At 56.7% G+C, this 121,896-nt stretch overlaps 6 protein-coding genes and 2 long non-coding RNA genes across 9 annotated transcripts; 6 read left to right on the plus strand and 2 right to left on the minus strand.

Annotated features, from left to right (window-relative positions):
* Positions 1-17,382: 17,382 nt before the first annotated feature.
* Positions 17,383-22,298, plus strand: STARD10 (StAR related lipid transfer domain containing 10; the record flags this gene model as incomplete). Its single annotated transcript, XM_082490131.1, has 6 exons — positions 17,383-17,547; positions 20,899-21,046; positions 21,165-21,268; positions 21,378-21,495; positions 21,762-21,814; positions 22,086-22,298. The coding sequence occupies 6 exons, from the start codon at positions 17,383-17,385 to the stop codon at positions 22,296-22,298; spliced, it is 801 nt and encodes a 266-aa protein (XP_082346257.1).
* A 6,067-nt stretch (positions 22,299-28,365) lies between these two features.
* ARAP3 (ArfGAP with RhoGAP domain, ankyrin repeat and PH domain 3) lies at positions 28,366-49,963 on the plus strand. Its single transcript, XM_082489688.1, has 34 exons — positions 28,366-28,508; positions 30,452-31,561; positions 32,236-32,297; positions 32,623-32,696; positions 32,938-33,008; positions 37,371-37,640; positions 37,900-37,969; positions 38,578-38,698; positions 38,920-39,107; positions 39,981-40,087; positions 40,181-40,380; positions 40,537-40,622; positions 40,794-40,976; positions 41,219-41,381; positions 41,694-41,825; positions 41,899-42,052; positions 42,203-42,305; positions 42,537-42,735; positions 42,824-42,887; positions 43,200-43,363; positions 43,520-43,732; positions 43,895-44,000; positions 44,532-44,679; positions 44,858-44,926; positions 45,218-45,292; positions 45,402-45,516; positions 45,677-45,805; positions 45,978-46,111; positions 46,269-46,351; positions 46,592-46,627; positions 47,412-47,475; positions 47,565-47,702; positions 48,039-48,077; positions 48,786-49,963. Exons 2-34 carry the CDS (start codon positions 30,492-30,494, stop codon positions 49,350-49,352), a joined length of 5,397 nt encoding a protein of 1,798 aa, XP_082345814.1. The 5' UTR covers positions 28,366-28,508; positions 30,452-30,491; the 3' UTR covers positions 49,353-49,963.
* Positions 49,964-50,224: 261 nt separating this feature from the next.
* Positions 50,225-52,415, minus strand: LOC309677429 (proteinase-activated receptor 3-like; the record flags this gene model as incomplete). Its single annotated transcript, XM_082490226.1, has 2 exons — positions 50,225-51,249; positions 52,319-52,415. The coding sequence occupies 2 exons, from the start codon at positions 52,413-52,415 to the stop codon at positions 50,225-50,227; spliced, it is 1,122 nt and encodes a 373-aa protein (XP_082346352.1).
* A 1,869-nt stretch (positions 52,416-54,284) lies between these two features.
* On the plus strand, positions 54,285-60,201 carry FCHSD1 (FCH and double SH3 domains 1). Its single transcript, XM_082489946.1, has 19 exons — positions 54,285-54,378; positions 54,705-54,802; positions 55,078-55,123; positions 56,003-56,076; positions 56,347-56,491; positions 56,568-56,704; positions 56,788-56,851; positions 56,972-57,100; positions 57,304-57,426; positions 57,514-57,609; positions 57,698-57,805; positions 57,934-58,038; positions 58,253-58,483; positions 58,573-58,656; positions 58,773-58,929; positions 59,026-59,231; positions 59,360-59,456; positions 59,547-59,614; positions 59,760-60,201. The coding sequence occupies exons 1-19, from the start codon at positions 54,358-54,360 to the stop codon at positions 59,817-59,819; spliced, it is 2,049 nt and encodes a 682-aa protein (XP_082346072.1). The 5' UTR covers positions 54,285-54,357; the 3' UTR covers positions 59,820-60,201.
* A 1,010-nt stretch (positions 60,202-61,211) lies between these two features.
* On the minus strand, positions 61,212-73,736 carry RELL2 (RELT like 2; the record flags this gene model as incomplete). Its single annotated transcript, XM_082489972.1, has 7 exons — positions 61,212-61,253; positions 63,133-63,703; positions 67,725-67,913; positions 68,235-68,301; positions 68,379-68,444; positions 70,133-70,346; positions 73,683-73,736. 7 exons carry the CDS (start codon positions 73,734-73,736, stop codon positions 61,212-61,214), a joined length of 1,203 nt encoding a protein of 400 aa, XP_082346098.1.
* Positions 73,737-76,424: 2,688 nt separating this feature from the next.
* HDAC3 (histone deacetylase 3) lies at positions 76,425-91,839 on the plus strand. Its single transcript, XM_082490132.1, has 15 exons — positions 76,425-76,533; positions 76,831-76,913; positions 81,730-81,872; positions 83,658-83,739; positions 85,295-85,351; positions 85,444-85,499; positions 87,684-87,817; positions 88,095-88,175; positions 88,267-88,340; positions 88,569-88,633; positions 88,978-89,067; positions 89,184-89,242; positions 89,660-89,739; positions 90,136-90,293; positions 90,575-91,839. The coding sequence occupies exons 1-15, from the start codon at positions 76,479-76,481 to the stop codon at positions 90,642-90,644; spliced, it is 1,287 nt and encodes a 428-aa protein (XP_082346258.1). The 5' UTR covers positions 76,425-76,478; the 3' UTR covers positions 90,645-91,839.
* A 4,665-nt stretch (positions 91,840-96,504) lies between these two features.
* On the plus strand, positions 96,505-96,946 carry LOC309677045. The gene is made up of 3 exons (XR_014269650.1): positions 96,505-96,582; positions 96,690-96,827; positions 96,934-96,946. It is a non-coding gene; the product is annotated as an uncharacterized lncRNA (long non-coding RNA).
* A 717-nt stretch (positions 96,947-97,663) lies between these two features.
* LOC309677019 lies at positions 97,664-121,360 on the plus strand. Of its 2 annotated transcripts, XR_014269646.1 has the most exons (4): positions 97,664-97,728; positions 99,838-100,153; positions 120,740-120,944; positions 121,275-121,360. It is a non-coding gene; the product is annotated as an uncharacterized lncRNA (long non-coding RNA). The 2 variants fall into 2 exon arrangements; XR_014269647.1 differs by lacking the exon at positions 97,664-97,728 and having other exon boundaries at positions 99,744-100,153.
* Positions 121,361-121,896: the final 536 nt, after the last annotated feature.

Here is a 121,896-nt window from a genome sequence, read left to right on the forward strand (position 1 = left end):
GATTGTGCTCCCAAAAATGCACATTGCATGCCCTGAGCGTGCATAAGTGTGCACAGGTATGTGCGTGAACAGCCACCTCCACGCCCCCAGGGCTGGGCTGCCATCACGTCCCACAGCCCAGGAGGAGCAGGAAGGAGGAGAGCAGGGGCAGGAGAGACACCGGTGAGGAGGAGGAAGAGGAGGAGGAAGGGGACAATGCCAGCTGAGGTTGCGGTCACTGCGCAGCCAGGGGACGGGTTGGCTGGCCGCCACGACGCCGCACAAGGAAGGCTCCTTGCGTCTGCCGGGGCCCCCGAGGGCAGAAAGCATTTCCCTCGTTAGCTGGGATGCACTTGCCGCTCTTGGGCTGTCTGCCCGACGCCCGCAGCCGTTCCTCCTCCCTGCTGCGCCCCGCCGCTTGCCTCTCCGTAATTAAAGATCCAACGACCTTTGCCGGCTGCCTGAGACGCTGGAACAAATGAACGGTAAGCACCAGATTACAGCCCGGCTCGGCAGCCCCGCAAATCCCTTTAATGAGACATTTAGGCAGGGCCAGCAGGGTGCCCGGCTGCCGGGGTGGGCTGGCGCCCGCGCCTGACCGCAGTGGTGATGGAAGCGGGGACGGCGCAGGATTTCTCAGCCAGCCTAGCCATCGCTTGGGGATAACGGCACCGATGGATCCTGGTCCTGAACCCATCCCTGTCTTGCTCCTGGTGCCAGCTGGGCAAGGGTCCTCACGGCAGTGGCCCTGTGGGCATCCTGGTAGCATGTTCTCATTGCAGGGGGCACCACGGTTCCAGCACACACCCCCTCCCCCTTTGCACCCATGTATGTCCTGTGAGAGCAACGGTGAGAGTGGCAGTGGGGAGAGCGCTAACAGCACCGGGACCAGCCTCTCGTGGGAACACGGGGTCCCCAGTCACTGGGCTCGGGGACGGGCACAGTGAGCCCAGCCCAGGGCTGCTGGGAGGTTTATCTCTTCCGACTGTAATATCAAAAAATGAAAAAGCCTGAATGACTGATGGGGCCATAAGGACGCAAATCAATAGTTGACACTGCGAACGATGTCTCCGCTCATATTAGTGCCAAATTAAGCTGTTTACTCTAACTTTCCCCGCACAAGGAGAAACCAGGGCCAGTGCGGGGAGCTGAAGATGGATGACATGCTCAGTGGCCTGGAGGTGTGATTTTTCTTGCCGTGACAGACACTTTGCAACAAAGATGGCCTTCCCCTCCTCGCCTTCGACTTTGGAAGGTGGACATGCAACGAGGGGACTCGGAGAGCACCGGGACAGCAGGACCCCATCCAGGCATGCTGACTGTCCAGAGCTTGGGGCTCAGCTGAGCATCCTCCTGGCCAGAGAGAGCCTGATGCGCCTGTCCCTCCTGGGGACACCTGAGATGGTGGTCCCAGGCTCCTCCATGACATGTGCAGGGACAAGGTGAATCAGGAAACAGGGAGACATCCCAGCTGGACTCCCTCCCTTATCGCACTGAGCTGACTGGTATCCTCAGCTTATCTGCACTCCTCCAGCATGTCCATGCCCCAGGGGTTATCTCCAGTGTCCCCGGGTGCCTCTGAATGGGGGAGTTTATCCCTGGTGTCCCTGGATGCCCTCACCCTGGGATGTTTATCCCTGGTGTCCCTGCCCCAGGTGTTGCTCTCTAGCATCCCTGTGCTGGGTGGTTGTCCCCAGTGTCCATGGTGTGGCGTTAAGTGATTCACTGCTCCCATCTTGCTCTGGTTCATGACTCCTGCTCGCCATGCCTGAGAGCCTGCCAGTGACTGCAGCACACTCCATCCCCCAGCCAATCAAGTCCTTCCCTGTGGCCGTGACATCTTCCCCGCTCCCCACCAGCTGGTGAGTTGTTGGCCAAGTCCACGTTTCCAGCAAAATTTGAGGGAAGACCAAAATGATCAGGGAATTCAGGTCAAACTCGGCCAGTACAGAAATGAAAGCAGGGATGCGACACAGGAGAGCAGCAATATTTTCCAACCTAGTGATTCCAACATGGGTTTTTCCAAATTGACCTTAATCTCTGGCTAGCAGACCAAAACCCAGCTGCCAGGGCACACAGTGCCCTGCACCTTCTCGGTACTCAGCATCACCCAAGCCCTGGGATGCTGATATTTGGGATACGGTGTGGCAGCCAGGCAGCACGGAGACCTGAGGATGGCGGAGCCGGCGAGGCTCGCTCCTCCCAGAGCTGCGCAGGCGGAGAGAGGGCAGCGGGCAGAGGCGGGGGCCGGCAGCATCCACCTCATGCCTTTTAATAAAACATGAATTAGGTGCCAACGCGTATTAGATTCACTTCCCCGGTGACAGAAAATCAAAGGCTTCTCCCATCTTTTCTAGAGGCGCGTTCCTGATTGATCTGGAAGAAGCAGCTCAGTGCGAGGGAAGGAGTCTATACACACCGAAACAGCTCTTTAATTTCTTAATTTAATATCTGACACGTAAAGATTCTCATTAAGCCAGTCAATGAAGCCTGGAAATACAATTTTCGTGCAAACTGTCGCTATCATAACTTACACGAAACTTCAGATGGTGCCCTGTAAGCGGTGTGATTAAAACCATTCATCTTCCCTGTCAGTCGCCCGCTCCCGCACCCTCCTGGCCGGCCCCCCTGCCCCACGCCGCCCATGCCCACCGTGGCCAGCCAGGCTCAGCACCACGTGGGGCTGGTGGGTGCCGCTGCAGTGATGGGCATCCGGCTGATGGTCCACAGCTGCATCCTGGGTTGGATCCTGCAGGGGCACAGGAGCAGCACTGCCTGGGTCGGGCAGGCAGGTGGGTACGGGCAGCACACCACCAGGCACAGCCTGGTCCCCGAGCCCTGAAATTCCCCCCTGGCGGAGCATGCGCAAGAGGGAGAGCTTCCCAAAGACGCTAATTAAGCAAATTAATTCCTATTGAGTCGCAGCTCTTCTCTGCCTTAGAAGGGAAAAAAAAAAAAAGGCAAAAAGCTACTTACTTCAGTGCTGATTAAATCCCAAATATCGAGACAAGGATTAGAGCTGAGACTATTCCTCGGGGGGGGACCCCCACCATGCGGAGTGGGGCTGGGGCTGCTCCCAGCAAGTGCCCGCCTGGCACCACACAGGCACAGTGAGGAAGGGGCTGGGGGGGACCAAGATTTGCACGAGGACACGAGCCATTGCCTTCCTTGATGGTCTGTTGTTCCTCATGTCCCCTGGCACTGCCAGCGCCAGGCAGAGCATGCTTTAGCTGGACTCATTCCTCCTGTGTGGGCTGAGGAAGAGGATGGTAAAGCTGCATGCGCCCAGGGCACCACCGGGGCACAGGATGCTCTGCCATGGCTGAGCCTTGGGTGCCCTCTGAAACCACCCATGAGTGGGAGCTAGGCAGGTGTCCCATCCTCGCCAGGGCCTGAGGGTGGATTAAATGATTTTTCAGGCTTTTCCGCCTCTCTCCACCCTTTGTCTACCTCTCCCCGATCCAGTCCTGCGGAGACTTTCAGCTCCAAGACATTGCCAGCTGGAAGCTCAGTGCTGGACACCAGGCTGGGGCAGAAAAGCCACCCCAGGGCACTTAGCGAACGCTGGTGGACCTGTCTCACTGCGGTGAGATGGGCATTGCGCTGCACCTGGTTGGAGCAGGGAAATGTTTCCCTTTCCCTGTCAGCGTTTGCCACCTAAATTTCTGTCCTGGCAGCTAGCGTCTGACAGAGGAGAAGAGCCGGTGACAGGGGAGCAGAGAAAGAGACTCGTGAGCATCGCCAGCTGCCCCCGGTGCAGCCAGCCCTGGTGCAGCCCCACGTGGGGCATGGTGCCGTGCCACCGCACAGCCCCATCGCTGGTGGTCCTTATGGATAGCGGGTATGAGACATTGCCCCCCCCCTCCCGCCCCAAAGCATGCAGCTGCGCCCCGCCTGCCTTCCCACTGGGGAGGGGGCACAGCCCTGCATTGGGGATGGGTCCCCCCAGGTACCCCAGCCAAGGTCCAGCTGCCCTGCCCAGGCACTGAAGGATGCTCAGGTGAGGTGAAGGTTGGGAAGAGCCTCCAGCATATTCTGGCATTGCAATTGCCCCCCACACACACCCAGAGGTGTGTGCGGCACTGGGAAGTGTGGAAGGCATGCAGGTGGGCACCAGCAGGATCACCCAGCTCTGTCCCCTACCCCCAAGGCTGCCAGCTTGGGTGACTTTGAGTCCAAACTCTCACTAGAGACCAAACCTGCTCTGAACAGCAGACACCCACCTCAGCACAGTAATAATGTCTCCAGAGGCACCCCGTGGGTCCAGCAGCCAGGGCACCCCAACAGAGAGACCCACCTTGTGGGTGGCCCCTGGGGAAGGGCTCTGGAGGACACGGCACCCGGTGCCTGCTCGTCGCGCTGGCAGAGCAGCTTTTCCTTGTCTTTCTTCTGCATGTTATCTTGAGACGTCGGAGCTGCCAGCTCCTGCCAGCGCTCCGCGCAGCCTGACGTCGGTGCAGCTTGAAAGTGCGCGTGGCGTGTTTGATGTCAGGATTACCGGCTGGGTGTATTGTAAATGCTAAAATGAAATAAGAAGATTAGAGAAGAAAAGCGCCGCTCCGCAGCGTGCGCCTGCCGATTGCCTCCCGCTGGATCTTCTGTGGATGATGGGGGGCGCGGGGACCCAGCACCGGTAGCAATCACGCAGCGGAGGCAGCGGTGCCACAAAAAGGGTTAAAAAGGGCCAAGTGTCTTTCTCCGGTGGTGCTGGCACTACCTGCAACTTCAGCATGAGCTGAGATGGGGCGAGAGGCAGGACAGAGCCTTCCCCAGCTTCCCCAGGGTGCTGGGCACCCTGATGCCCTGGCTCACGGAAGCATCACTGGCTCAGAAGCTCACCGGCTGCTCCTGCTGTCTCCCAGTCTGGGTCCTGGGGGACAGCGAGCAGCCCTACATCAGTTCTGCTTTGCTCAGCCCTGGGGCAGAGCATGGTGGGGCAATGGGCAGCAGGGCAGCCTCGCAGGGAAGCTGGGTGAGATCTGCATCCCTTCCCACCATGCTGCATCCCTTCCCACAGAATGGGGGCACGGCCGCCTCCCAGCCTCGGGAGCTGGCTTTTAGGAGGGAAAAGGCTTGCACCTCCCCAGAGGCGAGTGACAACCCTCTGTGGGTCCTATCAGGGTAATTTGGGGGTCTCCACAGGGCAGATAGGTGCTCTCTTCTCTCACACACGTGTGGCGGGATATCTTTACCCATCCAAGCCCAGACCCAGTAGTGGGCATCTCCACACCTCTCCTGCACCCTCGCACTCCCCACACCAGCCTCAGCCAGGCAGGGAGGGAGGCTGAAGCCCCACGGTGAGCAGGAGAGCTGGAGAGGACAGAGGGAGATCAGGGGCAGGGGTTAGGCCATCTCCCACTGACAGCAGCACGCCCCTGAGCATCTCTGCCAGCGCTCCGGGACTCAGCCCTACGCACGCCAGCCTCTGCGCAGGCAGGAGGACAGGGGGCACCGAATTTCAGCAGCGGGATGATTAGTCTTTATTTTCGGCTGTGCCCTTGGCCTCAGCCTGGCAGAGACGTGGCTAGTCTTGCTGCGCCCCGCTTCTAGCACTGAAGGAAGAGGAGGAAGAGGCCACGCCATGCTCCCCACAGCACTTCTTGTACTGGTCCTGCAGGATGCTGAGCCCGGCCACGGGCAGCACTGTGTGGGGCACGGGGCTCAGCCTCACACACGCAGCCCCACATCCTCCCCGGCAGGATAAGTCGCAGGTTTGCAGCTCCTTCCAGTGCAGCAGAGCACCCTCCCCACGAATCCCGGCTGCTGGTGACCCCCCCGCCCAGCCAGGGGACAGCTCATCTGCCCAGGAGTGATGTGGGGTCCCCTGCCCACACCCCACCACAGCAACACCCAGTCCTCCCAGGACTGCACCCTGCATCCCGCATCCAGCAGCCAGGCGCATCCCATGCACCTATGCATCCTTCATCCACTCCAGTGTTCGGTGCCGACACTGCTGCCAGTCCGGACAGGCCCGCGGGTGTCCCGGCAGCCCTGGCGAAGGCAGGGCAGTGGGAAGCCGAGCACCAGCCGCCTCCGGAGCCTCATGCCTTCTCTGCAGCAAGGAAGAGCGAGCAGGCTGGCGGCTGGCCCCGTGCCGTAACCGTGAGAGTACCTGCCTCCCCCCCTTTTCTCTCGCATCTGTTCCCAATCAAAGCATCATTTCAATCCATTCAGGAGAAGGTTTTTCTCCCCCTGCTACCAAATGTTATTGTTTTTCTGAGGCGCGGCAGCTCGGGAGCAGCAGCTCGGCACCTGCCCGCGCCAGCTCCGCTCAGACACGTGCGGGCAAGAGCCTCGAGCAAGCCCTGGCTCAGCTCCCGCCTGCTGAGAGTGGGGCTGATTTCATCCTCACGGCAAAGCGCTGGGCTACCGGGGGCAAGAGGGTGGGCTGGTACCCCCCAAGCAAGGCAGCAGCTGGGGGCTCGACCCCCTTTCCAAGGCTCAGGGGTTGGTGTCGGCAGTGCTTGGCGCCCAGGTGAACATCCACATGGGGCTGCTGAGTGGATGCTGGAGACTCATCACAATGCCCACACACGTCCCCCATCACGCGGGCTTTGTTGCCAGCTCCAGGGTCGCAGCTCAGCATCACCCCAGGTGGGTGCAGACCCCCGCTTGGCCCCCACACCGCCCTGGATGTGCCAGGGACGGCCAGGTCTGGATGTCTCTCCCCTGCGGGAATCACCCCCACACATTGCCGCGGGGCCTCTGTTGCTTTTGCGCAATTAATGAGCTTTAATTGCCTGTAAACACATCCCCGACAGTGCCAGAGCTGCCATGGGAAGTCGCTGGAGTCGGGAAAAGTGAACGGGAAAAGGGAATCGTAGCAACTGTTGCTACGGCTGGATCGGACATCCCCGAAATGTGCCTGTGGTCACATGGGGCTGGTGGTATCGCCCGGCACTGGCGGTATCGCCCGGCACTGGCCACAGCCCTGGGGGCAACAGTGCAGAGGGCACGGGCATCCCAGCATGGTCCATGTCCCCCTGCCCTCGGTGCCACCACCACCGCCGTTGTGCTGCAGTGCCGAGTCGCATGGGGCTCAGGCATCCGACAGAGAGGTCCCGTGCTGGGACGTGGCCGCATTTGGGGACCCATGGAAGGGCTGGTGGGGCTAGGGGAGGTGGGGAGGGATCCCTGTCTTCCCCCTCCATGTACCCCCCCAGGCTGGACGTGCAGGCATTTGGGTGGCACTAATGAAGTTTGCAAAGGTCAGGGCTCCGGGTGTCAGGAGGCAGTTTGTGTAAATGCTATTTTCTAGCTCAGTGCCCTGTAACTCTCCCTGACGGTTGTGCTTAAATAAAACAAACAGCACATTTTAATCATCCTCGCATGCCAGTCCCTGCGCCCGGCACGTCTCACTGCCCCCTGCCCAACATGGGGCCCATCCCCTTCCCATCCCCATGGCACAGGACAGGACAGGCCACCTAAGGGTGTCCTGGAGGATGTGCCGAGATGGCGCTGTGGCGTGGGGACTAATGTCATGCTAGTGCAGGAGTGGGATGCACCTCGGTCCTGAGTGGGCACAACATCAGTGGTACAATGTGGGCTTGGTGCAGCATCCGTCTCCCACTCACCGCTCCACCAGTGATGCGACAGGTCCCGAGGCACCCATATGTGGCCATATGTGCATGCATGCACAGCCCTGTGTGTGTTCATGTGTGTAGGAACACGTGTGTGCAGGCGCACGTGTGTGCAGGTCCGTGCTTGTAAGCACAGGCCTGTCAGTGCACATGCAAGTGTGTAACCATGTGTCTGTGTATACACGTGTGCATATATATGTACACGTCTGCATGTGTGTGCATGAGCACAGATACGCTTCTGTGTGTGTGCATGTGTATAACTGTGCGCGCACGTACAGAAATGTCTGTGCCAGGGATGCCCAAATGGTTGTACGTGTCTATAAGACCGCCTGTGTTTGTGCATGCCGGTATGTTTGCACACACACCGCATCTATGTGCTCAAGCGCACACGTGTGTGTGCGCGTGCACACACCGCCTCCTCAGACCACACGTTTGGAGCAGGTTTCATCGCTGCAGTTCATGGGGAAGTTTTGCTTAAGCCCGAGCGAGGGCTGCGGCCGGGCGCGGGAGCAGCGGCAGCCGGAGCGGCACACACCCGCGCCGGAGATAAGTTCCTGCCACAAAGTTTTCTCTCCCTGCTAATTTTCTGATTAGCCCCTGTCTGATGCGCCGGCAGCAGCGCTCCACGGAGCTTATTCAAAGGCGGCGTAATCTTTCTAAGCAGCAAACAGGGGGCAGGGACGCCATTCAGCTCCCAGCAGACAGAGCCGTGCGTCGGGAGGTAATAACTCTTCAGGGACTCACAGCCGAGCGCTGACAAGCCGCCGGGAGGGCTGTGGAAATCCTTTCTGCGGATGAGCCGAGAGGATTCTCCCGCTATCCCCTAAAGCCTGCGTGTCACCTAGTCCAATAAAAGGCATTATCAGGAAGGTGGCATTTTGTTCCGGCGTATCTCGGGCCTCCAGCCCAGCCCTGGCTCTGCTGGCTTTGCATGAGAACGGGAGGCTTAGGGCACAGTGGGTGCTGGGTGCCGCCTGCCAGGGATGCTGCTGGGTGGGTGGGTGGGGGACTGCACCCCACTCTCTGTGCCCACCCAGCAGAGGAGGGGTTGGGGAGCACAGCAGTGCCCACTCTCCATCCTGCGCCATCGCTGGCCCACAGCCACCCACCCTGCAGCATATCTCCCAGTATCTCCTGCCCCGGGGATGACAGCAGCACCTGGCACCAACCGTGCTGGGTCTCAGCATGCCACCTGCTCTCCCGTCTGCCTTCAAAGAGGTGCGAGGTGGAGGGTTGGGGAGTTTGGGGGGCTCAGAGCAGCTGAGTGGCCCCGGCATCTTTGACGTGCAGAAGCCTCAGCTCCATCCTGGTCCATGCCTCAGCCCCATCCTCGACTGTCTGTCAGCCAGGGGTGAGACTGGGTCACCCCGCGGGGATCCTGCCAACTGTTGGGGGTGCTGAGGACCTGGTAACCCCAGCTCCGGCTCTGGGGAGAGTGTCCCCAGGGCTGGGGAGAGCATCTGGAAGGGGGTGTAGCAAGGCTGTGCTGGGGGTACCGTGCCACTGAGAGAAGGATGGACCTCACGGTGCAGAAGATCACCCTGGGGTGGCCCTGGCCATCCTGTGTCCCCTGGATCTGGTCTGGTCCTGGACCCCACAGGAGCTGCCAGCCTGTGGCATTACCTACTGCAGACTCCAGGGATGGGGCATGTACTGGGCCATGAAAACCAGCTGGTGCCCACTCCTGGAGGAGACACCAACCCTAAGCCTAGACCTGGCAGGGGGTTTCCCTTCTGCCACCTTCCCTGGCACAGCCTCAGGGGAGGGGGGGACCAGCCGTGCACAGCTCGGGCAGCACTGGGGTGGGCGGGGGGGGCACCCATGCCTGCTCCAGCTGGCTAATTTACTGTGCTGCTGTGCACCGCGCTAGCCAATAACTTTGAAATGATGTCAAGATTTGCAGCCAAACCCTCTCATAAAGAGATTTAGGAGGGTGACGAAGATAATTAAACATCCTTCCCCAAGTATTGACTTGCAGCTGAAAGGGGGGAAAAATAACTACATTTTTCACAGTCCTTTTAAATCATCTTGATGCCCGGCTGGGGCACTGTGCAAACAATCCCTGGCCTGGCAGCCATGGGGCTTCAGGTACCACAGCCCTATCTGCCAGGCTGGGAAAAAGGCGATGGAGCAGAGTTGGGGTTTGGGCAGCCGCCGGTTGGCGCAGGTTCCCGGGCTGGCGGTGGGCAGCACCGGGAGAGAGGGATGCTCCCGGGCAAACAAGGTAGGGGTGACATGAGGCTGGTTGCCACCCGAGTAGCTCTGAGCAGAAGGGTTAAGCTAAAACGAGGAGCATAAGGTGGTGGGAGAGTCAGGGAAAGGGGAACACGGGCCGCAGTGCAGGGATGGTGGCAGGAGGCGAGTGTGGAGCAGTGTGCAAGAAGGAGGCTTATGGGGGAGTGGGGGACTTAAGGCGATGCCTTTGAGGAGCCATTGAGATACATGCTGAAGCAGCTGCAATGTGCATGCACGTCTGCACACATATAGAGCATGTTTGGAACACTCCGTGTGTGCGTGCACATGTATGTGCATCATAGGTGTGTGGGTGCTCAGTGCCTGTGGGCTGCCCCTGGCCCCCGGTTGGTGCACTGCCAAGCTGTGGAGTGCGTGTCTCACCAGCTGCATGTGCTGCCACACGTGTGATGCTCAGCTGGGCACGTGTGGGTGGCTGACACACACCTCCAGGCATGTCATTGCTGTGTGGTCTCTGTGTCAGTGATGGTTTCTGTGCCACCAGTTGGGTGGAGGAGTCACAGGTGCCTGCTGGACTTCCATGAGTGTAGCAGGTCACTTCCACAGCTGTGTCCATGCGTGCACTTGCCCCAGGTGACTCTGCATCACACATGCAGTGTGCTGAGTGTCACGCAGATACATGTCACTGTGTGGTGTCCTGTGTAGACGTGTTACATGGGTAAGTGGGATGCACGTAGCTGGAGGAGCATCCTGGGGCAGGACCCTGTCCTGGCATGACTCCAGTTGTAGGAGGACACCGAGGAGTGGCAGAGAGGTACCCAGGTACTCAGGAGAGTTGTGGAGTCACCTCACCCAAGGGACCTTCTGACCCATCACCGATGGGGCAGAGCTGCTGTGGGACCTGTCTCCCTAGTGTCTGCACCCCAGGGAGCACACTGCATGTGTGATCCTCCACTGGGTTTCAGAGCTGAGGCCAAAACTCATGGCATGGGTGAGCAGGGAACCCCCACCCCTCCATGCCCCTGTTCACAGAATCACAGAATCACAGAATCACAGAATGGTCGGGGTTGGAAGGGACCTCTGGAGATCATCTAGTCCAACCCTCCTGCCAGAGCAGGGGCACCTACAGCATGGCACAGGACAAGTCCAGGCGGGTTTGGAATGTCTTCAGAGTGGGAGACTCCACCACCTCTATGGGCAGCCTGTGCCAGTGCTCTGCCATCCTCAAAAGAAAAAAGTCCCTCCTCAGGTTTAGATGGAACTTCCTATGTTCAAGTTTATGCCCGTTCCCTCTTGTCCTGTCACTGGGCACCACTGAAAAAAGACTCTTCCCATCCCCCTGGCACCCTCCCTTGAAGGATTTATAAGCATTGATAAGATCCCCGCTCAGTCTTCTTTTCTCCAGACTATAAAGCCCCAAGTCCCTCAGCCTTTCTTCATAAGAAAGATGCTCCAGTCCTCTAATCATCTTTGTAGCCCTTTGCTGTGCCAGCCCCTGGGAATGTCCCTAGCAGCCTCCCCACCACCCACCCGTGCTTTGCCATCAGTGCCACCTGATTTTGCCAGCGTGGATGCTCTGAAACCCCTGCCCTGCCTCTGCCTGAGGGAGATGGTGCTGCCCTCTGCCCATCGCCCTCTGAAAAGGCGCCAGAGACGAGACTGTGTCCCTGCACTGGCCACAGGGAAGGGACACAGCAGGGTTGGAACCCTGGCTGTCCTGGGTCCCAGCCTCCAAGGGGAGCTGGGGGGAACAAATCCCCAACACACACATACTTTTCCTTGACAGCAGAAGCTCCCGAAGTGGCAGGAAAAGGACTGTGCTAAAGATACAGGAGCTGGCGGTCCCCAGGTACAGGGTGCCAATGAGGTGCCTGCCTTGTCCCCCTCTCTGAGAGGGCTTGGGGTGGCCAAGGAAGCCACTGTGGATGGGCTTGGCTGTCCAGACCCTGACAAGAGCAGGGTAGGAACAAGGAGGAAGAGCAATGTTTCTGGGGCTTCGTCCCATCCTCTGCTTAACGGCAAAATTAAGTGGGGGGCGTCCCCTCTCTGGGCTCCTTGGCACTGAGAGGAGCATGTCCCCAGCATGCCCACTGTCGTGGGGACATTCAACTGAGTCCAGGAATACCTAGTGTCCTGAGAGGCTGAAACTGAGGTGCAAATCATCCCAAACCCTCAGCTCTGAGCTGGCAAGACTGAGCTGTTCTTGGGGTGCCACAAAACAGCTCAGAGCAGTGGAGAACACAAAGTACGGGGCTGGGGGGTGAAGACGCTGTCAATGCCACCCTGGGAGGGCACGTTGGGGAGCAACCCACACCTGCCTGTCACTGGGATGGGGGACTCAGGTCAGAAACAGCCCCAGCCATCACCTCCTCCTCCGTGGACGAGCTGGTGGCATCGGCGTCGAAAAGGGACACAACTCTTCTGCGGCTGGTGGCTGCAGGGGAGCTGTGGCTGTCCCTTCCGCGGGCATGACCCTGCTCCTCTACCTGTCCCTCGGCTCGTCCCTTTCCCTGACATCGCCCTGTCTCTGTCGCTGACATGTCCCTGTCGCTGTCGTCCGTGGAGCACTCGTGACACCCAGTGGGCGAGTACCAGATTGCACACGCCGGGCTAGCGGCACAGCGTGAAGAGGGGTCTCCGGGCACGGTGGCCCTGGCCAGAGGATGTCACCGATGTGGGGGACATTGTCCTCCTGCGGGAGATGGCGTCGCACTGCCCCAGGGAGTTGCAGCTGGGTTTTGACTTGGTTGGGTGGGATGAGCACATGGCTGGGGGGTCCCTACAACCCCAGGGCTCTGGGCTCTCACTGGGGCTTTGGGGTCTCACCAGGACCCCTGGGGGTCCTTGCAGCTCTGGGGCTTTGGGGTCTCGTCAGGGCCCCAGGGCTCCCCACATCCCCAGGGCTCTGATGTCACTGGGAGTCTCTGTCTCCCTGGAGCCCCAGGGGTCTTTGCAGCCCCAAGGCTCCAGGGTCCTACTCACTCCCCTGTGGGTCCCAGCATCCCCAGGACTCTCGTGTAGTCCCTGAAATCCAGGGACTCTGGGACCACTCAGCATCTAGGGGTTCCTGCAGCACCGGAGCTCTGGGGTCTGGTGTCTTACCTGGACCCTGAGGTCCCTGCAGCTCTGGGGCTTTGGGGGTCTCATCGAGGCCCTGGGCCTCCCCACGGCCCCAGGGCTCTGATGTCACTGGGAGTCTGGGGTCTCCCTGGGGCCCCAGTGGTCTCTGCAGCTTCAGTGCTCTGGAGTCTCACTCAGTCCCTGTGGGTCCCTGCAGTCCTGAGACAATGGGACCACACTTGGCACCCATGGGTCTCTGCAGGCCTGGGGCTCTGGGGTCTCCCCAGGACACCAAAGGTCCCCACAGCCCCACAGTTTTTCATGCTTTGCACCACTCCTGGGTCAGGATCTCGCTTTTCCCTGGCTTTCCTACTCCTCGCTGTGTCCCTCACAGGGGAGACAGCCTAGCCAGAGCTAGCATGACCTGACATCTTTCAGGGGCTTAACACCTCCCTGTTCCCATCCTGAGAAGATCTTCACCTCCCAGCCACCATCTCCTAACACTGCGTGGCAGCCTGTAACCCTTCCTAACTGCTCCAGCTGGGTTTATCTGGGCCAGGAAAGTCTCAGCCTATCTCTAGCTTTTCCTCCTAACTCACTTGTTCATTTCCCAGCAGATAAACCCTGGTGGAACGAGGATCTGAGAGGAGCCGCTGCTGCGGTTCACATAAAGCCAAAGCACAACCCTTTTCTGTAGGGAAAACATTTTTCATTTCCATTTGCAAAGCTTCGCAAAGCCAATTCTCAGAGGAGTAGAAGCGGTCGATGCAGAGGGGATTGGATGCTCTTCTCCAGCTCTGGACAGGCTGGAAGCTCATCCTGTTGAGGCATCCAAGCTTGTTAACGGAGCTGTGAACACCCACACACAAAGCCCTGCAACCCCACTCCCAGCATTTAACTCCCACACTTTGGCTCTACAACCCGCAAGGTTTATAAATTTGACCTGGAGACTGTAAAGAGAAGGGGGAAGGGACCAAAAAGTCCTTGTTTGGACACAGCTGGGATGGGAGCTGGGTCCTCCTCGCTGTACCCTGGCCAGAACCCCCTGCATGCTCTGGCCCCACCAGGCTCTGGAGAGGACCCTGCTCACAAAGTCGGTGGCCATGGGCCAGGCAGGGATCGCAGGGGCTGCTGGCGTGACAGTCCCCCATGTCATCCCCCACTTCCCATGCACAGTGATGAAGTGTGGTCAAGAGCAAGACCCTGTGTGCTCACAGCAGATGGACCTGTCTCGGCAGTACCCTGGAAGAGCAGCCCAGAGATGGGACAACCTTGTGAAGGGCAATCCTGTCAGCTGATGCTGCATTTCTCACTTGGGAAGACACAGACAAGGAACACAGCTATGCTGTCAGCCCAGGGGGTGTGACTTCATGCCAGCCATGGGGCCACCACGAGCTGCTGGAGTCTCATGGCTAATGAAAGCCAGTGTCCAACTAAACCAGGTATGTCAAGCTATCAGCAGCTGCTGGATGCTGCAGGACAGGGAGGTTACACCACTAACCCCAGGGTGCAGGTTGGGCCAGCCCCGGCAGCAGGGTCTGGAAGGCACCATGCAATGGGGACGCACCCAGAGCTCAGCCAGCTCCCTGCTAACAGATGCTCATGCAAAATGAGCCCATAAAGTTCATCTTCCTCAGGCTCAAGTCTTGCTAGGGTGACTGCTCTGACGCCTCCAGAGAAACATCCCTTCTCTTCTCCCTCTCCATTGCTGAGCTCCTGATGCTTGCTCTGCAGAGGATGGGAAGGATAGGGCTGTCATACCTCAGGGACACCTCACAAGATGGTGTCACATTGCTCCTGAGATAGCCACTGCCTGGATGGGTACTCAAGGCGGTTCCAGCCATGGGATGCTTGAAATTCAATGCTCACAAAGAGAAGTGAAACGAGATGTGACAGGGGCAAAGCTGCAGTAACGTGTTGCTTTATATTTGCTACAGTCGCCTTCATGCCTCTCCCTTGGGGTGCGCAGGGTCCCAGCAGCATCATCCACATCCAGACCCTGAGTCCAAAAGAGCCAAGGGCTGTGGTAAATGGAGTTGGTTTGAGCCCTGAGTGCTTGCAAGGACAAATGGGTCATGGAAACCCATCTCAGCTCAACTGGTGGCTTGCAGGGGACATATGATGGTGACCAGCGAGCTTTTGTGTGGCTGCACCATTGTCCAGTTTGAACAGTCACCCCAAAGGCTGCTTCAGAAGAGAAAAAAGCACTTTTTATTCATATTTCCAGCCTGACCCACTGGGCTGAGAAATGCTCCCATCTCCCAGGTGCGAATGTGGCCAGGCAGGGCTGGTTCCTGCATCAACGATGCTGGGAAGGCAGTCTGCTCCTTCCCACGCAGGTGGTCCCAGCTCCTCCATCCCCAGGACTGCCGTGTTCTCCTTTCCTTCACCCCATGGACACTCTTCAGTGCCACAAAATCCCCAGGATTGGGTTCCACCTTCCCCCACGCACCCATGCATGGGGTCTCCAGACTGTGTCTGGCTCTTGGAGGGTCTGAGGTGATTGTACACGCTTGCACACAGACACACAGGTGTGCACATCACACACATGCTCCTGTACACCCCAAGGGACACTACAGCAATGGCATTAGACAGCTCTAGACCATAAATCTGTCCAGCTTCTCTTGCTCCCTGCTCCGCAGCTCCAAGGCCACCCCAAGGTCTTTCCTCTGCATCGTCCCCAACTCAGGATCTGCCACTCCCCGCCCGCTGCGGCAGCTCTTTAACCAAGCGTGGCACTTGGCAGTTCTGCCTCGCCAGTAGACAGCCACAGCACCCAGAGCGACCCAATCTGTGAAATGCGCAGCTCCACCACAAGCCAGTCTGCATGGAGGAGCGGTTGCTCAGCCCATCATGCTATAGCGTGGGCAGCTGCAGGCAACTACAGGTGACCTTCCTCCTCAGGCAAGAGTTTATGAGTGGCTGCAGCTTTCCAGCTTTCTCCCTGCTCTTCCTTCCATGAGTTTTTGCCCATGCCTTGATGCCCAGCTGGTAGCTGGTCTCATGTGGGGTACCCCAGGGTCAGTACTGGAGCTATGTTCTCTATCCTCATCAGAGGGTCAGATGAGGAGACAACTGCACCCTTGCCTTGCAGGTGAGACTAAATTAAGGGGAACATGTGTGCAACAAATGGCAGAGGCTCAGTCCAGGTGGACCCCAAGAAACTCAAAATTCGGGTCAACAGAAATCTTGTGGACATCAACAAGGTGGGCCAGATAACTCCAGGTTTCACCCAGCCTGGGCACTGAGGGGCTAAGCAGGGTTACAGTGAAAAGGACCTGGGACAAGGTCTGGAACAAAAGGCTGAACAAATGGACCAAGCTGCATCCTGGGTGACATGAGGTAGAGCGTGGCCAGCAGTCTGAGAGGGAGGAGGGGTTGTCCCCTTTGCAGAGCCCCAGGGAACCCGCAGCTGGGTTCTGTGTCCAGGCTGGCCTCCAAGTTCAGGGAGAGGTGGAGGAGCTGGAGAGGGACCAGACAATGCTGCTGGCAGGGCCGGGGCCTGAGGCCATAAGAGGGGTGGATTGGGATCTATCAGCATCATGCAGCTACCGGGAGGGCAGGTGCAAAGGTGCCAGAGCCATGCTGTCTCGGTAGGGCACGAGATGTAACAAAGGACAACAGATATTAACTGCAGCTTCAGGTTGGACAATAGGAGGTTTTTTTTTTCACTGGAGAGGTGGTGGGACATGCCACCAAGGAGGTGGGGCAAGTCCATCCTTTAAGACACAGCTGGGTAAAGCCATGGATAACCTTATCCTGTGCTGGTGGAGTTTCTGCTCCAAGCGGCAGGGTGGGCTAGAGACCCCCAGGGGTCCCTTCCCACCAGCATCACCAGAATCCTGCGAGACCAGTGAGGAGCAACCTCCCCACCTGCAAATTCTTTCCCTTCCCCGCGCCAGGAGCCCACTCCACAGACTCAGGACACCTTGACAGCCAAGGTCCTGTGCACTGGACCGCAGCCCCATCCCAGGCAGGCCAGGACCGGTGCTGGCCCACATCCTGCCGATGCTGAAGCCCATCGTTTCCGCTGCTGCTGCTCCTGGCAGGCGATCAGCTGATCCCGCCAGTAAGCCGGTGCTGCAAAGTCAGGCACAGAGATTGCTCGAGTGTGCTAGCGAGGGGAGAGCGGGGCCAGCAGGGCCGGGGGGCGCGGGGAGCCGGGGCAGTTCTGCCCTGAAAGCCAAGCCACCTGCGCCTTGCTACCTGCTGAATTATAGAGGAGCTGACAGCCAGCCGGAGAGAAATGTGATCCTGGTTAGCCAGCCGGAGAAGACATCTGAGCTCCCAGCAGCTGCGATAGCAACTGCAGGGAAAAAGCCTTCCTTCCCGCTGCTCTGTGCGGCACAGCGTGGCCGGGGTGGTTGCAGGTCTCTGTCCATCCCCGGTGTGCCTGGGCAGCCAGTGTCCGCTCCAGGGGGCACAGGCTTGGGGCTCGGAGGATGATGTGAGCTGCAGCAGGCACCCGGCAAGGCAGAGCTCAAGGGCAGAGCCAGGTTTCCCAGGAGGTGAGGCAGAAGGAGCCTGCCTGCAGCCGGTGCCCGCGCCCTGGGTCTGGCAGCTCACCCCCATGTCCAGAGGAGGGGACATGGTTTATATCCCAGATGACTCCGACTTCAGCTCCTTCAGGGATCAGTGCGAGAGCCTGGAGGGCTGGCACTGTCGGTATAACAAGGCTGGTGTGACCGTGTGGAGTCAGGGCCAGGAGGAAAGCTGCACCGTGCAGAAAATCAAGGTAAGCAGACGCCGGCGGCTGCAGGACCGCCAGCCCTTCCCTCCCCCAGCTGCGTGCCCCGTTGCTCCCGAGGATCCCTGGGGTGCTGGGGCCATCCTGGGGGTGCACAACACCCTGGTCCAGCCTACCTGGGGGTGTTTCTGCCCTGAATGCCAGGGCTGGCAGGGTTAGTTCCCCAGAGGTGCTTCCCCAGCTGACAAGCTGCTCTGCAGTCTCTCTCTGCCCGCCCCGTGGCTTTAGCCTCTCGACCTGCCGGGATGCCCACTGCAGCGTCCTGCCATGCATGCACGCACGCATGTGGGCTCACATTGCGGCTGCCCCTGATCCAGACACCCGCGGGAAGGCCCTGGGATCAATTACGTTATGGAGATGGCCTTGCTGGGAGCCCCCGGGCATGAGGCAGGCTGGCGGGATGCCTCCCTGATGCCTCTCCCGGGCCACACCACCCTGGGGCACATCACCTCACATCTTGCACTGGATGAGCGTCCTGGGGAGCTTAAGATCCCCCACGTGCTGTCTCAGGAGGTTTTTTGCTTGCCAGGGGCCTGATCTGGGATGCTGCAGAGGGGCTACCAAGGTTCAACCATACCTCAGATTGTTATACCTTGTCTCTCATATACATGGCACCAGTGACACTGCCAGGTGACCCTGAGCACATCAAGAGTGGTCACAGGGTGCTGGGGGCAAGGGAGCCCCGTTACAGACAGGATAAGTCCTGCATGGGAGCATCCTCCGGTCAATGCTTGGCTCCATGGCTGGCATCACAGGCAGAGCTTTGGCTTTTCTGGCCACCAAGGATCAGGACAGCTGGGCAGGGTTGGAATCCACCTAAGCAAGTAGGGCTGGAGCATCTTGCCTACAGGACAGCCAACCTGATAAAGAGAGCTTTCATCTAGGAGCATCAGGGAAGGGTTACTATGACCTGAAGAGCAGGGAAGGCATGGGGAGGTGATGAGGAGGCACCTGGGGTACAGTACGCCAGAGGAGGCTCTCGCACCGTTCTCCTGAACACAGAGCGACTGGCAGCCTGTCTTGGATGCCTGCACACCAGGGCATGCAGCTGGGGAGACACGAGGAGGAGCTGAGCACACAATGATTGCAATGCTGCCACGGATGGAGGCCCTTCAGGGCCGAGGTGAGGAGGAGGAGCGGTGCTCTCTGCAGAGGTGTAGCTGCGATACACGCCACCTCACCACCATGAGCCAGGGAAGAGCTTCTGGGCTAGGATAAGGGAGCACTTAAGCCAGATGGGCATGTGCAAGTCTGCAGGACCAGGCAGGATGCACGAGGGGGTGCTGAGGGGGTCCGGACAACATCTTTTTGAAAAGTCCTGGTGACTCCAGGAGGTCCCTGATAACTGGGAAGAGGCAAAGATCGCATGCATCTTCCAGAAGGGCAAGAAGGATGCTCCAGGGCATTATGGGCTGCTGTGTCACCTCCATCCCTGGGAAGGTGATGGAGAACATCCACCTGGAAGCCATGTCCTGAAAAATAAGGGCAGTGGTAAAAGCAGCAGGGACCTATCAAGGGCAAATCATGCCTGACCAACCTAATTGCCTCCTGAAATGAGAAGACTGGGTGTGTGGGTATGGGGAGAACAGTGAAAGACCTGTACCTTAACTTTAGTAAAGCCTTTGACAGGGTTTCCCATAGTCTCCTCGTCACCGCATTGGTGAGATCCGGACTGGAGAAGTGGATGATGAGGTGGGTGGAAAACCAGCTCACCACCAGTCTCATGGTATGGTAGTCAGAAGTACAGAGTGGTGGCCAGTTGCTAGGTCCCACCAGTTACCGGGATGATGGGATCGAGTGCCATTTCAGTGAACCTGCAGGCAGCACTGAAGAGCGGGGAGTGTTTGAAGTGCTGGAGACAAGGCTGCTGCTTGGCGTGACATGGACGTGCTAGAGAGACAGGCTGGGATGAACCTCGTGAAGTTCAGTCAAGTTCAAACAAGCACAGCCCAGCAGAGGGGATGCACTTGTATCCTCCTTTGCCACCACCAAGCCCCATAGAGAGGGGACCCCAGGCAGGTTCAGGGGGGACTGAGCACCTTCCCCCAGCCTGCTTCATTGCAAGTAATACCTCCTTGTTGTGGATTTTACTTGCTCTGGAGAAGGCCTGGGCATGCACTGTCCAGGGACACTTCCCAAAATGTGGGATGGAGGATCCCACCCAGTCTGTATGGGAGACCTGAGAGCTGCACAAGCTGGGGCTTTGGGTGTCAGAAGACCCCCAGTCTTTCCATTAATGCAGGCATAACCCGGAGAGTCTCTGAGCAGTTGGAGCTTTGGATTTTTTCCACCTGAATTCACTGTTGATGGTCTGGGTTTGGGCTCTGTGCTTTCCCTGTCCCAGTTGACTACCTGCTGCACCTGGTGCGGCTGTTGCACTGTTCATCCGTGGCTGGAGAGGGGTGGTGGACAGGCTTTAGGGGGGGATTTTGGGGTTGCAAGGCTGTGATGGCCCCACTGTGATAACTTCCAGGAGCCCGAGGACCGTGAGCTCCACCTCCAGCTGGAGGCATCCTTCACCCTGAGGCAGCAGCACCTCCAGACCCAGCTGGGAGGGGTGGATGGGGAGAGGGAGCAGGAGAAGGGGGCTGGGTGCTCCCACACTCTCCTCCCCGGTGGCCCAGAGAGTGCAGCACATCTCCAAGCCTGTCCTGGGCACGAGTCCAACATGCCGGGCAGAAACCATCACCCAGGCCATCGGGGAAAGCTTGCCTGAGATTGATGGGACCTGCCATGTTCAGAGGGCCATCTCCGATTACACGGCACTGCTGAACACCTCATCAAAGATGCAAGGCCTCTAACGAGGAGCATATGACATCTTCTTCCTCCCAGCATTGAGAGAAGCAGGGCAGCCGGCTTCATTAATAATGCAGTCGCCGGCGCAGTCGGGCAGCTCCGTGGCTCCAGTTACAGCCGGGGCCCCACCAGCCATCCTGGACTGGACCCCGCACCCAAGAGTGTTGTACCAGAGCAGGAGCATCCCTTTGCTTGCCCTGCAGGAACATGGGGTGAGGTGACAGGGTTGGGCTTGGGGTACTCTGGCACCAGAGCCTGGGCCACCAGGCAGCTCCATTTGAGAGAGGGGAGTCCTTCTACCCCTGCTGCCCTCCTGACTTTGCACTGTGCTGCACTCTGGCAGTGGGGTGGGTGGCTCTGCTCGGCCTGCCCTGAAGCAGGCACAGAGCATCCTCCATGGCACATGTGCCCGTGGCTTTATAGCCACACAGGGACACGCCACTGCACACAAGAACAGCTTAAAGTCCTCATCCCCAGATGGGCACAGCCCCGTGTTCTGTGGGTAGGTGCTGCCCCCCTGCCCAACTGCCCTTCTCCCCACAGACTCGCATAACCTGCAAGGACGTCCCTGCCGAGACACTCTATGATGTGCTGCACGACACAGGCTACCGCAAAAAATGGGACTCAAACATGATCGAGACCTACGACATCGGGCGCCTGACTGTTAACGCTGATGTGGGATACTACTCCTGTGAGCAGCCCCCAGCTCCTAGGGCCCCGCAGGGCCCCCCTCCCCAACGCCAGAGCCTCGTGCAAGGGTGTGGGGCCATGGGGGCAATGGCTTGGGGTGTAACAGGGTCTGTCCACAGGGAAATGCCCAAGCCCCCTGAAGAACCGGGATTTCGTCACCCTGCGCTCCTGGCTGCCCCTAGGCAATGACTACATGATCATCAACTACAGCGTCAAGCACCCGGTGAGCCCCTGGCCAGCACCAGTCCTGGCAGGGGACCTGTGCCAGCAGGCACAGGCAGGGCTGGGCAGTGGCTCGGACAGGCTCTGAAGTGCATGGCATCTCTCTGCAGAAATACCCACCCCGGAAGGATTTTGTGAGGGCCGTGTCCCTGCAGACAGGTTACCTGATCAAGGCGAACGGTGCCGGTGCCTGCATCCTCTATTATCTCACCCAGGTGGACCCTCGTGGTGAGTGCCAGCAGGAGGGGAGGGTATAGTATACCTCCTCAGGGATGGGTCCCATTGTACCCCCAGAGCTGACCCACCATCATCTGGAGGTCCAAAGGGCACTGGGAAGTGAGGACAACCCAGGGAAGAAGGGTGTCCCCTCCCAGGGCACAGTGTGGGGCAGGTACCATCAGCCCTGGGGGGAGAACAGTCTGGAACGGGGCTCATGGTGCCTCCTCTGGGGTTGTTCCAGACTGACTGAGTGACAGGGCTTTGGGCTCTTGCAGGGTCGCTGCCAAAGTGGGTGGTGAACCGTGTCTCCCAGTTTGTGGCACCGAAGGTAAGCAGGGTGCGTAGCCGGTGGTGGGGTGCACAGGGATGAGCTGTCCCCTAGGTAGGGGCACAGTGGGTGCTGAGTGACCCAGGGCTCACAGGGCATGCAGCCGGCATGCTACTGGGGCTGTGTGGTCCGAGACAGATCTCCATCCCCTCCCAGCACCCCCAAAAGGCAAGCAATGGGGGACATGGGAGCTGTGTCCACAGACCAGCATGGCTCCATCCCCACTGGGGACTTGAGGCACCATAATGGGCTGGACCTTCTCTGCCCACAGGCGATGAAGAAGATCTACAAGGCGGGGCTGAAGTACCCGGAGTGGAAACGCAAGCACGACCCCGGATATAAGCCCTGGGTGTACCCGGAGCAGAACACACTGCCCAGTGTCAGCCTGGCTGAGCTCTCGGTGCAGCATGCCGACTCGCTGGAGAACATCGATGAGACGGGGCTGACCGAGGACCACCTGAGCACCAGTGACCATGAGGCTTGAGCCCCTGCTGCATCCCTCTCATGGGGCAACCTCCTCGTGACTGGGGTTTGGCAGCCAGGGGGCTTGGGTGGGAATTTGCCCCCCTGTACCCCAATAGTCATGTCTGCTCTCCAACTCCTTCATCATAGACCCCCCCATACCTGGGCAGCAGGGTACTGTCCTATGGGAACCTGCAGCACAGGTGCTAGAATGAGGGAGGATGGACACCCTGATCCCCCCTGCATCCACGGTGGCCTATGGAGATGTCCCCACCCAGGAGGTAGAGCTAGCAGTGGGAGCGGGTGCCCTAAGGAGAGGCTGGGCAGGGCAAGAGAGGGGGAACCCTTTGGGGGGGGGGGGGGTGTAGGAGCTTTCCTTGCACCAGGATACCCCTTTGCCACTATAAGACCTTCTAAGAGTTTCCCTCAAAGGTCCAGAAGTGGGGCTGTATGGAGGTCCTGCCCAGGCTTTGCAGTAGCACAGGGCTTAGGCTGACCATCTCTGGCCCAAGGTCCATCTCTGCCAGCCCTGCAATCAGACTGGACCCACTCCAGCCCACGCCTCCCCCACCCCCCCAGGCTTTGTGTGACCCCCTCCCCATCTCAGGGACCCCTGCCAGGTATTATCCTGGGCATCAGGCTCACCTCTGCAGGCTGGCTCTAGCCCAGCTGGCTCTGAGGACCCCTTCCCCAGGTGGTGTTTGGGGGGGAGGGGGGGAGTTGTCCTGGCAGTGGGGTCTTGGGCAGCCTCTGTCCCCACTCTCTTGGTGTTTGCCGCTGCTGTGGTTTCTGGCACAACAATAAAGGGGTTGATGTGTGTGCGAGAGAGCTTTGGGCTGTCACGGGATGGCGAGGAAGGTAGCACCGAGCCCACCCTGAGGCTGTCCTGGCGCTACATCCTGGGTCGGACAGGACCCTCAGCAGGGAGCGAGGTGGCTGGCGGTGGGACAGGAGAGGCAGGTGCTGGGCTCCATACACCCACACGCGTGCGGGTGAGCATGCGTGGGCACAGGGCAGCTTCCACCGGACAACGGGAAGTTAGTCTAGACAGACATCGCTGGGGGAATACGCTGACAAAGGCTGGATTTTCCATCGCCCTGTTCACCCCCACAGTCCAAGGCTGCCTGCGGCTGCTGCCCCAGATGGGTTTAATCCTGATCTGTGCAAAGCCAATGCATACAGGGCCATCACTGCTGACAGTGCTGAGGTGCTCAGCTCCAGACCTGTCCCAGCAAGGTAAAAACTTGGCGACATGGCCATGATGTGGTAACGGCTCTCCCAGCCTAGGCAGTGGTGGGGGACAACCCCCTGGCAGCACCCAGGGCTTGAGGCCTGCCCAGTGCCACTTGTCACTGTGGCTTTTGGGGCCCCTCTGACCCACACAGTCTCACGCTCCCTGGTCACCCTGGTCCCCTGCAGTCCCACCCCAAGCTTTGAATGCTGCTGCCGTGTGCTTGCTTCCCCCACACCTTGAGCTTCTCCTCCCCACATCAGCTGGACACCAACCCCAGCATCCTGGGCACGGATGCTCACTGTCCCCTTTTAGCCACCCCATTAGGTCACATATGTCCCCTGTGCTGCTTCAGGGGGACATCACACATGTCCCACTGCAGAGAGTGCTGGGGAGGGGAGAAGAAGTTCTGGCCGTCAGGGCAGCCAACTCCCACGGTTTGCAGCTGGGTTGGCTGCACAAGCAGAGCAGGGGCGAGAAGCCGCCTCTGCAGGGAGAATGCGGAAAACCCAAGGGCAGGAGATGTGCAGGCTGTCCCATGCTGCTCCCACTGTGTCAGCAGATGAAAGGCAACCACAGCAGGGAGGATTTTACCCATGAAAAGACACATTACCCATCCCCAAATCGCCCCCAAAACACTTTGCAATAATCGTGGTAGAGCTGGACCTGACCAGAACAAGGGGGAGAAACACCCCTGGGTGCTGCCCTGATGGGGCAGAGCCCACTGGAACCCCAAGCCTATGGGGTGCTGGGGTGAAGACCATCCCACATGGCCTCAGTGCTGCGGGAAGCAGCCTCATATCTTCTCCTTCTCCGGATGTTTCTCTGCAGCAGCCAGGCTGCAGCTCTGCCACGGGGCTATTTTTAGCCAGCCCCTACGTAGGTGTAAGGAGCTGCTGCCTGAGCACTGAGAGGCCAACGGGGAGTCCCCGCTCCCCAGCCTGTTCCAAGGAAAGCTGTGCTACGGTGGGTGACATCTCAGACCAGGATGCTGCCCAAAATGGCCAGGATGGTGGTGACATCCAGTGCATGGGGAGGACAAGGACCACTGGGGTGGCAGGGACACTGGTCCACATCTAGCACCAGGCTGTAGCAGAGCTCCTGCCCCCCCAGCATCACCTTGGTCAGGGAGAAGGGAGAAACCTGTGGGGCTGGGGAGGGGGGCTGCCCTGGGATGCCGGGACCCACAGCGCAGTGATTTCTTACTGAATGATGTGCCGCCGCTGGGTTTTCCGTCACACAAAAAGGAAGGGGGCCGTGCATCAGCATCTCCAAGCACCTGAGCAAGAGAGGGGGCAGGCAGGGTGTGGGGGGGACTCGAGTGCCCCCAGTGTCCTCGCCGGGATGCTGGGGGAGCGGGTGGCCCACAGCCCAGCGAAGCAAGGGCCAGACACGGGGGGGCTGCAGTCCCTCACGAGAGCGCAGCTGCATGGTTTTTCCTGCCTGGCTCCGAGTGGAGAGGAGCCGCCCCGCGGCGCAGAGATTGGAAAGAAAACAGGAAGCTGCTGCTGGATGAGAGATTAGCCCAGAGGCAGTGATGTCAGCTGGCGCCACGATGGATGGGGGGCAGAGGGAACATGGCATGGGCCTCCCATGCTGCCTGCAAATAACTGCACCCCACGCCAGTACCCTCAGTTTCAAACATGTCCTGGCTGGGGGAGGATGTAACTCCATCCCCAGGATCTCATGCTTTGCATCTCCTGAGCTCATGGATAGGTCTTTGGGCAGCTTTCACCCACACCCATCCTGAGCCCAGCAGGGAGCTCTCCAGCAGCCCATCTTATCTCATGGACTGTCCTTCAGTGGGGCTTTTGCCTGGAGAGGTCCAGCAGGTTTCCAAGCCCAACGGCCTCCCCAACTCCTCCACCAAGCCCACCCAGGGGCTCAGCTCTCTGCCATACACCAGAAAACCCTTTGGGCTTAGTCCCAACCCCACATTTCCAGTTGTCCAACATGACGTTTGCCCTCTAGGTACGAGCCCTGAGTGTCCCTCACCCTGTCCTGCTCCCAAGAGATGTTCCCGCCATCACCACACACATCCCCCAGCACAATCCAGCATGGGGCAGGGCTGAAGGTAGCGAAAAGGCTGGCCCAGGATGCAGCAAAGGCTGATGGCTATGGAGGGAGGGAGGGAGGGAGGGAGGGATGGATGGATGGATAGATAGATAAGCAGAAGAAGGGAGGGAAGGAGGGAGAGGGAGGGAAGGAGGGAGGGAGGGAGGGAGGGAGGGACAGATAAGCAGAAGAAGGGAGGGAAAGAGGGAGGGAGGGAGGGAGAGAGAGAGGGAGGGAGGGAAGATTGACTGGATGGAGGGGAGGAAAATGAATGGATGGATGGATGGATGGATGGATGGATGGACGGATGGTCAGCTGAACACACACGCCCTGTGATGACAGTGTCATCATGGGTGCTGCCTGGAAGGGGGAAGGGCTGCACAGGCCAATATGCTGGAAGGATCCCACCTTCACTTTGATCTTCGCTTCCTCCAGGTCTTGTCAGCATCTTCACGAAGCCCAATCACCCAGCGCAAGGGGTGTTTTCCGATCCTGCCCATCTGCCTCCTCCAGGGAGCAGACAAGACCTTCCCGCTGTGCGAACCCATAGACACGACAGGGCTCTCTGCCTTAGCTCAAGGAGGCCAGCATCTAAATATAGGTTGCATCAGCAGGTTGGCAGACACAAAAGAGATCAGGTGGAGGTTTTGAAACTTGCGCTGTAGAAAGTGGGCCAATAGGAAGCCCTGAGGAAACAACCCAGCCATAGCACCCACATCACGGCTGCCAGTGCCCTGCTGCTGCCCTGGCACTCTGCTGTGCCCTGCTCCCCTCCGACATGGCCCCATGCCAGCTGTCTGGTTCCAGGGTGGTCCCACGGCTGGAGCATGCCCTGGCTTGGGCTGTCTGCCCAGCTGGGCTCTGGAAAGGGACAATTCCTGATAGGAACCAGGTGCTGGGGCTCAGAAGAGGTTCTTGAGCAGGGTTTTTTCCCCTGCCAGTGGAACTGAGCCCCTAATCCTGGCACTTAGGTGACTGTGGAGGGAGAAGGGAGCGGGGAAGAAGGTTTTCTGCACCAAACTGGCCTGTCAGCAGCCATCAGGATGTGGGTTGTGGGTGCTGGGCCCAGCTCATGCTGGGCCACCAGAGGGAAATGCAACTTGCCACTCTGTGGGTGTCCCTTCCACAGCAGCCCATCTCTGCCCTCCCGGCATGCAAGGAGGCGCACAGGTCCCAGCAGCAGGTTATGAGGGGTCTATAGAGATGCTGCAGGGTGCCAAACAGCGGTGAGACAGGATCTGGCCCCACGCTGGACTGTACTTCACTGGTGCTAATGCCTCCAGCGTGGTGGGAAGGAAACAATGGCACGCCGGCTGCCACCAGCACTACCAGCATCCTTTGTTCTGCCCTTCCAGCCCCTCATACTGAAGACTTCAACAACCTTCCCGTCAGCAGCACTGCTTATATTTAGCCAAACAGCTTCCTCTAAGAGGCAGAGGTGGGAACGCAGTGGGATGGCACAGTCTGCAGCGCAGGGCCAGAGGGTGCCTGCACACCCTGAGGGTCCCTGTACACCCTGTCTTAACACCCTACCCGCAGGGTGGTCCTTGGGGACTCTCATTCCGTCCCCAGCCCCGGGGACATGTCAGCCCCCACCCAGAGCTGCTGGCAGGGAAGGGAGAGGAAGTCAAAAGCCGTGGTGGACTTATGCTGAGTTCTGCTTCTGCTTTGTAGGAGCAAGCCTGTCTTAAGAAGAAGCTACGTTTCCACACCTAACTGCATGCACAGAGACAGGGTGGGCCTCCCATACCAGGGGCTCCCACTGCTCCCAGCCCTCCCCCAATAGCTTTTGGGGTCATCATTGGGGCAGGGAAGGACCAGCCTGAGTTGGAGCAAGGGGGTCCCCAGGGAGCTCAGAGGGCAGGGAGCAGTTATCAGTCTTGCCATCAGGAACAGAGAAGGGTGTTGTGAGATATCAGCCTCGGACATCCTTTGTGTGCAAGGTTGGGTAACAGCGGAGCCGACTAACTGCCAGCCTCACTGGGGGTTTTGCGAAACACGTTGCATTAAAAGCAGCCAGGTCAACTGGTGGGGAAAAAAGAAGCTCCTTCCTGGAGAGAAACCCACCTGATATCCTCCCACCACCCCACACCCTGCCGTCCTGCCCCTTGGCTCACTCCACATCCCCTTCGTCATGGGGCACCAGCAGTGGGATGGGGTGCTGCATCCCCACCATCCCTACGGCACAGGGGAGGGGTTTTGTGTTCCCAACATTTCACCCGACCAGGCCCAGTACCAGCCCTCCCCAGTCCCTTCATCAGTATGAATATTTTAGCCTGTTTTCTCCAATTTGGCAGCACCTTCCCAGCACCTGCATCCTGCCCAGTCCCAAGCCATGGTGGATATAGAGAATATCTCCTCTTGCCGGTGGCCAGAGGTAGAAACAGCAGATAGAGCCGAATGCGCCTGAGAAATTCAAAGATCTCCCTTAACAGCGCAGCCTTGGGATGTGGGTCTCAGGGAAGCCAGGTCGCCCCATGGCAGTACGTGCCCGAGGGCATGGTGGGGAGCAGGACCCTTGCTGGGAAAGCGAGAGAAGGAGCATGAGGCGTGAGCGGGAAAGGTTGGGAGCAGCACCCGAAGGATGGCAGAGCCTGGGCAGAACATGGAGCAGCCAGGCCAGGGGCCAAGCGCGGGGCAGGGTCATGCCTAAGAAGGGGCAGGACAGGAGGGTGGGACAGGGATGAGGACCGGAGGGTTGGCCTGGAGGAGGGACCAGCAGTGGGAGGTGCAGGCTGGGTGCTGTGAAGCCTGCCTTCGCCTGCAGCAGTTCCTGTAGAGCTGCCTGCCCGTGCCCGCAGGCTGAGCCCTGCGCCTGGCGGGGACGCCTTGGCATCACCCTGGAGCCTGGAACGGGGAGGCCATGGAGCCCGCAGCGTCACTGCTACCGTTCTGCTCCGCTGGAGCCAACCCTGGGAGACTGCGGACTGCACAGCAGGGCAAGAGGTGAGGGACAACCCCAAAGGTGGCAGGGGATGGATGGGACAGATTTGCGGACAGGGGGGAAAGGGCCAGGACCGGGGCAATCCATACCCAAATCCGGCCCACTGCGTTGGCTGGTCCACATGGATTTGCGGGAACAGGGACGGTGTCCACCTCCCTGTAAACAGCCACTGCCCTCGAGCACAGCCAGACTGCCCCAAAGAGCCATACCACAGTCCAATGCCTGGCATGGCCCCAGTGCCCACTGCCTGAACACAGGGAGGTTTTGGGAGCCAGTTCTCCACAGGAGACTGCCTGCTGAAGCCCCGGGCAGGGGCAGGCAGCTGGCCGCAGATCCCTCGGGGCGATACTGGCACTAGAAAGGGGGAAATTGCTCCATTTCAGCACCAGGCTGCTGGGCAGAAGTGGGTACAGCCCTTTAACCTTGTGGCAAAGACACCCAGCCCACACCGGTACAGAACATCATCCTCTACATCCCCCTGCCCAGCCCTTTGTGTAGGTCCTACATCAACAGGCAGCCTTCCAGCTGCGATGTCCCCATGTCCTGCTCCCCACACCCTGCTCCCCCAGCTTCTCAGCCAGCTCCTGCCATGACTGTCCCTCCTCAATGCACACCAGTGCACAGCTGCTCACCCGTGCGCAGCCACTCACCCCATGGGGACACCACCCCCTGGGCACACACATATGGGGTCAGGCACCCACATCACGCACATCACTCCACACCCACTCGTGTAAGCAGAGGGCCCCACTGTCCCCGAGTGCTTGCTGACAGCATCCCACCCCACGTGGTCCCAGGGACACCGGTGCCTCTGCTGGCACACCAGCTTGCTCACACTTCCTCATGCCACTCATGCAACTTTTGCCTGTGCAGGCAGCGGTGGCAAGCGGGCAGATGCCTGCACAGAGGCACGCGGGCTAGTGCAGCAGGGAGCCTGGCTAGGCTGTCCCTCAGCCGCCCAGGACGCAGCTCCTGCAGGAGGGGGCAGGGGATGCGTGGGAGCGTGCAGGCAGCAGGAAGGAAGCCTGCGCCTAACAATAGAGGGAAATGGAGGAACTGGAAAAAGACCCAGTGGCAGCACAGTCAGCACAGATGGTTAAGTGCGGGGCGGCGTGATTCATAGGAAAAAGGCCCTCAGTGCTCCACAGAGAGCCCACAGCTCTGTCCCCAGGGCTGTGACTGCAAATAGTTTGGGGGTGGGGGTCCCCGGTGGAGCGGGACCTGGTGGGTGGGCACCGTGCTGAGCGCCAGCCCCGGGTTGTGCCCCTCTGTTTTGAGCTGCGGGTGCTGGCAGTGGGGTGTGCAGGGACCCGTCCTGGCTGGGGGTGGGTGGGAGGCTGTCCCCCCTCTGCCTGCCCGTGAGTCATGCTGACCTCTCCCATGCCCTCGCCAGCAGCAAGAGAGAGAGATTATGGTCTGGCCCTTCCGGCCGCAGAGCCCTCCCCGAGTTGGCCAGCACAGGAGCTCATCCCCTGGGAGGGGCTCAGCTGCTCCCCCCATTATCTGCCTTGGGCAGCCCCTTCTGCCGGGACACCCCCCCCTCCCCTAGCCCCGGGCTGCGCAAGCTCTCATCCTCCTGCTGCCCAGCCCCACGCACGGCAGAGCCCAGGATGCCCCAGCACCCGGCATCTGCTCGACCACCCACTCCCCCGTGAGCCCCCCAGCTGCTCGGTTCCTGTCTGGGCTCGGGTCACGGCCTCACCGACAAAGCGGGGCCAGGATCCGGCAGCTTTTGGGAGGGGCGGAGAGGCTCAGGGCTGAGGAACAACAGGATGCTGGCTTCTTGAGCTGGGAGGTGAGCGACGGCGGGGAGAGCAGCAAGGCACGGAGACCTTCGGGAGCATCCCACGCTCCCACCCACGGGTTCTGTGCCCTTCACAGCAGCTGAGCCACTCCCCCACCCCCCTTCCTGCTGCCTCCTCACCCCCTTTCTCTCCTTCTTCCACAGATGATGGGCTGAGCATCCATTGCAGAGGCACCCCAGGGCCATGAGCTCCCCATGCGGTCCTGACTCTGATATTGCAGACTGGCTGGCCACCATCCACTTGGAGAGGTACCGAGATGTCTTCAAGCAGCATGGATACCACGTGGCCAGAGATGCTGCCTTGCTGGACGGCGACCACCTACAGAAAATTGGCATCACTGCCACTGGGCACCGCAAAAGGATCCTGAACTTGGCACAGCAGACACGGATGGTCAGTCCTGCAGCAGGAGACACACATTTCCAAGCCACTGAGGTCCTGGATGCTCCCCAGGAGGGCAAGGATGCCATGAAAGCAGAGCCGGGAGGAGCTATTGACGCCTTTGGGACACATCAGCATGTCGCTGTGCCTGCCCAGGCATCGCCGCTAGAGAAGGAACCTGCTCCTCCCCTTGTGAAGCCAGTTCCCAAGCCAAGGACTATTTTCCCTCGCTCAAAGCCAGAGCAGGGCTTGGCACCTGTGCCACCAACACGCACCACAGTGTCGGCGCACAGCCCAGACAGCGACGGGGCACCTGCAGCCTTTGTGGTACTGGAGGGGTTTGTGCCGGGGGAGAGCTCCACGGATCTGGAGAGCCCAGAGCTCAGGCCAGCACTGTCACTCAGCCCGGGAGCGAGCGTGGCCATGGGTATGGGAGCATCCCGGCGGAGAGCACGGGACAGTGCTCGGGAGGAGGCACGGCATCCCCCAGCCCTGGATCATGGACAAGCCCTGGAAGCATCAGAGAAATCCCCTACATCTGCGCCATCTGTCCCACCACGGCTCAGCCACAGGGTCCCAACGACTGAGGCCAGCCCTGGGAGCGTGACAGAGGGACACCCCACAGCCAACCCTCCCTTGTTCGCTGCAGCTGCCCCAGCCAAGAGAGATCCCTTGCCATGCCCCAGGGCAGCCTCACAGGCAGGCTTAGGGCAGGGCAGGCTGGAGATGGTGTCCAACGTCATCTATGAAGGACTCAAGCCCCCATCAGCACCCACTGTGGACTCGGGAGGGGATGCTGGTCCCCAGGGTCGGGCTCTTGCTCAGCCCCCGGCTCTGTCCCCGCAGGAGCTGACCCAGCTGGACAACAAGCCTGAGTAAGCAGATGCTTTCCCTCACATCCCGGGGAGCCGGGGACGGGGGGGGACGGGACGGTGGGGACGGTGCAGAGCAGCCAGACCCAAGGATCCAGAGAGCCCCCACCCCTGGGGCCCCATCCGCAGCCTGACCCTGCCTGCCTCCGGGTGCTGACAAAGCCCCTTTCACTGCTCTTCCCGTGCCTTCCCCGGGCTCTGCACGGAGCAGCCCTGCAGGGCAGCTGGGATCCCTCTGAGCTGACAGGGTGGCCCTGGGCCCCTGGATGGCTTCTTCTGCTTGCAGGGAGAAGCTGCTTCCCCTCCTTAGCCCCCCACCCTAAGCAACAGGGCTGGGGGTCCCCGGCATGATGAAAGGGTGGCTGAGGGCTCTGGGGCTGGCTTGTGCTGGAAGCAAGGTGGGAGATGTTAAAGAGGAGTGAGCTGGGATGGGAAAAGCCCGGCAGCCCCAGGAAACACAGCCCGGTGGGTCCCGGGGTGGGGAGGAGAAGGGAGCAAGGAGGGCACTGAGAGCAGGAAGGAGATGTTGCACATCCCAGGGGACAAAGCCAGGCTCAGCCCCGGTCAGATGCAGCCGCCACCCCATGTAAGCCAGATGGGAATAGAAGGTGGAAAAAACCCACAGTCTCCCACCTCATCCCAGCCAGAGCTGCAGTAACCCCTTTCCTGTTTTCCAGCAGTCCCGGCTGGCCCAGTGGGGGCTCACCCCCCGTCCTGCAGAGACCCACCGGCAAGCCAGGTGAGAGCCCCCAGGCCATCAGTGCGAAGTGGGGACTCCCAGTGTCTTCAAGGAAAGGGGGTGAGGGGGACATCTATGCACCTTGACTTTCCCTCCAGGTCCTGCCCTGTGCTCCTGCCTTGCTCAGGAACTGGGGTGGCCCCAGGCTAAGGCAGGGTCCAGCTCCACATGTATTGGGGCTGATATCTTTGTTGTGCCAGTCACCCTGGATGTTGGGGTGCACCGTGGCGGGCTTGGCAGAGGGGTCCCCCTCCAGGGCTGGCAGTCCTGGCTGGCCACAGCAGGCACCGCTGACTGCCTTTCCCTCCTATGTCTCTGCCCACAGAGGTCGGCGAGCAGCCCATCAGCCCCTACAGTGAGACCATCTTTGGGCATGTACCCCCAGCCCCGGAGCAGAAGGTGAGAGGAGACTGGGGGGATGGTGGCTGTCCCCTGCCATCACTCTGCATCACACCAGGTGCTGTGAAGTAGGGAGCTAGAACTGGTGAGACCACAGTGCCCAGCGGTGCCTGGCTGAGCATCACTGCTGGGGTGAGGGGCACAGGTTGATCCCCCCGCACAGTGGGCCAGGCAGGTTGAGGATGTTGAGGAATGGTAGAGGGCATCGGGGACAAGAGATTTGACCAATATCTCCTCCTAGGGTGTGGGCATCTCCTCCGATCAGAGCTACGAGGCAGTGTCTGAGCTGGAGCTGGAACGAGAAGCCTGCAGGTAGGCATCACCTCCTCCAGGCTGCAGGGGCTGGGCTTGGGGTCTGGGATTTGCATGCCAGGGGAACACCCCTAGGGACAGCCTGAAAGGCAGCGGGGGGCTTTTCCCCCACCATAGAGCTGATCAGGCATGGCTGGGATCAGGTCAGCCATCTCAAGAAAAGATGATGGACTTGGAGATGAGAAGGAGCCATGCTGATGAGTGGCCCTCATGGGGACAGAGCTTGCCAGCAGGTGCTCTGAGTGCACAGATCGGGCAATGCCAGCAGCACTGCACACCTGCACATCAAGCGGAGCCTGGATTTGGCCACTGGGAAACACCACGGGCGACAGGGATTGTTCAGAAATGGGATGCCTCCAAGCTCCAGATGAAGGGATGTGCGACCTCCAAAGGCTCCGGCACCATCAGATCAGCATTTGCTGACCTGCCACACCATGAGGGACAGTTAGGTGGTGAGGGGCACCTTTAAAATGCTTTTGAAATGTACTTTCCATAACTCTTGATAGCATCTCAGAAAGAGGAAGGAAATCTGCTCTTCCCATTTCGGACGGGGAGGGTTCCTTTTCCTGTGTTGCTTAGAGAGGAGGAGACGAGCTGCAGCTCTGTGTCCTTCAGCTTTGCCCGTGGCCGCACTGGCCAATGCGTCCCCATGCCCCTGCATTTCTGGCCCCAGTGTTTGTTGGTCCAGCCCTTCTGCTCCAGGTGCGAGTCACTGCAGTGTGGCCCGATCCGGTGTCACAGCCAGCTAGACGTTGCAGCCAGATGAGAGCCAACACAGGCCACAGGTAGGGAGTTGCAAATACCTGGGAACAGGAGTTCTGTAGCCAGAAATACTGAAATCTGCTGTGGAGCCTCTGAAACAGCCATTCAGAGCAGGGCTGGGTGCTGGCCCATTGGTCACAGTCTCCATCCAGCAGCTTCCAGGGAGCTGGGATACAGAGCATCTTGAGGGCATCAGCCAGGCACGTGCAGCCCTGCACTCACCAGGGACTTTGCAGCCTGGGCATGCTGAGAAGAGGCAGGATGAGGCCATCAGCAGGCAGTGGGTCACAGTTTTTTTTTCTCTCAGCCTGAGCACTAACCAGGTGGGGGGTGTGGGAGGTTGAACAAAAGACAAAAAAGCCTCTGAAGACCTTTTGCATTGTGCTTATGGACCCCACTGGCCAGCTGCTCCAATGTTTTCCTCCCCAGACCAACCCCACCAGTCTGACCATGATCCCCCTAGAGCAGAGCTATGGGTTCCTGCTTAGTTGGTGAGCCGCTGCAAGCCAGCACTGGATCCTGCCCCTACCTCTGTGGGACCTTCCGATCCTGCCCGTCAACACTGGTGTTGCTCCAGTTCAGCCAGTTACTCATCCTGCTGGCTGGCACCTGGCCACTAGGGACTCTGTAAGCATCTTCTGCAGTCCACCAACCCACTCATTATGGGTAATACTTCCCACTCCCAAACTTCAGAGAGGCCCTCCTGCCCCTTTGGCACAATAACTTCCTCCTACCTGAGATATCTTCTTTCACCCTGTTCTGGAGGAGTTTAGTCTGGACTATACTGCTCCTGCCTTCGGGTCTGGGCAGCTAGTGCCAGTGTTAGAGGTGGGTCCAGCAGAGCCTGGAGGAAGGGTGGGATTCGCCCACTCTGATGCTGAGCACCTTTATCCAAGCTGGTTGTGCTCAGCCCCCCAAAGTACTAGTGCGGAGGATGACATCTGCCCTACTTCAGACATTGTCCTCAGCAGGAGAAAAATGGTGGCACAGCTCCTGTGTCACCCCATGGAGCTCGGGGGACTTGGTCAGACAGCAACTCATCAGGCATCGTGGTGAGGATGGAGGACCCTGCCCTGGTTTCCATAGAGACCCGCGATGAGATGATCCTCAGGCAGATACCTGTCTGGACTACTTCTCCCCACACCTCAAGGCATCTTCCCTGCAGGAAAAGAAGCACTGGGCATGGTGTGTCCTTGACAGCTTGTTCTTTATCTCCCTACGTACCTCCAGGTGCCCACCAGCAGGTTGACTATCTGGCCCATGACCCCCAGTTGAAGTAACCAGATCCATCAGCAGCTCCTTGGTCCCCTCACCACCAGCAGATCCCTTTCTTCCACCACCCATCCTCCATCCTCAGTCAACTCTCCCACATAAGTACTGACAGGCTGAGACTGCCCCAACTTGGTGCACCTCAGGCATCACCCTCCGGCTCAGCTTACCTGGAAATACCCTCTCCTTGCCCTGGGGATTCATTTGGCCCTAAGGTTAATTGTCTTCACTGCCCGACACCAGCTGAAAAGGGAGATGACTTGGCCTTTGCAGAGTTGTTGCTTGGAGGCTTCCTTCACCAACCTTGTCCTCAAGGGCAGAGCTGGGAGATGACCTGGGTCCTGGCATGCTCCTGGGATGCTGAGAGACCCCACTCCAGCTAGGTCAAGGGCTTTGCTTGTCCCTCACAGATGCTGCTTGTCCTCCAGCTCTTCGTGATTTCAGTGGCTGTAAATCATGGCTTGGGAAGGGGCTCTCACGGATTTCTCCCCATTTTCTCTTCCCTGACCCATTCAGTGAGTCTGTCTCCCACTCAGCTCTGGCACTCAAGGCTGATGTCTGCCTACAGTGTACAGAGTCCTCCAGCCACCTCACTCTCTGGCCGATCCATCCTGAAGAAGCTGGACACTGGGCTGGGAGTCCAGCCAGACGAACCGCTCTGCCAAGGCTCTGTTATGCTAATTAAATATCAATTTTCATTGTGCTTTGAGCCTCCCAGCCACCCATGGCCATTTCTCATCTTTCTTGCGGACACTGGAGCCAAACGGGTCATTTTCCCTCTCCACCCACCTCCTCTGCCCCATAGACCATCTCACTTCTCTGGAGCTGACCCCTAGCCTGGGTGGCTCCAGCCCAACATCCTCCCAGGCAGACTTCAGGTCTTACTTCTGTCCCACATCTGATGTCTGATGGCCTCATAAGGTGCCTGTCCAGGGTCAAAGCACAGGTCCCGTGCAATGCCTTGGCTTCCACGATGAGGCAGTGCTCAAACCAGGTGCTTGGAGAATTTATGATGAGGGGAGGTGTTTGGGGTCATTCTCCTGGTCCAAAAGCATTTCCAGCACATGGACTTGTAAGATGGAGGAGGTTTCTCATATTCAGTAGCCCCCAGTGAGTTTCTTCTCCATAAATTTCTCCATCTACAACACCCCATGGCAAGGAGTCCCACAGGTCAGCCACTCCTTTCCCGTGTGGTTCTGCACCCTGCTCCTGCTGAGTCCCCCATGTGATGGTCCCCAGCTCGTGTGACTGAAGCAGTGGTGGCTAGGAGATGCCTCTCTGCCCTTCTCATGCTGCTCAGGACTTTAGAAACCTCCCCCCATCACTCACCCTTTCCTCCTTGGAGGTACCCAGGTTGCTCAGGTGTTCCTCAGACAAAAGCTATGACAGGGCTTGGGCCATCCTCATTGCCTTTCTTGGAGCCTTTTCTTCATCCAGGCGGTGGATTCCACAAGTGACCCAATGACATGGGTGCTCTCCTGCTGAGGCGTCCCGGCTGCCAAAAGCAGACAGTGCCATGACTCTTTTCCTGCCCGTCACCATTGCACATGGGCAGCTCCCCTGTGAGCTCCTGGGACCGTCAGACATTTTCCAGCACATTTCCTTTTCGGGGAAAGACAAACGTCTGGCTGAGAGAGCTGATGGGAAGGGGCAGGCATAGCAGTTTATTTTTACAATTTCCTTTTATTGTTATGGCTGGATATCTCACCAGGCCTGGCTGGGGGTTTTAGAATGATTTCCCAAGAAAAGGAGATGGATGCAGGAGCTCCACTAGCCCATCTGTCTGTCTCTCCCAATCACTTTGCAAAATATTTCAGCTAGATGAGAGAGGAGGAGGGAGGATGCTGTGACAGAAGGACCTTCTCAGTGCTGTGAACACTGGAGGGGTGGAGGGAGAGGGCAGGCTGAGACCCGTGGTGGGAAGGGAGCTGGGGCGCGTGCAGGGCAGGGAGAAGGATGCGAGCAGGGGAGCTGCCTGGCTTCAGTTTGCTGCCTGTGGTGTCAAGAGGGGAGGAATACTTAAGAGGTTTGGAGATGTGTGGTGGTCTGTGTGGTATTACCTAAGGTGGGGAAGCCCATTTTGCCAGCTAACCCCAGCCTTGCCATCATGTAGGACTGGCTTTGTGGCCACGGGACTCATGAGCGCTGAGCCTTTGTCCCACCCTGCTCATGGAGATGCAAATACACGCATCACTGGGTGCCCTGAGGACCTCAGTGTGGGGGCAGGAGCAGTGTGAGACATCCTCAAATGGGATGGTGTTGACGAGGACCCCACATGGTGAGCAGCCATGTTGCTGCCACCAAGCTTCCCCACAGCCCCATTTCTCACAGGACAAGCAGCGAGTGCAGCAGTGATGGAAGGAGCGAGGACGAGGAGACCCGATCCCGGCTCATCGACCGCATCATCCAGAATGACACAGAGGGGTACTCCACTGTGGAGGCACCACGGGCTGAGGGTGCCCCATTCAGCCTGCCAGCCCATCTTTACCCAGATGAGGTCCTGGACGACCTCACCATCTCCCCTTACGCCAGCTTCACATCGCTCTCTGAGCCCCGACCCACCATGCTCAGCGGCTGGCTGGACAAGCTCTCCCCACAGGGGTACGTGCCCACACATGGGACAGTCCCCATAGGTAAAGCCCCTTTGGGCAAGGCTGGTGAGTTGGGCAGGCTGGTCACCATGCTACTGGGGCAGCCAGACCTCCTCACCACAGGAGGAGGACTCTCTTGGGTGCCCCAGCAGTGCTGCAAGGGTCTCTGAGCAGCTACCCTTAGGGGAAGTGGGGTCTGTGAGTGGATGTGAGGTCCTCAGGGGAATCGTCCCCTTGCCAACAGCCCTGTTTTTCTGCCATCCCAACAGGAACTATGTCTTCCAGAGGCGCTACGTCCGCTTCGATGGGAAGAACCTGATGTACTTCAGCAGTGAGAAGGTACAGAGGGGCAGGATGCGGGCAGGATGGGGAGGGTGCACCATGTTGCTTAAGCAGGGTGCCTTGATACCATGCAAGCTGCCATATCCCCTTTGCCTTCCCATGTTCTTCTGTAAGGAGCCAGCAATGTCTTACCATCACCAGGGTGGAGCAGCCATGGCCCTTGTTCTTGGGGGGGCTCTAGGCACAGCCGAGCACCTGGGGGATGTGGAGGATGGAGGAGCTTTGTGGGTTAAGTGCATGGGATGAATCAACAGCCCTTCCCTGTCCCATGTCCTCTCATCCCACCGCATGGGTTCTGCATGGCCCTGTAAGGCCTGCCACAGGGTGTTGGTGGCTGCCACACCACCTGGGGTGACAGGCGCTGCTGCCCCAGTCCTGCAACACAGCCAGCCAGGCTGGTCCCATGTCAGTGGCACCCATGCAGAAACAGGTACCATGCATGGTCTCAGAGCAGCCTCTATTGCAGAAGATTGCAGGCCTCCCTGCCATGTCCCCTTACCCCCATGGTTATGGTGTCATCATGCCCAGCAAACCAGTAGCCAGATTATGGAGGTGCCCCACAGGAAGAGCAAAGAGGTGGTAACCCCATCTGGGGCTCATTCCAGGAGCCCTACCCCAAGGGGGTGATCCCGCTGTCTGTCATCGAGATGGCTCGTTCCACAAAGGACAACAAGTTCCAGGTCTTGACCAGCCATCGGATCTTCGTCTTCCGTGCTGAGAATGAGGGTAAGCGAAAACCTGGACTCAGGCTTGCCAATACCCAAAAACCATCCCTGCCTCCCTGCTCAAACCACAGCATCCTGGGGGCAGCTCTCACCCCACCCCCAAAATGATTGCAATTGTGATTAGCAAGGGGACCTCTCCCCTGCCATGCCTACCGGGGGTTCTGCTCCATGCCAGGGCTGTTGGGAAGGGCTCAGACCCATTCCCTAATGCTTGGTCTCCAGCCCAGAGGAACGAGTGGTGCTCCACACTGCAGAAGAAGGTGATGGACCAGCGCCTGGTGGGCTCCCGGCCCCGGCCCTCCAACACCTCTCACTGCCAGAAGTCAGGAACCCTGGAGCTGAAGGGCCAGAAGTCCAAGGTGTTTGCAGCCCTGACCCTGCCCGAGATGTGGCTGTACAAGAGTGAGCAGGTTTGTAGCTGGACCAGACACCCCGCTGGCACAGAGGGTTGTGCCAATGGTGGACGAGGGTGAGAGTGTTGGAGGGATGAAGGGACCTTAGCCAGGGCTGATGCCAAAGGGAGAGTGGAGAGAAAAAGGACAGGCAGGAGAAAGGGAATGATGGAACGGGAAGCTGGAGATCCTGCACAGGGCAGCTGTAGTGGGAGCCTGGAGTTGGAGATGCACAGAGGGCCAGGAGCAGACTCTCCTCCCGATCTCCTATCACCAAATCTTCATCTCTGCCCAGCACTTAGGTCTTCGTCACACCAAAGCATCGCACCAAATCATCCCAATCCATCACAGGACAGGTGGATCAATGACCACAAAATCACCAGCAAAATTACCTGCTGAAAAGCGGGCTTGCCCCATAGGGGCAGCAAGTCTCTGCCAGCCCGTTGCACCCTGCCCATGGAAATCCCCACCTCCTGCCTGCTGAATTTTCTCAGCACTCCTGTTTTTTTTTCCAGTCACCTCATTTCCAGTTTGCCTGGAGTACACTAAGCAACATCAAGCCTCTGCGTTTTTTGCTCAAGTTGATACTTGCTTTATGAGTGTGCCTGACTCACTGTGGACTCAAATCCCCAAACCAGAGGGATTTGAATGGCCGGGTTTGGGGGCTGTGGGCAGAACTTGCCTTTCATTTCATAACACGCTTGCTGAATGCTGTATGTCACCCCACATGGGATGGCTGAGATGTGGTGGGGTGCCACGTCTAACTGGTCCAAGCAGAGTAGGGTACCAGGCACAGCTCCCTGGCTCCAACATCACAGGCATATCCAGGGTGGTGTGTCCACCATGGCTGTGGTGCTGCAGAGCCAACGCCAGTGTCACTCTGAATTGCAGTTCTTTAAAATGGGCATTGCCATCTGCTTGATTGAGATGCGCGGCTCCACCATCCGTGAAGCCAAGAACCGCGGCTTCGAGCTCATCACCCCCTTCAAAATATTCAGGTACCCTGGGTGTCTGGGTAGGATGAGGTGGGGAGAGCAGTCAGGTGCTGGAAGCTCCAGGCCCCTGAGTTTCGGTCATGCTGGTGCTCATAGCTTCGTGGCAGAGTCAGAGCGGGAGAAGCGGGAATGGATGGAGGCCCTGCAGGAGGCCATAGCTGAGATGCTCTACGACTATGAGGTGGCAGAGAAGATCTGGTCCAACAAAGCCAACAAACATTGTGCAGACTGCTGGGCTCAGAGTCCTGACTGGGCGTCCATCAACTTGTGTGTGGTCATCTGCAAGCAGTGTGCAGGCCAGTATATCTTCCTGGGGTGGACACGGGTCTCCCAGTGTGTGTGGGCTGGATCTGCCTTGGGCAGGCAGGATGCTGGCTGGGGTACAGGGGTGACTTGGGTGCTGGTTCCCTGGCAGGATCAAGGGGTGCTCACTCACCTGCTCTCCTCCACAGGGCAACACCGCAGCCTGGGCTCCAACATTTCCAAGGTGCAAAGTCTGAAGCTCGACACCAGCATCTGGTCCAATGAAATCGTACAGGTAGAGGCACTCAGGGCAGAGCACTGGCGCTTGCATGGCATACTTAGAGCCAGGCTGCTTCACCGGACAGGGCAGCAGCCCCACGGTCTCCGCCAGGATGCAGGGATGCTGGGCATCCTGCTCCTTCCAGCTGACCCTGGTACTCGCCATGACCGTGGGACTTTCCTGCAGCTCTTCATCATGCTGGGAAATGACCGAGCCAACCGGTTTTGGGCCGCTCGCCTCCCTGCTGCCGAGGCCCTCTACCCAGATGCCAGCGCTGAGCAGAGACGGGACTTCATCTCCCACAAGTACCGAGAGGGTCGGTACCGCCTGCCCCATCCCCACTATGCCACGCAGGAGGATGTGCTCCAGGTAGGGACCACCTTGGGATGCAGGCAGGATTCTGGAGTGCTGGGAACCACTCCAGAGCTCTGGTTCTGAGGTGCCAGCACCTCCTGCTTGGTTGCATGTGCCCGCAACCCCATGCCAAGCAGTCTTGGGGTCTCAGGTGGGAGGTTTTGCCCTGCTTTGCCTGCCTTTGAGCACCCCTGGCAGTGGGCTGGGGGTCTCCATGAGCCAGGATGCAGTCCCTACAGGAGCCTGTCTTGTCCCAGGCACTTTGTACTGCGGTGGCAGGACCATCCCTGCTCAAGACCATCCTGCAGTTCTTCTCATCCCCAGAGACTGGGCTGGCGGCTGACCCCCCTGCCTGTGAGGTGGCCCCTGGGGCTGACCTTTGGTGGGGACCAGAGAGCAAACGGCCCAGGAACCGTTCAGGTAATGAGGACACTCAAGCTCCATCTGGCTGTGATGGGGGGACTTCCTCTTTGCCTGTGCCCTCCACAGCATGCCTCAGGGCTGAGGACAGGCATCAGGTGTTGTGGTTCTCTGGGGGACCTGCCTGCTCCACTGCACCCCTCTTTTGGGATGGGGCAAGGCAGCAGGTTCCTCTGAAGACCCTTTTTGGGGAACCCCATGCCTGGTGCATCCCCTTGCCTACACCTGCATGAGTGGGGTCTCCCCGCCTCCCGGTACCCACATTTTGGTGGGTGCCTGCTCCCACGCCACTCTCAGCACCGTTGCCCACAGGGAGTCCCCACACACGGGAACCGGGTCCGGAGGGAGTTTACAACGAGATCACGCAGCCAGTGACACACAGCGGGTACCTGTACCGGGCCATGGCCTCCATCAGGCTCCCCGGTGCCAAGAAGAGCAAAGACGGTAAGTATGGGGAGTGGGGGGAGGCAGCCACTGGGGTGCCCACCCCGGTGTTGCTGACCCCCCGGTCCCACAGACTTCCAGCGCACCTGGTGCTCCCTGGAGAGAGCCCTGCTCTTCTTCGAGACAGAGAAATGCATTGAGCCCTTGGGCCACATCGAGAGCGGAGACCTCATCTCCCTGGGCGTGAGCAGAGCTCAGGCACTCACCAGCCCCGGCCCCACAGAAAGGTACCCCCAACCTTGCCCCCACTGCTTGCCCAAAGAGCCCATGAGCACACAGAGGGCAGGGACGGGGTGCTTGGTCCAGTGGTCTGGTCTGGCTCTGGGTGCGGGTTCAGGGTAGAGGGCTGCCCTGATGGGCTGGTTCATCCTCTGCAGGTTTCGTTTCACCCTAGAGCTCTTCCTCACTGGGGAAAAAGTGCAGCAGCTAGGAACTGACGGACCAGAGACGTTGCAAGCCTGGGCCAGTGCCATCGGCAAGGTGAGCCAGCCCCAACCCCGGTACCCCTGGTGGGTCCATGGACTCCATCCCTGCTTCTCCATTGTAATTCCTCCCAGCTCTCCACATTCTTCATCCTCTGTGGCATGCACCCTCCTTCCCTTTGCGGGGGCTTCCTTCCTCCCCGGTGACCTGCCCCCATCCTCAGGGGCAATCCTTGCTTGGGGGCTGAGCCCTGTTTTTACCTGGCTCGTCTCTTGCTCCGTCCCACAGTGGTTCACACCTGTGAGCTGTCACTGCCTGCTGGGCTATGAGTTCCAGCGTGTGGGCCAGCTGCGCTACAAGTGCATGCTCAACCCCGAGCGGTGGCAGCAGGCCTTCTTCATCCTGCAGAAAGCCCACCTCTTCATCTGCCCCACTGAGGACAATGGGGCTGAGGACAGCATCAACCTCCGGCGGCTGCAGGAGCTCAGTGAGTGCCATGCCACAGCCCAGGACGGGCACCACGTGGTGGGCAGCCATGCACAGCATTGACCCCTCTACTTCTCACCCCAATGCAGGTCTGGTCCCCGCCTCAGAGACCCCAGAGAAGAAGGAGCTGCTGATCCTGGTGGAGATGGGAAGGTGAGTCACGGCTGCAGGAAGAATGGGCAATGTGCCAAGCAAGCTCAGCAGGCTGCTCAGGGCAAATGCACTCATGCGTGGGTCTCAAACCCATGGTGTGGATGCTGCTGGGACAGCAGGGCTTTGGCCAAGGGGCTTACAGAGGTCACACCAGCTTGGGGTCTCTCACCAGGGTAGGGTGTCTCTTGGCTCAGCCTGGCTGTGCCTTGCTCTTTGTCCCAGAGTAAGACCGTACCTACGGGCAGGAGGGGGTAATCTGGACACCCACCCCAGCAACTTTCATTCCCTCTTCTCTGCCCTTGTCGTTCTCAGGACATTTTACCTGCAGGGCTTGTCACGGGCGGACTCGGCAGCATGGTACGCTGATATCCAAGCGTCAGCGGGGGGACGAGGTAACGCATTGCGGGACCAGCAGCTGAGCCGGGGGGACATCCCCATCATTGTGGACAGCTGCATTGCCTTCATCACGCAGTACGGTGAGTCCAGCACTGTGGCGTCACTGCCAGAGCATCCTCCGGCACACATGGGGCAGCAGAGGGGTCCAGGCAGGAGGCACAACTCTCGAGGTCCCAGCCCCACTGGGGACTCTCTGGGCAAGATTGAGCCCCCATGACCCTATGTCCCTGCCCCAGGGCTGCGTCATGAGGGGATTTACCGCAAGAATGGAGCCAAGTCCCGGATCAAGGTACTGATGGAGGAGTTTCGGCGGGATGCCCGCAACGTCAAGCTGCGCATCAATGACAACTTCATCGAAGACGTCACCGATGTGCTGAAGAGGTTCTTCCGTGAGCTCGAGGACCCTGTCTTCACCCTGGAGCTGCACCCACAGTGGAAGGAGGCTGCAGGTACCTCCTTCACCTAACCCCTGCTCCCACGCTGGGCTGCCTGCCAGGGACCCCCGGGGTTGGTGTCCCTGAGGACAGGATCCCGGTACTAGCCCTAGAGACATGTCAGCTCTATGTCCGTCAGACTCAGAAATGGTCCACAGCTCGTTTTCCTCCCTCCAGAAATCTCCTCGAAGCCCCAGCGCCTAGAGAGGTACAAGGAGCTCATTCATCGCCTGCCTCGCCTCAACCACAAGACCTTGGCTGCACTGATTGGGCACCTTTACCGGTCAGTGCGTCACCTCCCAGCTGGGTCCCCTGGTCCAGCCAGGGTCCCCAAGGCCAGCCAGCAGCATGAGATCTCCCCACTGCCCAGGGAACACTGGATCCAATCCCTGCAAACCAGGAAGAGCCCAGTGCCTGTGCCCTGCCCCACCAGCCCCCCAGGTGGTGCTGGGGTGTGCTGCAGTATGCTACTCTGGGACACCTCAAAAGTTCCCAAAGTCATCCTGCAGCAACAGGGGAGTGACAGGATGTTCAGGAGTAGGTGACACCCCTCTATAGGATGTAATCTTCAACAAATCCCCCAAAAAAGGGAAAAAAACAAATTCCCATCCTCAACTTGGAGTATGAGATGGGGCTGTTGTCTGGTTTGGTGGCAGCTGGAAGTCCTTCAAATAGGACCTGGCCAGCTTGAAGAGGAGCTGGGGAAAAATGGGCTGTTTTTCAGGAGAGTTTGTATGAGGCAGAGGAGGGTGGCTGGGGCTGAAACCCCACCCAGAGTGGGACCAGTCCCTCACCTCTGTCCTCCTTGTCCCAGGGTACAGAAATGTGCAGACCTCAACCAGATGAGCACCAAGAACCTGTCACTGCTTTTCGCACCCAGCCTCTTCCAGACCGATGGCAAAGGAGAGCATGAGGTCAAGGTGATGGAAGACCTCATTGACAACTATGTCAGCATCTTCAACGTAAGCTCCCTGCAAGGGCCGTGACAGCCCCTTCCATGCTGGCTCTGTCCATCTCCCCTTGTATCCCCCCATACTGCCCACCTCTGCCTCCCCCTGCATCCCTCCATCCTGGCCATGTGTCCTCAAGCCATATCCCACTCCACACTGACTCTCACCCTGTGCGCCCTTCCTCTGGCAGATTGATGAGGACCAGGTATCCCAGATGGATCTGGAGAACAGTCTGATCACCACCTGGAAGGACACCCAGGTACTGGGGATGTACTTGCCGGCCTCCATCACATCAGAGACCCCCAGGCTGGTGGGACTGCCTGGAGGATGGGGGCATGCTCAGCTGCCCACCCTATGTCCCCACTATCACACACCAGATATTTGGGGAAGGACCTTCCCCCACTTGTCTCCCCTTTGCCCATCACCTTGAGGATACCCAGGGAAGAAGCAGCCCCAGCTCCCTGGGACGCCATCACCAGCCCCTGGGGAGAGGGGATGTGCACAGCACCCATGCCAGCAATGGCATCAATGCCACCCGCTCTTCCCCCAGCTCTCGCAGGCAGGGGACCTCATCATCGAGGTTTACCTGGAACAGAAGCTGCCTGACTGCTGTGTCACCCTGAAGGTAAGTTCCAAAGGAGTGCCGTGCCAAAGGATGTGAGGAGGGATGCAGGCCTATCCCTGGAACCCATCCTACCACCACCCACCCCAGCTCCTTGTGTGTCTGGCCCCAGGTGTCCCCCACGATGACAGCAGAGGAGCTCACCAACCAGGTCCTGGAAATGCGCAACGTGGCGGCCAGCCTGGACATCTGGCTGACCTTCGAGGCCCTGGAGAATGGGGAGCTGGGTGAGCATGGTGGGGATGGCACGGGGGGATGCTCTCGGCACAACCAGGTTGGTGAAGAGGAGGTGTGGGATATGGGGGTCAGCTTGCTGCCGGTGGCAGGAGGGGCAGGGACTGGCACGGTGGAGGAGACACAGTGGTGATAGTGTCCCTGCCTCTCCAGAGAGGCCCCTGCACCCCAAGGAGAAGGTGCTGGAGCAGGCTTTGCAGTGGTGCAAGCTTCCAGAGCCCAGTGCTGCATACCTGCTGGTGAAGAAGGTCCCCATTGGGGAGGGCAGCTGTCTCTTCACAGGTAAGGCAATGACAGAGGGTCCCAGCCCCTAGGGGTGACCCCAGAGGGGGATAGCTCTGCCCCAGCTTCCCCTGGCCACCTCCCAGCAGCCATCAGGGGCGCATCCCTGAGACCCACAGCCACCCTCACGTGTACACGGACATCCTGACCCCTGTCTCCTCCCACTGGGCAGGCACCAAGCGTGAGACCCCCAAGTGCGGGCTGCTGAAATGTCGCGAGGAGCCCCCCAAGCTGCTGGGGAACAAGTTTCAGGAGCGCTACTTCGTCATCCGGGACCGGAGGCTGCTGCTACTCAAGGAGAAGAGGGTACCCAGGGAATGCTGTGGGGATGGACTGGTGCCCCGAGGGCAGGAGGAGATGAGGGGAGGGGGAGCCTGGGGACAGGGGTGGCACGGTGGTGGCTGTCCTCCTGGCAGGGAGGCTGTCATCAAGCTGAGATGACCCGATGGATCTCCTTCCCCAGAGTGCCAAGCCGGAGCGTGAGTGGCCCCTGGATGCAGCCAAGGTTTACATGGGCATTAGGAAGAAGCTGAAGCCACCAGCCCAGTAAGTGGGACCTTCCCTGGCCATGGCCCTGGGGGCATGCATCCCTCTGTCCCTGCCTCCAGCACCCGGCACACAAACCCAGCTGTCAGGAGCATGCCAAGCTTCACCAGGACCCAAAGCCATGACAAGCCTGGGCCCGGGGGGCAAGCTCAGCCCCCACCCCCCGTTGCTGCCCACTGACCCATGGCTGTGTCTGAGTTTGGCAGTGCTGCCCCACAGCCTGTGTCTTCCTTTCCCCAGGTGGGGTTTCACGCTGACCCTGGACAAGCAGCAGCTGTGAGTATCTGTCCCTGCCACCCTGGGGCTGGGGGGATGTTGAGATCTGTCCCCAGTTTTAGTGGGAGTGGGACAGCGGGGGGCAGCACTACAGAGCCCTGGGCGTCAGGGCAGAGCTGGCGGCACTCAAGGGACAGAGTGGTGGGGCCACGTGCTCCCTGGCACAAGGTGGGGGCCAGGCTACGGGGACAATCCATCTCCATACCACACACCCTTCCTACCTCCCCATCCACACCAGCACCCCGGGCAGATGTCTTCCAAGCACCCAGCACCAGGCTCTGGTAGGACCTGCCCACCCTGCCCAGGTGCGCATGTCACCTGCATGACTGTGCTGCCTGCCAGCCTTCACCCAACACCGCTCTCTGTCCCCATGCACCCAACACCAGGTGCTCCTGCACCCTGCACCGAGCTGGGCTCCCTGCCCTGGCATCCCTGGTACTGCTGGGTGCTCGGGCACACCCGTGCATGCTGCTGATCCTGTCCCCAATTCCCTGATGCTGCCCCAGTGCTGGGGCAGCAGCTGAGCATGTCACCTGTCCCCGACATGGGGCTGAGATGTTCTTCTAAGGGCAGCAAGGGTAGCTGAGCCAAAGTGCCTCATGGGTGCCCAATAACTTCTCGCCTTTCCCCGTAGCAGCAATTTGGGCATGCAGAGAGTTTCAGAGGTGCAGCCCCACTAGGTATAATTGTGCCTGAGAGCCCCAGGCTCACAGGCAAGGTGACAAGGACATGCGGGCCCCACCGGCCCTGCTCCCTGGCAGCTTCTCAGCTGACTCCTCTGCAGGTACCTGGTGTGCTCGGGGCAGGCTGAGCTGTGGGACTGGACCACCAGCATCCTCAAGGCTCAGGTGGGTGCAGGCTGGCTGGGTTGGGCTGGGAGGGGGCTGGCAGGGCAGCCCAGCGTGACTCACCCTTCCTGCCCTGTTCTTTTGCACAGCACGATGACCTGCGCCCCGTGATCATGCGCCGGCGCTCCTCTTCCGACCTCGCCAAGCAGAAGTTCGGCACCATGCCACTGGTGCCACTGCATGGGGACAGCACCGACGCCACCATGCTCTCTGCCAACCAGACCCTGGTAAAGCCCCTGCAGCTACCCCTGCCCATGGGTCCTCCTGCACCCACCCAGGTCCACACACCCATCCTGAGACCATGCGCCCACCCTGTGGTGGCCCTGGAGGCGGGTGCGCGCTGCCTGGTACCGATGGATGCTTTGGGTGTGTGTCCCTGTGCTCGGCGGTGTGTGCGCACTGCATGCTGTGTTTGTTGTCTGTGGCACCGCTCCATGCGTGCAGGGCCCTGTCAGGACATGTGGGGTGCTGTACCCCGCTGCCCGTCCTCTACCTGCTGAGGCATCCGTTACCCTGCTCCATGCTACCACGTGCTTACCTCTGCCTGTCTCCTCTGTTTCTAGCGCCGCCTGCACACGCGAAGGACTTTGTCCATGTTCTTTGTAAGTACCCGCACACGTGGAGCGCGTCCGTCGCTGGCTTTGCACCGTGCCTCCTGGCTACAGCAGCAAGGGCTCACCTGCAGCATCCCATCTGCACTCAGAGACACGCCTGGGCCACCCTGCCCATGCTGTGGGGATAAGGAGGGGGTGCCCATTGCTCTGTGTCCCATTACCTGGGGATGGGGTCCCTGCATGGTTTCGGTGCATGCAAGCAAGACCACAACAGTCCAACCCGGCTCCCAGAGCTTCTCCCAGTGGGTGCATGTTGCCCAGAGGGAACCAACACAAGAAATGTGAGGAAATAGGTTTGGGTACTCCTCGGCATCAGGTTATTTCCCTGGAGACCACCTGGCTAGACCTCACCTCACCTGGCTTTGTGCTCGGCATGGGGGCCCATCTGCCCTCCCCACCCCAGACCACCTTTGCCAAGGGATGCTGGGCTGGCGCCACACCCTGGTGGCATGGACCATGCCTCAGCAGGGACCAAAACGGTCACCCTCCATCTGCGATGGGGGAAGAAAGAGTAACTGTGACTGAGCCAAGAGACCTGATGGAGGGTGGGTCCCCTGCAGGAATCAGCCCCATGGTGAGGTGGCAAGGGTCCCCAGGCAGCACCCGAGTGCAGGGAGGGCAACATGACAGGGGACGGAGGGGTACAGCTAAGCAGTGAGGACAGTGCACCTCACACCAACACCCCCCCTCCCCCAGCCCATGAAGATGCACCAAGACTCCCTGGAGGAGCAACAGGAGAAGGAGTCAGATGCCGATCCTGTCTACGAGGAGGTGGGAAACTTCCCCGAGCTGGCCACACTGGACCTGGGGAGAGGGCTGCTGGCAGACCTGTCGGCTGTGCCCCCCGTGGACAGGTCCAAGAAGCCAGCCCCGTTCCCTGAGCAGCCCCCAGACATGCCGCTGCGCTCCTCGCTGCCCGCCAGCCCAGCTCAGAGGTTGGTGGGTCCCTCCGTCCCCAAAGCCCTATCCCTCGAAAGGGGCTTGAACCTGGAGAGTGACAAAGCTCCAGCCCAGGGGCCCAGACCCACCAAAACAGCCTCTCTGGAGAGGAATGTGGAGCCTTCCCTGGCTCTGGCCAGGGACTGGGAGCAGGTAGACACACTGGGGAGCAGTCCCAGTGCTGAGACCTCCCTGGAGAACCCCAAGAAGAGGAACATGCAGCCTCCCTCACCCATCAACGACAAACTCATCCAGGAGCTCAGCAGCGTCATCCTCAGGAAAAACGAGGGCCAGCCACCGGGGCCGGGCCAGCCAGTGACATGACCCACTGTGTTGAAGGGGCAGCCACTGACCTGGGGGTCAAGTCGCACCCGGCAGCAGCGACGATGGGTACTCCACGCTCCCACATACGGAGCCCGCATCCTCCTCCTCCTCCAGACCCCAGCGCTGGGCTTGGGAATGGGAACAAGTGGGGACCAGGGGACTAGTAGGGACTGGGATGCTGAGGGGCGGTACCTCCTTTTGGCAGGGCTGGGGATGCTGCCACACATGGTCTTGCTCATGGGTGGCACATCTGCCATTGGGCCCAGTGCCGAGGGAAGCAAGTAAAAGGGAGAATAAAACACTGCATATTTTGGCAGCACCACACAGTGTCAGGCAGGGGGGCATTGTGGTGCTTGCCAGCACAGGGGAACACGGCATGATGTCCCCTCCCCAGCACTGGGCCCATGGGGCAGGTTCAGGACACCCAAGTCATCCCCCACTTCCATTCTTGCATCTACTGCGGCATATTTTAGGGGGGGTCAACAGGAGCAGGGCTGGCCATGTGTGCCTGGCACGTAGTCTTGGCGATGGAGGACAGCTCCTGCTCAGCTGGGGTATTTATACATGTTCCTTCCACCAGCAGGGAGAAATAAAGGTTTATTTGTACTCTGGAGGGTTTGGTCACTGAAGGAGGAGTGGTGAGGGATGCCGGGGTCTGGCAGGAGGGTGCTAGGGCTGGGCACCCAGATGGGGGACCCATGGGACGGGGGCAGCACCAGCGGAGTCAGAGGAACTGCAAAACTGGGGCAAAGCCCTGCTGAACCTCAAATCCAGGGCAGGATTTTCTGCCCAAGTCTGCTGTCAGCCTGGGACACTGCAGGATCCCCCCTCCCCGGGGCAAGGGGACACAGCCCAGCACCGCCTGGCCCTGCCTACAGCTGGCTCTGCTCGCTGGACCTCAGGGGCAAGGCTGTCTTCTCCGAAGCCCTCCCCGATGAGGTCTTGAGCCCTCCCAGGCAGCAGCTGACTGCATCCCGGACCCAGCCCTGAAAATCCTTGGAAACGTAGAAGTAGACGAAGGGATCGAAGCAGTTATTGAAGGCGCTGAGCACCAGGGCGAGGGCATACCAGATGTAGGTGATGTTGTGGCACCCTGTGGCCTCCAGCATGTAGTGGATGAAGAGCAGCACGTTGCTGGGGGTGAAGCAGAGGAGGAAGACCAGGAGGACGAGGGCCAGGACACGCACCAACTGCCCATAGCGTTTCCCCTTGGCCAGCAGCCGCACCAGGATGCAGCTGTAGGAGATGGTCATGACCACAAAGGGCAAGCCAAAGCCCACCCCCACCAGGGAGAGGAAATAGTAGACAAGGAACATGTGCTTATCCTTTTCTAGGACATCGTGGCACGTTGTGATGTTCAGGCTTGAGATATGATGTATCTGGGGGTGCAAAAGCAGAGGGCTCATGCCCAGCCCCACCACCAGCCAAATTGCCACACAGACACCTGCTTTGCCCCATGTCCAACTCGAGCCCTTCCACAGGAACGGGTGCACCACAGAGATGTAGCGCTCCAGGCCAATACAGGTGAGGAAGAGGATGGAGCTGTACATGTTCCCATAGAAGAAGGCTACCATGGTGCGGCACAGGTAGTCCCCAAAGAGCCAGTGATTGCCCAACAGGTGGTAGGAGATCTTGAAGGGCAACAGGAGGACAAAGAGCAGGTCGGCACAGGCCAGGTTGAGCAGGAAGAGGGTGCTGGAACATCTCCTGAAGTTGATCACCAGAACCCAACAGGCCAGAGCATTGGCTGGCAGCCCCACGAGCAGGACCACAGAGTAGAGGGCAGGGAGGAGGCGAGTGGTGAGGGTGTTGTTGAGAAAACCTTCCACAGAGGCACTGGGGCACTTGGCTTCTTCTTGAGGAACGAGGGGGATCAAGACTCGCCCTTTACCACGCACTGCAGAGGACACAAGGCATCAGGTTGGTCCCAGAGCCACCTCCCAGTGCTCCTTCCGACTCGGGACCATGCAGGAGAATCACCCCTCCCTGCAGAGCGACCAGCAGATGCAGGATGTAGCATCTCCCTGCACCATGGCAGGGGCGGCTCGTGTCATGGGATCCCTTAACATCCTGCCTCCCTCGCTGTGCGGAGCCTCGCCACATCCTCTGCTGCCTGCGCCGCTCTCCTGGCAGTGCTGCTGCAGCGGTGTCAGCCCAGACGGGCGCTTTGCTCACAGCCCAGACGGGCTCTGCTCCTGCACGCCACTGCGGGGACACACGGCTCTGCCAACATCCCTTTTCCTACAGAGCCCAGCTCAATGGGTCCCCCCCACAACCCCACGGGATCAAAAGGACAGACAGGAAACCCACGCCAGGGCAAGGTTGGGGTATGGCCACCCATGCCAAGATGGGAGATGTTCTCCCACTGGGGTTTCTGCCTCCTCCTCCTCCTTCTCCTGGCCAGCTCCCCAGCTCAGCCCCCCACCGCAGCCAGGGCTGCGCACTCCTCCCATCTTGCTGTGGTCGGAGGCTTTACACTGCACGCTCAGAACAAAAGCAAAGAACAGGAAGATCCCACAGCACCAGACAAAACAACTCCCGATCAAATCCCCTTTCTGGCCTTCTCAAAAATCACAGCTGGGCTCTGCTCCCCTGCATGTCACCCCCAATTCCAAAAGTTCCACTCAGGTGATCCCCAGGACACCCAGCCCCGGGGGACCCTGGTTACATCCAACAGGTTTCCCACAACCTCTGCCACCTCTCCGCATCCAGGGGACAGAGGAAATTCAAGTTAAGAAAGCAGTAACCTGATTTTTGCTGCCAAAAGGAGAAAGGGTGGCAGGGTTTCAGGTCTTCACTTAGGTTTTCAACATGGGCACCCAGGGAAGGCAGCAGAGTGGTGCTCTGAGCTTTCACCGTGACACCCAGCTATGCCCTCCAAGTATCAGAGGACACAATGTCGAGGTGTCTCAGCAAAGCCTCCCTGCCCTGCTCCATCACCTCCCAGACCCCATCAAAGAACTTACCCGGGAAGAATTGGGTGGCTGAGCCAAGCCAGGCACAGCAGAGCAGGAGGGAGACACAGGTAGCAGCAGAACCAGGCAAAAGCACCAGCCGGGACATCTCGGTGGGGTGGCCTCTGTGCCAAGCTGGGTCTGCACAAATGTCACAGGCAGGGCTGGTCCCACTGTGTGACACCACGGCAGGACAGGCACCAGCCCCCTCCCCGCTGGCACCCTTCCTCTTTCTCCTCTACGTCGTGTCCACGTCCTGCCCACGTTCCTGTGGTCCGAGCGGCCAGACGGCAGGCAGGGAGCATGAGATGACCACCCACTGTCACCGCCGCTGAGCACTCATGGGACGTCACGGGTGGTTTCCATCTGCTGGCACGCAATAGCACACTGCGAGGAGGAGGAAGCAGATATAAGATCAGTGCTGAAAGACAGTTGTGAACCACAGTGGGCAGGTGGAGCTATATGTTCTTGTTCCTGTGCCCCCGTGTCCCTGTGTCCCCATGTCCCCATCTCCCCATGTCCCAGTTTCTCCTCATGTGCCCACCTCCCTGTTTCCCTTTGTCCCTGTGTCCCCATGTCTCCATGTCCCCATGTCCCCATGTCCCAGTGTCCCTGTGTCCCCGTCTCATCTCCCCATCTCCCCTTGTCCCTGTGTCCCTGTGTCCCCATCTCCCTGTATTCCCCGTCTCCCCATCTCCCCTTGTGCCTGTGCCCCTACTGTCCATATGTCCCTGTGTCCCCATGTCCCCATGTCACCATCTCTCCCCATGTCCCCATCTCCCTGTGTCCCCTTGTCCCTGTGCCCCCATGTCCCCACATCCCCGTGTCCCTGTACCCCTGTGTCCCTGTGTCCCTGTTTCCTCATATGCCCCCATGTCCCTGTGTCCCCATGTCCTCATCTCCCCATGTCCTGCATCTCCCCTTGTCCCTGTGTCCCCCTGTCCACAGGTCCCTGTGTCCTCGTGTCCCCAAGTCCTCATGTCCCTGTATGCCCCTACGTCCCTGTGTCCCCATGTCCCCATCTCCCTGTGTTTCCCATCTCCCCTTGTCCCCATGTCCCTACTGTCCATATGTCTTCCTGTGTCCCCACTTCTCCCCATGTCCCCATCTCCCTGTCTCCTCCTGTCCCTGTGCCCTCGTGTCCACGTGTCCCTGTGTCCCCATCTCCGGGTCCCCATGTCCCCATCTCCCCATGTCCCCATCTCCCCGCGTCCCCATGTCCCCGGGTCCCCGGGTCCCCATGTCCCCATCTCCCCGTGTCCCCATGTCCCCATATCCCCATGTCCCCATGTCCCCATATCCCCATGTCCCCATATCCCCGTGTCCCCATCTCCCCGTGTCCCCATGTCCCCATCTCCCCGTGTCCCCATGTCCCCATATCCCCATGTCCCCATCTCCCCATGTCCCCATCTCCCCGTGTCCCCATGTCCCCATATCCCCATGTCCCCATATCCCCATGTCCCCATCTCCCCGTGTCCCCATCTCCCCATCTCCCCATCTCCCCGTGTCCCCATCTCCCCGTGTCCCCATGTCCCCATGTCCCCATATCCCCGTGTCCCCATGTTCCCATGTCCCCATCTCCCCGTGTCCCCATGTCCCCATGTCCCCATGTCCCCATATCCCCATGTCCCCGTGTCCCCATATCCCCATGTCCCCCTGTCCCCATCTCCCCGTGTCCCCGTGTCCCCATCTCCCCGTGTCCCCGTGTCCCCGTGTCCCCATGTCCCCATGTCCCCATATCCCTGGGTCCCCATGTTTCCCCCCGTGTCCGTGTCCCAGCGCTCGGGTGGGACGTGCGGCACTGACCACTAGGCGGCGCGCGGGGCACAGCGGTGGGCGTGGCTTCTTTTTAAAGTAGGCGTGTCGGGAGCGGAGCTTAGAGGGGGCGAGTCAGCGGGGAGGGGGCGTGGCCTTGCGGGGGGAGGGGCGGGGCCGGGATCGGCAGTTCCGGGCTCCGCGCACGCCGGGCGGCGGCGGCGGCGGCCGGGAACCAGGAACCGGGAACCGGGAACCGGGGACCGGGGACCGGGGACCGGGGACGGAGTGCAGCGATGCAGCCGCCGCCGCGCAAGGTGAGAGCGGGGCTAAGAGGGCAGCGGGGAGGGTCCCGGAGGCGGCACCGGCACCGGGGGGAAGCGGGACCGGGTCCTCCGTCGGTGCCGGCGGACCCGGGCAGGCTCCTGCAGCCGGGCTCGGGAGCCGCCCCCGGCGGACCTGGAGCCGGGCTGGGGAAGCGGGGCCCCGGCTGGGTGGTGGCGGTGGCTGCCGGCGCCTGCAGTGGCACCCAGGGAGGTGGGGTCAGTGGGGACTGGTACCGGGGCCGGCAGGGGCTACATGTCCCCTGCACCCCATCCCCGGCCACAGCGGTCCCCGGGTGCTGAGCGGTGCCATCCCGCAGGTGAAGCTCACCCAGGAGGTGCGGGTCCACCTCCTCGAGCAGCTCTCGGGCCTGCAGAGCAAGCAGCAGCGGGACGCCGAGCTGCTGGAGGACATCAGGTAAGGTCCCCACGTGTGTCCCCCCCGTCCCCTGCCCACCCCCGACTCCCCCACCCCCTGAGCTGAGACCGGCCAGCTCATCCCATGCATGGGGCAAGGGCCAGCCTGCCAGGCACGGCTCACCTTGAGCCTGCCGCGTCGAGGTCATGGGCTCCATCAACCATCGGGGTGGCCAGATGGGGACATCCCAGTGCGGGGTGGTGGTGCCAGTGGTGGCCCCTCCCTGCCCCCCGCTGAGTGGGTCCTCACCTGCCCCATGTGCCCTCTCCCCGCAGGTCCTACAGCAAGCAGAGGGCCGCCATCGACAGGGAGTATGGGCAGGTAAGGAGATGCCACCAGTTTCAGGACTGATGGCCCGGTGAGGCACAAGCACCCAGCTCCATCCTTCCCACGCGGGGTGTTCCAGAGTGGGGGACGGCCCCACACAGGCGATGGGCAGCGGTGGAAATTATTTCTGACCAGAATGGGGCTTGGCTGCTCCATGCCGGCCACCGAGGGCAGTGGCCGATGGGCTCAGCTTTCTCCCTGTCCTGGGGGGACGTGGAGACACCGACCACGTTAGGGTACCCGCTGGGGGGCTTTGCCGAGGACAGCATGGCCCGAACCTTGGGTGTTTTGGGGGCGGGAGGGAAAATCTTGCAGGGGGGAGGAAATCGCTCAGCTCCGCTGTCTGCTGGGTCATCGCAGGGCTCTGCTCTTAAATGTCAATTTTCCTCTGTGAGACATCCCCACAGCATCCCTTGGGGACACCCTGCAGCAGAGAGGCAACCCCGCTTCCTGCAGCTGGGGACCGGGACACCCTGCTCCCTCTATATCCCCACCCCAGGCTGGGGGGACACACACACCACCCTCCCCAGGGTTGGGGTCTTGCTGTGCTTGGCTTTGCTGGGGGCTCCTCTACTCTGCCTCTGCAGCCAGTGTCCCTCTCTGGTGTCCCCTTGCTGTTCCTCTGTCCCAAAAGCTGCAGCTGGGGTGGGAGGGGGATCCTCTCGTGGTGGTGGCTGGTCCCCAAAAAGGTTTTCCCATGGGGACCGTGATGGGGTCCCTGCTGACCCCAAGCCACTGGGGGGGGAGGGGGGGGTGTCCCCTGCTCTGGGGACACCTGTGAGGTGGCAAGCCAGTGTGGGGGAGCCCAGTTTGGGCCCCGGAGCTGGACAGTGGGGTGCTGGGGAATGCTGGTGATGATGGGTCTGTCTGCAGGCGCTGCAGAGGCTGGCGAGCCAGTTTGTGAAGAGAGACTGGCAGCGGGGCCGTGCCGAGGCCGGTGACTCGAGGTAGGTTGGGGACAGGGACAGGGACAGGGACAGGGACAGGGACGAGGGGCTGAGGCTGGCAGCGCCCAGCCGTGGCCTTCCCAACTGGGAGATGCCTAACGCCAACCAGGATTCGGGATTGCAGCCCTGGGTGGGATATCCCCAAGGATGTGGTACCCGACTCGGAGGGGATTAGGGGGGCTGGGGGTGCTGGCTGTCCTGCCAGTGTCCCCAAAAGCTGGCAGGGAGGCAAGAGAGTGCCCTGCCCTGCCTTAACCCCTGCGCCTGCAGGAGTGCGGTCGCTGTCTGGAAGGGCGTCATCGAGGGGACAGCGCATGCCGGGCAGGTCCGTGTCACTGCCTCGGAGAGCTACCGTGCCCTCGCCGCAGAGGCTGCCCGGACCGCCCGTCTCTCCAAGGAGCGGATGCTCAAGAAGGTACTGGGACAAGGATGCGGCCCCTGTGCCAGGGCGGTAGGGACAGCTGTCCTCCTGTGGCTGACGCTCCCCGCAGGGCATCGAGCGGCTGCAGAAGGCGCAGGCGGAGCTACTGGAGACGGTGAAGGAGCTGGACAAGGCGAAGAAGCAGTTCACTCACCTCCAGCGGAGCAGCGAGGTGGCCAAGGACAAGGCGGCCGACGTGGAGGCTCGGTGAGAGGAGGGGACCATGGAGGGGGGGTGGGGTGTTGCCGTGGCCATGGTGTGGTGTCCACCTTATCCCCCAACCTCCCCAGGCTCCGGAAGAGCGACCGGAGGATATTTCACACCAAGGCCAGCCTGCAAAAACTCAGCGCCAAGGTCAGCAGCATGCGAGGCCAGCGGGGTCCCCAAGCACAGGGATGCCGGGGGGGGATGGGAAGGGACATGGGGTGGTGACCCTCACCCCATCGCCAAGCCCGGCTCTCCCCATCCCGGCAGTTCTCAGCACGGCTGGCCGAGCACTCGCGGCAGCTCGCGGGGGTGCAGAATGAGTACGGATTCGCCCTGGTGTCTGCCACAGCCCACCTGGAGCATTACCGGCGGGTAGAGCTGCCCGCTGCCATCCAGGTAGGAACTGCCCGGACCCCCCACCCCGTATCCCCTCCCCGGGGTCCCACATGAAGCATCTCCCCCATTGCCGCTGCGAGGGGGTGCAGCGGGGAGGGTCGCTGGTGCTGGGACAGGGCTGGCTGCCCTGAGGGGTCAGGGATGCTCCCCGGGGGGATGCAGGCAGTGCTTGGGGAGGGGGTTTCCCACCCGTTTTTCTCCAGGCATTGGACGGTGACCTCTATGAGCGGCTGCGGGAGCACTTGGCGGTGGCCAGCCGGACGGAGGTGGAGACCTGCCGGGCCACATGGGACTGGTTCCAGGGCGTTGCAGAAGCATCCGCGCGGGTAACAACACCCATCCTGGGTGCAGGGAAGTTTGGGGGCAGGAGGGGACGGGTGAGCACGCCCCCCACGTCGCTCCCCTTGCTTCAGGTCTGCCGGGAGCAGGACCTCCTCCTCTTCCTGCAGGACCACCCCACTTTCGCCCTGGCCCCCGAGCAGCACTTCCAGCTCGCTGGGGTGGAGGAGGTAGGTGGGGAGGGGTGGGGGGAAGGTGTTAGGGCAAGGCGGGGGTCCGCACAACCAGCCCCTTCTCAGCCACCCTGTCCTCGCCCAGGTGTCCCTGCTGCCACCGGGGGACGACGGGGCCAGCCTGGAGAAGGAGGCACGGCGCTGGGCCACGAGGGTGGCTCGGGACCGCAAAAACAAGGCGCACAGCGAGGAGGTCCGTGCTGTCCTTCCCCACAGAGAACTGGGGGGGGGGGGTGGGGGTGAAATATCAAGCAGGGGGTCTCCCTACCCCCTCCTTCCCCGGTCTCCCACCACCCCACTGACCTGCGAGTGCCCACCCAGGTGCTGCAGTGGCTGGAGGCTAGGAGGCAGCAGGTCCCAGAGCCGGAGGCGGCCGCCGTGGAGCGGCGGATGGAAGAAGCAAGGGAAAACATCCGGAAGGCGGAGGTGCGTCGTACCCCCTGCCTCCAAGCAGAAGGCTTTGGGGTGGCTTCGAGGTCTGTCACCCCCAGGGAGAAGGATGCGAGGATGGCAGAGGCTGAGGATGCTCTGCCACTGTGGCAACCACGCTGGGGACTGGGGGATGATGGGGCTTGCTGGGCTGTCCCCCCTACCCCATAGGTGTCCCCTTTAGACCTTGACTCTGTGTGTGTGTCCCCAGGTCAGCCGGGTGAAGGCGGAGGCACGGCTGGCACTGCTGCGGGCAGCGGGGCTGGACGTGGACACGTGGCTGGCAGGGGCCATGGTGGGGGCAGGCGAGGAGGCGCCCACGGGGTTGGATCTGGCCGAATTTGACGACTACGAGGACAGTGACGAGCCGGACGAGGACAACGAGCCCGGCCCAGCTGCCCGCACCTACCCCTACACCTGCCGGGTCATCTTTGGGTACCAGGTACGGCCGTGGCTGCCTGTCCCTTGTCCTGCCTGCCCAGGTACGGCACCCCCAGCCCTCCCTGCCACTTTGTCCCCTGTCCCCTGCAGGGCTGCCAGGCAGACGAGCTGTCCATCGCCCAGGGCGAGGAGCTGGAAGTCATCGAGGATGGTGACGCAGAGGAGTGGGTGAAGGTGGGAGCGGGCTGAGCCCCCCCCACCCCATGCTTGGGGGGACACACATTTCAGAGGTCCCCTGGGCTGTCCCCACCACCGGGGCTGGGATGATCATGCGTTTTCTGTCCCTTCAGGCTCGGAACAAGGTGGGCCAGATCGGCTACGTCCCTGAAAAGTACCTGCTGTCCCTGGGCGGCGAGGCAGGGGCTGGGGCTGACCCCCCAGGACCCTCTGCCCTGCACCGCCAGCTCTCCAGCATCATGGCTGCAGAGCTGGTGCTGGAGCCCGGAGGTAGGTGCTGGGGTGTCACCTCCCCTGGGGAGGGGGACGGATGTGCGGGGCTGGTGCCTGGGGGATGCTGAGCCCCCCACCCCATCTTCCCCGCAGCCTGGTTGGTGCGAGCCCTGTACGACTATGAGGGGCAGAGCCCCGAGGAGCTGAGCTTCCCCGAAGGGGCCATCATCCGGGTGCTGCCCCGCGCCCCCGGCGAGGTGGACGATGGCTTCTGGACAGGCGACTTTGATGGCCGCGTTGGCGTCTTCCCCTCCCTGGTGGTGGAGGAGCTCACCGGGGCCCGAGAGGCAGCCGGGCAGGTGGGTGGCAGAAGGGTCACTGCATCCCCTCAGCGTGGAGTGGCTCCCCCACCCCATCTTGTGCTGTGGGTGCTGGTGGGTGGATGCCCTCCCTGCTCTTCCCACCCATCCTGGCTCTGTCTTCGCAGGAGCTGCCATCACCGTCCCCACCGCCCTTCTCCCCCCCTGGCCTCGTGCCTGGGACCAGCCTGGCCCCCAGCCCTTCTCCCGAAACACCGCTGGGAGGTGAGTGCTGGGGCTGGGGGACTGGAAAAGGGGCTAGGGGTGGGAGGGCAGGCATGTGGAGAGCTGGGCTGAGCTGCCGGGCCCTTCCAGGTGGCCGGCAGGATGGCACGGGCAGCGGGCAGAGCTCTCCGGACCTGGCAGCCACCCGCCTCCGGCCGGTAAGCAATGCTGTTGCCCCCCTAAACCTGCCCCCAGTCCTCCTGTAACAGGGGGATGGTGCCACCCCTGTGCTTTGAGGGGGTTTGGAGGGGGGGCGAGCAGCCTCGGCATGTCAACACGGCATCTCCTCTCTTCTCTCCGCAGCTCCGTGCACCCCCCCCGCCGCCCGGCAGAGCCCCTGACCCCGAGCTGCACTTCAGCTGACCTTGCATGTCCCTCCCGTGTCCCTCCCCGCTCCCCAAAAAGCTTCGCCCGAGCTACCACGGGCTCTCTCCTGGCAGCGGAGACTGGTGGTGCCCCGTACTCCGAGCTGGTCTCTCTGGGGGCCGCATCCTGCCCTGCGCTGCTTGCGGAGTAATCCTGCATCCCTGTACAGCACCGAGCATCCTGGCAGCCCCTGTATCGGGTCCCGTCTCACCCAGCTCTTGCCCCTTCATCCCGCCACCGCTCATGCACCCCCAAGCCCTGGTTCCTCAGGGTGGGGGAGGCTCAGCCATGGGACCCTACCAGCCCCTCTCCGGGCATCTCCCTGCAGGCAGGAGGGGGCTGCGCCCCAATAAAGCCGGTTGAGTCCGCCGAGGGGTTCAGCAGCTTTAATGGTTTTAGCTTGTCTATGTACATTGCGGTTACGCACCGAAGCTCACCGCGGGCACTGGGGCTGCCCGCTGGTTCAGCCAGGGTGCGATCCTCCCCCCCGGGGGCTGGGCTTCCACCCCTCCTTTGCCGGGACGGGGCTGGAGGGGCTCTTCTTTCTGCCACCATCTCCTGGGGACCTGCAGGGTCCCTTGCCGGTGCAGGATTTGTGCCTGTGACCGCTCTGCGTGGCAGGGATGCCCGGGGTTGGTGACGGGGGGGAAGGGGAGGGAGCTGTGCTTTGCGGTGAACGTGCCAGGTGGGTGGGGGGCGGCTCGAGCCGCTGCCTCCATCCCTGCCCCCGTGCTGCAGCCCCCTCTGATGCATCCTTCCCCCAGTGCTTGGGGAGGCTGCGGGGACCGGGTGGGCAGCAGGGACTGGGTGCTGTCCTGCCCCTGCCAGGCCTGAGGGTCCCCTGGTGGAGGGGGCGGTGGGTGTCTCCGGGGCGGGTGTGTTGGGTGGGAGTCGGGTACCTATTGCCAATGGGATGAGGTCTGGCGCCGAGTGTGGTTGTCTGTAACGTCGGCGCGTCGCTCCGGCCATGCCAAGCGCGTAGCTGCTCGCCTGGGGCCGGCTGCCCCACCGTCCCCCCCGCGGCAAAGACCCCAGCCCAGCATGGGGGCCAGGAGGGCCGCGCGTCTCCCGTCCGTGCTCCAGCCAGGAGCGGAGAGGAGCTGCAAGGAGAGGGGCAGGATGGAGCTCGTTCCCAAGGCTGTGGCATCCCCCACCAGCCACAACCAGGCCCCATGTCTGCCCAGAGCTGGCGTGGTTCCCCACTGGCATCGCTGCCTGTGGTTGGACACGTTGGCAAGAGGACTTGCCGTGTTGGGAACCCACCCTCCTGGAGAAGGGGTTCACCCTCTCTCCATCACCAGGTTGTGACCCACCAGGGCAGGGACACTGCCAGCGCCTTCCCACTCCCTCCCCAGGCATCACCCCAGGGGCTGGGGATGAGCACTCACGTCACACGGTTGCTCCTCGGTCCTGCACTACGGCGCTGGGCTCCTGTGGGATGGAGGAGGGATGGGAATGTCAGCGCTCCCGCGGGCGTGGGGTGCCGGGGTCTCTGTGGCCTGCAGCAGTAACCCATGGGCCAGTGGGCAGAACCTCGCTGAGGCTCCAGGAGCTGACTACAGCCTGAGCACCATCTCTCTGCCCTTCCCCATCACCTGCAGGACATGTTCAGCAGCAGCTAACAACCCTCGTGGTGGCCCCGGCTGGGACATAGGGGATGAGGAAGAGTCCGAGTGGTGCCAGGGGTTGGTGACAGATGTCCCAGTGTGGTGTCATCACCATTCTCCTGGGACCCCATGTTGTGGAGCACACTAAAGCCTACTGCAGGGTCCGAGGCACGAGCTTGGCACCGCAGAGGGGACAGACGAAGAGGAGAAAAAAGGCCATGTCCCTGGGCTTGCCCTGCATGTAACTCTTTCCTCAGTGATCAGAGGGACCACAGCCATCACCTCAGGTGTGGTGGGCCAAAGGAGGACCTGTCACCACCTCTCCAAGTCTCTGGAGAAGGGATACAGCCCATCAGCTCTGCCCTGCCTGGCTGCCTTGGGCTGGCCTTCTCCACAAACCGGCTCAAACCTTACAGCCCAGCCACCAGAAAGAAAAGAGGGAAACAATAAACACAGCAGGTTCCTGCTTCTTCCTTGGCCTATGTTCAGCTTAGCACCTTTCCCCAGGCTCTCCTATGCTGGCACGTGCCACGTCTGGCCCATGGAGCTCCAGCAGAGCCAGCCCCAGGGAATGTCCTTGCCTTTGAAGTGCTCTGGGAGTTTTACGCAGACGGTTTGCTTCCTTTTTCTTCCAAGGGTTTTGCCACGTGTGCCCTGGTGCTGGTTTTGTGGGGTGAGAAGGGGTCAGCTCTTGGGGCTGCTCAATGCAGGCAGCCCCAGTGGGGTGACATTCCACCGGGTGCCTTCCCCCAGCCCCCTTCCATGAAAATCATCTTTCCCCAAGTGCAGGACCACAGGCAAGCACGCGAGTGAGTGAACATGTTGGATGTCTGCCATCATCCCCGACAGCATCATTTGCTCAGTGGTAACAGCCCGGAGGCAGTGGCAGGGAGCAAATCCTCCAAATGGGGGACCATCGATGTCCAAGCAAATGGTGTCCTCACCGGTGCTGCCCTGGAGCGCTCTAGCACCTCCAGCAAGGTGATCAGGTGGGAAGGTTGGGAGATACCAGGGCGCTGGGAGCTCCAGCCAGGGTGGGCTGTCCTCTCTGAGCACAGCCAGCACTGGCCCCTCTGGAGCATGGAAGAACAACCAAGAAATGGCCAGCTGGCTTCACCATTTCCTAGACTTCAAGGCAAGAAAAGCTGCTGGAGACATCTGTCCCTGCCTGTATGTTGCTGGTTATGTTGAACCCCAATACTGCAGTGAGGCTACAGGTTTGGAGAGACCAAGCTATGTGCAGTGGTAGGGCTCCCCCAGGCTAATAAAACATCATCCCAATGGATGTCCCGAAAGAGCCCAGCCACAAAGGAAAGCACATCCCTTGCCCAAGGGGCAGCTGGCAGCAGGTCTGCAGCATCTCCCATGCAAGTCAAGCCGTGACCTGCCTTTTCCCTCGTGGTGTGGGTACCTGCAGGGTAGGAACTGTCATGGTCACTCTGCTTGCCTCAGACATTAGAAAACGGATGGGAAAAGGCAATCAAAAAAGGTAAGCAGAAATAGGATGGGCAGGATGGGGCAAGTCCCCACGCCGCAGTCAACCTGATGCAAGCCTAGGCTTGCCTGTCCCCACTGCGCGGCTCATGCAGCCACACTTGGGCAGGTCGATCTTGTTGGCAGCGGGACTTGGGGTGCTGTGCCATAACCCTTCAAGCCCTCCAGCCCAGGGGACCACATGGGGATGAGGAAGAGGAGGAACCTACCTGCTGCCTCATGTCCTCCAATCCGGGCTGTTTTCTGCTGCTGTCATCTCTTCCCAACTCATCAGGCTGTTCGTGCAGACTCAGGCTCCCGTGAATATCTGACACTTCATCTGCCGACCCCAGTCCGGTCTCCTCCAGGCAGATGCTGCCTCCTTCCTGCACTAGCTCTCCTGGGATGCTGCGACTTGACCCTCCCAGCACCCGATGGCTCAGGAGCTTCCTCTGGCGGCTTGCACTGCTAGGAGCAGTGCCAGCATCCTGCAGCGAGACTGCCACGCTGGATCCCTTGCCTGCCCGCCTGCTGTCACGAGTGCCAGAGCTGGCTGGTGTGTTCGGGGCTGGGGTGGAGGAGCGGCTCTGCTCCCCACCTTTGCCACTCTGGGTACCCTTCTGGACGGCTCCGTTCTGCAGGCCACCGGTGGGGACAGTCCCATTGCGAGCCCGCTCCCGCTGGAGCCGGTCGCTGCTGTGCTCCAGCTCCTCCGTGCTCGGCTCCCGGCTGCCGTCAGGCAGGGGACCATCCTGCTGCTCGTGGAAAGTGGGTTTCTTCCCGATGTGTGTGACACGAAACCTGTAACGGGGGCAGGATGGATCAAAATCCTTTCCCTCCTCTCCCCCAGCTGTATTTCCAGCTTGTCTGCACCTCCAGCCTCAGATCTCCCTTCTTTGTCATCGATTTGTGCTGATCTCCAAACCTTTCAGACCCGTTCAACACCACCGACCCCCACTCTAGACATGCCCGGACTGACTTAACCCCATTTTCCCCTTCATTTTTGGCAAAACAAATAGAGAAGGATTAAAAGGTTGATCCAGATGTTGGCTGGTGCAAACTCTGCCAGCCTGTCCTCTTCACAGCAAGATGAGTTACAGCTCTTGGAAATACTCCGAGAAATACTCCAAGATGCAACCTGGATGAACAAGAGCTTGTACAGAAACTCAGGTGTTAGTTCAGAAGGTGAGCAAACTGTCTGAGCCTCCCGAGGAAGGGATGGCCATGCAGAGCTGCATGGATATTGCACCCAGTGACTGACTGCTATCAGGGGAACGAGAGCCAGTGTTTTTGGCAGACAGTGCACCCAAAGTGAGGGCAGGGGCAGGGTTTTGGTAGAGGGACCAAAGGCAGGAGGAGTTGTTTGGCTGATATCTGCCAGATCACGTTGTACACCGTCCCCTGGAGCGATGGATGGTGCCTAGGTGGTTCATCAAGGTTCCACCAGGTAACAGCTCAGAGCTCCAGTGTAGGCAGGAGAACAGCTGGAGAAGTCAGTCTGACACCCACAAAGGCTGCATTTATAATCAGCAGTGATGCAATATTGCACTTAGGAAGAAGAGAGAAGATAGGGATCTACCATAACCTTGAGATTTGTGAGGGGTAACGTATAGGCAAAGCCTGAATTGCAAGTGAGCTGGTTGTGACTAACGCTGTGATGCTCTTCGTAAGCCATACAAGCCACTGCTGGACCAGCAGATGGGAAATCTTTTCCACCATGAGCTGGTGTCCACCAGGCAAAGAACACTGATCCCACCACAGAGCCCGTGACTCACCCAGCAACCGCTCTCCTTGCACTTGAGTCACACACGGAGAAGCCGCAGATGGCTCTGGCTCTGCTGAGGTTCAGCTGCGAGTCAGCATCAGGCTAAAATATAATTTCAGCAGCAAAGTTCAAGCACTGCTGGGGTTGAAAGAAGAACAAGACCCAAAGGTATGATAGTATGGCCGTTCTGAAGAAAGAAGCTGAGACGAAAGGTCCAAGATATAAAAACAGATGCCAGAGATGAAGGAGACCACCACCACACTGAAGACCAGGCATCAGTTTGTGGACAGTAGAGGCCCATTGCAGTCAGAAATGCTGCTCGTGATTGGAAGGATCAAGAAGAGAAATGCTCCAGCTCTGGATGAGGTACCCACAAGACTGCTCGGGTCAGGCCAAGCAGCAGCAAATGTGACCTTTCAGGTCTATCCAGATATTTGGAGACAAGGCACCAGCACTGTGATTCAGGAACACCAAAGAACATTCCAGTCCCAAAGAGGGACGGGGAGGAGGCCTGAGTGGCAGGGTCATTTCTTGGTAATGCCATTGAGCAATGTCAGCCTGGAAGAGCCAGGAATGGATTCAAAGGAGCATGCAAGGTTCGGACTGGAGGGGGCACAAGAGGTAACGTAACCAACCTCCGGATGGTGAGGGTAAAGGCAGGAGAGCTTTGGCTGTCTGCCTGGTCAGCATCACTGAGGCATTTGATTCTGTAGGATGTGACACGCTGCGGCTGATCAGGCTAAGGATGGAGGATCAGATGCAGGTGCTTTGGTGGATGTGCTCTGCCACTGACAACTGGCTTAGGGAAAGCCCCAAGGCAGATGGTAAATCATTCAATAATATGAGAGTACAGATCATATAATCCTGATTACCTCAGAAATATAGAAAAATTTGGGTGGGAAAAGCCCTTGGGAGATCTCCAGTCCAACCCTCTGCTTGAAACTGGGCCACCTCCCACCTTCAATCAGGTTGCCCGGGGACCCTGTCCAGTCAGGTTTTGGAAATCTCTGACGATGGAGATCCCTCCGCTCCCCTGGGTCTTGTCCCAGGGCTATCTGGATTTCTCTTGCTGCAACTTCTGGCCATTGCCTCTTGCCCTTCCCTGTGCACCTCTGAGAATAGTCTAGCTCCATCTTCGTTTAAACTCCTCCCACCCATTGGAGTAGTTTTAGAGAGGAATTAGATTCCCTCCACCCCCTTAGACTTCTCCAGGCTAGATAAACGCCATTCCCGGCAGCTCCTCACATGCCACATGCTCCAGCCCCTGGTCATCTTGATGGACCTCCACTAATCTCACTCCTTTCCACTCCTTCAGTGATGAGCCTGTGCCTACCAGCTGGGGACCAGACTTAGTCAATGAGCTGTAGGTACCAGGAAGGGGGATGGACTCTCAACCACTGTGTCCAAAACAAAAGCAATAGCAAAAAACAAGAGAGGAACAAGAACTGAGGACTGCAACAGAAGAGCTGGGTTAAAGGAGCTTTTGTATGTAGGATCAGTCATGAATCGAGGTACTTTGTGCGATGAGGATATTCACAGTAAATAAGACACAGCAAGGGCAGTCCCAGAAAACTCATCCAAGGATCCGAAAGAGCAAAGGGGCCAGCTTGGAAATGAGAACCAGAAATTGGAGGTAGTTTTGTACCTCATGGGCTTGTAGGCCCCATAGCAGTTGGACCTCACAGCAAGAAGATTCAGGAAGTGGAAACTTTTAGAATATAACCTTGGTGAAATATAGTGACTGTCCCTGGAAAAAGCTAATGTGACATGGGATATTAAGGATAAAGAGAGGAAACCAAGATTTGAGGGAAAGTGCCTTTAGGAAAGAAGACCACTTTCTCCAGCACTCAGAGTTGAGTGAGAGGAGACTGAGAAGAGCATGGACGGAGGACACAGAGGAGTGGACGGAGATGGGTACTGGCCAGGGAATGAGATTAGCCATCAATATGCAATTGTGCAGAGATCTGGCTTACCAAACACCACCCCTTAAACCAAGGACAGCTGACAGCAATGGGCAAAGAGGAAGCCAGAAGCTGTCAGTCTCCAGAAGGTGTGATCTTTGCTGGAGTTCAACGTGGGGAGGTCTGGCATGTCTCTCCCATTTACCAGGTCCCCATAAAGCCCTCAGTTCACCTCCCTATTGAGAGTCCTACCTGTGATAGTGAAAAAACCCGCACACCCTGATGCCCACTCTGGCTCAACATCACCGTGAAAGGACTGTGTCTCTGGACCACAACATGAAGCTACATCAAGGCTTAGGCCCTGCAAGAAGACCTGCTGCGGGATCTGAACACAGCAGAGCTTTGTGTTGTTCCAGGTTGGCCATCCAGGGAGCAGCAACTGCTTGTCACCCTGACCCAGTCACCATGGTGGTACAGAGATGAGCCCTGGAAGACCTTGCTAGAGGTCTTGTGCATGTTTTCTGCTGGGGAATGGGGCAACCTGGGCAAGCCTGCAGATTGTACTAAAGATTACTGACTAAAGATACTAACAGAGACCACAGGCAGCTCAGGAAGTCCCTTGAGGTGAAACCAGGTGGGGACCGGAAGAATATTTGTGGGAAGTATTGGGTACACTCCCCTATTCTTATATTCCTCCCATGACATGTAATTACAGTCATCATTGCAGGCAACAACCTGGAGGACCATAGCCATTCTTTCATTCTGAAAGTGGTGGCTGGTAGCTTACACCTGGGCCCTGCTGTCACCTCTTCCCCTTCCTAACAAGATCCCTAAAATTGGGGTTACTGCCCCTGTTGGGCAGCAAGAGCCCTGATCGCACATAGCTGGGACAGCTGGCTTTGAAGGGACATGGATTTGGGGCTTTGCCCAGCACTGAGTCAGCAGGACAAGCCAGGCTTGAGTCACCTTCCCGGAGAAGGAGGAGGTAAGCCACTAGTGCGTCATGGCCTGCCACATACCACAGGCATTTCCAGGTGCAGGAGGCACCTGGTTCCTTGGGAATTCCAGCTGTAGAGCTACTAATGGGGCTTCTAAACAAGAAAGAGCAAGAGGCCATCAGCAGATGGACCATGTCTGGCAAAGCTCATTTAAGTACCTGCCCACTGAGAAGACGGTGGTCTCTCCAGGATGCATCCTGCCTTTGCCATCCTTGGACCGTCCTTGCCGATGCAGTGGGTGCCTCTTCCTCTTGCTGCAGTGGATGCAGGGGGCCTGCGTAGAGCCTAGATGCACTGTGTGGTGATGTGGTGGGCCCCCATCCTGGCTGTTACGGTGAGGACAAAGGCTGCAATAGGAGAAGGACATGACAGGTTGTGTTATCTGGAGGAGACTTCCCAACCTTGGTGCAGCCTCACTACAGCAAGCCCTGAGAAGCAGCAGCTCTGGAGGGGACCTCCTGAGAAGACAGGAATGGGGAAGGGCTATTCCCCTTGATGGTGGGGTGACAGTCATCACAGCCCCTGGGGGAGTGGGACTTCTTGTTGGGAAGATGCTTTATAACAAGCTGGAAAGAGGCTGGCTGCAGAGTCTGCAGACCAAGGTGATACCCAAAGGCTGCTTTGCCCTCGCTCTACAAGAGTTGCAAGATGGTATAGGCTTCTCTCACCTGGGCACTGGCACTGGGATGTCCCCTTCATTGTCCCCTAACATCTCCTTGAGGGCCTCTGCATTTGCTAAAGAGAGAGGGAAAAGGGAACACGTCAGCCAAAGTGGTCAGCAAGTCTTCAGACCAACCCTAGGAAATGCTCACCTTCATTTTGGATGATGCATCTCACAATCTTCTCCACAGTGTCCTCGTTCAGCTCCTCCTCTTCATCTGAAAGGAGAAAAGGTGGCACTGAGGGTTGGGATTCAGATACTCAGCTCGCCAGTCCCTCTCCAGGAGCAGCCACGTCGACAGAGAGGTCAGAGAAGCTGTGTGTCCCCCATCATACTGGGAAGTCCCTGGAGAACACCAGATCCCTTGGCCTGGAAAAGAAATGGCTAAAACAGCAGCCATGTGTGCAGGGAGGGGGCGGGGGGTGTTGCTCCATCAGAACTGGGAAGCCTCACATGAAATGAGTGGGAAGCAGGCTCGAAACAAGTTGAAAGAGAAGGTTCCTCATGGGGACAGTCCAGGCCTGGAGCTCCTGGGTGTAGGATGTTGCGGGTGCTAAAAATCTCCAAGGGTAAACGGGACAAGTTCACAGAAAAGAAACCCACTGGGGCCTGTTAAATACAGAGAAACCATCTCTGATGGAAGAAGCCCCGGAGCTACACACTATTAGAAGTTTAAAGAGTATGCTGGGGAAACTTGGCTCGGTGTCTGCTCCGTTGTGGTATTCATCCCCAGTATTCATCGCGACCTGCTTCTGGCCACTGCTGGAGGTAGGAGGTGGCTGGCTGGACCTTCAGCCCAGTCTGCAGTATTATATGTTCCTGTGAGCAGGTCAGAGTTGTGGTCTGGTAGGCAGCTGCTTCAAAGAGCATGGTCAGGGGTTGCTGCTGCTCTCCTGGAAGCCCACAGAGATGTTTCCCTGGGCTGTGGCAACTCCAGCAGGCAAAGCCAATCCTGGAAGGTTCAGCCATTGTCTCCATGTCATGTGCAGCCAAGTTATTGAAGCCAGAGGAGCACATCCAAGGACGTCTGGAAGCTCCCGCTGCATCTGTGGGCAAGCTGGGGGAGCCACGTTTCCCTCCTGTGCACAAGAAGTGGCAGTGGGGGATGCTGACCCTCCTGAGCGCTGTCGATGGCACAGAGGGGCCAGAGGAGTTATGTAGCAACATTTGGCTGTTTTCAGGTGAGGAAGCAGACGGAGAACATGCCTTCTCCATTTCAGCAGAGATTTGTGAAAACACTAGATGACAGAGCTTGCTTGGACTGAGCTCTGGCTTGCACCCACTCTCTATGCTGCACTGACTTCTTGATCCTGCTACCCAAGAGCTGCTTATGATGGCCTGAAGGGATGGAAAAACCCCTAAAGGTGGTGGCAGAGATCCCAAGGAAACACGCCTATTCCTCTGGCCTGCATGAGCCACAACAGGGACTAGAAGAGCACATGACTGATAGCAAACACCATGCTGGCCCCATGCTGAACCTCCTAACACCAAAAGGGCAGAGGGACAGCTCGTGCTCTGGCCAGGGATGCTTTCCTTGTAGGGGATGTGGGTTATAATTCAGGTGCTGGGGATTCAGCAGGTCCTGGCTGCTCATCAGAATTATCTTTTGGTGATAACTCTGCTTTGGGAAGGGCCAGATATTGGCTTCCACCTCCCTGGCACCACCAGACTTCACCAGCCTGTTGAGCCAGCAGATCAGAGGGGTTTTCCGGGCCATGTGCTCCCAATCCCTGGGGAATACCTCATTACTCTCGTTGCCCCATCCCTTTTTTCAGCCCAGGGGCGCATGATGGGTAACGCTCACTCCCCCAGCCCACATCCCAGAAGCGTGCTTAAGGAGCATCAGTCCATGCCAGCAAAAGGTGGCAAAAGTCCCCACTGAACCCCCATCGCCCCAGCACTCACTGGCCTGAAGCTCTGCCAGCACATCTTTGTTATCTGGGTCGAGCTCGTCCCGGAAAGTCCGGCACCGGTAACCCTTCTTCTTCAGGACATGGCAGATGAGGAAACCCACCAGCCCCATGATGAAGAAGACCAGGACGAGGAGGAAGACCATAGACAGGCTGTGCTGGGGGTCTGACTCCCCATCGTCGGTGCTGTTCTGGTCTGACATGCGGATCTAGGAGAAGGGGGAAGGTGGATCAGAGACCCTGGTGCTCACCCCCTGCCAGGCTCCCCATGCCCATCCTTCTCTTCCTCTTCCTCCCACCTGCCTTGGGCAAAAGCCACCTCCCGGCTCAGGGTGGGCTGCCAAGGGCTCACCTCTTGCCCTGCAAGGTCCGGCATGGCAGGGGGGCCACCACAGAGGAGAGAGCAGGCTGGAGGTGGCTCAGCACGGTCTCCCAAGGACACCGCTGTGCCCCTCACACAGCCGGCAAGAGGCATCCCAAGGGCAGCGGTGGCAGCGGCTGCATTCTTGCAGGCCCGCCTGGCCCCGGGCTGCGGTGCTCCCCCATCCCTTTGCAGGCGGGTTTCCCAAGGGCATGGGTCCCCCGGCCTCCCCCGGGTTCTGCGGCAGGCGGCATCACCCCGCTCGCCCTTGCGGGAAGGATGAGCATCCTCACCGCGCGGCGCCGGCTCGCTCCCCCCCCCTGCATCCCTCGCTACTCACGGCTGAGGGCCTCCGCCGGCAAAGGCGAAGGCAGGGCAGGCAGGGAGCCGCGGTAGCCGGGCTGGCGGAGGGCCGAGCCAGCCAGCAGCTCCCACATCATCCGTCCTCCCGCAGAACCCAGCTCACTCCCTCCGCCCCCAGCTCCCCTGGGCTTTCCCGTCTCCCTTCCCTGGGGGGCTCAGGGCTCAGCCGCCCTTTTGCCAGCTCCGCTTCCCCAGCGCCGGCAGGGTCTCCCCGAGTCGTCCCCCGTCCCCACTGCGGCGGCAATACCTGGGCCTGCGGTCCTCCGCAGCGCTCTCCTCTTCACCTTCACCTGCCTCCTAGCAACCCCGCATCCCTGCGGCTGGGGACCGCGGCGAGCATCCTCCGGCCCCCCGGCTCCCGCCTGCCTGCCTGCCTGCCTGCCTGCCTGCCTGCCTTCCTCAGGAAGGAGCCAAGCTGCTTCTGGCTGTGGCGGCAGCCTGCCGCTGTCTGCCAACGGGAGCACCCGCCTGTCCCAACCCCGGAAAAATCTCTCCGAAGCAGTTTCAGCGGATGAAGGTGCAGAGAGAAGCTCAGGGAAACGCCAGCAGCCACAGCAGGGAGCAAACAGGAGTGCCACGCAAGGAAGCCGGTGCTGGCAAGCTGCTGCCCGCCCCAGGGCAAATAACCTCGCCCCAACGCAAGCCAGCCCCGATTTCCCCTGGCACCCTCCTTTCCGAAGCTCTCGGCGATTTTCAGAGCAATGTGCTGCAGTGGCGGGAGAGCAGAGGGGTGGAAGTGGGATTCAGCAAGACCAGGACCGGTCCCACACCAGCGTGTGCTGGGGGAGAGGGGTGCAGACACTCATACTGTGATCACAGCACCGAGGAGACCCCACAGCCCAACACCCTGCCCCAGACCAACTGCCTCTCTCCTTTTTGAAAAAGGGACGGCTAAGGCGTTCGAAATTTCCCACTGTGGGGGTCCCAGGACCTCCTCATCTCCACCACATTATCCTCACTCTGGGATTCTTCACCCAAATCTCCTTTGCTACTGCAAATTAGGCTTGCTCCTCTCAGTCCTTCAACCGTCCGCCAGTTCTCCTTGAAAAACACAGGCGACCCTTAACACCCCTCCCACCCCAACCCTGCCAAACTAAGTGTCTATCTATATAAATATTCATTTGTGGGAATTGTCCCACCACATTCTGTGTTGCTGTGAGGCAACCTGCAACTCCTCCAGGCTTTCAACTGTGTGATGTTGAGGGCTTCTGTCCCTCTCCACAAGTGACCAGGAGTCATCTCTCAGGAGCCCAGAAGCCTCTTCCATCACCGTGACTTTAGGAGGTCACCACATCGTAGGTGCCACCTGTCTGTCCGCTGTCCTGGCAGGGAGACAGACCCTAAGACGGACGAACTATGGCAAGAGAAGACCACAGGCAGCAAGACTTACTGCTCCTGCCATGCATTGCTAAGGCTGCAGGAGAGGAGAGGTCTCCTGATGCTGAACCAACAAGCTGCAACATCATGCGAGTCACTGCTTCAAGGCAAGTTTATTCCTTGCCCTTGTTTCTTCCAAGCAGGGGACATCGCAGGTCTGGGTTTCTGTGGAGGCCTGCGGGGAGATGCGGCCATGGTGACTTCATTCCCTTTTTCCTCGTGCCCACGCACGCTGTCCTGCACAATAAATCGCTCTTTCTCCTCCCGGGTGTTCCCGCCCACCCAATGCATTGCTGCACCCTACCCCCACTTCCAGCCTTCAGCCGCCCCGAGAGAAACGAGCCCGGGTTGCTCAGCCCTTCTGGCTTGGAGAGAAGATTCCCGTTTTCCCATGGCATCCGGTGGCAAAGCATTTCTACAACCCGGGGAGGGGCCGGATGGGGAGAGAGAGAACAGCGCAGCAGCTAATCTGGGGACAAATCCTGTCCCTGCGTGGGGTGAACCAGGATGAGGAGGGAGTTCCGCTGCCATGAAGCTGCTCCCGCCTTGCTCCACAGCTGGGTTATCCCAACTGATCACGTTTCTCCTCCCGATGCTCCCCCCAGGCATCATGTACCCCCAGTCTCCATCCTGCTTCCACCACCCCAGCCTCAGCATCCCTCCAGGCTTCTCCGTCCTCATCCTGCTGCAGGACCCCGTTAGCACTTTTAGGGCCAGACCATGAGCTATGTCCCATGCAGCGCCTTGCCGGTGACCCAAAAAAAGAGGCCACAGCTCCTCTTTGTCCTGAGACCAGCCAGCATGGCAGGTGTGAATCCATACACCTTCCAAACAGGCTGGCCGTGTCCATCCTGGCCAGTGGGGACAGTTGCCACCTGGGGCTGAGCCCCACACCATGCTGGGGAGGTGCGAACACGGCTGCAGGCTGGATTCTGGTGACATCTCCAGAGGGTGGGCTCTGCATCCTGACCCTGTCCCAGCTCCTGTCCCCATCCTGCATGACCCTACCAGCCAAGGCAACGCAAGCCGAGACACAACAGCAATCCTGACCCCGTCCCAGCTCCTGTCCCCATACTGTACGACTCCACCAGCCAAGGTGACGCAAGCCGAGATGCAACAACAACCCAGCCAGAGCTCTGGTGCAGACAGCTGCCCGCTTGCTGCCTGCCTGCTGCGCTTACCACCACCATCCCTCTGCCCTTCCACTCCAGGTCACCCACTTAGGGCTCCCTAACAGGTACGGGCATGAATCCTGGAGAGACTTTGGAGGTTTCGGTCCCTTCCCGTGACATTGCCTGGAAGCCCTTAAATTTTAAGCTGCTGGAACCAAGAGGTGGCTAGGGAGGGAGGGGATGAAGAAGCCAAGCAGAGGGTGGAGGGACAGGACCGTCCCCCATTGACCTGTCCTGCAGCCAGCTCCGCTCCCAGCATATCGCCATGTTACCTCTCGCCCATTCTCTTCCTGCGCCTCCTCTGCAGCCATTATGACAGACATCATCCCGCAAACAATGCGAACGCGCCCGCTCAAAGGACCGTCCGTTCGTCCCGGCCCCGCTGGTTGTCCACGTGGCAGCTAAACGGGCCAGGCTGCCCGGCTCCGGCAATCCGCCGGGCAGGCTCCTCCTGGGGTCTCCGCTCCGATGCTCAGCCCAAAAATTGCCATCGTCTCTGCAAAAATGCTACATCCCATCGCGTCAAATATCTCCCTGAATCTGAAGCCCTCGTTTAAGATTTTTTAACATCCCTGGCAAACTAATGGCCTTTAAACCACAGCGTGGTTTTGCTCTCTGAGCACAAAGAGCATCTAAAAATATCCCTCTCCGATGCTTCCTTTGCACCGCTCCAAAACCCGTGAAGATGCCCGCAGCGGTGACTGGCTTCCAGAGAGCACGTTCAGCTGGCAAACCCTCCGCATGAGTGAACCCCGCTCAAGGCAATGACGTGTTTCTCCCCTCCTTGCTCCTTTCCCCCCAGTCTGGCGCCGGTGGCCCCGGCCGGACGCTATCTGGTGGTAGCACCTTGCCGAGCGGGCGACGGGGCAATCGTCATACTGAGTGAGTGCCCCCCCCGAGACGTCAGCGCACTCCACGCGTTTGCTGCTACACCCTTGTTGTTCAGCACATTAAAAGTCTATTTATTTAAACTGGGGCGGGTGGGGGGTGCTGTGGTTAAGGCTCACTGTGCCAGGGATTGCAGCTCTGAGTGTCCCCAACCATAGCTGTGCCCTGTGGGGTCACAGCCCGAGGGTCCCAACATCCCCCGGAGCATCCTCACTCCGTGCTCCTAAAGAAAAACACTTCTGGAGGGCACGAGGAGCTGCGCCGAGCGGACAGCGTCCCACCCCCAATAAGCGGCAGACCCAGCCAGAAGCGTCATTTAATAATCCTATAATTTAATCCTGCCTTGACAAAAGTTCTCTCACCCGGTTGCGCCCCGGCATGGCACCCAAAATCCCATCCCGCCCCACCGGCCCCATCCCATGCACCCTGGGCCATGCACGCATGAAGCTTCCCTCGCTGCACCCCGAGGGCTTTTCCCTCCCACACCTTTATTACCCAGCGTAAAAATCCCATCGCCGAGAAGTTGGGGAACATCCCGCTGTTGATCTGCCCCGGTCTCCATCTTCAAGCAGCTCCTGGCGTGCCCCGCGGGGGTCCTTCCCCTTTTGCCTGCTTCTCTCGGACACCCCGTCTCATCGCGGGTGGTTTGGGGCACCCTGCCTCCGGCACAGCATCCTCCGTCCCCAGGACCTGCAGGACCAATTTTTGGCTAATTTGTTTTCCAAGCCATTGGGCGAGACTACCTTCTTCTTTCAGCCTTTCTTCTTTCCAGCCCGCAAGGGGACAGGTTTTTTGCCGCTGGCGTCACCCGCAGCATTGTCCTGTCCCCGTCCCTCACCGGCTCCAGGCTTTCCCCAGCCCCGCTCCCCATGGCTGCTTTTTCATACACGGCAATTTTCTGCCCGGCTTTTGTTCTCTCCGCCTGTCTCGGCAGGTGCCTCCCTGTCCCCGCTCCCTGCCAACCCCAGCGGGTTGTTTTTCGGAGGTTGCCAAAGGTCAGGAGGACCTGCACCTTTGGTGGGGTGCTCAGCCAGGTGACAGCCAGCGGTGGCTGTCCCCATCATCCCTCACAGCTTGATGGGGGCTGCTCGCGGGAAGGGACCCCCACACTTGCTGCACCCCAATCCCACCAGCACCCCCAGCTGGGATGGGGGGGGGAAACGAGGGCTGCACCCACGTTGTGGGGATGGGAGGTGGGGGGCAGCCAGAGGGGTGACTGGGGGTAGCTGGGGGTCATTGCGGGCAAGTGGGGGCAGCTAGTGAGCAGCTGGGGGTGACTGGGGGGCAATGGAGGGTGTGGGTGAGGGCATCTGGGGGTGATTGGGACAGCTGGGGATAATGGAGGGGACTGGGAGGAAAGTGGGGTGACCGGTGAGCAGCTGGGGGTGCCTGGGGGGCAGCTATAGGGTTACGGGAGAGAATCCAGTGGGCAACTGGGATCAGCTGGGAGTAACTGGGATCAGCTGGAAGTAACTGGGGACAGCTGGAAGTAACTGGGGACAGCTGTGGGTGCCTTGGGGACAGCAGGGGGTAGGTGGGGGACAGCAAGAGTTGACTGGGATGTGAGTTGAGGTAACTGGGGAGAAGCTGGGGGTGACTAGGGGCAGGTACTGGGTTCCAGGAGAAAGTCCAGTGGGCAACTGGGATCAGCTGGGAGTAACTGGGATCACCTGGAAGTAACTGGGGACAGCTGGGGGTAACTGGGGTGGGAGTCAAGGTAACTGGGGAGAAGCTGTGGGGTGACTGGGAGCAGCTATAGGGTTCCAGGAGAGAATACAGTGGGCAACTGGGATTAGCTGGGAGTAACTGGGATCGGCTGAAAGTAACAGGGGACAGACAGAGGTGCCTGGGGGGTAGGTGGGGGACAGAAAGGGGCGACTGGGGTGCGAGTCGAGGTAACTGGGGAGAATCTGGGAGTGACTGGGGGCAGGTACAGGCTTCCAGGAGAGAATCCAGTAGGCCACTGGGAGTAATTAGGGGCAGCCGGGTGGTGGCCGGGGACAGCCGGGGCGGACGATAGGACCGCGGGGGCGCCGCAGCGATCATCGCCCCGCCCCCATATCTCAGCCCCGCCCCCGCCCCGGCGCCCTCCGTCGCTCGGGCAGGCGTGGGCTGGCGGCGCCGTCGCGGCGTAATGACGTCAGAGAGAGCGCGCGGCGGTGGGTCCCGGCCTCACCGCCATGGCGAAGACCGTGGCCTATTTCTACGACCCGGACGTGGGCAACTTCCACTACGGTGCGGGCGGCGGGGCTGGAGGAGAACCGGTGGCGGAGGGGGCCGGGGCCGGTTGGGGCTCGGGGCGGGGTTAAGGCCTAGCCCGGCCCTGGCTCCCCCGGGGCGGCCTGGGGCCTGTCCCCTCACCGCCTCCCGGGGCCGAGCGGGCCTGGGGCGGGGGGGGATGGCGGCTCGGTGGGCCCCGTCTCGGCCCGGCCCCCGGGGGGTTGGGAGGTGGGTGGCGGCTGGGGGGTGTATGTCTGTCTGTCTGCCTGTCTGTCTCCCCCCCGGTGACTCCCCGTGTGGTTTCCCTTCCAGGAGCGGGACACCCCATGAAGCCCCATCGCCTGGCGCTCACCCACAGCCTGGTCCTGCACTATGGTCTCTACAAGAAGATGATCGTAAGCAGTGTTTCTCCTGGAAGGGGATGTCAAAGGTTCCCCCCCTCCAGGTGGTGGGGAAGAGGGGGCTGTGGGGCCAGGCAGCCACCGGACCAGGTGTTTTAAGCTCTTGACACGCACAAAAGGTGCTGGAGACCTGTGTGCTGTCCTGCTGGCTCCAGTCGTGGCCTCCATGTTAAGGCTTGGCCCGTGGTGGTAGGTTCTTCAGAGTTTTCTTGTGTTGCTGCCTCTCCTTCAGCTCCACATTTGGCACAACAGGCGATGGAGTCGTTGCAGACAAGGCTTTAAAGCAGGCTGAGGCATTCTCACTGGCCTGAGCCCCCTCTATACCACCCAGAGCTGATTTGAAAGGCACCGTCTTTGGTTGTTGGTGTCATGTTCAAACATGTGCGTACGGTGCTGTGCCTGGAGCCCCAGCAGTGCTGCTGGGGACCATGGGTGAATTTTCTGTGCCTGTAGCTGCTTCTTAGGAGGGACCCAGTCACCACTGTGGACTGTGTGATTGTAGAATAGTAAAGCTGGAAGAAAAAGAAAACCTCAAGAGGCTTGCTAATTCCCCCTGATGCCTTAACAGGGTTCACTAATCCCATCTTGTACCTGATCAGTGATAGTCCAACCTGCTCTTCAAAGTCTTTGTTGCCCAACTGGCTCAAGCGGTCTAGTCCAGTGCACTCCAGTTCCTACTGTTAGAAAGATTATTCCGTTTCTGAAACGGAGCCTGTATGAACTTGGTAAAACATGATCAGCATGTCACAATCATCAACAAAGAAAACTTAAATCTTCATCTTTCAAGAAATGAACTAGTTTGGGGATAACAGAATATCACTACGGATGTGTGGTATCCCTCTTCTGAGGTATTTTATTTCACTTGGTGCAAGCAGGATTGAACTGTGCTCCATTCTTTAGAATCCTTGTTCATTTTTCTGCCCCTTCTTGCAGCACAGAGCAAATGAAAAGCTCTCAGGAGTACAGGGCATGTAACTTAATGCCTCACAACACAAGATCAAGGCAGGAGCGGTAAAAGTCTTCTACCATTTTGCCACTTTTGAGATGGTATTTGCCCATTTTGATGTGCTTAATGTGCCACCTGCAGCTGCTGATCATTTGGGGGCTACTCATTTGGTATCCTGTTAGTTTATTCTCGCTTTCGGTGCGGCGGGATTGCTTCTGAGCTGTTTCAGACCATTGAGCGGTTTAATTCCTGGGCTGACTGGCGCAGTTCCAGGTCGTGCTATCTGATCCAGAGGCCGGGTGTAGCTGCTGCCTATTGTCTCCACAGCCTGTGATCTGTTTGATGTGCCCTGGGGAAGGGCCTCTACCCAAAATGTTATTCTAAACATTGTAGGCTACAGCTCTGGGTGCCTTTGGTTTATATATGTATGTACATATAGGGACATGTGTATTTATGGCATCTTTTCATGAGAATTACTTCATTAAAAGAGGTGAAGAGTGCTGCTGTCGCAGTCATCCTCATGCACAGCTGGCAAGCAGGGAGGGGAGGTGAAAGAAGAGCACAAAATCATCATTGCTCTGTGAGAGATGTTGTGACTTCCCCCCATTCTTCCTCTTTACGCTCCTGCATTCCATGTGTGTTCCTCGCCCTTCTGCAATCGGGTTCTGCTCCATGTGACGCTCTGCAAACCAGCCGCTTCCCCTGTTACTCATGGGCCTGAACTGAATGACCCTGCAGGTTACTTGAACTCAATCGTAGATTAATGCTTGCAGTTACAGATGATTGCAAGTAACTGGTAGTAGAGGCGGGCTTATTTTGAGGCTGTGGAGAAGAAAGCACGATCAGCTTGTTTCAATGATGTGTTTTCACATCTGCAGCGTGCTTTAGGAATAAATCATGAGCGATGGTGAAAACATGGTGATCGTGCAGAGCTGTCACGCAGAAACATACATATTCCAGTCCCTCTCCAGCTAAACCAGGCACTTTTCCAGACTATGTTTAGCTTCCTAGGTTCCCTCATCCCCACCACTAGACGTTAAGCAAAACTATAACCAACTGTCACTGTACACTCAAAGACCTGACTAAATACTTAGTTGTTGTGATATCAAAAAAAAAAATAATCAACTGTCCTTAAAGGGAACTTCTCAAGCACTTGAGAATCAGGTAGTGTTAAAATCAAAGTTGTATCACTGTGAGCACAAGAGATCAGGATTAGACCGGGGTTTTAATTCTGGCATGTTTACAGTGTCTTCTCCACTATATGGGCGGGACAAGGTGCAAAATTCTTGCAAGCGTGATAGCAATACCATTTTCCTGTTTTTTGGGGGTTTTTTTTGTTTGTTTGTTTTTTTATATTTTTAGGCCAAAGTCTGAATAGCCAAAGCAGTACAAGTGGGGCAGAGGGAAAAGCTAGATCTCAGCTGCTTTGTACCTCCCCGTCCGTACTGCACAGCTCTGTCGTTATCTCTAGCACTGCACCGGTGCCTGGTGTTTGGCACAGGCTCAAGTTCAAGCTCTTCCACTGCCGGCATATCTGCTTCTGTGGTGAGAGACTTGCAGATTGAGCAAAAGCAAATAGAAAATAAGCTGTGCCAAAAACTTAAGCACAATATCCACTTTTAAAGGAAGGTGCTGAAATGGAGCAGTAGAACAGATCCTTGATGCAACATATAAAATTAATTTGGTGTGTTTAAACATTAGAAAAGTTTCCCTGTGTAATTAATATAATTCCCTAGTAAAATCGCATCCAGCTGCAGTAATGTGCTGTTGCGCTTGCCGGGGAATGCAGCTGCAGCACACTCAGGGTACATGGAATCTTTGCAGAATTTATCTTTTGGCTTTTTACTGTAAGTGTATAAACTTCTATGAATAACCTTCCCAGAGTTGGGATTTTTCTTGCAGAAACAGCAAAAAGCATATTCTGACATAACACTTCTAAATGTCAAATCCACGTCTGAATGAGGCAGTAGGCAGACCTGTACAACTTTGCCACATTTTTAGTCTTGAAACCCTTTTTTTTGGGGAGCGAGGGGGGGTCGTGGTGTATGTTTTCCACAAGATGCCATCATGAAGCTGAAAACCGCAGAGGGAACTTCATCCTGAACAGTCAGTGACTGGCAAAGTTACGAGCAAATAAAAGCGGGGATTATGGTTGGTTGTGACTATAAAAGGTCCTGTTAACTTTGCGTTGTGGTTATGTCATTATCTGCCCTCTCTGCCTCCTCCAAATAAAAGGCTGCTATCCTGTCAAGCTGGGTTCGCCTCTTCACACCTTTCCCAGGTTATCAGTGGCCGCAGCACACAAGAATGCGGTGAGCCAAGGCACAGCATTGCCAAAAGAGGCAGGATTGTCCTGCTGCTCCTCTGCTGTGTCTTCCTGCTGCCTTTCTTGCGCTGTGTCTGGAAACTGTTAGGAACCCTGCATGAAGGGTTCCTAACAGCAACTCAACAACTCGTCAAATCCAGGAGAGTTTTCTGTGGGGTTAGAAAAAGGAGGCAACGGTGCCAGAGCGGCTTAGGAAGACTGGTGGGATTGCTGGGAGCGGGGTGAAGGGTGGAAGGAGGCAGGTTTCTTCTTCTGCCAACAGCTGAGTCAGTCTTAAAGGTTTTTGGCCTTTTTTTATTCCCCCCCACCCCCTTTCTGTTTTGAATCACATGTCCCTACTTTTTGTTGTCCAAGAGAGCCTCAGAATATCCGGTGAGAACTATATCTTCTCCATGATGACTCTGTAGCATTGGTTTTGGGCTTGTTTGATTTAATCAGTCGTCCAGATTCCTGGGAGGTACCGGCGCAGAGCCTCTGTGGGGAATAGGTCTTGCCTTCACCTGTCCTAGCTGCCCTAATGGCTCGTGCTTGTGAGTCTCCTCATCCTCCTTTGAGTTGACAGAGTCAGCAGTGTCCGAGAAACACCAAACCCCATACATCCATGTGGAAAACACCATACTACCTGCAGATCAGTTCAGGAAAGAAGACTAAGTGTCTGTTAGGATATATAGTGTCTCTGAAAGTTAACATTTCCTGCTCAGCCCAAGCGCATTGCCCTGATAAATTTTCCCTTTGGAGAGAAGCTGGTGTATCTTACTACTTTTTTTTTTTTTTCCATGTTCCAGTTTTTCTTTAAAGTGCCTTCTTTAATTAAGAGAAATGGGGAAATGAAAAAAAAAAAAAAGGTATCGTACTGTTTTCAGTGCAACTTAAGTTTCTGCTCGCCAGGTATGCAGTGTTAATTTTTAACTTCCTGTATATTGAGGTATGCGCGTTAGGTGCCAAACTGGCAAGCCTGTATCATCACAGGATCTTTAATCTTAATCCATCCAGTTCCCAGACCGTTTTTTTGCCAGCTTTCCAAAGGAAACAAAGCTTATGCAACTCTTCTGTCTGTGAACTTTCTCCAAATAACTTTTGAACCTATCAGCCCGTTACAGGCAAATCTGACAGAGACCGAAACCACCCCTATGTCAAGGTCTTAAAATTGTATGAAAGCTGGTGAGTGGTAAGGGAATAGTGCCCCCAAGTGAAGAAAAAAATGTAGTTTGAACTCAGATGTTTTATTCTGCTGGCTTGCCCAAGGAGGGAGGTGTGGGCGGTGGGGGAAGGCAGGCATCAGAGAGTATGTGGCAAGAGCTGCGGTTGTTATGAGAGGCAAGAGATGGGTTTATGGCTGAAAGAGAAAACTCTATAGGAAAGCAGGCTTCATGGAGCAACTTGCTGAATTTAAATGAACAGGAATGTCAGGAAGCCAGTGTACTGGATGTTTGTTGATATACCTCGTGCAGGTCATTTATTAGTTAGCTTGCGATTTCTTACAGCCAAAGCGAACGCGAGTTTGGATGGGAAATAAGTCTTGCTTTTCTCTCTTGAAGGTTTTCAAACCGTACCAGGCATCCCAGCATGACATGTGCCGATTCCACTCCGAGGACTACATAGACTTCCTGCAGAGAGTGAGTCCCAACAACATGCAGGGATTCACCAAGAGCCTCAATGCCTTCAACGTGGGCGATGACTGGTGAGTGCTCTGTGCTGCCTCCGAACCCCTGATCAGAAAGGGTTCTCCTGCATTGCTCGTGTCCGGAGAGCTCTTTTACAATGTCCCATTCCTTATTTGTTTTTTACAAATGAGGCACATGTCTCTGCTGTGTATATTGCTGGAATGTCCTTGATTCCTTTCCCTTCTCTTTAGATCTTGCAGTCCTCCTTTTTAGATCTGTATTTAGGCTGCAAGCTTGTTGGGTTAGAGACTATATTACTACTTGTTCTTGCAGAGCTTCCAGTTCTTCTTGAACGTGCAAACTGGTTTTGGTTTTTTAAATAATTGCCTGCCGTTTTAGCTACCTTAATATGTGCATGTCAAATTTGAGACAGCTTTGAGAGCCTGATTTTCAGGTAGAACTAAGGAGATACTCATGATTCTGTACAAAACTACATGAGATCTTGATGAGAATATTCAATTCCAGTCTTTAATGCTCATGAGAGATGAAACTTGAAAGAAAGGTGTGGAAGGGCTCTGTGGGTGACTGAGGAAATAGCAATGTGCCTTGTCTGGTTGAGGAACCGGAGAATCATAGAATGGTTTAGGTTGGAAGCGATCTTAATGATCATCTAGTTCCAACCCCCCTGCCCTGGGCAGGGACACCTCCCACCAGCCCAGGTTGCTCCAAGCCCCGTCCTACCTGGCCTTGAACACCTCCAAGGATGGGGCAGCCACAGCTTCTCTGGGCAACCTGGGCCAGTGCCTCACCACCCTCAGAGTCAAAAATTTCTTCCTAATATCTAATCAAAATCTCTGCTCTTCCAATTTGAAGTCATTCCCCCTCATCCTGTCACTACATGCCCTTGTAAAAAGTCCCTCCCCGGCTCTTCTGTAGTCCCTTTAGGGACTGGAAGGTTGCAACAAGGTCTCCCTGGAGCCTTCTCTTCTCCAGGCTGAACACCCCCAACTCTCTCAGCCTGTCAAGAATTACAAGAGCTGTAAGAGAGTAAGATTTTCTTACGTATTCTGTGGAGGGGGAAGCTGTGCTAGCCCAGGAGGAATTACATTAGCTAGAGAACAGCATTATCCCAAGCAGGTATTAGTATAGCCTGGTTTTTAATATTTAGGCTGAGAATCAAAAGGTTGTTCTGTGACCTTGCTGCTCTGATGATCAGAAACCATCTTCTTAGAAGAAATGAGAGAGGGGAAAAGTACCTACAGTCTTTAAGCTGTTGCTTGTCCATGAATGTAGTTTGTGACGTGATACCAGCAAGCTGGTGACACAGGGGCTCTGTGTCCTGTGTTTCTGTACTCTCCTGGTGCCGGACTCGCTCTGTGTGGTGGCATGGATTGCTGTCTTAAGAGCAGCGTTCATCTCCAGTTGCAGTATACTGCACGCTGGGCTGTGTGCTGAGAAGCAGAGTCAGGGCAGGAGCTTCCAGATACAGCCTGACAGTGCAGGAGCAGACCAGTTCTCCCCTCTCCTGATCCAGTGTCTCGCATCATGTCCTAGCTCCGGGCACGTGTCGGCAGGGCTGTGGGACACACGTTGTGAGCAGGGGAGCCTTTTCAGGACTAGCTTGGGAGCTTTGGTAATCATTAGCAAATTCGGTGAGTTTCCCATTGTGTTTGCAGCCAGATTGCTCGCCTGCTGGTACTCTGTGTGTTGTAAGCAGGGTCAGAGTGATCCCAAATTAACTCGTTCACAGAGAATAAGTTTTGATCTTGTTCAGGTGATGTCCCTGGACAGTTTTATTCCTGGCTTTGCTATAGGGAGGAATGAGAAGATGTTCTGTGTTTGAATGGTGGTTTCTTTTTCAGCCCAGTGTTTCCAGGCCTCTTTGAATTTTGCTCTCGCTATACTGGAGCCTCCCTGCAGGGAGCAACACAGCTCAACAACAAGGTGACTGAACTGATGTGGTTTTCTTTCGAAACGCAGATGTAAGCCAACTGATTTTCAATTTAAGGAGAACCTCATGGATTTTTTTCTTGTAAAACAACATAGCAAGTACTGCTGTGTTGCAGTGTAAACAATGCTGTAGGACTGTTAAGCTGGAGATCATCCCTGTACTGACAGAAGCAAGCGTTTATAGAATCATAGAGTCATAGAATGGTTTAGATTGGAAGGGACCATAAAGATAATCTTATTTCAACCCCCTGCCCTGGGCAGGGACACCTCCCACCAGCCCAGGTTGCTCAAAGCCCCATCTAACCTGGCCTTGAACACCTCCAGGCATGACGCAGCCACAACTTCCCTGGGCAATTTGTTCCAGTGCCTCACCACCCTCAAAGTGTAAAATTTTTTCCTAATATTTATTCCAAATCTCCCCTTTTCCAGTTTGAAGTCATTCCCCTCATCCTATCACTACATGCCCTTGTAAAAAGTCCCTCTCCAGCTTTGTTGTAGGCCCCCTTCAGATACTGGAGTGGGCTATAAGGTCTCCCTGGAGCCTTCTCTTCTCCAGGTTGAACAACCCCACCTCTCTCAGCCTGTCCTCACAGCAGAGGGGCTACAGCCCTCAGATCATCTTTGTGGCCTCCTCTGGACCCACTCCAACAGGTCCATGTCCTCCTTATATTGAGGGCTTCAGAGCTGAATGCTGTATTCCAGCTGTGGTCTCACGAGAGTGGAGTAAAGGGGCAAAATCATCTCTCTCGACCTGCTGGCCACGGTTCTTTGGATGCTGCCAGGATGCAGTTGGTCTTCTGGGCTGCGAGCATACATTGCCGGTTCACGTTGAGTTTCTCATCAACCAACACCCCCAAGTCCTTCTCTTTAGGGCTGCTCTCAATCCATTCTCTGCCCAGCCTGGATTTGTGCTTGGGATTGCCCTGGCCCGCGTGCAGGACCTTGTTTAGTAGATGTTTAATCTGGAGGGAGTCAGAGGATACTAATGCTGCACGTACTAATGTCACAAAGTGCCCTCAGCACTGTAGAACAAACCTGGGGTCCGCTGCTGGATGACCTCAAAAGTGCTGCTGGCTCTCTCCTGTAGAAACTCACTAAATGAGACCATGCGGAAGGTCTGAAGAAAAGGGTTCCTCAGGAGAGTATAAAAAAAAAATACAAACAAAAAAAACTAAAAAACAAAAAGTTTGAGTCTTTTAGAGACCTGAGAGAGAGGTCTAATGAGTGTAAAGAACAAGCGCAGGAGAAAACTGTATGTGCCAGATGCTCTGCCTGCTGCTGGCTGGAGGGGCAGCAGTGGGAGTGGGAGATGATCTTTTCTGGTCTAACGGGGAATTTAGAGCACAGGACTAATCAATCCAGTGTGGACATGATGTAACCAAAACTGTTGGCGGGGCTAACAATCACGATGGAGCTTTGAAAAGGCTTCCATAGGAGTAGGAAAGGCCAGAAGGGTGTTTGTGGACCGCAGGGCTTGGCAAGTTGAAGTGGGTGCAAGGTTGTTGTTGCCACGTTGTCACCTTAAACTAACTTATCTTTCCTTTCTTAGATCTGTGATATTGCAATAAACTGGGCAGGGGGCCTGCATCATGCCAAAAAGTTTGAGGTAATAAGGCAAATCTGTTTTCCTCTTGTCTTTTTGAGACCCGGTCTCTGTGTTGATCCCGTTCTAATGCTCTTTGGTTTTCTGTCTTGCAGGCTTCTGGGTTCTGTTATGTCAACGACATCGTTATCGGCATCCTGGAGCTGCTCAAGTAAGGACACGGGGCGAGTGCAGTACTGTCCTGGCTGGAACATGGTTTCCCTCTGCTGTTTCACTGTTCTCTCCCTCTGTTTCCCCACCTCGTTTGCCTTCCTAAAGTCCAGGAAGGCCAACAACTTTATTTTTGGCCTGGCTTCCTCTTTTGGCAGAAGAGGGGCTTGAAAATTTGAATATCTAACTCCAGTTTTGTTACATGCAGCTTAAGTGACACAGAAAAGTTCTTCCATTCCATTTCTCCTTATCCATCTGTGAAATACTCATTTCAGGGTCTTCTGAGTCTTGGTGGTTTTGCCACAGTGAGCCTTTTGTAGGTAAATGCAAATTATGGCTCACTGGAGGCAGTTAAATGGCTCAAATCTTTCTTGATTTGCTTGAGTGGCTTAAGAATAGGACTTGAGCAACACATGGATGATCAAAGGGCACTTGCTTTGAGTAAAAAAGAGTCAGAGAGAGAGTTGGGATTTTTAAGAAAATGAAAAATAAACTTGGAATGGGAAGAAGAGTTACAGAAATAGCTTCTGTTTCTTGGGTTAATCTGTGATTATTTTTTTTTATATGCTCTCGAATGCCCTCCTTGTCAGTGAATCTGAGACAAGATGTTACGGATTTAAAAAAGATTTGGGGTTGACCAGAGAATAGTTACATGACTGCTGGCAAACTTACTGGCTCTGAAAGTCACGTTTATGGGATGTACTGAGCTTTCTTGTACCTCCTTCCTCTCTGCCACTGTTCCCTGCTCTGTGTTTGGAACCTCAGGTCTTCACTGGGTATCTCTGCACACCCGTTTTCTAGTCTCACCTGAGTCCTTTATGCCAGAGGCTTCAAAGACAGCTCAGTTACCCATTATGGGCGATTATAATATGTCCCTATTCTTTTATTCCCTGTTTTCCAGAACCATTTCCACAGCAAGTGGCTGCATACTTGAGTTTGCTTCCCACCATGGGAGTGCTGTGGTGCCTCTGCTCTTAGAAGGTCCCTTTTTCCCTTTACCAGTGTGCAAGGGCTGTGTGTACGCATCCCCTTTTTTCTCCTCGCTGCCATTTGTCTGTGGGATGATCTGGGCTGTCTTAAATGGTTGGTGTCTCTGTTGGAAGACCGAGGCAGGGTGCTGGTCTGCTAATCGGCATTTGTCAGCACCATCAACCAGTTTGATCAGATCACCGTGGATGCACTTAAGCCATGGTTCCAAGGGAGATGGCACAAACCACGTGCTCTTCCTCTCTGTTTCGATGTTGTCTTGTTTTTATCAGTTCCCTCCCCAGTCCCTTAGGGTTTGGGCATGGATGCCAGATCCCCTGTTCTTCAGGGATTGCCCAGGTGCAATATTTCCTTATGAAAAGCTGGAGAAGTTCTCTCCGGCCAAGCAGGCAGCTCTAGAGCTGGCAGGCAGGGATGGCTATGGGCCATGTCTCCAGCGCCTGACGGCACGTCACCTTTGACCATTACCCCAATGCATTTACTTGTAATGATCTCCTCTCCTTCACTCTTTGTCTCTGTGACCCAGCAGGCTGCTTCTCCAGTAAATTTAGTCCAGCCTGGTGTTCTTGTTCCCCACCCGGGATGTAGTGCTGCCAGTACTCTGGCATGTGGAGGAAGTAAGTGTTTCTATCTCCTCCTCGGCTAGCTTACCTTTCGTTTCCTGATACGATTAAAGATCGTTGGAGCTCTTAAAGATTAACTAATGGCATGTTGTTTGTAGAGGAAATGAAACCCCACAACTTTCTAACCCCCAGGTGGTTAAAATAGGTTTTCTTTGTTTTGTGCTTTCCAAGATATTTCTGGCCCCATGTGAAAACCTTTTCCTCTAATATTGGAGGTGTTCAAGGTTGGACAGGGCTATGAGCAACCTGGTCTAGTGGGAGGTGTCCCTGCCTATGGCAGGAAGGTTGGAACTCGATGATCTTCAGTGTCCCTTCCAACCTAAATCATTCTATGAATTTCTCTTTCCAAGCACACCAGAAGAAAATGTTTTAGTGGTGTTTGACTGTATACAGACATCACATACCTAAAGCTTGATAAGCCTGTAGTGGGACAGGTGAGCTCTTCTGGCAAGTGGGCTTGCAGGTAGATGTTGGTGGTGGTTTTCAGATCTCTAGGTGATACTGAGGCACGTGGGGAACAGTGAGGTTGGGTACGGTGCAGACGGTAATGCTGTTTTTCCTCCTGTATTCAATAGATATCACCCACGTGTTCTGTATATTGATATTGATATCCATCATGGAGACGGTGTGCAGGAGGCTTTCTACTTGACGGACCGTGTCATGACAGTGTCATTTCATAAATATGGGAACTATTTCTTTCCTGGTACAGGTGTGTATTTTCCTTTATAGTGTTGAACCTTGCCTCGCTTCACAATCCTTTGAAGGCTCTGCTGGAGTATAAAAGTGTAAAATCACGAAATTGGAGCTGCAGGGAGAAATGATGAAAGAAAGGGCATGGAAAAGCAGTTAGAGAGGAACAGAAGTATAGTTATTCGTAAGAAAGAGGGATCCTAGCTAGGTTAACAGAGATCTCAACCCAGACCAGATCTGGCCTTTCCACACCAGCTCTGAAGTCTCAGAGCTGTTGTCACTCTTTCCCTGGCCAGGTGACATGTATGAAGTTGGCGCAGAGAGCGGTCGTTATTACTGTCTCAACGTGCCTCTGCGAGATGGCATTGATGACCAAAGTAAGTAGGTGTTCCCTGCCGTTACCCCTTGCCCAGACATTTGCTGGTCCTTCCACTCCAGAGCCGTGACTAATCTACTTTCTCTCCGAAGGTTATAAGCACCTCTTCCAGCCAGTCATTAACCAGGTGGTAGATTACTATCAGCCCACCTGCATAGTGCTGCAGGTAAGAAAGCAAGCCTCTGTGCACGTGTCCATCCCTTTCAGAGGCTGTAGGTTAGAGGGAGCTGCTATCCATGTGTTACCTTCGCTTCCCAGGGGATTAGGGTTGGTGTGTCGTAGCTGAGCTGCTGTCTGTACCCTCTGGTGAATGAGGGTGGCCAAGGGGTGAGGGTGCTGATGCGTGGCTGGAAAGCAGTGCCTCCTTAGTTAAAACGCTCTTTCTGTTCTGCAGTGCGGTGCTGATTCTCTGGGTTGCGACCGTTTGGGTTGTTTTAACCTCAGTATAAGAGGACACGGGTAAGTACAGCGGGGCTGGGGCAGAGCAGTTAGCTGAAGGACTGCCCTTTAGTCTGAAGGGCTCCGAGTCCTCTGCTGTGAGGCTTGAGCTTTGACTTTAGCCTTCCAGAAGTCTTTGGGGTGTTTTTTTAACACTTTTGTGACAGGAGGGGGTCTCAGAATGAGGTGCTGCAGGGCAGTGGTTCACAGAGTAGAAAGTGGCTCAGGCTCCCTGGGTGGAAGCTCTGGCCTCCAGGTGTATCACACCAGGCCGTGGTGGCGTTTGAGTGCGCGGTGTCATTTCTGACATGTGAAATGTGTGCTGCGGTCAACAGCTCTGACATTTTTTTGTTTGGGGTTTCTAGGGAGTGTGTGGAGTACGTAAAGAGCTTCAATATCCCCTTGCTGGTACTGGGAGGAGGTGGTTACACTGTCCGCAATGTGGCGCGATGCTGGTGAGTCTCTTCTGTTTGTTGAAAGTCAATGGTTAAGCAGTTTCTGGGGGCTTTCTCCCTGCATGCACCACGTAGCTTTCTCTGGACTGAGCTCTGACCATATTCCATGTTTTCAGGACTTACGAAACATCATTGCTTGTAGATGAAGCAATTAGCGAAGAGCTCCCGTACAGTGGTAAGCTGGAGTTCCTTTTTTTCCTCATTAGCGTAACTAAAGTATTTGTTACATCAGCTGAAGAATTAACGCTTTTGTTCTGCATTGACCAGAGATAAGACCAGGGCCAAAGTGACTTTCTGATCTTGGAGATGGCCTCAGTTGTCTCCTACCACCCACATGCAGGCTTTGCTGGGCAGACACAGCCTTACTGTGTTGTGTATCATTTAATTTGGATCACTTCCTATTCAGTGATTTACTTTCGCTCGCTCAGTTGTTTCACGTAATTCCTTGTGATTGCAGAGCTGTCCATTGCTGTGCTTTTTAAGGTCTGGTCACCCTTAGCGTGGTGGGAGAGTGAGCTCTGCTTCTCTTCAGAGCAGCTGGTGGATGGGCTCCCTTGCCTCTGCGCTGTAACTCTTGTTTGTTCCATCACAGAGTACTTCGAATACTTCGCTCCAGACTTCACCCTTCATCCTGATGTCAGTACAAGGATCGAAAACCAGAACTCCAGGCAGGTGAGTGCTTGCAGCCTTGTTGCTATATCAGCTGTGTACTTCCCAAACCCTGTGTTGATGCTCTGTCCTGTGAAACCAGGTAGAGCTCAGGCAAGGACTTCTTGCGGGGCAGAAAACTGATGAAAATCAAGCAGAACCTTTCCTCTGGGATGTCAGAAAGTCTCGTAGCATTTGAGAGCCTTGCTGGGTTGCCATACTGTTTTCTGTGTGCTTGACTATCAATGATTGAATGAACTCCCACCTCCTCTGCCCTGATAAACGGCTCTTTGCACAAAACTGTTTCTCGTGACCACCTGCACGTAGATGGTGCAGGAAGTTAGCAGCCTGATTGGTTATGGCTCCGTGTAGACTGCCAGACCTCACTGTGGTGATCCCTCTCTGTTTTTTTCCGTGTAGTACTTGGATCAGATCAGGCAGACCATATTTGAGAATCTGAAAATGCTGAACCATGCTCCCAGCGTGCAGATCCATGATGTCCCTTCAGACTTGCTCAGCTACGATCGCACGGATGAGCCTGATCCAGAGGAAAGAGGGTCTGAGGAAAACTACAGCAGGTACCAAATCTCCTTCTGGAGTCACGGGCTTCCCTTTCTGTCCCTGTTCAGATGGGCAGATGATATACTGGAGACCATCTGTTTCCTAGAACAGATACTAATTCGCTTCTGAGTCCCTGCTTTTATCAAGGGAGCCTCTCTAGAAGTGCGTGGTCCCCTCATGTAATATTTCATGGGGTGTTTGGGCATCTTCTGACCTTTGACAGTGTGACCTAGACGTTATTCTCTGGCCCCAAGGGTGTCAGGGCTCTCCTCACTGATGGTGATTGTCTTTCCCCCAGGCCTGAAGCTGCCAACGAGTTTTATGATGGTGACCATGATAACGACAAAGAGAGTGACGTTGAGATCTGAGGGCTCTGTTGCGGGACTCTGGACTATGGGGGGCCCCGCGTTGGACGCTGGTGCTTGGTGCAGTTAACTGGGCCGCGTAGGAGCCAGTTAGCCCTCCCTTCGTATTTGATTGCATGCAGTGGCAGCAGAAACACCACCACTGCAGGCTTCTGCTAGCTGGAGAGGCAAGAGCGCAGTGAAATACGGCCCTTTTCCACCACGTGTCACGGTTCCAGCTGTCATGCTCTGGGAAATGGAAATTCAAGTAACGCCTGAATCTGGACTGTCTTACTGGCCGGCAGCCATGCGACCGCCTTCAGAGCCTGACCGGTGCTGCTTGGTTTAACCTCCCGTAACTCCCGTGCGGGCTTCTGCCAGCAAGGTGGGAGCTGGAGCGGTTGTGCCTACGATCTCTGCCTCTCTCTTCAGCAGCAACACCTGATGCACCCTGTTCTCCCCAGCCTTCCGCTCACATACACGGTCGACTGTCCTCTAAAGCCTGCACTGAGAGTTGCTTCCTGATGTCCCTACTGACCACCCGATGCTCCACAGCTCAAGGAAAACAAGTCGCGAAGACCAGCCCAGTTGTGGGATAAGGGGTCGGAAGCGCCCCCAGAGCAGGGAGCAGCCTGCTGGAGCAGGATGGAAGAATGTATGCAGAGCTTAGTCTTGTTTGTTCCCCTCCTACTCAGTTTTGTGTTCACAAACGAGTACTGCAACATTTTGCCGAGTTGGACCTAACTTCCCTATTTTCTTTGTTCTTCGAGAGGCTAAAAATCACTGTGGAGCAGAGGTTTGGCTGCCAAGGTCAGTACGTAGTGTGTCTTGCACCTCTTAATGTAGCTTCCAGCTGTGTTTTCCGAGTTCATGTGCGGCCCTCCTGTATGTTCGCAAGAGATTTGGGCTGCTTGCTTGGAGCGGGAAGCGTTCCCTCTTGACAGCGCCCAGGAGACGTTGCTGTGCTCGTGGGTGAGGGAAGCTGCTTCCTCCCAAGTCCTGTCATCTTGCCCTCACACAGCAGAGATTTCTCTCGGCCGTCCCTCCAATCCCAGACTTTGCTGCTCCTTCGCTGGAGTTGTCACCTGGTACCTGTGGTGGTTCAGAACGTGCCGCTTGGGGAGGTGGGAAGGGTGTAGCCTCTGACTCTCTGTACTGTTCTGTTTGTTTACTCATGTCTTTAAACATTAAATGAAGAGGCAATATTTTTCTTACCTGACCTGTTGTTCGTCTCTTTAATGCTCCCACCTTTTTGGTTCCTGTCCTCCCAAGGATTGAGAAACGTGCGTATCATCCCTGGCAGGGTAGTGTCATTCAGCTCCTCAAAGTGTACGCTGGTGAGTTCTCAGCCTCAGCGCACCATGAGGAGAGCGCCCTGAATTCCCTTACAAAGGACAGCTGGGCCGGTGGACACTCCTGCTTATGCCTCCGAGTCCAGTAAAAGCTTTGCAGGAAGCAAAATCAAGAAACCTTCATGCGATTGTTTTAAATATCATGGTTTCTTTGAGTTGCAGTTTCCCTAAGAGCCTGGTCTTTGCAGTCACGCTTTCCTAAAGACCATATTAGCGACTGTTTTTCTTCATTTTTAGACCTGCTGCTATCTCGCTCCTCACTCGCCCTCCCCAGGTCCATGACACTTGTCCCTTATCGGATAAGGTGGTGCTGGTCTGCGTGGATCCAACCTTCCTGTTGCATCTAGTCTCTGCGGAAAAACGAGAAGGGTAGAAATGAAAAAGGTCTCCAGCTTGGGAGGTGAGGGCCAGAAGGAGACACCAACTTGACCAGTTCCCTTGATGGAATGCCTGTTCCTGTTAGGATGTTTGACACAACCGCCAGCCCAAGGCCTTCAGCTTTATGGGGAGGAGGTAAAGCTTGGCCAGAAGTGAGTACGGTTCGTGCAGCTACAGTGTGAAGTGGGCAGTAAGTCAGCGTCGCTCCTGCTAAGTGCCCAGAGAAATAAGTTAGGGTGGAATTTGACTAGGCACGGAGAGGGATGATAGCCCGGCTCCTGAGTGAGGATCCTTGGCTGGGGAGAGAGAACTGAGCTAGGAAAGGATTTTGTATGATCTTTAAAGCCACAAGCATCGGACAGGGTTTCTCCAAATATTTAGATATTAGAGGAGCAGCAAATGAAGCTCCCAAGCGGCCAGCTCAGGAGCCAAGACGTCACTCTGCACCCCCCGAGTTGAGCCGTGCAAGATTTGCTGCTGGGTATTGTGAATGTGGGTTTGAAAAGGGACAGGAGGGCAACAGGGGAAAAAAAAAAATAAATTAAGGTGGTTAATACTAAGACAGGTGTGAATTGTCGGTGAGTGGTCTGGAGAAGTACTGCTGTGTGCTTACCTGGCACTTGTACCATTCCCGCCTTTATTTTGCGGGCACTGGGCAAGATGGACCTTCCTCTGACCCCTATTTGGTCAGCTGTGTTTGTTTCTAGTGTTTTCTAGCCGAGAAAAATGTCCTTTGCAAATCCGAAGACTCAGAATGCTTCTCTGTTGACTAGTCAGACTTACAAAAAATAAATACTTGTGTCTGTATAGTGAATAAATTTGTTTTATTCCAGAGAGCTGCTGCCTTCCCTCTGCTGCTGTCATCACCCCCTGTAGCAAACCAGATTGACCGGAGGAAGCCAGGTTCCCACCTCGGGTAGCAGGCAGGGTTTGCTTTTCTCTTGGGGTGGAAAAGAAGGGAATTCCCCCTTGTAATTCTCTCTTAGCCGTGAAGATGGGAATGACCTTCCCTTGCAAACGCCCTGGCCAGTTCTTCCCCCCTCCAGCACTGTCTCAGCTCTTTCTTTTCTTTGAAACAGTTGGAAATTCGGAGCATCGCCTTACCTGGGTTTCTAAAAGTGGATTTGTTTGGGGGTTTGATATTTTGATGGGGGTTTTGTTGGTTTTTTTTTTTTTAAAAAAAAAAAAAAAAAAAAGAAGTCCAGGCTGTAAAAATGGATTTATCTTCCTTATAGTTGTATTTTTGCACCACCGCAGAGCTGTCAAAAATAAGAAAGCGCGTGTGCGCTATGGTTGCTATCCAATATTTGCAGGGCTACTGACTGGGGCCGCGTTAGACCAACATTTATCCCCAGCATCGCCCAGTCATGGACGCCTGGTGATGAGGTAAGACCAGGACGAGCCTGGAACCACCCCCCCGGGTACCCCAGATCAGGATCTCCCCTGCCGGATCACCATCCCTACCCGACGCCCAGCGACTGGTAGAGCTGCTGACTTAAAAATGCCAGCTGGGCTGGCAACAACTGATATTAAATAAGGCCTGATTTAATTGCCCAGTTTGATTTTAATTACCCGTAGGAAACGGAACATGCGCCTGCACACCGCTGTACCGCAACGGTAATTTTTAGGGTGCAGTTGCAGTGATGGATGGGGAGAGTGGGGGGGGGGCGGTGGAAACGATTTGGGGTACTAAAGCGTGGTTTTGCCTTCTCTTGCCGTTTTTTCCTTCTGTTTCTCTCTTCGCCCCCAACCCCTCTGCCTGAGGAGGGGGGACCGGGGGATGCGCGGGGGATGTGCTGGGGATGCGCTCCCTCCCCTGGGGAGGGGCCCGGAGGGGCGGGGCCTCATGAATATTCATGTACAGGCGTGACGCTGCTTGGGCAGGAGGTGGCGGGGGGAACCCGAAGAGAGGACACACACATCCCCCTCAAGGGGGGGACTCGGAGGGGGGTCCCCGGAGCCGGTATCGGGGTTCCTCCGCCACTGGTGCACGGCTCCTTCCGCGCCTGCAGCTAACAAAAACTCGTGATTTGGGGTGTTTGGTTTTTTTTTTTCCACTCTAAATTATCACTGATCGCTGCAAAACCGCCTTTTTTTTTTTTTGGGGGGGGGGGGGGGGGGGCGTAATTTAGGTTTAGTTGCTGTTTGGGTGCTTGATGCGGGCACCCGGGGCTTGAACGGTGGCGCTGCGCTCCTTTCTGCAAAATATATATATATATATATATATATAAAAAAAATAGTATATTTTCGTTCTATGTTTTCACTCTTACTCTTTAATTTTGCATTTTCAGGAGGCTCCGGAAATATTGAGGTTAGCCCTCGGTGTTTGCTCGGTTTGGATTAAGGCTTCCGCCCGGGCTCCCAAAGCTCTTGGCACGTCGAAAGCCGGAGCAGGAGGCGGTTGGGCTCCTGTTCCAACCCCCGGCTGATGGATGGGGTGAAAAACCTGCCTCTGTGAGGTCATAAAAACCCCAAACCCCCAACGCTGGTGCGTTTTGATAATCGAAATAACGCCGGTTTTCTTTTCAGGTTTTGGCGGGGTGGGATGCCGAAACTTTTCAGGAGCTCCTCGGGCACGGAGAGCGGGACGGGCAAAGCCTGGCTCAGCGGGGACCCAGCAGGGTCCTGGTGACAGGGCTGTGATGTCTTTGTGCTTCCCACTGGAGGTGCTGGGCTTGGGGAGTTAACGTGTTTGGTTTGAAGCTGCTGATTTTGCAGGCAGCGCTGACGGTTAAACCTTTGTCCCCTTTAAAGAGGGGAAGAAACGTTAATGTCGTGTTAATGTCGCAGCTCTTTCTTTAGCCTCGGGGTTCTCCCTGTTAATTAGGGAGAAAATCTCCGTCTCTTGCAGTTTTCACTTTGCTGCTGCAAATAATAATATACTTTTAATAATTATGATTATTATTATTATCGTCATTTTTATTATCCTCCTCCCCTAAAGGTCCCAACCCCTGAACTCGGATGGTGTGTGCGGGGTTTTGGGAGAGCCGTGGCCTTCATTGATTCCAGACTGTATGATTGAGAGTGCAAAATCTTCCCGATCCCCGTTGGGTTGGACAAAGGCTGACAGTTATAGGGTAAAATTTTCTCACTGGCACGCAGAAACAAGTGATGCTGCCTTGTTTTTTTTTTCCCTCTTTTTCAAAAGCTGTTGATGTGAGCCAGGACTCGGACCTTGGGGAGGATTTATCCGTTTTCTGCTTTCTACAGCCCTAATGCGGGTTGGAAGGCAGGTTTCCCCTCTTCTTTTCCAGTTTTGTTTTTCAGGATGTGGAAAACCAACTCGAGCTCTTCCAGCCAAGATGTAGCCCTGTCGGGTCACGCCAGTGATGGGGGAAGGTATGTTTTAAGCCTGTTAAAAACACCCCTTTTGTTTGCAGATGTCTGGACTGGGTGATGATCCTTTCCTCCGGCCGCGCCAGCGGAGATGAGAGGGGCTGGGGTGCTCAGGATGGGGGCGCTGGGTGCTCAAGGGGCTGTGCAAGCCTTAAAGGGGTGCAGTGATGCCAGGAGAGCTTTGGTCCCCTGGTGTCGTTCAGCCCCAGCAGCCCTTCCTGGCCCTGTCGTGTCCCTTTGTCATGCTTTTTGTTGTCCTTCTTGTCCCTTTCGTTGAGCTTGGACTGAAGGGCGACCTTTTATTCCTCTTCAGTGCTTCAGGGGTTCACCCTGTGGCTTGGCAAATGGTGCTGCGCTCCTTTCTGAAAAAAAAAAAAAAAATATATATATATATACATAGATATAAAAAAGTATATTTCCATTCTACGTTTTCATTCTTACCCTTTGACTTTGCATTTTCAGGAAGCTCCAGAAATATTGAGGTTAGCCCTCGGTATTGCTCACTTTGGATTAACACTTCTGCCCGGGCTCCCAAAGCTCTTGGCACGTCGAAAGCCGGAGCAGGAGGCGGTTGGGCTCCTGTTCCAACCCCCGGCTGATGGATGGGGTGAAAAACCTGTCTCTGTGAGTTCATAAAAACCCCAAATGACGCTGGGAGCACGTGCAACGCTGGTGTGTTTTGATAATCATAATGTGTTTGTTTAATCGCTTTTTATTTGCTGTGCTCTGTTTTAAAAGCTTATTGTAGCTTTTTTGGATTTCTGTCAGCAAATTGGGCACCATTTTATGGATGAAAATCCAGGAAATTATTGAGGATATCTACGCAGGAGTTAGATGTCCAGCAAAGACCGTCTTTGCACACTATTGTCAGCCTTTAACCTAGTGAAATATTTAAGGTGTGTTTAACGGTGATGCAACTCAAATGCCTCTTAAATATACAAGCTCTGCCTGGGGGATAATTCCCAGCAGGTCACCAAGCCTCTGCTCTGCTGTGCTTTACCAGTTTAAAAGAATAAATAACCAGAAACGCCTGCCTTAGTGCCTGCACAGGGCGAGAACCTGCAGCGCCGGTGGCACGGATGCTTTTGGGCAGCTCCAGAGCCGTGGGTGATTGCACTCAGGTCACCAAACCCATCCCTTGGTTAGTCCACAGGACTCCACACTCGCTCAGCGTGATGAAACTTTTTCTGGATGGAGGTGGCTGCAGTCGGCGTCCTGTTGCCTTTTTCCTTTCCTGATCTCAGCAGGGGCTACAGAGAGGTGTCTGGGACAGGGAAATGCCTTTACCAGCCATTATCGGCCTCAGGGTTTGTGGTCCTTGGTGGAAGCCGAACTGCTGAGGACAATTTAGCTGGTATGGCCTTTCTAATTCTGCTCCTAGGTTTTCCCATTAACGTGTTAATTTGGTTAATTTGCGTTTGTGGTGTCTTGTAAATACTTTGCATTCCTAGCTCTGAGCGCCTTTGTGGGTTTTTTTGTTTTTTTTTTTTTGTTTGTTTTTTAATGGCACATAAACTGCATATTCTTTTCTTCCCAAACCTCACAAACAGTTTTTGGAGGGGCAATTTGCTCAGGACAGTGTTTAGGGAAAAGAGGAAAAATGACCTTGCCTCAATGGGCTGAAAGAAAGTTTTGGAGAGAGTCACATCTCTGGTTTCTCTGAGTGAATTTAAGCTTTCTAATGAGACTAAAATCCAGTGGGTGTTTGATAATCTTAATAGTAGTTGTATTTGCACCACACTTGTGTAATAACTCGCACTGGACACGGTGCTGGGCTCGCTGAACTTGCTTCTTCACGAGTGTAGATGTGCTTTTCTTCGACAGCTGGAGATGAACCAGAGCAAGGAGAAGCAGAGCACGGCCCCGCAGGGAGTGGTGTGAGCCTTGTGGGATGTAGTGGAGAAGGAAAAGGCGACTGTGCTTTTCTTAATTGTATTTCCCTTCCTTTTCTTTTTAGATAACTCGACCGATAAAACCAAGGTGGAAAAAATTGAAGCGGAGTGGTGGAACTGGAGACAAAGTTTTTTGGCTGATATGGTCGGGTAACAGATAGCTGCAACAGTGAGGGAAAACGATGTTCGAGCTGTGGGAATGGGGCTCCATTACCTCTTGAACTTGCACGTTTCTGTCTGGTGGGAAATAATTGAAGCTGCCATGGGGTGGAATTGAAAAATGCCATTTCTGTCACTGCAGTGCAAACAGCTGCCCCCAGACTGTGCCCAATCCGCAGTGACTCCTTCCCAGCAAGAAAGGTGTTGCTGCCTGTGTTTCAGTGTGAATATGTGCTTTAAACTGGAAAAAGGAAGATTTTGATTAGATATTAGGAAGAAATTTTTGACTCTGAGGGTGGTGAGCCCCTGGCCCAGGTTGCCCAGAGAAACTGTGGCTGCCCCATCCCTGGAGGTGTTCAAGGCCAGGTTGGACGGGGTTTGGAGCAACCTGGGCTGGTGGGAGGTGTCCCTGCCCAGGGCAGGGGGTTGGAACTGGATGATCTTCAAGGTCCCTTCCAACCCAAACAATTCTATGATTCTCATCCTGCCTTTCTGCTCCGCAGGCAGCTCTGGTGCTTTGCTGTGCTCTAAAGATGTTTGAGTCCTAGATTTAACATGAATAGCGTTGTCTGCCTTGAATCTTTCTTCCTGTGCAAGGGGAATGCTGGACAAAGTACGTTTCTTTCAGCTCAGCATCACCCAAATCTGCCCTGGAGAGACCTGGCTTATGCGGAACTGACCCTATAGCGTCTTGGCTTTTCCCTGTGGAGGCACAGACCGCCCCCAGCAGTTGATAAGCATATTCTCAGAGTTGCTTTTTTGTAGTAACGAAAGTAGGGGGGAGGAAGAAGCAGAAATGTTGTGATTGTGTTTTTCAGGATGGGTTGGCGTCCTCAGTTCAAGCAGGGTCCTATTGCTGTGCCTAGTGCCGTGCTCTGCCTGGAGCCCAGGCAGGCTGTGCCTACTTGGCTTTGCTCTCTGGAGAGCAAAGACTGAACAGTTAAAGAAAGGTTTTGGATTTGAACATGGACATTTCTGCTCCTCAGCCCCTTGTCTGCTGGAACAGAAAATCCACTGTGGTTTGGGGCTTTTGGGGGCTTTTTTTTTTTTTTTTGAAAGCTATTGAGGACTTTACCCCTGACAAAAATAATAGAAAGCAAGATAAAGCTTCTTGCAATTGTTTATACAAAAAAGATGGTCTTGAAATCGAATTTCTATAGAAATCCCTTTCTTGGGGACGACATACTTCTGTAAGCAGCTCCTCTGTTGGAGGGCAGGAAGAAAATCGTCTCTGTTTATAGAGCCTTCTCCTGCTGGCTGTTTACCTTTGGCAAGATGAGAAAGCACAGGTTGGAGGGAGGGAAACATTCAACTAATTTTCATGCAGTTCTTCGACTGCTTGGGACTGGGCAGTTGGTTGTGGCAGCTCCTGCTCTGCCTCTGCCCCATCGGGAGGCAGGAGTGAGCTGCCCAGGGGCCACCTCTCCTTTCTAAACTCCCGAATACCGTGGACAAGAGGTTTCATCTCTCCAGGCTTGTAGTGCCTGATGCCAGGATCAGGTCAAATGCTGAGAGAGGAGAGGAGGGCACATGGTGAAAAGGTGTCGTGCAGCACAAGACAAGGTCTGTCAGGGCCTCCGAGGTGTCAAACAGCAAGGACTGTGGTGTGGACACACCACCGCAAGAGCACAGGCTCTGGCTGTCCTGCAGATCCTCAGACTGTCCTCCCTTTTTATCCTCACTGACACTAGGATGAGCAAATAGTGCAAACGGAGAACCGGAGTTTTCATTCTATGCTACACCGTGTGTCTCTAGCACCCCATTTCACGTTCAACCACTGGCTTTTGGGGTTGGGAGCAGACTCTGCTTCACTACTGTGCTTCCTGCTGCCAGAGCTCTTCTGGGGGTGCCCTGCTGTAGGAATGCATTTTTTCCCCCTCGTGGGTGGAGGACTTGAAGTCCCCAGAGGATCAAACAGGTCACCTGTTATGCTGCTGCTTTCTGCTCGTTTTTCACTGACAGGGGAAGTTGGCAGCATCTTGTGATGGGAAGGATGAGGATTTGAGATAGGCTTGGTCATTTGGGACATGCTTCAGTACCTGTTTGCTCTGGGGAACTGAGCATGAACTGACTGCCGGCATGTTCTTGTTTCTGCTTCAGGTGGAGAGGCTGAAAGAAGAGTTTGAAGACACCAAGAGAGAAACGGCTTCAGGCTCTTCTTCCCTGCCTGCAGCTTTGCTTCCAGGCACTGCAGGGAACATACCACCACCACCCCTCATCCACTACCAGGGACTGTTTCCGGAGACATCCCACCAGCTTCTCCATTTCTACTGCCTCGGCCAGGAATAGGTATTCCCCCTCCTGCCCTTGGCTTCAGATTCAGGGGAGCCTGTGCACCTCGACTGCTTCCATGGGGATCATCTCCAAAGAAGATTCTCAGCCAGTCCTACAGCTGCGAAGATCACACTGGACTAAGGTAGGACCTACATTTTAAAGGCCACCTTACACCTTGTTCTTTCACCCCAACAAGCTCCTCTCTTCCCTTGTGTTTTATCTCCTCATGTCACTCTTGCTGAAGGGTTTCCATGGCCCTGCTTTCTGTACCCTATAGAAAAGCCAATTTTTCTGTAGAAGGAGGTGATTTCTTCTCTGCCTTTGTGTGCAGAGAGGGCAGGGCAGAGCACACAGGGACCTGAAGTGCTTGGTCCTCCAGAAACCATATGAGAGGCCTGACTTGCAGTGTGCTGGCACGTGCTTACCTCTGCCACCTTTGAAGGCTCTGGTGAACTGGAAGGTCTTCATCGTTGACCTGAGGTGTCTCTCCCATGTCTTTAGTAAGATCTCATGAAGACCTGGAGGCCCTTCCAGATGATGAGGTCCTCTTTGGCTATAAGGGGAGGGATGTCCTGGCTAAGCCAGGGCTGCATCTCAGTGACTTGTGAGCAGCCCACGAGGCAGAGCCGGTTCAGCTGTAGGCAGGGTTGGTAGCGGCAGCAGGACATTGCACGATGCAGTGTGCTTCTTGCTAGTCCACTGTCTGTGCCTGGCATCCTCTTGAGTATGTGGATACTGTGCTCCATGCTTTCTTTCTGCACCCTCTCTCGCACTTCTGCTTGATTACCTGTCCCAACAGTGGTGTTAAGAGCAGGCTGCTGGGCAAAGATGTCTACTTGGAACCATGTACAGCCCATTATGGCTTTTCTCACTGGTTTTCTCTCCTTCCTCCTGCATTACCAAGTAGATGTTTGGGCTCTCATCCCCCATCTCTGAGCACTCTCTAACACAGAATCACAAAATCATAGAATCGGCTAGGTTGGAAGGGACCGCTAAGATCATCGAGTCCAACCACAAACCTAACACTGCCAAAGCCAGTAAATTATGTCCCTCAGCATCACGTCTACCCATCTTTTAAATCCCTCCAGGGATGCCCATTCCACCACTTCCCTGAGCAGCCTGTTCCAATGTTTGATAACCCTTTTGGTGAAGAAATTTTTCCTAATATCCAATCCCTGGCGCAACTTGAGGCCGTTTCCTCTTGGCACATGTCTCTCTCCTCGACATTTATGGAGATATTTCCCCAACTTTGCACTCAAGGCAAGACTCAGGCGCTGGGTGTGTGCATCGCCCGGGGAGTGGGAGCGCTCCCACTCCTGCCCCCACGCTCTCTGCCCTTCACTCTGTCTGAGGTCCAGGTCCTGCCCTTTGGAGGAGACTGGGTTTGGGGCAGTGTTATGTCCCAGTGCTTAGGGTGAGCCCTGCGGCTGTGCAGTAGAGGGGATGTATGAATAGGAGGGCTTGAAAGATGATGTAGACAGACATCCCCAGCCCTATGTTCCTTAAAAAGATGGCAGGCGAGAAAAGTCTCATACCTTTGAGGTTTTCTGCTTGGTCAGGGGAAGATAACTGCAAATTCATCAAAGAAATCTGTTCCTCCCAAAGGGTATGGATATTCTTTGTTGCTTTGCCCCAGGACCAGCCCTGACACTTCTGGCTGCTGAAGGGCATGGCACAGGACCTGCTGCGGTGGTGGACCCAGCTGCAGGGATAGCTAGATTTCTCGATAAGGCCATTTTATACTTTTTTTTATTATTATTATTATTATCGGCAGCTCCTTCCTGTGCTGCCGTGCGGTATCCCCAAACTTCCACACACAGCAGCTGCTGGTACTGGAAGTGTCTGCTTAGTGTTTCCCTTCTTTTTTTGATTTTGAAGTTGAAGGCTGTTTCTCTGAGTGTGTTGAGTATTTTTTTCGTTAACTGCTTTCCTAGTTTGAGGTGTCCATAGGCCGCGGGAGCCTGGCAAAGGGTTTCTTCCTGGGACAGAAGTGACGTGCATGGAGGCAATCGTTGAGGTGTGTTCTGCGGATGTGTGTCGCTGTGCTCTACCCTGCAGGTGTTGAGGACAGGTAGGGTGGCACTGGATGTGTCTGCAGCAGCAGTGTGGGGTGGTGCTTGTCCCCGTGGGGCTGTTACTTCCAGTTTAGAGAGGTGCCAGTGTGGGTCTGTTGGCGATTGGGGTCACGGTGCAGAGATGCTTTTGGCCACCAGGTGTCAGCTGGATGTCTTGGTTTTGCAGGGAGGCTTTGTGTCCCTGCTGCAGCCTGTGTTTCCAGCCCTGCTCCAGAGAGGCTGGGGGGGAGGTTTGAGTGCCGGGTGTGGGTTTTGGGGGGAGCAGAGCCCTGGCTGTGTTGGTGACACGGAGCCGCCAGGGTGCCTCACCCTGAGGTGTGCACCTCAACGTACATAACTGAAGCAAGAACATGCAAACGTTTTCTGTCTTGGGTGGTTTCCCCTGTTAAACAGCCTGTGGATAAAGTTCCTTCCGTATTTCTCTCTTTTATTTTCCGGTAGGTGTAATGTAGAGAGGCGGCAGGTGGTAATATTGAGAGATGGTAGAATGGTTTGGGTTGGAGGGACCTTCAGAGATCATCCACTTAACCCCTCCCTGCCATGGGCAGGAATGTCTTCCCGTAGACGATGTTGCTCAAAGCCCCGTTCGACTTTCCTTGAACATTTCCAGGGATGGGGCATTGACGACTTCCCCGGGCAACTTGTTCCGCAGGAGGTGTAGGATGATCTGGGAGAAGGTTTGTGCATCCTTGTGTGTGGATGGGGATTTGGGATGGGACAATCCCTATTTCTTTGGGGCTCTGCCCTGTCATGTTTTTCTCTAATTAATGGGACTGTCCCCGTGGACCTTTGCCCTGTCTTCAGCTGTTTTGGGCTGGGTCCTTTGCAGCTCCATACGACCTCGGTCTCCCTCCTTTTAATTGCCCAGAGCAAACCCAGGGTGCAGCGTTGCTGCACGTGTCCGGCGTGAGAGACCAGTGAGGGGAGAAACCCTGTGACGGAGAGCCCAGGTGGAGTTAAGGGATGTGGGGAGACGGCTTCTGAAGTGGGGGGAGCATTTCCGAACCCAGTCCTGCTGCTGGGACCCAGCGCTGGTGTCTGGGCAGAGCAGTGGCTGCTTTTACCTTGTGTCCTGCCACCACCAGAAGGTTGTTCCCGATGTTTTGGTGGAGATTGGGGCAGCCTGGCCTAAAGGCGCCATCAGAGGTTCAGGGACAGACCTGGAAATGCCGTCACTGAGAGCTTTGCAGCCCATTTCCCAGGACGGGTCTGGGTGCTGTCCCGTGCCGGCTGTCCCCGCAGCGCACCCCCAGCCTGTGTGTCCGAGCAGGGGGAGCTGCAGCCAGCAGAGGCCGACCCTGGCGGGAGCTGATTTTGGGGCGTGCTGCGTGGCCACGTCTGGCTTTCGCCCGCCTACACCCTCTCCCGAACCTTCCCCACCCTGGGAGGAGAAGGGGCCCCGGAGGATTGTCTGCTGCATCTTCAGGCACTGACACGGCCCGGGCTGGCTGTCCCCCTGCCGTGCTAAGGGACAGCACGGCCGTGGTGGTGTCATCTTCTCCTCTTCTCTGATCTTGTGGGGACTGAGTGTTTGGGGAGTAGAAAAGTGTGTTTGAGTCATCTCTCTCCCTTTGTGCTGAGCGAAAGGACAACTCGGCAGGTGACACCACCACCCCCCCGGGTGAATTATCGTTACCTGCTTGGGCGGTGGGTGTGGGAGAGCTGTTGGCTCTCCAGAGCTGGCCTGGTCTCTGCCCCGCTCCTGGTGCCAGCAGGGCTTTGCGCAGAAGGAGCCTGGCTGTGGCCTGGTTGGGTGCTTTCTCCCATTGCCTCATGTTCTCCAGTTCCTCTGCTTTCAAACCGCTGCTGTGTCCCCCCTGTCAGGTTGTGGGGTTTTGCCTTCACCAGCAGACACGAGGGAGCCTGTTCTGTTTCCTCCTGGAGGTCTGGACCACGAGAGAGGGAGGGAATGGGAGCAGCAGGTCTCCCTGGAGAACTTGTGAGGAGCGCAGCGGCTGCAGGAGCAGTCAGGGCTGTGGGTGCTCCGGGGGTGTTCTGTGGACAGATGAAGGGTAGGGAGGGAGCAGTGGCACATCTTGGTTGTCGTCTGCTGTCAAACTGCTCCCAAGAAGCAAGGACGTACGTCGGTGGTGTCCCCAGCTGCAGGGACAGCAAGATTTCTCTTTCAGGCCGTTTTACGCTGCGTTTTGATGAGCAGCTCCTTGCTGTGCTGGTGGGACTGGGAGCATCTGCTTTGTGTGTTTCCCTCCTTCTTTTGATTTCAAAGTTGAAGGCTGTTTCTCTGAGTGTCCTGAGTATTTTTCTCGTTAACTGCTTTCCTAGTTTGAGGTGTCCATAGGCCGCGGGAGCCTGGCAAAGGGTTTCTTCCTGGGACAGAAGTGACGTGCATGGAGGCAACCGTTGAGGTGCGTTCTGCGGATGTGTGTCGCTGCATTACCAAGTAGATGTTTGGGCTCTCATCCCCCATCTCTGATTTTGTGATTCTGTGTTACAGAGTGCTCATAGAATTGGCTAGGTTGGAAGGGACCTCTAAGATCATCGAGTCCAACCACAAACCTAAAACTGCAAAAGCCAGTAAACTGTCCCTCAGCACCACGTCTACCCATCTTTTAAATCCCTCCAGGGATGCCCATTCCACCACTTCCCTGAGCAGCCTGTTCCAATGTTTGATAACCCTTTGGGTGAAGAAATTTTTCCTAATATCCAATCCCTGGTGCAACTTGAGGCCGTTTCCTCTTGGCACATGTCTCTCTCCTCGACATTTATGGAGCTATTTCCCCAACTTTGCACTCAAGGCAAGACTCAGGCGCTGGGTGTGTGCATCGCCCGGGGAGTGGGAGCGCTCCCACTCCTGCCCCCACGCTCTCTGCCCTTCACTCTGTCTGAGGTCCAGGTCCTGCCCTTTGGAGGAGACTGGGTTTGGGGCAGTGTTATGTCCCAGTGCTTAGGGTGAGCCCTGCGGCTGTGCAGTAGAGGGGATGTATGAATAGGAGGGCTTGAAAGATGATGTAGACAGACATCCCCAGCCCTATGTTCCTTAAAAAGATGGCAGGTGAGAAAAGTCTCATACCTTTGAGGTTTTCTGTTTGGTCAGGGGAAGATAACTGCAAATTCATCAAAGAAATCTGTTCCTCCCAAAGGGTATGGATATTCTTTGTTGCTTTGCCCCAGGACCAGCCCTGACAATTCTGGCTGTTGAAGGGCATGGCACAGGACCTGCTGCGGTGGTGGACCCAGCTACAGGGATAGCTAGATTTCTCGATAAGGCCATTTTATACTTTTTTTTTATTATTATTATTATTGGCAGCTCCTTCCTGTGATGCTGTGCGGTATCCCCAAACTTCCACACACAGCAGCTGCTGGTACTGGAAGCATCTGCTTAGTGTTTCCCTTCTTTTTTTGATTTCAAAGTTGAAGGCTGTTTCTCTGAGTGTGTTGAGTATTTTTTCGTTAACTGCTTTCCTAGTTTGAGGTGTCCATAGGCCGCGGGAGCCTGGCAAAGGGTTTCTTCCTGGGACAGAAGTGACGTGCATGGAGGCAATCGTTGAGGTGTGTTCTGCGGATGTGTGTCGCCGTGCTCTACCCTGCAGGTGTTGAGGACAGGTAGGGTGGCACTGGATGTGCCTGCAGCAGCAGTGTGGGGTGGTGCTTGTCCCCGTGGGGCTGTTACTTCCAGTTTAGAGAGGTGCCAGTGTGGGTCTGTGGGCGATTGGGGTCACGGTGCAGAGATGCTTTTGGCCACCAGGTGTCAGCTGGATGTCTTGGTTTTGCAGGGAGGCTTTGTGTCCCTGCTGCAGCCTGTGTTTCCAGCCCTGCTCCAGAGAGGCTGGGGGGGAGGTTTGAGTGCCGGGTGTGGGTTTTGGGGGGAGCAGAGCCCTGGCTGTGTTGGTGACACGGAGCCGCCAGGGTGCCTCACCCTGAGGTGTGCACCTCAACGTACATAACTGAAGCAAGAACGTGCAAACGTTTTCTGTCTTGGGTGGTTTCCCCTGTTAAACAGCCTCTGGATAAAGTTCCTTCCGTATTTCTCTCTTTTATTTTCTGGTAGGTGTAATCTAGAGAGGCGGCAGGTGGTAATACTGAGAGATGGTAGAATGGTTTGTGTTGGAGGGACCTTCAGAGATCATCCACTTAACCCCTCCCTGCCACGGGCAGGAATGTCTTCCCGTAGACGATGTTGCTCAAAGCCCCATTCGACTTTCCTTGAACATTTCCAGGGATGGGGCATTGACGACTTCCCCGGGCAACTTGTTCCGCAGGAGGTGCAGGATGAGCTGGGAGAAGGTTTGTGCGTCCTTGTGGGTAGATGGGGATTTGGGATGGGACAATCCCTATTGCTTTGGGGCTCTGCCCTATCATGTTTTTCTCTAATTAATGGGACTGGTCCCCGTGGACCTTTGCCCTGTCTTCAGCTGTGTTGGGCTGGGTCCTTTGCAGCTCCAGCCTGCCTCGGTCTCCCTCCTTTTAATTGCCCAGAGCAAAGTGTCCGGCGTGAGAGACCAGTGAGGGGAGAAACCCAGTGACGGAGAGCCCAGGTGGAGTTAAGGGATGTGGGGAGACGGCTTCTGAAGTGGGGGGAGCATTTCCGCACCCAGTCCTGCTGCCGGGACCCAGCGCTGGTGTCTGGGCAGAGCAGTGGCTGCTTTTACCTTGTGTCCTGCCACCACCAGAAGCTTGTTCCCGATGTTTTGGTGGAGATTGGGGCAGCCTGGCCTAAAGGCACCATCAGAGGTTCAGGGACAGACCTGGAAATGCCGTCACTGAGAGCTTTGCAGCCCATTTCCCAAGACGGGTCTGGGTGCTGTCCCGTGCCGGCTGTCCCCACAGCGCACCCCCAGCCTGTGTGTCCGAGCAGGGGGAGCTGCAGCCAGCAGAGGCCGACCCTGGCGGGAGCTGATTTTGGGGCGTGCTGCGTGGCCACGTCTGGCTTTCGCCCCCCTACACCCTCTCCCCCACCTTCCCCACCCTGGGAGGAGAAGGGGCCCCGGAGGATTGTCTGCTGCATCTTCAGGCACTGACACGGCCCGGGCTGGCTGTCCCCCTGCCGCGCTAAGGGACAGCACGGCCGTGGTGGTGTCATCTTCTCCCCTTCTCTGATCTTGTGGGGACTGAGTGTTTGGGGAGTAGAAAAGTGTGTTTGAGTCATCTCGCTCCCTTTGTGCTGAGCGAAGGGACAACTCGGCAGGTGACAGCACCACCAACACCACCACCCCCCGGGTGAATTTTCGTTACCTGCTTGGGCGGTGGGTGTGGGAGAGCTGTTGGCTCTCCAGAGCTGGCCTGGTCTCTGCCCCGCTCCTGGTGCCAGCAGGGCTTTGCGCAGAAGGAGCCTGGCTGTGGCCTGGTTGGGTGCTTTCTCCCGTTTCCTCATGTTCTCCAGTTCCTCTGCTTTCAAACCGCTGCTGTGTCCCCCCTGTCAGGTTGTGGGGTTTTGCCTTCACCAGCAGACACGAGGGAGCCTGTTCTGTTTCCTCCTGGAGGTCTGGACCACGTGAGAGAGAGGGAATGGGAGCAGCAGGTCTCCCTGGAGAACTTGTGAGGAGTGCAGCGGCTGCAGGAGCAGTCAGGGCTGTGGGTGCTCCGGGGGTGTTCTGTGGACAGATGAAGGGTAGGGAGGGAGCAGTGGCGCATCTTGGTTGTCGTCTGCTGTCAAACTGCTCCCAAGAAGCAAGGACGTACGTCGGTGGTGTCCCCAGCTGGAGGGACAGCAAGATTTCTCTTTCAGGCCATTTTACACTGCGTTTTGATGAGCAGCTCCTTGCTGTGCTGGTGGGACTGGGAGCATCTGCTTTGTGTGTTTCCCTCCTTCTTTTGATTTCAAAGTTGAAGGCTGTTTCTCTGAGTGTCCCGAGTTTTTTTTTTTTTTAACTGCTTTCCTAGTTTGAGGTGTCCATAGGCCGCGGGAGCCTGGCAAAGGGTTTCTTCCTGGGACAGAAGTGACGTGCATGGAGGCAATCGTTGAGGTGTGTTCTGCGGATGTGTGTCGCCGTGCTCTACCCTGCAGGTGTTGAGGACAGGTAGGGTGGCACTGGATGTGTCTGCAGCAGCAGTGTGGGGTGGTGCTTGTCCCCGTGGGGCTGTTACTTCCAGTTTAGAGAGGTGCCCAGTGTGGGTCTGTGGGCGATTGGGGTCACGGTGCAGAGATGCTTTTGGCCACCAGGTGTCAGCTGGATGTCTTGGTTTTGCAGGGAGGCTTTGTGTCCCTGCTGCAGCCTGTGTTTCCAGCCCTGCTCCAGAGAGGCTGGGGGTGAAGTTCGAGTGCCGGGTGTGAGTTTTGGGGGGAGCAGAGCCCTGGCTGTGTTGGTGACACGCAGCCGCCAGGGTGCCTCACCCTGAGGTGTGCACCTCCACATACATAACTGAAGCAAGAACATGCAAACGTTTTCTGTCTTGGGTGGTTTCCCCTGTTAAACAGCCTCTGGATAAAGTTCCTTCCGTATTTCTCTCTTTTATTTTCTGTTAGGTGTAATCTAGAGAGGCGGCAGGTGGTAATATTGAGAGATGGTAGAATGGTTTGGGTTGGAGGGACCTTCAGAGATCATCCACTTAACCCCTCCCTGCCATGGGCAGGAATGTCTTCCCGTAGACGATGTTGCTCAAAGCCCCATTCGACTTTCCTTGAACATTTCCAGGGATGGGGCATTGACGACTTCCCCGGGCAACTTGTTCCGCAGGAGGTGTAGGATGATCTGGGAGAAGGTTTGTGCATCCATGTGTGGATGGGGATTTGGGATGGGACAATCCCTATTTCTTTGGGGCTCTGCCCTGTCATGTTTTTCTCTAATTAATGGGACTGTCCCCGTGGACCTTTGCCCTGTCTTCCGCTGTTTTGGGCTGGGTCCTTTGCAGCTCCATACGACCTCGGTCTCCCTCCTTTTAATTGCCCAGAGCAAACCCAGGGTGCAGCGTTGCTGCACGTGTCCGGCGTGAGAGACCAGTGAGGGGAGAAACCCTGTGACGGAGAGCCCAGGTGGAGTTAAGGGATGTGGGGAGATGGCTTCTGAAGTGGGGGGAGCATTTCCGAACCCAGTCCTGCTGCCGGGACCCAGCGCTGGTGTCTGGGCAGAGCAGTGGCTGCTTTTACCTTGTGTCCTGCCACCACCAGAAGGTTGTTCCCGATGTTTTGGTGGAGATTGGGGCAGCCTGGCCTAAAGGCACCATCAGAGGTTCAGGGACAGACCTGGAAATGCCGTCACTGAGAGCTTTGCAGCCCATTTCCCAGGACGGGTCTGGGTGCTGTCCCGTGCCGGCTGTCCCCGCAGCGCACCCCCAGCCTGTGTGTCCGAGCAGGGGGAGCTGCAGCCAGCAGAGGCCGACCCTGGCGGGAGCTGATTTTGGGGCGTGCTGCGTGGCCACGTCTGGCTTTCGCCCGCCTACACCCTCTCCCCCACCTTCCCCACCCTGGGAGGAGAAGGGGCCCCGGAGGATTGTCTGCTGCATCTTCAGGCACTGACACGGCCCGGGCTGGCTGTCCCCCTGCCGCGCTAAGGGACAGCACGGCCGTGGTGGTGTCATCTTCTCCCCTTCTCTGATCTTATGGGGACTGAGTGTTTGGGGAGTAGAAAAGTGTGTTTGAGTCATCTCTCTCCCTTTGTGCTGAGCAAAGGGACAACTCGGCAGGTGACAGCACCACCACCACCACCACCCCCCGGGTGAATTATCGTTACCTGCTTGGGCGGTGGGTGTGGGAGAGCTGTTGGCTCTCCATAGCTGGCCCGGTCTCTGCCCCGCTCCTGGTGCCAGCAGGGCTTTGCGCAGAAGGAGCCTGGCTGTGGCCTGGTTGGGTGCTTTCTCCCATTGCCTCATGTTCTCCAGTTCCTCTGCTTTCAAACCGCTGCTGTGTCCCCCCTGTCAGGTTGTGGGGTTTTGCCTTCACCAGCAGACACGAGGGGGCCTGTTCTGTTTCCTCCTGGAGGTCTGGACCACGAGAGAGGGAGGGAATGGGAGCAGCAGGTCTCCCTGGAGAACTTGTGAGGAGCGCAGCGGCTGCAGGAGCAGTCAGGGCTGTGGGTGCTCCGGGGGTGTTCTGTGGACAGATGAAGGGTAGGGAGGGAGCAGTGGCACATCTTGGTTGTCGTCTGCTGTCAAACTGCTCCCAAGAAGCAAGGACGTACGTCGGTGGTGTCCCCAGCTGCAGGGACAGCAAGATTTCTCTTTCAGGCCATTTTACGCTGCGTTTTGATGAGCAGCTCCTTGCTGTGCTGGTGGGACTGGGAGCATCTGCTTTGTGTGTTTCCCTCCTTCTTTTGATTTCAAAGTTGAAGGCTGTTTCTCTGAGTGTCCTGAGTATTTTTCTCGTTAACTGCTTTCCTAGTTTGTGGTGTCCATAGGCCGCGGGAGCCTGGCAAAGGGTTTCTTCCTGGGACAGAAGTGACGTGCATGGAGGCAATCGTTGAGGTGTGTTCTGCGGATGTGTGTCGCTGTGCTCTACCCTGCAGGTGTTGAGGACAGGTAGGGTGGCACTGGATGTGCCTGCAGCAGCAGTGTGGGGTGGTGCTTGTCCCCGTGGGGCTGTTATTTCCAGTTTAGAGAGGTGCCCAGTGTGGGTCTGTGGGCGATTGGGGTCACGGTGCAGAGGTGCTTTTGGCCCCCAGGTGTCAGCTGGATGTCTTGGTTTTGCAGGGAGGCTTTGTGTCCCTGCTGCAGCCTGTGTTTCCAGCCCTGCTCCAGAGAGGCTGGGGGGGAGGTTTGAGTGCCGGGTGCGGGTTTTTGGGGGAGCAGAGCCCTGTGTGTGCTGAGGGAGAGGTCTGGGGGTGCACCTGCAGAGCCCGTCAGCGGCAGGTGTGTGGCAGGACACTGACCAGGCTGCGGAGGAGCAGAAGTTGCTCACTGCTGTACATCCCTGCCTCTCCTGGGTGAGCTGCCACCCGGCCCCGGCAAGTCCTGTGCCAGCCCGAGCGTGGCCATCTCGGGGACCGGAGCTGTGGCCATGGTGGCACTGCCCTTTCTCGGCAGTAACTCCAGCGGCAGAACAGCCCTCTCACCCACAGACTGCCTCCTTGGGAGCAATTAGTTTTCTGCCTTCATTGTATGTAAAGAATCACGTAAGATAACTTTCTTCCTGTGACTCTTTGCGTGCTGCAGCCGCGCAGAGCTGAGCTGTGCCCGGGGGCCGTGCTTGCCCTGGCTGTGTTGGTGACACGGGGCAGCCGGGGAGCTTCACCCTCAGGTGTGCGCTTCACAATAACTTCTATAAGAACACGCAAAGACTTCCTGTATTGGGCTGTTTTCCACATTAAAGAGGCTGTGGATAAATTTCCTTCTGTATTGATCTGTTTTAATTTCTGGTAGGTGTAATCTAGAGAGGCAGGAGGTGGTACTATGAGAGACCATAGAATGGCTTGGGTTGGTGGGACCTTCAAAGATCATCCGTTTAACGTCTTCCTGCCGTGGGCAGTGACCGTTCCAGTAGATGATGTTGCTCAAAGCCCCATATGACCTTCCTTGGACATTTCCAGGGATGGGGCATCTACAACATCCCTGGGCATCCTGTTCCAGTGTCTCCCCACCCTCATTGTAAAACATTTCTTCCTTTCAGCCAGTCCAAACCAAACCTCTTTCAGTGTACAATTGTTGCCCCTTGTCCTATCCCGAGAGGCCCAGGTGGAAAGTCTCTCTCCATCTTTCTCATAAGCCACCTCCCTCAGCAGCCGTCTCTAGCCTGTTAAAACCTCCCTTGGTTTCCAAGCACGGCCTTCATTAATTGGGCTCAGCGTCAGCTGTGGGGTCGGCACTGCTTCTGCTCTGCCCAGTCCCGTGGCGGCAGAAGCCATTTGGAGCTGTGGGTGACGTGGCAAGGTGCTGGGCTGGGCTCGTGCCCCCCATGGTGGGAGCTGTGGCCAGTCTTGGCCCCGTTCCAGGCCCCAAAACACAGCAACCCAGAGTTAATTAACCTGCTGCAGCTTTTCCCGGGCCTCGGGCAGTTCCGCAGGAGGTGTAGGATGAGGTGGGAGAAGGTTTGTGCATCCTTGTGTGTGGATGGGGATTTGGGATGGGACAATCCCTGTTGCTTTGGGGCTCTGCCCTGTCATGTTTTTCTCTAATTAATGGGACTGTCCCTGTGGACCTTTGCCCTGTCTTCAGCTGGGTTGGGCTGGGTCCTTTGCAGCTCCAGCCTGCCTCGGTCTTCCCTCCTTTTAATTGCCCAGAGCAAACCCAGGGTGCAGCGTTGCTGCACGTGTCCGGCGTGAGAGACCAGTGAGGGGAGAAACCCTGTGATGGAGAGCCCAGGTGGAGTTAAGGGATGTGGGGAGACGGCTTCTGAAGTGGGGGGAGCATTTCTGAAGCCAGTCCTGCTGCCGGGACCCAGTGCTGGTGTCTGGGCAGAGCAGTGGCTGCTTTTACCTTGTGTCCTGCCACCACCAGAAGCTTGTTCCCGATGTTTTGGTGGAGATTGGGGCAGCCTGGCCTAAAGGCACCATCAGAGGTTCAGGGACAGACCTGGAAATGCCGTCACTGAGAGCTTTGCAGCCCATTTCCCAGGACGGGTCTGGGTGCTGTCCCGTGCCGGCTGTCCCCACAGCGCACCCCCAGCCTGTGTGTCCGAGCAGGGGGAGCTGCAGCCAGCAGAGGCCGACCCTGGCGGGAGCTGATTTTGGGGCGTGCTGCGTGGCCACGTCTGGCTTTCGCTCCCCTACACCCTCTCCCCCACCTTCCCCACCCTGGGAGGAGAAGGGGCCCCGGAGGATTGTCTGCTGCATCTTCAGGCACTGACACGGCCCGGGCTGGCTGTCCCCCTGCCACGCTAAGGGACAGCACGGCCGTGGTGGTGTCATCTTCTCCCCTTCTCTGATCTTGTGGGGACTGAGTGTTTGGGGAGTAGAAAAGTGTGTTTGAGTCATCTCGCTCCCTTTGTGCTGAGCGAAGGGACAACTCGGCAGGTGACAATACCACCACCACCACCACCCCCCGGGTGAATTATCGTTACCTGCTTGGGCGGTGGGTGTGGGAGAGCTGTTGGCTCTCCAGAGCTGGCCTGGTCTCTGCCCCGCTCCTGGTGCCAGCAGGGCTTTGCGCAGAAGGAGCCTTGCTGTGGCCTGGTTGGGTGCTTTCTCCCATTGCCTCATGTTCTCCAGTTCCTCTGCTTTCAAACCGCTGCTGTGTCCCCCCTGTCAGGTTGTGGGGTTTTGCCTTCACCAGCAGACACGAGGGAGCCTGTTCTGTTTCCTCCTGGAGGTCTGGACCACGAGAGAGGGAGGGAATGGGAGCAGCAGGTCTCCCTGGAGAACTTGTGAGGAGCGCAGCGGCTGCAGGAGCAGTCAGGGCTGTGGGTGCTCCAGGGGTGTTCTGTGGACAGATGAAGGGTAGGGAGGGAGCAGTGGCACATCTTGGTTGTCGTCTGCTGTCAAACTGCTCCCAAGAAGCAAGGACGTACGTCGGTGGTGTCCCCAGCTGCAGGGACAGCAAGATTTCTCTTTCAGGCCATTTTACGCTGCGTTTTGATGAGCAGCTCCTTGCTGTGCTGGTGGGACTGGGAGCATCTGCTTTGTGTGTTTCCCTCCTCCTTTTGATTTCAAAGTTGAAGGCTGTTTCCCTGTGTGTCCTGAGTATTTTTCTCGTTAACTGCTTTCCTAGTTTGAGGTGTCCATAGGCCGCGGGAGCCTGGCAAAGGGTTTCTTCCTGGGACAGAAGTGACGTGCATGGAGGCAATCGATGAGGTGTGTTCTGCGGATGTGTGTCGCTGTGCTCTACCCTGCAGGTGTTGAGGACAGGTAGGGTGGCACTGGCTGTGTCTGCAGCAGCAGTGTGGGGTGGTGCTTGTCCCCGTGGGGCTGTTATTTCCAGTTTAGAGAGGTGCCCAGTGTGGGTCTGTGGGCGATTGGGGTCACGGTGCAGAGGTGCTTTTGGCCACCAGGTGTCAGCTGGATGTCTTGGTTTTGCAGGGAGGCTTTGTGTCCCTGCTGCAGCCTGTGTTTCCAGCCCTGCTCCAGAGAGGCTGGGGGTGAAGTTCAAGTGCCGGGTGCGGGTTTTTGGGGGAGCAGAGCCCTGTGTGTGCTGAGGGAGAGGTCTGGGGGTGCACCTGCAGAGCCCCTCAGGGGCAGGTGTCAGGCAGGACGGTGACCAGGCTGCGGAGGAGCAGAAGTTGCTCACTGCTGTACATCCCTGCCTCTCCTGGGTGAGCTGCCACACGGGCCCGGCAAGTCCTGTGCCAGCCTGAGCGTGGCCATCTCGGGGACCGGAGCTGTGGCCACGGTGGCACTGCCCTTTCTCGGCAGTAACTCCAGCGGCAGATCAGCCCTCTCACCCACAGACTGCCTCCTTGGGAGCAATTAGTTTTCTGCCTTAATTGTATGTAAAGAATCACGTAAGATAACTTTCTTCCTGTGACTCTTTGCGTGCCGCAGCCGCGCAGAGCTGAGCTGTGCCCGGGGACCGTGCTTGCCCTGGCTGTGTTGGTGACACGGGGCAGCCGGGGAGCTTCACCCTCAGGTGTGCGCTTCACAATAACTTCTTTAAGAACACGCAAAGACTTCCTGTATTGGGTTGTTTTCCACATTAAAGAGGCTGTGGATAAATTTCCTTCTGTATTGATCTGTTTTAATTTCTGGTAGGTGTAATCTAGAGAGGCAGGAGGTGGTACTATGAGAGACCATAGAATGGCTTGGGTTGGTGGGACCTTCAAAGATCATCTGTTTAACGTCTTCCTGCCGTGGGCAGTGACCGTTCCAGTAGATGATGTTGCTCAAAGCCCCATTTGACCTTCCTTGGACATTTCCAGGGATGGGGCATCTACAACATCCCTGGGCATCCTGTTCCAGTGTCTCCCCACCCTCATTGTAAAACATTTCTTCCTTTCAGCCAGTCCAAACCAAACCTCTTTCAGTGTACAATTGTTGCCCCTTGTCCTATCCCGAGAGGCCCAGGTGGAAAGTCTCTCTCCATCTTTCTCATAAGCCACCTCCCTCAGCAGCCGTCTCTAGCCTGTTAAATCCTCCCTTGGTTTCCAAGCACGGCCTTCATTAATTGGGCTCAGTATCAACTGTGGGGTCGGCACTGCTTCTGCTCTGCCCAGTCCCGTGGCGGCAGAAGCCATTTGGAGCTGTGGGTGACGTGGCAAGGTGCTGGGCTGGGCTCGTGCCCCCCATGGTGGGAGCTGTGGCCAGTCTTGGCCCTGTTCCAGGCCCCAAAATACAGCAACCCAGAGTTAATTAACCTGCTGCAGCTTTTCCCGGGCCTCGGGCTGTTCCGCAGGAGGTGTAGGATGAGGTGGGAGAAGGTTTGTGCATCCTTGTGTGTGGATGGGGATTTGGGATGGGACAATCCCTATTGCTTTGGGGCTCTGCCCTGTCATGTTTTTCTCTAATTAATGGGACTGGTCCCCGTGGACCTTTGCCCTGTCTTCAGCTGTTTTGGGCTGGGTCCTTTGCAGCTCCAGCCTGCCTCGGTCTCCCTCCTTTTAATTGCCCAGAGCAAACCCAGGGTGCAGCGTTGCTGCACGTGTCCGGCGTGAGAGACCAGTGAGGGGAGAAACCCTGTGATGGAGAGCCCAGGTGGAGTTAAGGGATGTGGGGAGACGGCTTCTGAAGTGGGGGGAGCATTTCCGAACCCAGTCCTGCTGCCGGGACCCAGCGCTGGTGTCTGGGCAGAGCAGTGGCTGCTTTTACCTTGTGTCCTGCCACCACCAGAAGGTTGTTCCCGATGTTTTGGTGGAGATTGGGGCAGCCTGGCCTAAAGGCACCATCAGAGGTTCAGGGACAGACCTGGTCATTGGGGCATCCTGGGAAGTGAAGGATGAGAACAGTGAGTGCTGTAGGACCAGTAAAGGCTGTGGGTGCCCTGGGAACAAGTGAAAAGTGGGGCGGGCGCAGTGGCACATCTTGTTTGTCCTGTGTTCTCAAACTTCCCCAAGATTCAAGGACCTGCCTCAATGGTCGCACAAGCTGCAGCGGTAGCTTCCACGAGATGATGTTGCTCAAAGCCCCGTCCATCCTGACCTTCACCCCTTCCAGGGGTGGGTCATCCACAACTTCTCTGGGCAACCTATTCCAGTGTCTCACCACCTGCGCAGTAAAGAATTTCTTCCTAATATATAATCTAACTCTACCCGCTTTCAGTTTTAGACTTGCTCGTTGTCCTGTCATGACAGACCCTGGTAAAAAAGTGTCTCTCCATCTTTTTTATAAGCTGTCTTTATCTACTGAAAGGTGCAATAAAGTCTCCCTGGAGCCTTCCCTTCTTCACGCTGAACAACTCAAACTCTCTCATCCTCTCTCTGTAGCAGAGCTGTTACAGCCCTCAGACCATTTCCATGGCCTCCTCTGGCCTGGCTGTCACAGGTCCATGTCTGTCTTGTTTTGTTGACCCCAGAGATGGATGCAGTGCTACAGGGGGATCTCACAAGAGCAGAGAGGGGAGCATCCCCTCCATTGACCTGCTGGCCACACTGCTGGTTATGCAGCCCAGGACATGACTGCCTTTCTGGGCTGAAAGCACACAATGCTGGCTCATGTCCCATTTTTCATCCACTAGTATCCCCCGCTCCTCCACAGGGCTGCTCCCAACCTATTCATCCCCCAGTCTGGGCTGATACTGGGGATTGCCCTGACTCAGGAGCAGGACCTTGCACTTGGCCTTGTTGAACTTCATGAGGTTTGTACTGCCCACTCTTCCAGCCTGTCCAGGTCCATCTGTATGGCATCCCTTCCCTCGAGCAAGTCAACTGCACCACTCAGCAACTCTGCAGATGAGACCGAGCTGTGGGTGCACTCAATCCCGCTGTCTTATGTCACTGATGAAGATACTAAATAGTATAGGTCTCAGTATGGACCCTTGAGGGATATCTCTCTTTACTGGTTTCCATTTAGACATTGAGCTTTGGACTCAAAGTGAGTCCGTTTGGACTGTGACTCTTGGGATGCAGCCATCCAGCCAATTTCTTATCTATCAAAGAAGATCCAAGAGCTTTGCTGGGAATCAGTGACTCCTTAGCTCCAGAAGGCCAGATTCAGAAAGGTGTTTAGCCCCTAACACATGGAAACGTAAGATACCATTGCAGATGGTGCAGACAGATACCATTATGCACCTGATTAGAGGTCAGGGCCTATGAACTCAAACCAAAGTTTCTCTTGAGCGTGAGACTTTGGGATTTTTTTTTTCTGAAAATTCTGCCCAGGACTGTGGACTACCTCACAAAATGCCTGTTGCTGGTTAGCTGGGCCCTCCAGGTGCTCGCAAATGAATTTAAAGCTTCCTCACATGCTCGCAAATGAATTTAAAGCTTCCCCACATGCTCTTCACGTGTCCTCAAATTTCCAGGCTGCTGGGAGGCATTGCTTCCTCTTGCTCACAGGTTTCTTGCTGCAGGGATCTGTGGCACAAGCGTCTCCTCTAGCCAATACCTCCCTCCCTTTTCCTTTTCCAGCCCAGTGTTCCCAGCTCCGTCACCTCTCTCTGGTGAGGCAGAGGCCTTCAGGATTCTGCAGCTGTAGTTTCTCTCTTCCTCGAGCATCCGTGCATGTTGTTCCAACGTTGGCCAAGATGTGGCAATGAGCAGGGGCAGAAATTTCTCTCTTCTGTTGCTCAGGAACACTCCTGGGGGGAAAAAGGAAAGTCTCCCCACAAACCTAAGAGCTGGTAAATCATTGTTCAAAAGTGTCTGCTGAGAAGAACGAATGGGGGAGCTCACCAGGGGTCCTTCCAGCATCGCAGAATAATTTGGATTCAAAGGGTCCTCTGGAGGTCTCGGGTCCACCTGTCTGTCTCCAATTAAGGCTAACACAAGAGTTAGAGATTGCTCAGGGCCTTTTGCAGTCAAGTTTGAGCCTCTTCAAGGACCGAAGTTGCCCCAGCTCTCTAGACGTAACTGGGCTCCCTTCTCTGGTGTTTAACCATCCTCGTGAAAACATTCTCCTTATCAAGTCAGGATTTCCCTTGTTGGAGCTGGTGGCTGTTGTCTATCAACCTTGTCCCTGCTCTTCCTTCCTTGTTTCTCCTGGAATGGTGTCGGGGAACACACGCTAACAGCGTCAGCGTACTGTGACAGAGCTCTGGGAGCAGTGCCGGTGGGAAACTGAACCTTCATTTGCTTTTCGAAGGAGACAGAACCTGTTTGGAGAGCTTTCTCCTTAGATCTTTTGTTTCACCTCTGCAGAATATGTGGGGTGTCCGCTCCCTGTGTCATGCCCTAGGAGAGGGTTTTGAGTGTGTACCCTGGAGTTTCTAGAAACTTGAAGTCACTCCTCATCGCACTTATGCAATCTATAAGTACAGATACAACGGTGGCTGGTCTGGGAGGTGTTTGTACACCCCTGCGTGTATCAGAGTATCCCTCATCACTCCTGGAGAGAAGAACCACAGAACCTCAGAACCTCTCTGTAGCACAGCGGTGTATTTTAGCAGTTGATGTTTTCACCTCACAACAGGGGATGCTGTTGCTTGTATGGCTTGGCCTGACTTTTCCCTACACTTTAGGGCAAGTAGCACTTTTCCTACCATTGCGGTGCCATCCCTGGGGCACCCAGCCAGTGCCCAGGCACAGGTTCAGCTGCAGCAGGTGACCTGCTGCAGAAGTTTTGCCAGGTGGAGGTGGCATTTCTAACAGAGGACGTGTAGAAAAGTCATTGGGAACAAGATCGGGCTGTGACCCAGGGGTGCCTCCTTGGAACTGAGGAGCTGCTGCTGTCCCCATTGGTGCTGGCACTGCCGGTGCAGCAGTCGGCTGCTGGGACTCACTTTTGGGGTGCTGTGGGTGACAGGTGAGCCCAGCTCCGGGGTGCAGCTCCTGCCTGTCCCAGGCTTCAGCCAGGCTGAGAGAAGCACTTCAGAGGTTACTGGTGGGCTCTCTGCAGGTGTGTGGTGCTTAATGGGAGATACTGGGAGCTGGACTGTGCCTGTAGTACCTGTAACACACATCCTTGGCTTTTGCACTGGGGCATCAGCACCGGGCAGTGATTTTATTTGCAGTTTGAGCTTCGAGAGGCCCCTGCGTGAGCCCCAGGTTAGGGCCAGGGGTGCTCTATGTTATTTTTAGCCTCGTGTGGGTCTTGGGGTTTTTCTGCCTTTTAAAACTTTTCTTTTTTCTGTGGGTTTCCCTTTCTATGTGTTTAATATTTCCAGGTCCCTTGCAGTGCTGTTTTCATCCGCCAGATGCGCGCAGTTGAGCTGTGTTGGCTCCGTTCCTGGGGATGAGGTCAGAGGATTGGGATTGGGAGAAGGGATCAGCTGCTCTCCTGACGAAGGGCTGACGCAGCCCTGCATCCTCCCCTGCATCCCCCCCATATCCCCCCCCCGTGACCTCCTTTTCCAGACAAAGAAGGGAAATGCTGGTTGCGCGCGCATCCTGCCCTGCGCCACTGGCATCACTCCCCCCCCCCCCCCCCCCTTGTCCTGTGCCCCCCCTCCCTCCGTCCCCGTTCTGAACCTGGAAAGAACAGCTCAGATCCGATTTCAAGGAGCCTTTGTCCTGTCAGACAGCCTTCTTTGGGACATTTGTCTTTCTCTTTTTGTGGCCGTGACAAGACCATAATTGGAAGGGGGTCTCCATCTGCTGCTGGGGTAATGGGGGGGGGGGGGGTTGTAGGGAGAAATCACCTGCCCCTGGTGCACAAAGGCAGCGCTTGCCCCCAAGCTGGCATCACCAGCCTTTTGGGTGCTTAGTTATTAGGCATTTTGAGAGCAGGAGTGGGGATTAGCAGTGTTTTGTGCTGATAAATGAAATGGGGATCTCTGGAGCGTTGTGCTCTCTGCATCCCTCCGTTTTGGGGCTCCTCACATCCCTCCAGCGCACCCCCTTCCTGCCCTGTGCTCTGAGCCATGGCTGTTGTGCTGGTGGAGTGTTCTTCTGTCCCTGCACCTCCCCAAACCCCCTTCCCTGCTGACATTACAGGTTTCGGTGGCTGCTCAGCGTACCCCTGGTCCTGGGTTCCCCCGGAGCTCTGCCCCTCTCCATCACTCCTGCCCCATGGCACCATCATACCAGGCTGGGGCCCACCCTGATGTCTCACTTTCCCAGCACTCCCAGACTGAGTCACTTTGGGTGTGCTGGGGAAAAAAAAAAAAAAAAAAAAAAGTGTTTAGTAGCCCCAAAGCTATGTTTTGCAATTTTTTTTTCAGTCCCCCATTGCTCACAGGATGAGATGTTCTGGCACTTCATCTTTTGACACCCCTTCCCGTGCAGCAACGGGGCAAAAATACCTGCTCGTCGGCGCACCCATGATGCTGATCCCCCTGCCCTGGCATCTGCCGAGTTCCCCGCTGTCCCAGTGCCAGCCTGGCTTGTCTCTTGCCACGCAGGGGGACAAGCCCATAGTTTTTTGCAGCTGCAGAAATGACAGTAATAAATAAAATCGAGCCTCCCCGCGTGTCCCCATCCCGGGTGTCCCGCACTCCATCTGCACCGCAGAGCTCCAGGTCATCTCACCCTGACCCCACATAAAGGACTGTTCTCTCCCAGTAAACGCCTTTAAAAGGTATTTTTGTAGTTAGTTCTATAGCCAGTGGGACTTTCTGTGTGCGGCTTTGTGGCGTGTAAGTGCTGGTAACCCCAGAACCGGCACTTGCCAGGGTCTGTCCTTGCTGGCTGGATGGGTGCAACTATGGTGCCGAAATGTGTGCTGGGCACCCTGATTATTGCTGAGTTTAATCCTTCAGTGTTAGGATATTACCTGCTGCCACCTATATAAGTGCCCTCTCCTTGTCTGTCTTATCCTTTTCTTTTTTTTAAACTCCTTACTTTTCTCCCTCATCCTCCTCAGTTACTCCAAAGGACTTGGGATCCTGGATCTGTTTGTGTTTTTCATCTCCTCGCTGAGTGATGCTTTTTTGTCCTTTTTGACCTGATCCTGGGAAAACTTCTTACGAGATTGACATGGGAATTTAAACCTCCTATTCAGCTGGATTTGGCCCTATGCTGACATACTTTGGGCTCGAAAGTTGGATGCTCGGGGAGCAGCTTGCAAGGTATCCTTGGGCTCGTTTTGCATGTACTGTTTGGTCCCTGAATCTTTCCTAGGGACAGCATCTGGTCACCCTGATTCAGGTGGGTGCTGGTTCTCCCCCCACGTCCGTCTTCAGCCCTTTCTCCCATCCCTGGGAGTGGGCTCGTTCCCACAAGAGAGAACTCCGGGCTTTGGGTGCTCACCCTGGTGTGGAACTTAATAGAAATGAAATATGGTGGTTTTTCTCAAACTTGGAAAAATATATAAATGTGGAGGGTGGTGGCGTTAGTTGTTGGGAGTTTTTGGTGTGAAACACACTGTTTTTAATACAAAATACTATTCTTTTCCTAAGGACTGTGAATGTAACACAGCGAGGAAAAACAGAATATAAAAGGGATGGTGGGGAGAGGCAACCAGGAGAGCTCAAGAGGTGACAAGGCTGCTGAAGCTTTTTAAATAAATATTTTGGCTGTAATGACAATTTAAATGACCCAGTAAGGGCTGGTTGGAGTCTTTTTTTTCAGCCTGGAGTCTGTGGGGCTGGAGCAGGGCTAGAGAGCTTTTTCACCCCCCCCCAAGCTCATCCAGCGCCAGAGGGTGCTCGTGCACTGCCGTGCAAATCCTTCTTCTCTCTCAGCCATCTTAGGCAAAGTGTTTTCCTTCCCTGCAGTCTCCATTTTATGTTTCTGACGCAGAAAATAAAAAGACAGGCAAAGGAGGGGGGGGGGGAGAGGACGGGGGGGGGAAGCGAGACATGCCGAGGCAAAGCTTGGCGGCGGCTTTCTCGGCGCCGGGGCAGGATGCGGGGCTGGGGCGGGGGGTGGCAGTGAGCCCCAGCTTGTACCCAGGGGGATGCAGAGCGAGGGGATCTCTGGGAGGGGGGGATGCCAGAAATGGGGGGATGCCAGAAATTGGGGGGATGCCAGAACTGGGGGGGAGAAGGAGTTCTGCAGAGAGAAGAGCTAGTGTTTCAA

This window comes from Vanellus vanellus (assembly GCF_965231255.1).
Source record: "Vanellus vanellus genome assembly, chromosome: 13".
Taxonomy (NCBI): Eukaryota; Metazoa; Chordata; class Aves; order Charadriiformes; family Charadriidae; genus Vanellus; species Vanellus vanellus.

Excerpts from the sequence above, each read along its gene's own strand:
- FCHSD1 (XM_082489946.1), top strand. The coding sequence starts at position 54,358 with ATGCAGCCGCCGCCGCGCAAG. Across the intron at positions 55,124-56,002 it reads TCGACAGGGAGTATGGGCAG|GCGCTGCAGAGGCTGGCGAG; the intron begins GTAAGGAGATGC and ends GTCTGTCTGCAG. Across the intron at positions 56,705-56,787 it reads GCGGCCGACGTGGAGGCTCG|GCTCCGGAAGAGCGACCGGA; the intron begins GTGAGAGGAGGG and ends CAACCTCCCCAG.
- HDAC3 (XM_082490132.1), top strand. The coding sequence starts at position 76,479 with ATGGCGAAGACCGTGGCCTATTTCTACGACCCGGACGTGGGCAACTTC. Across the intron at positions 88,176-88,266 it reads AGATGGCATTGATGACCAAA|GTTATAAGCACCTCTTCCAG; the intron begins GTAAGTAGGTGT and ends TTCTCTCCGAAG. Across the intron at positions 89,068-89,183 it reads CGCAATGTGGCGCGATGCTG|GACTTACGAAACATCATTGC; the intron begins GTGAGTCTCTTC and ends CCATGTTTTCAG.
- ARAP3 (XM_082489688.1), top strand. The coding sequence starts at position 30,492 with ATGAGCTCCCCATGCGGTCCTGACTCTGATATTGCAGACTGGCTGGCC. Across the intron at positions 47,476-47,564 it reads CCAGCATCCTCAAGGCTCAG|CACGATGACCTGCGCCCCGT; the intron begins GTGGGTGCAGGC and ends TCTTTTGCACAG. Across the intron at positions 48,078-48,785 it reads GGACTTTGTCCATGTTCTTT|CCCATGAAGATGCACCAAGA; the intron begins GTAAGTACCCGC and ends CCCCTCCCCCAG.